General features: G+C 47.5%; 7 protein-coding genes and 3 pseudogenes across 7 annotated transcripts; 5 read left to right on the top strand and 5 right to left on the bottom strand.

The window, feature by feature from the left end:
• Positions 1 to 247: 247 nt before the first annotated feature.
• Positions 248 to 2890, top strand: LOC133282335 (olfactory receptor 5AP2-like; annotated as a pseudogene).
• A 3480-nt stretch (positions 2891 to 6370) lies between these two features.
• LOC133282166 (olfactory receptor 5J3-like) lies at positions 6371 to 7309 on the top strand. Its single transcript, XM_061478241.1, has one exon. The coding sequence runs from the start codon at positions 6371 to 6373 to the stop codon at positions 7307 to 7309; it is 939 nt and encodes a 312-aa protein (XP_061334225.1).
• Positions 7310 to 33101: 25792 nt separating this feature from the next.
• On the bottom strand, positions 33102 to 38329 carry LOC133282333 (olfactory receptor 5AP2-like; annotated as a pseudogene).
• A 16988-nt stretch (positions 38330 to 55317) lies between these two features.
• Positions 55318 to 56244, bottom strand: LOC133282169 (olfactory receptor 5G3-like). The gene has a single exon (XM_061478243.1). The coding sequence runs from the start codon at positions 56242 to 56244 to the stop codon at positions 55318 to 55320; it is 927 nt and encodes a 308-aa protein (XP_061334227.1).
• A 6569-nt stretch (positions 56245 to 62813) lies between these two features.
• Positions 62814 to 63743, bottom strand: LOC133282332 (olfactory receptor 8I2-like; the record flags this gene model as incomplete). The annotated part of the gene is made up of 1 exon (XM_061478360.1): positions 62814 to 63743. A coding segment is annotated over exon 1 (930 nt), but the record flags the coding sequence as incomplete, so codon positions are not given.
• Positions 63744 to 81422: 17679 nt separating this feature from the next.
• LOC133282330 (olfactory receptor-like protein COR8) lies at positions 81423 to 82378 on the bottom strand (annotated as a pseudogene).
• A 5501-nt stretch (positions 82379 to 87879) lies between these two features.
• Positions 87880 to 88857, top strand: LOC133282329 (olfactory receptor 8U3-like). The gene has a single exon (XM_061478359.1). The coding sequence runs from the start codon at positions 87880 to 87882 to the stop codon at positions 88855 to 88857; it is 978 nt and encodes a 325-aa protein (XP_061334343.1).
• Positions 88858 to 92917: 4060 nt separating this feature from the next.
• Positions 92918 to 93895, top strand: LOC133282328 (olfactory receptor 5AP2-like). The gene has a single exon (XM_061478358.1). It carries the CDS (start codon positions 92918 to 92920, stop codon positions 93893 to 93895), a length of 978 nt encoding a protein of 325 aa, XP_061334342.1.
• A 10836-nt stretch (positions 93896 to 104731) lies between these two features.
• On the top strand, positions 104732 to 105658 carry LOC133282141 (olfactory receptor 5G25-like). Its single transcript, XM_061478217.1, has one exon. It carries the CDS (start codon positions 104732 to 104734, stop codon positions 105656 to 105658), a length of 927 nt encoding a protein of 308 aa, XP_061334201.1.
• Positions 105659 to 129830: 24172 nt separating this feature from the next.
• Positions 129831 to 131777, bottom strand: LOC133282327 (olfactory receptor 5G9-like). Its single transcript, XM_061478357.1, has 2 exons — positions 130890 to 131777; positions 129831 to 129836 (listed from the first exon to the last, which is right to left on the bottom strand). Exons 1-2 carry the CDS (start codon positions 131775 to 131777, stop codon positions 129831 to 129833), a joined length of 894 nt encoding a protein of 297 aa, XP_061334341.1.
• Positions 131778 to 143309: the final 11532 nt, after the last annotated feature.

The following is a 143309-nucleotide window of genomic DNA, read 5'->3' as shown; positions in this document are numbered from 1 at the left end:
TGCTGATTTGTTACTGACTCTATTAGTCAGTGACTATATTCTGCTGACAATCTGCAATGTTGCATTTCTTTATAACAAAATAAGATTCATCCTCATTTAACTCTTGAATAAATCAGTGCATCTTGCTTTAGCAGCCTCTGTAAAAGAAACACAACCTGCATCAGACATTGCTCCCTCTTATTATAAAAAGAACCCACATTGATAAGGCTGTTTTCTGACACAGCTTTCCCAAAGAGGCCCTGAGGACATGAAGAAGAAACACGACTGCTTCAATGAAGGTGAGGCTCTGCTTTGTGTTGATGTTACCTCCTGTGACTTCCTTCTGCCACTGAGTGATGGGAGCCATGGGTTAATCCCCAAAGCAGCAGAGAACATCTACGTGCCGGCATTAGCTCTGTTAAGCACCCGATGTGAAGAGAGGTGAACTCCTTCAGACTCCAAGAGCCCAGCTTGTGGTGCTGAGGCTGTAAATACAGTTGCATGCGCTCTCCTGGGAGGAAGCCTTCAGGGCTGCTCGTGACTTACCTGAGGAAAACAAAGAGAAGCAAAAAGCAAAGGGTGTGAAATCACCTCTGAAAGGCATTGTGGTACTTGGGCATCTGAGAGTCATGGAGTGGATGACCCAAGCCAGAGCACAGCTACACAGCAGCAGTGCTGAGCAGCTCATAGGATGCTTCTGGCATACTTGTGGACTATGCAAAGGTTTTGGTCTCACCTTGGCAACAGAATGAGGAGGGATTTAGAGACATTCCTGATCTTGCAGAGGGTCCCTAAATACAACACGAAGTACAAGTGACTCCTTCTCTGGAGCTGCTGCTGTCCCTCTGTGCACACTTGCGTGCCCAATTTCAATAGGATATGCTCTATTTGTCTGTATTGTTGCCTTTCTAGTTCCCCTCAGCAATGACAAGGTGCAGGTTCTGTCTTTGAATGATTTCCTTGGAGAAAGGAACAAGAGGTAGGCACGATAATAGCTCAGCCTGAAAGAGGCGGGGTCTTCAACAGGAAACCAGAAGTGGCCATCTCAGGTACTGTTTTGGGGGATGGTGGTGGAACTAGTTTTAAACTTCTCTCAAATGTCTGTGTTTGAGACACATGGTTATGTTATAAATCCTTTCTAAATGGAAGTTTTACTTCCTGACCTTAATCTGGCAGGAAATCAGTTGCTTGAAAGTATTTGCGGTTTGCTTAAGATGTAAGTTGAATGATAGAAATTAAAGGGAAAAGCACATTTTTAACAAGTCACCAGTGAAGCTGGAAGATACTGGAGAAGCAAAGATAAATGCATATGCCCTTCTCTCTCTTCTAGGTGTTTATTCTTATGATTTGAGAGCAGTTATTGAGATGGAGTTTAGCCCCAAAGTAGCCACTAACCTTGTTATTAATCTGTTGTTTTTAATGAAAACCAACATATTGCTTTTATTTCTGAGCACTTAGACTAAGGAGCAACAAATGCAGACTCTGAGCTACCTGGGGTAATGAAAAGAGTCTCTGGGACATCTTCAACCTGAAAAGCAGCATGAAAGTTAATATTCCTTTACTTTGTGCATTATCACAACAGTCAACCTGAGCTGCTCTTCCCTTAATGTGGGGAAAACTGCAGGCAGATGGAAACATAGTGAAGACCACGGTGATGTCCAAGGGAAAACTTGTTTTGTTGGCTTCAGACTTCCTTTGAAATCGGTGTGTGAAGATAGAAGATACATTCAAAGCTTGGTCTAAGAGCCTGAGTGGTAGATGTAGTCAGTGACTCCCTGCATGGGCAGGTGGTTGTGGACCATCTAAGCATCCTGCCAAGGTGCCTGGCTGTGTTTCATTAGGGAATGTCTTCATTATCTACAGAGTACAGGATTAAACCCCACTAATAGTTAAGCAAGGGATTAAGCCATCATAACCAAGCCCACGGAAACCACCCTGCTGCCTGGGAACTGGGAGCCTCTTGGACACTGATGGCCTGGGAAAACTGAACTACGGTGACAGAGTTTGTTTTCAAGGGGTTCACAGATTGCCTCGACTTCCAGGTTACCTTTTTGTGCTTTTCCTGCTCATCTATGTCACCACCGTGATAGGAAACCTTGGCATCATTGCTGCAGTCTGGCTCGATTCCCAGCTTTACAGCCCCATGTACTTCTTCCTCAGCCACTTGTCCTTCTTGGATCTGTGCTACTCCTCTGTGGTGATACCCAAAATGCTGCTGAACCTCTTGTCTGAAAGGAAGAGTATTTCTTTTGCTGGCTGCTTCCTACAGCTCTATTTCTATGCTGCTTTTGCAATCACAGAGTGCTACCTCCTGGCTGGGATGGCATATGACAGCTATGTTGCCATCTGCAACCACTTGCGTTAACCCATCCTCATGTCCAAGAACGTCTGTGTTTCCATCTTATGTGGGTCCTATGCAGTTGGGCTTTTTAATTCAGCTGTCTTCAAAGGCTTTGCATTGAGGGTGTCCTTCTGTGGCCCCAATGTCATTGACCACTACTTCTGCGATGGGCCACCACTCTCAAAGTTGGCTTGCTCTGATACTTCCCTCAACCAAGTGTTGCTGTTTGCTTTTGGGGGCTTCAACGAGATCACCACAATATCAGTCATCCTCATCTCCTATGACCACATCCTCTTCACCGTCATGAGGACAGGCTCTGTGCTGGGCAAAGCTTTTGGTACCTGTGCATCCCACCTAGTGGCTGTCACCATCTTCTATGGGACCCTTATCTTCATGTACCTATGGCCCAGCTCCAGCTACAACGTGGGCAGGGACAAAATAGTTTCTGTCTTTTACACCACGGTGACCCCAATGTTGAACCCTTTCATCTACAGTCTGAGGAACAAGGAGACAAAGAGTGCTCTGAAGAGAACAGTGGGGAGAATGATTATTTCCCTGCCAAAGTCGTAAATGGTTTGACACTTAGTGATGGGAGTGGGGTTGGTGTTTTTGAGTCTTTTTGAGGTTGGAGAGAAGCTGTGATGATACTTCTATATATTATTGTCCATTTTGTAGACCAGCTTTATCGATGTGGGAGTAATTTGCTATACATTTGCCTCTTGATTGTGTATTTCATAACAGGAGAAACCCATACTCACTGAAGAGCCACCAAAGGTTGATTTGTGATGAAACATGCTAAAATGTCCAACTTGTTCCTGAATACTTGAAGGCAAGAATGTGTTGGATTTTCCTATGTACCTGCCATTGCTTAAGCAACCCCAAATCGCTTCTTTCTTGAAGGGAAATATGATGACAAGGCTCGGTCCTGTTAAAATAACCCATTTATGAGATTTCTGCTGAGGACTTGGACTATTTTCTCAGCTGTCTTTTCAAGAGCCCACTTGTGGTCTCTTACAGCTGGGACATCATTCACCAGTATGGTGGACGCTCTACCAAGTGCTGTACCTCTTCCAGCCATGAGATGTGATCTATGGACTTAAGGTGAATTTCAGTGCTTCCAGGTAATCCCCATGACAGATGGGAGCATGCAGAAGAACACACAGAGCAGACCAAGGAGGCTTGGAGGAGAGAGGAGGAAGAAAAGTTTCCTAAAGCTGCAGGAAACAGGGAAGCTGGAGAGGAGCTTCTCGGAATTTTCTTCCCTGATCAACGACCCATCAAAGAATGTTCAAAGGTATTTGAAGATTTCCCTGCTGCGCTTTAATCCTTCAAAGTGCTTTTTATAGTGAAGAAATACTTCAAATGATTTTGTTAATATACAGAGCAAAGGATTGAACAATGATGGTTCCTAAATGTACTGTTGAGTGGAATTGTTCAATACGTATATTCAAACTTAATGTACAGTAAAGCCATGCTGCGTTTGTTGCAATAAAACACATTTCTATTTTTATTCTTTTTTTTTTCTCTAAGCATGTAGTTCTCTGTATCCACAAGACCATTAGTTGTGGGATTTCACTGCCCAAAAATGGAGTTTAATAAGTAGACATTATATCTGATCTGAGTCTCCCTCCTTAGAAGGAACACAAATGGCTCAAGTGAATGATGGTGCATAAAGATATAATAAAGATATATAAAGATATCAGCTGCATATAGAACGTATACCATGATTCTGATATATTTAACTTCAGGACACCTGAATTTCAGGTGGCGGAGGCCCACCCAGCCTATGAGTCATGGCACCTCCTTATGTCAGATTTCAGTTCTGTATAACTTCAATGTGCTTTTTATTTGAAACTCCCCCTTTCCATTACCACCTTCATTATAAGAGGAAAATTAATAGGCTCAAAACATCCTTAGACACAACAGAGCTGATACAAGATGAGGAATTTAGTGATAAAAACTTCGAAGGTTTATACCTAAAACCTGATGACTGTCTACCTGCTTTCTACAAGTTGTTTTTCCTCCTTGTCATGCTGTTGTAAGAAGCAAAATAAGTTTATTCCAGCAATAACTGGAATATGTGTTTTTATTCACCTTTTCAGGGAAGGGGAGGGTGTTTTGAGCTGTACCTGAAGGATTGGTGATACAGTGGGAACAAACAGGAATCGCTGGTGAAAGTGTTGGCACAGAAACTCCTCAAATATAAACCCTGCTGTTAAAACATTGCCATTTGTAGAAGCTAAACCCAACCAGGGGTCAACACAGCTGTCTGCATTGCTCTTCTCCATCCATATTTGGGTTTGTTGGTGCAGGTTGTTGCTGGTTGTGCTGGTGACATTGATGCTTTCCTCCAGAAGCTCATGGGTTCCAGTGAGTCCTGCAGCATTTCTCAGCCATTCCTTTGGCCAACTGAATGGCACCACTAGAGTTCACAGACTGGAAGATAACCTGGCACACCTGTAGCTCATGTGTTGGTCTGTATGTCACGCTGATGTGGAGCAGGGTGAGCCCAAACCCATCTCATTTGTCCATTTCTCAGCCAGTCCTCTAGGCTCTCAGTGATACAAATCAGTAGCCCAGTGACAGCCTCCCCAGGGAAGTGGTGGATTCCCTAACATTGGACACTTAAGCTTCAGCTGGAGAAGATGCTGGAACATCTAGCTTAGATCAGGCTTTGCCTAGAAAGGTTGGACCAGATGATCCTTGAGGTCCCTTCCACCCTGGTGTTCTCTGGTTCTGATGGAGAACTTAGTCTGTTCATGGGACCATGTGTGGGTCTTCTCTGGACATGGCAAATCCTCCTTTGGGCTACACAGATTCTATTGATCCATCCAATTCCTCCTGAGGTATCACAGGATGTATGGACACAGGTCTGGCAGGCATGGCTTGTGTCCTTTAGGGTAGCCAGAGGGATGTATGGTAGGTCTTTGATAGTCCTGGACTCCCACGTATGAACAGTTGAGCGACCACCTTCATTTCTCCTGACTGCAATGAGACTTTTGGCAGTTAGCTCATATACCAATGCTTAATGCTGTTGGCAACTGATGGATGAATAAATCTCACTTATGGATCAAATCTGATCCAAATATGACTCTGTTCATGCTGTCGGTCTAAACTCAAAGCATGGTCTTCTAGTATTTAAAGGGAAAACTCAGCTATACTGAAAGAAACAGTGTGAATTGTAACCCCCAGAAATGTTCCAGGCACTGGAAGAATCTGGTGTCTATTGAGTGTGTTGAGCAGAGGCAAACGACACTGAAGTTACCATGAATATACTAACAATTTGCTGCTACACCCCTCCAGAAATGTTATAGAAAGAACTGGATTAACATCATCCCTTTTCAAAAGAAGTTGTAATGGAATGGGTTTGGTCTTGCAATAGAGGTGGAGCAGTGGAATGACTTGGCTCTGTGCAAAAAGGAGTCAAGAATGGGTAGCTGAGATCCTCTGGAAGTACCTGGAGCACAGTAAAAAGGTCTAATGGACCATCAGTCATGTTCTGACAAGTTGCTCCTAGATAGACCCCTGTGTTCCTAACCATCAGTAGCCTTTCAGGCTCATTTAGTGCTTGGAGGCTTGGGTCAGCCTTCATCTTCTATAATCCCAGCTGTCTTCTCCAGGCATCCGTCCAGAGGTAATTACCTAAGCTGCTTGCAGCAGGTGTTTAAGATAATTGACATAGACTGCCCTTTGGCTGCACCTTCTCACCTGCCCCTTGATTCTTCAAAAGGGCTTGTGAAGAACAACTTGTGCTTGCTTGGATCTCTACTTTTCCTGTCCCTGGAGGCTGCTGAATGTTGTAACAGGTTAGAGATCTTTGTGACAACAATTAGAAGAGATTTTCCACCAGCCTGTGTGGGCAAGCTTGGAGCAAATGGCCACAGAGCAGTCCATTCCACTGTAGCTCCCTGGAAATGAATAGTGGGGATCCCTTGATGCACAGGGTGCTAATTGTCAAGTTATCCCATTCCAGTTCAAATAAAGGCATGGTTTCCACTGTCCTTTGTTTTCCAGACTTTTTTCCTTCCTTGACAGATACAAAAGCCCTGAATGGCAAAGCAGAATCACACCTCAGCAGCAGAGTTCATCCTCAAGGGTCTCAGTGACCAAGCGGAGGTGAAGGCAGCCCTTTTTGTGCTGTTGCTGCTCATCTACGCCATCACCCTTCTGGGCAACACAGGGATAACTGTAGCCATCCAAGGTCACCCACAGCTCCACACATCCATGTACTTCTTCCTGGGCAGCCTCTCCATTGTTGACATCTGCTTCACCTCCGTGGTAGCCCCCAGGACTTTGGTCAACTTCCTATTGGAGAAGAAGACCATTTCCTTTGCTGGCTCTATGGGTCAGGCTTTCTTCTACATCGTCTTTGTGACAACTGAGTTTTTCCTGCTGGCTGTCATGGCCTATGACCGGTATGTGGCCATCTGTAACCACTTGCTCTACTCCTCTGTTATGACTCGGAGGTTGTGTGTGGGACTGGTGGTAGGGTGCTACACTGGGGGTGTCCTGAACTCCATCATTCAGATGACCTTCATCATCAGGCTGCCCTTCTGCAGCTCCAATGTCATCAACCACTTCTTCTGTGATGTTCCTCCTCTCCTGGCTCTGTCCTGTGCCAGCACGTACATCAATGAGATGATCCTCTTCTCCTTGGCTGGTGTCATTGAGCTCAGCACCATCTCTGCCATTCTGGTCTCCTACGTCTTCATCTTCTTTGCCATCCTGAGGGTCCGTAATGCTGAGGGCAGGCAAAAAGCCTTTTCCACCTGCATGTCGCACCTGATTGTGGTGACCATGTTGTATGGAACAACCATCTTCATGTATTTACGCCCTAGCTCTAGTTACTCCCTGAACACTGACAAAGTGGTCTCTGTTTTCTACACGGTGGTGATCCCCATGCTCAACCCCCTCATCTACAGCTTGAGGAACAAAGAGATGAAGGATGCTCTGTGGAGAACTGCAGAAAGAATCACAGTCAGGCTTTGAAAACCCTGATCCAGGGATGTGGGTAACATGAGGATTTATCCAAGAGGCTGTGGAGCCTCCACCCATGGCCATGTTCAGAAGCTGCCTGAATGAGGCCAGGAGCAACCTGATGTGACCATGACTAGTCACTGATGTGACTATGACCAGCAGGACATAGTTATGGCTCAGAAAGGACATCTAGGAGGTCTCTGTTCCTATGACTTGCAAATTATACACATAAACACGTATGTATGTGTGTATATATATCAAAACACAATATTAAATGCATCCTAACCTATATATTTATATATAACACAATATATTCTTGTGTTAAATGTCAACACCAACACACACGATACTAATTTTCCTTGCCTCAGTTTAGTTGGGGTCTCAGTGATTTATGGGCTGGGTAGGGGAGGCAGCTCCTATGAAAAGCTTTTCCCAGGACGGATGGAAACCCAAGATCTAAATGGATGATCTGATGTTTTAATGCAGTTGTGGAGCAATGGGATACTGTGCATGAGTCAAGTGAGTGAAATGCAAATTCTTCATCGGGTTTGTGTTTGGAACCAGGCTGCTGAGTTAAATCACAGTCAAATTGGGCTTTGCCACCTCTTTTCAGGCAGCTGTAGAACTTCACCCTTTCAGTTTTCCTCAAGTTCCGCCTTTCTCAATGCCTTTAAGAGGAGCTCTAAGGAGTTTTCTAATTTATACCCACAGTGGTTTGTTAAAAACAAAGGCAAGAATGTTATCAGTAGAGCTTGCTGCAGGAGAGTTGCGCTTTGGTTTGAGGCAATGGGGATTAAAGAAACCCAAAGCAAACATGGAAACACACCGACACCCTGAAACAACAGGGAAATCGAAGGTAATGAAGAAAACCAACCAAAAGTCCTTATTTCCTATGCAAGAAGTCATTCCTGGCACAAATTGCAGCCCCCCCATATCTTGGTTGCTATAAAATCGCAATGCCACCAGGGAAAACAGTCACCACCGGGTTTCCCCACACACCCAAAACTTCCCTATTTCTTTAGCAGCTCATCACTCAAAGGTGTGAGATGTCCCTGATCCAACTGTGTTAACAAGCTCCTCTGGGAATGGATTTGGAGCTGATGGGCTGATAGGAAGGAGAAGGCTTGGCTGAGTCCTGGATGGGGATTTTCCACCTGTGGTCACTTGAGCTGAGGCATCACCAGTGGGAAAAACACTCTTTAATCCAGGGGAAAATAACCCAAACAAGGATGTGACCCTGGCCAGCACTAAGAAATAAGTCTTTATTATTTATTTATATTTTATTCTTTATTTATACTTTATTCTTTATCCTTTACATTTTATTTCTTATTATATATATATTTATTTTATATATATTATATATATATTCTTATTCTTTACTCTTATTCTTTATTCTTACTCTTTCCTAAAGTTACCATCCTGAACCTGATTCTTACTGTTGCCAGCAGGACATGACAGTACCCACATATGCCTGCTCTTTACATGCCCATTTCCCCTTCAAAGCTACATTTCATCTACTTCTGAACAAAATCCGTTCGTTTTCCTGTGTGATTTTTGTTCCTTCTTGGTACCATTGCTCTCTGTGGTCACCTCCAAGAGGTGCAAAATGGTCACAGGAGTCCCTCTAGGTATCAAAAGGCAGAAGTTTTGAAATAAGTGGCTAGAAAATCATGGATCAGGATTTCTTATACAACACCACCATCTAACAGCTTCAAATAATCCCCTCACATTTAGAAATGATGCTTTAAACCCCACTTTTCCTAATGCAGTTCTTGGCTGAGGCTTCAGGTTATATGAAATGTAGATTATTGTAGGATCATAGAGTGGTTTGGGTTAAAAAGGAGCTTGGTTCCAACCCCCTGCCATGGTCAGGGACACTACACACTAGACCATGTCACCCAAGACTCTGTCCAACCTGGTCTTGAACGCTGCTAGGGATGGGGCAGCCACAGCTTCTCTGGGCACCCTGTGCCAGTGCCTCAGCACCCTCACAGGGAAGAGCTTCTTTGTTATATGTAACCTGAACTCCCCGTTTCACTTTGAACTCATCACCCCTTGTCCTGTCACTCCAATCCCTGATGAAGAGTCCATCTCCAACATCCTTGTAGCCCCCTTCAGACACTGGAAGCTGCTCTGAGGTCTCCACACAGCTTCTTTTCTCCAGACTGAACTGCCCTAACATTCTCAGCCTGGCTCCATATGGGAGGTGCTCCAGCCCCTGATCATCCTTGTGGCCTCCTCTGCACTTTATCCATGTCCTTCTGATGTTGAGGATATCAAATTCACTCTGCCTTTTAAATGGTTTTTTTCATTAAATAGTCCGTGCTATCCATACACAATTTGAAGTGCTAATTCCTGGTGTTTTATGATTCCCTTCTCCATCAGTTGTTTCCTCTCCATCCACAGATCCCTCTCAGACAGTGTCCCCTTTGCACATCTTTACTCCTGACAAAGCCATTCCAGATTTTATAATGAAAGCAAACAAAAACACATCAGATCTCAAAACAGGTAAGGTCTCAACCTTTATCCCATGGAGGTGAAGGATTTAATTCCTTGTAGTTGATGTATGTAAATCACACCCATCACCACCTAAATAATCCCAGGGGAGCAGCTGGGCTTCTTTAGGTGCTCTCTGATGCTGAATTAAATGGGTGAGGATGCCTATACAGTAACCAAGTACCTGGGTTACTGATGGATCCATCCTGGTAACCTGCATGGGGTAGGAAACCCACCTTTTGTTACAGAACATTAAGTGCTAGGCAGGAATAACCAGGGTCATTCCCTACTAGGGCTTTCTGGGAGTAAAGAGGTGACTTCTGTCCTTTCCTGGAAGGCCCTGCAGCCCCCTCTCATCTTTGGGAGCACAGTAATGGAAGCATTTCTGATTGAAAAGTAAAGGCATTTGCATCAAAATGAAAAAGAAGTTGTGCTTTAATTTTTCCTTCTAAGTAACAGCATGAACTGAGATAAAGGAGAGCTGGATTTCACCTACACAGAGGGTTGAACACTTCCAAGAGTGCTTCTCAAGAGGTAATCTTGTTTTTGAATACGGATATGACACACTCCATATTGCTATGTACTAAACCACCTCTGGGCATTTTTGAAGGCTGGATAAAACTCTTAAAGGGGCTGATATTGTTCAAATAAGACCTTCTGGTGCCATTAATTTTAAAACCTGTTGGGTGTATCCTGACCTGGCTCTTGGGAGCCCTTTGGGCTGACCCTTGCCTGGTCTGACAGCTCCCCCGCGGTTAATGTGTAATCCCCTGACTTGTTTTACCCCTGGCTCTGTGAATACCACAAAGGACAAGGCTCTGGAAGGACGGGTAGATGCTGCATGGGAGAAGACAGAGCAGCATTACCCTTCTAGCTGGAGCCTGGAGAAGCTGGGAGTATTAAAACCCATTTCAAGTGGATCTGAGAGCAAAGAGGAAGAAATCCCTGATATGAAAACTTTGTTTTGTCCTGTGGCCTCCACAGGATCCACAGGCCTTGTAGCAAACCTTACCTCCTCTGTTTTATTTCAGGGCAGCAGACACCATCCCCTTGAGGAATCAGAGGGATGCTGGTGGTGTGAGCATGGGGCTCTTTTGCTTCCTCTTTTAAACGATCCTTTTCTTCACTCATTAGACAGTTTTTGCTGTAAGACTCTCGAAAGAGCAGGTAACCAAGCAGTGTGTTATAACTTTATATATATGGCACCTTCCCCTTGTTCCTGTACTGGGATCTTGAGGATAACATCCACTATGATGGCTTTGGACTGCCAGACTGGAAATTGAGATGAGCTCTTAGGCAGAAGCTCTTCCCTGTGAGGGTGCTGAGGCGCTGGCACAGGGTGCCCAGAGAAGCTGTGGCTGCCCAACTCCTGGCAGTGTTCAAGGTCAGGTTCGATGGGGCTTGGAGCAAGCTGCTCCAGTGGAAGGTGTCCCTGCCACGGGAAGGGTTGGAGCAGGATGAGCTTTAAGGTCTCTTCCAACACAAACCTGTCTGGGATTCTATGGTTCCATGAGAGCAAGCTAACTGCTACCTAACCAGGAGGTTATGCTGCAAGGTTTTGCTTGGCTGTAGGATCATAACAGCATCTGGATATTCTCCTATCCATAATGTCAAGAGTTACATCTTGGATAATACTAGCAACAGTCTGCTTGATGAGTCCTAGGGCAGCTTGTTGAAAGCTTGGCCAAAAAACAAGATCTTACCAAATCGGAGTAGGAAAGCCACAAATGGAGGTCCTTTCCCCAGGAATCCAGAGATAAATATTCAGTTAACTCTTCAGCAGAGTGTGGACCCACAACCTGCATGGATAATATCTAAACAAAGGCAGCAAGTTATGGGTTTTTAGTTTATTTTTTCTCCATTCCAGTGAGCGTGCTCAAGCTGCAGGGAGATGTGATTGCTGGGAGGAAGTTGTCGTGTATAGCACAAGCTGCAGCCTTAGACACATCCCAGGTTTCATATCTGCGCCTTGGATCACTTCAGACCAAGCACTTGGTTTGTCAAGCAAGAAAAAGCGAGGGTGAGCCTTTGTTAATTGTGAGCTTCAGGTCAATTCTCCCCTGGCAGGAGATGTGTGTGTCTGGGCAGGTGGATGCTGCCTCAGGGGGAGGAATGAGCCCCAGACCCAAACAGTTTGATTTTCATTATTTGGGTCACATCTTCCAGCTCTGTGGTGATGGCTCAGGAGCTGCTTTGCCTCCAGCATCTCTATGTGAGCAGTGAAAAGCAGCTCTAAATCCCCATTAATAACACCAGGAGACCGCACGCGTTGCTCACAGGACATCTGAAATGAGGAGTCTGGCTCTGGAGGTGGACCTCACCCCTTCAGCGAAGGGTCATCAAATAATGATGACTTAAGCATTGGTCTGCTTGTCAGATACCAGCCACGCACACTCCTGCTTTGCTCTCTGGTGTAACTCTGTCAAGTGATGATTAATGTTAGGCAGGAAAAATTAATGAAGATTTATTCTGCCTGTTGTTAGCTGTGATTTTAGGAGCTGCTGGTTTCTCCCAGGCAGAATTTATCTTTGATCAAGCCTGAATGTATCTTTTGTCTCCAAGTTAGGCATCGTGTCTAAAACAAAGTGAGATGAGAAATCCTGGTTCTGCACCATCCTACCCTAAGGAAAGCCACATTTGCTCTCAAAGAGCTCCTCCTGGGTCACAGAGAACAGCTATTTATTCCTCATGCATCACACTAGATTGGCAGCACCCAAAAGATGAGAACTAATTCCCTTTTCCCAGCAGTTACTGGGGAATTCAAGGACTTCCATGTGTCAATGGCTTGAGAGGAGCTATGAGGAACCCTGCAGTTTATTCATTCTGGTGTTGCCCTGCCTCCTTGCCTTAAAATACCTACTTGCTTCCAAGTGTGTTGGTGGTGGTTGTGGTGTTCAGCCAAGACTGGCCTTGGGAACTTGATGTTTTCCTCTCTCAAAAAGAATTTACCTCATATTAACATATGTATATGTATGTGTGTGTATATATGTATATATACACCCTTTACATTGACTTAAAGTGGTGTAGCTGATTGATAGACAAAACGTGACATTCTTAATATTATTGAGGGATTTGGGCCTATTCAGAATTTTCAGTTGCCTCTCCTGGATATCTGCTACTCCTCTACCATCATCTCTCAAGCCTTGCTCAATATTCTAGTGGAGCAGAAAGTGATTTCCTTCATTAGATGTGCCACTCAGCTCTTCTGCTTTGCAACCTGTGCCACCACTGAGTGCTACATGCTGGCTGCTATGGCTTATGATCGCTACATGGCCATTTGTAACCGCCTTCTCTACTCCACAGTCATGTCCCAAAGACTTTGCATTGGGATGTTGGCTGGTTCCTACTTAGCTGGCGTGATCAGCTCTACCATACACACGGTTTCCATATCTCGTCTCCCGTTCTGTCGGTCCAAGACGATCAATCACTTCTTCTGTGATGGACCACCACTGCTAGCCCTCTCCTGCTCTGACACCCCTGCCACTGAGGTGATGGTTGTTGCCATGGTGGGGTTCAAGGTACTGAGCACCACGGTCTTCATCCTCATCTCCTACTTGTTGCTCCTTTTCACTGTCATGCAGATGCGGTCTGTGGTTGGTCAATGAAAAGCTTTCTCCACCTGTGCCTCTCACTTCATCTCCACTGCTTTGCACTATGGCAGCTCCCTCTTCATGTACCTCCAGCCCAGCTCCGGCCAGTCCTCGAAGCATGACGAGGTGGTCTCCATGACTGTCATGGGCTCTTAGCAGAAGCTCTTCCCTGTGAGGGTGCTGAGGTGCTGGCACAGGGTGCCCAGAAATGCTGTGGCTGCCCCATCCCTGGCAGTGTTCAAGGCCAGGTTGGACACAGGGTCTTGGAGCAAGCTGATCTAGTGGAAGGGGTCCCTGCCTGTGGCAGGGGTTGGACTGGATGAGCTTTAAGGTCCCTTCCAACACAAACCAGGCTGCAATTCTAAGAAATAAAGCTGCAACAGTCTATTGGTCAACAAAGCCCTTGTGTTAAATGGGGACAAGTCATATCACAGTATCACAGTATCACAGTATGTTAGAGATTGGAAGGGACCTCAAAAGATCATCTAGTCCAATCCCCCTGCCGGAGCAGGAACACCTAGATAATGTTACACAGGAATGCGTCCAGGCGGGTTTTGAATGTCTCCAGGGAAGGAGACTCCACAACCTCCCTGGGCAGCCTGTTCCAGTGTTCTGTCACCCTCACTGAGAAGAAGTTTCTTCTCAAGTTTAAGTGGAACCTCTTGTGTTCCAGTTTGTACCCATTACCCCTTGTCCTATCATTGTTTGCCACTGAGTAGAGCCTGGCTCCGTCCTCGTGACACTCCCCCTTTATATATTTATAGACACTGATAAGGTCACCCCTCAGTATCCTCTCCTCCAAACTATAGAGACCCAGCTCCCTCAGTCTTTCCTCATAAGGGAGATGTTCCACTCCCCTAATCATCTTCGTTGCCCTGCGCTGGACTCTCTCCAGCAGCTCCCTGTCCTTCTTGAACTGAGGGGCCCAGAACTGGACACAATACTCCAGATGCGGTCTCACCAGGGCAGAGTAGAGGGGAAGGAGGACCTCTCTCGACCTACTAAGCACCGCCCTTCTAATACACCCCAGGATGCCATTGGCCTTCTTAGCCACAAGGGCACAGTGTTGGCTCATGGTCATCCTGTTGTCCACTAGGACCCCCAGGTCCCTCTCCCCTACACTGCTTTCTAACAGGTCGTTTCCCAACCTATACTGGAACCTGGGGTTGTTCCTGCCCAGATGCAGGACTCTACACTTTCCCTTGTTATATTTCATCAAGTTACTCCCTGCCCAACTCTCCAGCCTATCCAGGTCTCGCTGGATGGCAGCACAGCCTTCTGGCGTGTCAGCCACTCCTCCCAGCTTAGTGTCATCAGCAAACTTGCTGATAGTACACTCAATTCCCTCATCTAAATCATTGATGAATATATTAAATAATACCGGTCCCAGTACTGACCCTTGAGGCACTCCACTAGATACAGGCCTCCAACTAGACTCAGCCCCATAGACTACAACTCTCTGGCTTCTCTCCTTCAGCCAGTTCGCAGTCCACCTCACTACCTGATCATCCAGTCCACACTTCCTCATTTTAGCCGTGAGGATGCTGTGGGAGACTGTGTCAAATGCTTTGCTGAGGTCAAGGTAGACCACATCCACCGCTCTGCCATCATCCATCCACCGTGTTATTTCCTCATAAAAGGCGAAGAGATTGGTCAAACATGATATCTGAGCCTCTGCTCTGCTGTGAATTTAAGTAGGGGTGTAAAGAGCAAGAATGCTGGTAAAGAGGAAGGATTTGGGGTCTTCCTCTCCCCTGAACACCCAAGGTGCTGCTGGCATGGGTATCCTCATGAGCCCGATGGAGCAAGTACAATACCCAGCTGTCTGCATCTGGGACTTCAAGCTGCATTATTCACCCTGCACAATCGCATCCAGGTATTCTCAGTGCCTCTTTTTGCCTTCATGTAGTTCTTTTCAATAATCTTTGAATTATATATTTTTCTTCTTTCCAGAATTTGATTGAGGGTTATTTCTCCCTCTGCTATACTGATTTTCCCACTTCACAAGCCTTGGTTTTAGCCCAGTACCCAATGGGGAAGAAAGACATTCAAAACCACTCAGAAATAATTTTCTACCCTCCTCCAGTGCATCTCCTGGACTGTCAGTCTGGTTCCTTCCAGCAGAAAAACAGGTTGACATTGAAAACATCTAAAGCCATCTACATTCTTCTCTTTCTTCCTTCCCCACATTTTCATACCTCGGTTTTCTCTTCTATCTGCTCCAACCTTTGTCTTTTCTAAATGTCTGGGACAAGGTTATCCTTTAATATTTCTACTAAGGGTTTTATCATGTCTCTTCATCTAGGAGAAATATTCGGGACACACCGACACTCAGAATTCTTCAGATGAAGACTGGGAAATCTGACTTCATCCTGATATATCCTCAAAGCAGCCACGTTTTGAGCCAATGCTTTTGACCAAACTGGTGTACAATCACTAGTGAAGTGTATGGAAATGAATGCATCTGATGGAAAGGACTCCCCATGACCAGTGCAAACCATCCACACAGAGGTTGCTTTGTTGTGTTTGTTTTCAGCTCCCTTCAATGCAATATTAGATGAACCCTGTGGATGTAAAGGGCTTCCTCAGGGAAACACTGAAAGGAAGAGTTGTGTGATAGATGGGGAAATACAAAGCAAACTGTCCTGGGCCTGTCTTCCTGGGTAGGTCTCTGCAGGAGAACTGGTCTTGGAGGTGCTGATGCGGCCAGAAGGAGTTTGGGGAGAGAGGAATTGAGAGGTTGTTTTGCTGATCAAGTCAAACTAATTATCCGATGGAGGAGGGTCCTTTGGGAGAACAGTTTGCACAACACAAGCCTCTGAGGTAATGCCTCCTGTGAGATAAAACCCCTCCACCAGCCAGCCTGGAGCATCCTGCTCCCAGGCATTTCTCCTTCAACTCATCGCATGGTCTCCAGGAGGAGCTGCAGGCACTGCATCCACCACCACCTTCCTCTTTAACCAAGCAGGTACAAAAGGGTTTGATGGGTGTTGGGTCCAGTTTGACCCTGGTCATGCTGCCTCTCACATGCTTGATGGCATGTTGAATTTCACTCTTCTTCAGGGACTGTATTGATAGGGCAAGGGGTGATGGGTTTAAACTGAAACAGGGAAATTCAGGTTGGAGATAAGGAAGAAATTCTTCCCTGTGAGGGTGCTGAGTCACTGGCACAGGGTGCCCAGCGAAGCTCTGGCTGCCCCATCCCTGGCAGTGCTCAAGGCCAGGTTGGACACAGGGGCTTGGAGCAAGCTGCTCTAGTGGAAGGTGTGCCTGCCCGTGTCAGGGTTTGGAGCTGGGTGAGCTTTAAGGTCCCTTCAACCCAAACCCTTCTATGATAGACCATAGTGTAAATAAAAGTGCCCTAGTATGCCTAATAGGTTTGCTTCAAAAACACCAACCTTCGTGACCCCATCTACAACTGATTTAGCGATATTTTAGCATGAGAATATCCAAGCTAAAGCCTTAAAAGTTTGGTTTATATATGGTATATTTTGTATTTTACACCCTTAGGTGGGTATTTGGGTTGGTCATAGGAAGCTCACTGCAATCCCAGCAAAGCTCTATTAGAGCCAACACCACTGTATTCCTTTAACCTTATGCAGTGTGGGGCTTCTTGGGAGGAGGTTGGGACTGGATGAGTTTTAAGGTCCCTTCAACCCAAAGCATTCTATGATAGCCTGAGGTGTGAATAAACGTGTGCTAGTACGGGGTAGCTTTGCTTCAAAAACCCGTGTTCCTGCCCCATCTCCAACAGATTTAGGGGTATTTTAGCACTGATGTAGCCATTCATAGGTTGATATTCCATCAAGTAATTCATCTGCAGAGGAATTTCATGGCAGAGATGAGAATATTCAAGCTAAAGCCTTAAAATTTTGCTTTATATATGATATATTTTACACCCTTAGGTGCATATTTGGATTGGTCATAGGCAGCTCACTGCAATCACAGCAAGGCTCTGCTGGAGCCAAGTCCACTGCTTTCCCTTAACATTATGCATATTGGGGGTTCTGCAAAAGCAGATAAACTTAGAACCTAAAGCAAATTTCAAGTACATGGCTTTGTGTTGTGATGAAAAGGATGCAGCACAAGTAATGAAGCTACAGAAGAGAATTGATCCATTCCGAAAAATACAAAATAGAGAGAAAAAAAATCCTTAAAATTCCCAGAAATCAGTGAAGAAAAGGCAAAATCTTTTCTGTGTTCCACATTTTGAGATGTATTTATTTGATTTTATTGTATTATACTTTGATAGACGTGATGTTTTTCAGTGTTTCATTAGTGCAGTGTATATCAATCATGGTAGAATTATTCTCTTTTAATTTCAGGTTGTGTAATGAGCTCCTTCACCTCTTTGACTTCAGATCTTGAGCTACAGACAGAAATACACCATTACAAATGCACCATTTTCCATTGCATTTACTTTATGGATTAAACTCCAACTAAACTTCCACATTATTTCTCTTCTAGGGGTGTATTTCACTGATTCCTTTCAATCCAAATCCATCAACTTGTTGAAATGACGGATACAGGAAACCTCACGGTTCTCTCCGGCTTCATCCTCTTGGGTTTCTCTGATGCCCCACAGCTACAAACCACCATCTTCACAGTCTTCTTATCCCTCTACGTTTTCATGGTGCTGGGGAACCTGACAATGATCCTGCTCATCAACACTGACCCCAACCTCCACATCCCCATGTACTTCTTCCTGACCCACTTATCTTGCATGGATGTTTGCCTTTCCTCTGCTATCATCCCAAAAGCTCTGGAGACCTTCCTGCTGGGGAGAAGCCACATCTCCTTTTGGGGTTGCTTTGTCCAGATGTATATTTTCCTGGCTCTGGGTATCTGTGAGAGCTTTCTCTATGGGGTAATGGCTTACGACCGATACACGGCTGTGTGCAAGCCCCTGCTCTACACCACTACTATGACCAGTGCGCGTTGCTATGGCATGATGGTGCTGGTGTACACCATCGGGTTCCTCACCTCCCTGGTGCACATCACGCTGGCAGGGAGGTTGTCCTTCTGTCAGGCCAGGAGCATCAACCACTTCTTCTGTGAGCTGCCCACCCTCCTGCAGCTCTCTTGCTCAGACACAAGCACAAATGAAGTCTTGCAGGTATACAACACTGTGTTTAATGCCATGGGCCCTCTCCTGATGATCCTGGTGTCCTACACCTACATCCTCCACACCGTCCTGCAGATCCCTTGGGCCACGAGGAGGCTGAAGGTCTTCTCTACCTGCGCCTCCCACTTGGCTGCCATCACCATCTTCTATGCACCCGGGATTCTCACCTATGTCAAGCCTCATGAGGCATCCTCATGGGATCAGGGAAAGCTGGTGTCAGTGTGTTACTGCATCCTCACCCCAACCCTCAACCCCCTCATCTACAGCCTGAGGAACAAGGAGGTGAAGGGGGCTCTGAGGAGGCTGTGGGAGCAAAAGCTGCTGCCACATCTATGCAGGGTTTGAAAGCGCATTTAGAGCTCTTCAGTACTGTGGAGGTAAGGAAGAAACATGTGGTCATGGATTTGGTAATTACTGGCCATTATTTGTCATTATTGGTCCCTATTGGTCATTATTACAGTTAAGGAGATCACAAAGCAAGTGCAGGGTATGGAGAAACTGCACAACAAATGGTTCTCTTCAAAGAGCCTCTGGTGGTTTTAAGTGTGGCCTGAGAATTCAATATTTCATCCAAACAAGTATCAGCTCCTCAATAGCTGCCCTGAGACAGCACCATGGTGTTTTGTGTCTTTATTGTGCTAAATGAAAGTGAAAGTAGAGCCCACAAAAAGGAGGCTCAGACTTCACATAAGGCACTGACCACTGTCTCCATTGCCTGCTTGATAAGCATTTTCTCAATGATGAACTGCGGGAAGGTCAAGAGGATTTGATAGACCTCTGGTGTCTGCAACACAAGGAGGTCACGGATCTGCTGAAGCAAGTACAGGGGAGGCAACGAGGATGGTCTGGGGCTGGAGCACCTCCCGTACGGAGCCAGGCTGATAATATTGAGTCTGTTCATCCTGGAGAAGAGAAGCCGTGTGGAGACCTCAGAGATGCTTCCAGTACCTAAAGGGGCTACAAGAAGCCTGGGGAGGAGCTTTGGACAAGGGCCTGTAGGGACAGGCCAAGGGGAATGGCTTTAACCTGCCAGAGGGGAGACTGAGATGAGCTCTTAGGCAGAAGCTGTTCCCTGTGAGGGTGCTGAGGTGCTGGCACAGGGTGCCCAGAGAAGCTGTGGCTGCCCCATCCCTGGCAGTGTTCAAGGCCAGGTTGGACACAGGGCTTGGAGCAAGCTGCTCCAGTGGAAGGTGTCCCTGCCCGTTGGAGGGGGATTGGATCTGGACGAGCTTTAAAGACCCTTCCAACACAAACCAGGCTGGGATTCTGTGAAATAAATCTCTGACAGTCTGTTGGTCAACAAAGCCCTTGTGCTAAATAAGGACAAGTCATATCTGAGCCTCTGCTCTGCTGTGAATTTAAGTAGGGGTACAAAGAGCCTTAGTGCTGGTGGGAGAGAGGATTTGGGGTCTTCCTCACCCCTGAACAGCCAAGGTGCTGCTGGCCTGGGTCCCCTGATGAAGCTGATGGAGCAAGTGCAATAACCAGCTGACTGTATCTGGAACTTCAAGCTGCATTATTCACCCTGCACAAGCGCACCCACGTATTCTTAGTGGCTTTTTTTGCCTTCATGTAGTTCTTTTCAATAATCTTTGAATTGCATATTTTTCTTGTTTCCAAAATTGATTGAGGGTTATTTCTCCCTCTCAAGCCTTGGTTTTAGCCCAGTACCCAATGGGGAAGAAAGACATTCAAAACCACTCAGAAATCATTTTCTATCCTCCTCCAGTGCATCTCCTGTCAACAGATTGACATTGAAAACTGGGTTTAAACCCAGGCACACAGTCTCTCTCCCACACACATACACACCGCACACCCCCCCCCCCCCCCCCTTGCCCTCCTCCTGCTCTCAGAGGGATGGGGAAGAAAATCAGAAGAATGGAACTCCCACTGGTTGAGATAAGAATGGTTTAGCAACTAAAACACCACCACTAATAATAAAGGAAAGAACAAGGGAAGAGAATACAAAACCTCATCACCCACTGACTGATAACTCCTCCACCCCCCCAGCCCAACCATGCAACAACCAATACCTCGTCCAATCCCGCAGTCCCAGCCCTTCCAGGTAACTCTCAGTTACATCCTGGGCATGACGTGCTGTGGTATGGAATACCTCTTTGGTCAGTTTGGGTCAGGTGTCCTGTCTCTGCTTCCTCCCAGCTTCCCCTCCTCCCTAGCAGAGCATGAGACTCACAGTCCTTGGTCAGTCTAAACATGTGAGCAGTAACTAAAAACGTCAGTGCTATCAGTGCTGTTCCCAGGCCGAAAGAACTCACAGGTAAGAGTGAGGAATTTTATTGGAGGTGAGGGACAAGGTCACGAATCTTGCAAGGAAAACAAATATTTATCAGTGACAAAACCTGTAACTGAATAAAGCTGATTGGTGTTTCCTGTGAGGAAAAGAGGCCTGGTATAATTGAAGGTAATCTCTTCCCACAGGCTGGTGACTGTGAAGTGAAATGAAGTTTGAGGTTCCTTTCCTTTTAGTTTCTTTCCAAGGAAGATGTGATTTGTGGTGTGTATTTCTCATTCAATACTGTCATTGACTCATGTGCAGGAATTGTGGATGAACCTATATAAAATGATGAGGATCAGTGGAAAATCCCATTGTTTTAGTGTCCCAAAGTCTCTCACTTAAGATGAACTTGGTGTAGTAGGTGATACAACTCTTTTATGTTGCCATCTGCTGAGCAATCTCCTCTCACACTTGACCAGAGCTGCCTTCACCTCCTTGTTCCTCGGGCTGTAGATGAATGGGTTGAGCATGGAGGTGAGCAAAGTGTAGAAGATGGAGGGCACCTTTTCCAGGCTCCTGTGGCTAGATGGAGGTTGTAGGTACATGAAGAATGATGTCCCCAAAAATAAGGCAACAGCCGTCAAATGGGAAGCACAGCTGTGGAAGGCTCTGGCCCTGCTCTGTGCTGAGCACACCCTCAGCACGGTGCGGATGATAGAGATGTAGGAGAGCAAAATGACCACGCTCATGACCACACTGGTGGTGAGAAAGGCAAAGGTGACCATCTCGCTGTTGTATTTATTAGGGCAGAGGAGTTTAAGCACAGGTACGATGTCACAGAAGAAACGGTCAATGTGTTTGGGTCCACAGAAGGAACCTCCAAACGTGCACCATGTGTAGATGATGGCACTGAGGAAGGCAAATAGGTAGGACGATGCTACCAGCTGCCAGCAGATGCGGCTGGAGATGATGGTCACATAATGCAGGGGTTGGCAGATAGCAACGTGCCGGTCGTAGGCCATCATGGCCAGGAGGTGACACTCACTAATAGCAAAGAAAGCGAACATGAGGAACTGCATCATGCAGCCAGTGAAAGAAATTCACATTTGGACCATATCTAACCTCAATCAATAACCATTGTAACTGCTACTTTTTAGAATATTCTACTACATTTTCTAACCCAAATTATGTATACTTTATTTTTTTTCAGTTGAGGTATTTAGAAATGAACAGCAAGAGCATTGAAGCATGTGGCATGTATTTTTTTGAAGATGTGACACTTAAAAGTATGGATTTAATTTAATACTTGTTAGTGGCGAGGAGAAGCAAGACACGCCAACCCAATATGGGTGATAAGCAAGCTTCTACTTTATTTGTGGTGCACTTGGCTTATTTCTGCGTGGCGTTTAGCCACGCCTCCTAGTCACAACAGTATTGGTTAGTTCTACACAGCTTCCTTCACATTCTCCTCCCACATCCGGTTTCTGGTTACCTGTGAGGCCTACACCTTGCTTTGCTTGCACAAGGCCTCTAAGGATCCATGGCCTTCTCTTGCAGCCATTCCGCAACAATTCCACCCTTTTTCTTTTCTGCGAGCAAGACATTGTGGGTCATTCTGTTCACCTGTTTCATCACGCAACTATAAGCAAGTCTAACAACTACAATGATTGAAATAACAATGATACATAAATGCAGTCCTTCGAATAGCAGTGTTTTAAGTCAACCTGTAATGCCCCATGAGAACAACCATTTAGTTATCCCTAGGTCATTGCTCACTTGCAATTGCTGGGTAAGCTGAGCCAGGGTTTTCAGCTGTGCATGTATCGAATTAGAATGATCAGAAAGATTCATACAATACATTCCATCAAACTCCTCACATCCATGTCCCTGTGCCAACAACAAAAAGTCTATAGCGGCTCTGTTCTGCAGTGTTGCATGTCTCACAGAATCAACATCAAACAACAAATCAGAAATTGCCTTCGATGTAGTATTTGTCTGCTTAGCAAGTCAGCAACCCAGTCTGTTTAATTGAACCAAGGCCCTGGCCGAAGCCACACCTGGCGCGAGAAAAGAAGTTGCTATAATAGTGTCAGGTGACCAAAACTTTACATCAGATCTACAGTTAGCAGTAAAACTATGTACAAAGTGTTTTAAGCGCCTTAAATGGTGCTGTCAAGACATATCAGGAATTATTGAAGTGTTGGGGTCCAACAGTGTCAGTCTTCCAATAGAACAAGGTCCCCCTTTCATTTTAGAGGGAATAACAGGCCAGGCTCGATCGCCACAAATCAGGAACATTCCACTGGGCAACTTCAGGGGATGATCGGTAGAGCGGGAAGTGTTGCGGGAAGCATACCTGCACCACACGCTGGCGTTCCTGTAAACTAAAGGACTAGAATTTACATTTGTCGCGGTACCATTCACCTTGGCTTGGGCGCTTGTCCAACTAAGTGTCACACAGGCATCCGTTCGCACGGCCCCTAATAATTCTAACTCCTGAGGCTCATTTGGGGCAATAGGCAAATAGGGTACCCAAGCGTCCCAACTGTCTGTTGTGCTGTTGGGGTTGGCAGTGCTACACACGGTATGGTGGACGGGCAGGGCCAGTCATCTATAGGAACACCAACCAAACAGGTTGAAAACGGGTTGCTAGGGGAAGATAAGGCGAGGCAAATGGTGTTCTGCTCCCTAAGCTTAACCATTGTCGCCCACCCGTTGGTCTTGGGCTACGGAGGCAGATAACTGGCCGTTTCCGGAGTCTTCATTACTATGAGGAAGAGCAGGGGAAGATAAAGACACTGTTTTAGTCCACTTTGCGGGGACCCATTGTGTACCTGTGGACGTGAGCACACACATATAACCTCGCCCCATGTACTTCACTTCTGCCGGGCCCCGCCAGAGGCCCATGCTGGGATCACGGTACATGACCATCATGGGTGCCTTAGACTCGGACGCCGCAACTCGGCTGTGCACTTGAGCAGGGGGAGAGTCCTGGTCTGCAAAAATGCACAAGTAATTCAAAACAAACAATGCCTTAGACAGTCTTTCTTGCACGTCGTGAACGTCACTGAACTTTTCAAGGTACTGTTTCAGGGTCTGATTCGCCCGCTCAACTATTGCCTGTCCCGTTGGTGAATGGGGAATGCCAGTCACATGTTTGACTCCCCATTGTTGACAAAATTGGTGCATTCTCTCACCTACATAGGCAGGCCCATTGTCCGTTTTTATTTGCTGAGGTACTCCCATAACGGCAAAGCAGCTAGTTAGATGCCATACTACATGGGAGCCCTTTTCTCCTGTCTGGGCTGTAGCCCACAGGAATCTGCTATATGTGTCAATTGTGACATGCACATACTTTAGGCGTATAAACCGCAGCACGTGTGTGACATCCATCTGCCACAATTCACAAGGGCCCAAGCCCCGAGGGTTCACCCCAATTCCCAGCCCTGGTCCATGATGGCTACAGCTGGGGCAGGCCCTAACAATGCCTCTCGCTTTTCCATTGTAATCTTAAATTGACGGAATAGTCCTTTGGCATTCTGGTGAAAAGTGTTGTGGGCCTCCCTGGCTTTTATGAAGTCGCTCAGGGGTGCAGCAATGGAAACTAATTGATCTGCTCTATCATTGCCTTCCCCCAACCTCTGTGACCATTTATGACTCCGTATGTGGATGATGGCATAAGCCCACTCCCGCTGGTGAATGGTCGCCTGCAGCTGACGCAGCAGGTCAAACAACTGCCGGTTTTGACACTCTCTGAGTCGACCATCCTCAATGCGCTGAACCACACCTGTGACGTACATAGAATCAGAGACTACATTTATTTCTGTGTGATGCCAGTTCAGAAAGGTCCAAACGACCGCCGCTAGTTCTAAGGTTTGCAGTGAGTCCTCTGCTTCCGCAGCCAATATCTGCTGGTGCCATTTCTCATCCTGCATCCAGGTCGCCGCGGCACGCCGAGACTTCTTTCCGGCATCTGTAAAAACCGTTACTGCATTGGCCAGCGGGCGCTCACTCCTTTTTGGTATCTTGATCCATTCTTGCTGGCTGATCCAGTGCAAGGTGGTGGATTGCAGTTGTTCTACCTTGAGCTCCGCAGCCTGGGACAGCAGGCTGACTTGTAATGCCTGTGAATGCTGGAGATACCACTCAAGATCCCGCCATTTTATAGGGATCATTTAACCCGGTTCCGGGTTCCTGGGCCGTTAATTGCAACGCCCTCATACGGCCCTTTTGGACCAACTCTGCTAAATTTTCAATTTCCTGTTGAATAGTAGTTTTGGGCCGGATAGCAGTAAAAACCCATTCCAATATCTTCACCTCCTCCCTCTTTTTCTTTTTGCACTGTGTCAGTGCACCCAAAAGTTGCTTAGGGCCTTGTAGTATTGTAAGATCTGTGGGAAGATCTGGGTCTCGATGGTCAACCTATTGCTGTGCGATTTGTGTGCTAATGCGCTGGATGGTTAGCCGCTGTTCTGACGTGGGTCGCACAGGCCGTGATGGGTTGGTACCTTGCAACAGGGATCTCAGGGTGTCAATATCATCATTTGAAATGCCCACGACGGGACGCAGCCATTGTATATCTCCAAGTAAGCGCTGTGTGTCATGTAAGGTTGATATTTGAATGTGAAGTTGCAGTTTTTGCGGTCATACTTGGCCCTCCGTAATATGCCAGCCTAAATATTTCCATTCAGGGCCGCGCTGAATTTTTTCAGCCGCGATAAAGAGTCCTTGCTTGCTCAGTTGCTGCTCCAGTAGAGTCTCTTGGTCCTTAGTGAAGGGTTGATTTTGGGCGAATAGAATATAGTGATAAATTAATGTTCCTGGCCATATCCGGCGAAGGGGATGGAGCGCATTGGCCACAAACAGTTGACACAGGGCAGGGCTGTTTTTCATGCCCTGTGGCAATACAGTCCATTCAAAATTGCGAAAAGGTGCTGCTTTATTTGGCATTGGCAAGGTAAAGGCAAATCGTGCGGTGTCTAGTGGATGCAGCTTAATTGTGAAAAAGCAGTCTTTGAGATCAATAATCAGCAGGTGCCAACCCTCAGGGAGCATAGCAGGGTTGGGCAGTCCTGGCTGCAAGGCACCCATCGCTTGTATCTGTGCATTGACAGCTCTCAAATCCTGTAGCAGTCTATATTTCCCTGATTTCTTTTTTATAACAAAAATCGGCGTATTCCAAGGGCTCATGGAAGGTCGTAGATGTCCCTGTTGTAATTGTTCCGGCACTAAAAGTTGCGCTTGCTCTAGACTTTCCTTTTTCAGCGGCCACTGCTCGACCCACACTGGGGTGTTAGTAGTCCATGTGAGCTGGATCGGGAAAGTCCATTGTGCAGCGACCGCTCCTAAAAATGTTGGTTAGTCAGCACCAGTCCCAGCTGGTCTAGCACATCTCGGCCGATTAGGGCATTAACCCCAGTCGGCAACGAAATGATGTTTGCATAGATGGAGGCAACCTGACCATCGACGGCCACCTGTATTAAATCAGAGGTGCGTTGCACAGAAGCAGTACCGCCAACGCCTTCAACCCCGCCAAAGGTAGGGTGGCACGGCCACCAGTGTGGCCACTTGTCAGTGTTTATTATGGTGATACCGGCTCCAGTGTCCAGTAATGCTGGTAGATTTAGATGCTGATTCCCTCGAGACCATGTGGAGTTCAACTACAGGTCTGGTGGTCATTGGGACAGTTAGCATTACCAGGCCTCCCTTGGAGCCAAATCCTTGGGACCTACGCTTGGCCAATGAACCAGTATCTTGCATTGCAGCAGTTAATTGTGGCAAGGGGACTAGCTGGGCAATCTTGCTCCCTACAGGGATATGAATCGGGGGAAATAATGTTTGAGCTACAATGCAAATTTCTCCAGTAAAGTCTGCATCAATCAGTCCAGGTAATATGAACAGACCCTTCAGTCCACTGGAGGATCGCCCAAGCAGCAATGCTCCATGGGCCTGTCCATTGATCATTAGTGTTCCCCGGACTGCGGTGGGGATCTTACACGGCCGTTGATCAATGAGGGTCGCATCTACTGCGGTTGCCAGGTCCAAGCCAAGGCTCCCTCTTGTGGCGGGCTGTAGGCCGGCTGCGGGCCACAGCTCCCGGCTGATGGTGTTGCCCTTGGCGCTGGCCACTGGGCGGCGGCCTGAACAGGGGCCGCAATTGTTATCTGCGTGCGGCAGCTATTCGCGCTCGCCTGTCTGTTTCCCAAACAGCTGCAGGCTTCTGTGCTGTGGCTGTTTCGGTGACAATTAGAGCACCAGACAGTCCTTCTGCAGTTTCGTTTCAAATGTCTTCCGCCACATCGGAAGCAACGAAGCAGCGGCTTGCATTCACGTCTTGGTTGGGCCGGCACTATGTTGTTGGACCGGAGAGGACCCAGCGCTGCAAAAGCCTGTACCTGAGCCTGAGCTGCCTCCCTCTGTGCCTGAGCTATCTCTTTTCCCATCTCTTTAACAGTTTCTACAAGTAGTGCCTGAGCTCCTACGGGCACCCTGCTGATGCGTTCTAACATAAGTTCTATGGTGGCATCTGCAGGTACGGTAACTAAAATATTTTTTGTGTAGGTGTTGCTATTTTCCATGACACACTGGTGCAACAACGGACCCCTCATATAATCTGGAGTACCTGCTATGGCTGTGGTTAGTCTATCCACAAAATCAGAAAATGTTTCATCTTTTCCCTGTTTAATGGACATGTACCAGGGGGTGTGGGGCACCGTGCACGCCCTCTGCATGGCTTCCTGGGCAGTACGCATGGATTTCAGGCAAACGTCTGGCCCCATTTGCACTTGAATGCCTATACTAGCAAATCACCCAGTTCCCATCAATTGTTCTGTTGTAACACCAAACAGCGGGTCATTTTGACCTCTGGGCAGATTTGATGATCTATCACAGAGCTGCTGCCAATGCACCTGCCACAATAGCTGCTGTGCTTGTGTCATGATCATCCTAATTATTCCCTTAATATCTTCAGGGCATAAAACTGTACCACTCCATATATAACCTAACATCTGTTTAGTGGGCTCACCGTACAATCCTGATTCGTTTACCATACCCCGTAACTGAGTTAAAAATTTCCAATCTAGGGCATAATGGGTTCCCTGTGCTCCTCCCAGTCCATCTGGTTCGTACCGGACTGGAAAGGCTCGCAGGTCCTCCAGATCTCCCGCTAGGGCATAATCTCTATTTTCTACTGCATGTTTCAAAATGGCGTCCCAATCGATCGGGCGCCAAGGCACCACCCTCTTCCTTTCGGATTCCTCGACATTTATCATGCTTATCCCTTCTAATACACTCTCTCTGTCCTTTTCAAAGTCCCTCCTGTCGGAATCCCTCTGCCTTTCGGAACTCAACTGGGGTGGTGGGGGAGCAGGGAGTTGCGCCTCCTCCGCTGCACCTTCTGATGAAGAAGGAGGGGGAGAAAAGGAAAGGGGGGCGGGAAACCCTGCGCTCCGAGCACAGGGAGCGCCCTGCGGGTTGGGGGAAATGAGTTATAATATTCTCCCGGCCTCAACAGACCGGGGACCTCTGTTCCTAGTTTCTCTGTTGCTACAGCTGCGATTTTCTTTTACGCCTTGTATTTTTTTATACAATTTATTACTTCTCTCCAAGGCTTACCAAGTTTCCTATCATCATCAAGCATCGAGTCGAATAACTCATCACCAAACTTTTGCCACTCGCTCTCCTCAAAAACTGTATTAGGATCTACAAAAAATCCCTTAGCCTTCCCTACAGCCACTAGACCTGCTAGCTGCTTTAGAGTCTCAGGCTTAATTCCCCGCTTTTATAAAAAGCGCTGTAATAAATCAGGGGCTACCTCTCGGTCCATTTTCATGGCCAGCCTTTTCCAGATCAACCTTTTCTGGATTGTCCTGTAACCTCAGTCTCCGAATAGTCCTCCCGATGCAGCAGTGTCTGGTTCGCCCCAGCGGCGGACTCCTTTCGGTCAGTCCAAGCACCCGGGTCCGTCACGCCACCTCAGTAGCACTGCCCTCGCTCCCCGGCCGCTGCTGCCGGTGCCGCTCACTCGCCGTTCTGGGTCCCTGTTACTCAGGGCCCTGTATTCTGGGTCCCCATCAACTGGGGCCCTGTATTCCGGGTCCCCGCTAACCGGGGCCCTGTAGTCTGCGTCCCTGTTTGGGCGCCATTTGTTAGTGGCGAGGAGAAGCAAGACACGCCAACCCAATATGGGTGATAAGCAAGCTTCTACTTTATTTGTGGCGCACTTCGCTTAAATCCGCGTGGTGTTTAACGACGCCTACTAGTCACAACAGTATTGGTTAGTTCTACACAGCTTCCTTCACATTCTCCTCCCACATCTGGTTTCCGGTTACCTGTGAGGCCTACACCTTGTTTTGCTCACACAAGGCCTCTAAGGATCCATGGCCTTGCTCTTGGAGCCATTCTGCAACAAATATTTTTTGAGATTGAAAAAAAGAATTAAATCTTTATTAGCTTTCACTTTGGAAGCAATTTGTTTCAGAAGACAGCTAAGAGGAAACTCATGATGAGTGCACGCAAGCTTGGAGCAAGAGAAAGTCCCAGTCCCAGGGAAACCCCAGATTACACGTGCATGACTTCACATGCAAGGGATATTTTCCCTTGGTTTTTGATCATCATTCTGGTCTTCAAATCACATTTATCAAACTATTTGAGATCATTCTCAAAGGATGAAATACACATTGGTAAAATCATGATTTATACCTTTGTGAGCTCCAGCATGCTGAAGCATCCTAAAAGCATGGGCATTAAGCTGCTTGCTTGAAAGCTGAGTTGATGTTAAAATGTGCTGATTCCAAAGGCTGATTTCTTAGTGACTATATTCTGCTGACAATCTCAACTGTTGCATTTCTTTATAACAGAATAAGATTCATCCTCATTTAACTCTTGAATAAATCAGTGTATCTTGCTTAAGCTGCCTATGTAACAGAAAAACAACCTGCATCAGACATTGCTCCATCTTATCATAAGGAAAACCCACAATGGTAAGGCTGTTTTCTGACACAGCTTTGCTAAAGAGGCAACTAGAACATGCAGACACAAGCCCACTACCTCAGTGCAGGTGAAGCTCTGCTTTGTGTTGGTGTTACCTCCTGTGCCTTCCCTCTGGCACTCAGTGATGGGAGCCAAGGATTTATCCCCAGTGCAGCAGAGAACATCTATGTGCCGGCATCAGCTCTGTTAAGTACCTGATGTGAAGAGAGGTGAGCTCCTGCCAGACTCCAAGAGCCCAGCTTGTGGTGCTGGGGCTGTAAATAGAGTTGCATGTGCTCTCCTGGGAGGAAGCCTCCAGGGCTGTTCATGCTTTCCCAGAGGAAAACAAAGGAAAGGAAAATCAAAGGGTGTGAAATCAGCTCCGAAAGGCATTGTGGTGCTTGGGCATCTGAGAGTCATGGAGTTGCTGAGCCATCCCTTATCACAGCTACACAGCAGCACTGATGAGCAGCTTTCGTGGTGTTTCTGACACACCTGTGGGGAATGCAAAGTTTTTTGTCTGTTCTTGGCCACAGAATGAGTTTAGAGCCATTTCAGATCTTACAGAGGGTCCCAAAATGGAACATGATGCACAAGGGACTCCCCCTCTGGATTTGCTGCTGTCCCTCTGTGGACACTTGAGAGCCCAGTTTTCCATCCCCAGTGTGGCTATCTACATGGTAAATCCAGAGGAGGCCATGAGGATGATCAGGGGCTGGAGCACCTCCTGTTTGAAGATAGGCTGAGGAAGTTGAGGCTCTTCATCCTGGAGGAGACTGCATGGGGACCTCATAGCAGCCTTCCAGTATCTGAAGGGGGCCTATAAGGATGCTGGGGAGGGACTCTTCATTATTAACTGTAGTGATAGGACAAGGGCTAATGGGTTAACATTTAAACAGGGTAAGTTTAGATTGGCTCTAAGGAGGGAGTTCATTACTGTGAGGGTGGTGAGGCACTGGAGTGGATTGCCCAAGGAACTTGTGGAAGCTCCATCCCTGGTGGTGTTCAAGGACAGAGCCTTGGTTGACATGGTTTAGTGTGAGGTGTCCCTGCCCAATGCAGGGGGTTTGGAACTTGATGATCTTAAGGTCTTTTTCAGCCCTAACTGTTCTATGATTCTATGAAGTACCTGGATGTCCAACAGTTGAGCTGCTGACTCTGGGCTTCCACTGTACTCAAGGTCGAGAAATGGACACTTCCAGGCAATGATGAATTATCCCAGGGTGAACTAAGAGGCCTTCATCCACATGAGCAGCCTCAGTTGCAGCTCCATCCCTACCCTCTGCATATTTGACCTCCATCTCTATTTAACCTCAGCCCAGGGAGCTTGAGTTTTATTAAAGGCATTGTGGTTTCCAGTTTAGCAGGCATTGTGCACACCTATGGAATCCTTTCATGGTGACCTAGGCTTGCTAATGGATCTCCCTAGCCATTGCTGAACCTGATCCTGAGCAGGTTGTTGACTTCTTCTGTATTGACCCGTTTTGTTCTTGGACCTGCCTCCTCATCACCAACTTGCCTGATGCTCTGGAGTCTTGTCTGAACTTGGCCCAGGTCTCTGTTCTGCCTAACTTCTCTTCCTCAGATTCTGTGGGATGGTCCCTGCACACCAGAGTGTTCCCCTTTGCCTCTCTTTAAAGAGATGAATGAGACCAACCCTGTGGCAGTCTCCAGGCTCCTGCAGAGGAGAACCCATCATGCTCTGCACCCAGCAGTGCTCACTGCTTTGGCTATTGCTTTCCATCTGGACCATGTCCCTGCATGGGCAAAATAGGAGGTAGTGTTCTCAGTGAGGGAAATAGAATAATGAATTGAACCCTATATACAAGTGTCATTCTCTGGTTCATAGTGACTTCTCCTTTACCAGGTAAAATATTAGACTTGGATTGATAGGAAATCTGGTATGTATTTGGTGTGGGAATTTTGTGTCTACAGTCAGGAGTTTCTGCATTATGTAGACCCTTTCTCTGCAAAGATTGAAGCAGAATCATGCAATGATGATCTCAGTATAAAATGTATTTCCAAAACCTCAAGCCTGTTTCATGTATTGCTGGACTTCACAGTTGTGTTTCTCCAGTACCTCTATTTTGAGGTCAAACTTGGGCTTTTTGAAGCTGCATGATTCCATACCTATAGTCTAAGCAGAAATATCCAATAAAATAGATTGGAAGAAAGCAAGGTTTAGTGAAGTTTTTAAAGGAAGTTCTCTGATATCAAAGGTTTCTGTCCTGCAAATTCTATAGAGTTTAATGATGTAGGGTCTGGCCCCTTCATTGACTGCAGGTAGAAGCCACGTTCCCCTTATACCTAAGACAGTCTCCTTTCATATCATTGTTTTTCAGAGCACATAAACAGTCTCTTCACCATCCACATACTTTCCAAATATAATTTAATTCTCAGTCACAACAGCTAAAGGAAAGATATTTTCCCCCATCAGTGTGCTTTGGCTTCTTTCAGACCCAGAAAGCTCTCAATTACCATTGATTCTGTTCAGCATTGTGTTTCATCTATGGAAGCTTTCTACAGAATTAATTCTTATATGAAATAGACAATTTGGTTTCCTGGTGGGCTTTAGCATGAGCTGGGCATGGACATGGGATGTGTGTGCTGATGTCCAGCTGGAATTCCATTTCTCTCACTATTGAAGTAAACAGCACTGCAAATGAATGTAAAACTCCACTTAAAATGAATGGGAGACCCCCTGATGTGCCCAAATTGTCCTTTACACTGAGAAGTATCAACACAGTTCATCATCCTGTATTATGAATTATATTGTCTACAGTTTCTTCTTTGAAGTGAAATTTATTGTGAAGCTGCAGACTGGGGTGGGATTCCTCATGATATTCAAAGGTGCAGCTTGAGTTCTTGATTCCCACCAACTTCTTCTCTTTGGAAGGCACAAACAAATGCAATCAATCTTTTGAAGCCTTTTCTCTGACTCTTTTTCAGCAAGCAAATGTAAAACTACACTGCCTCTTCCCTCCCACCCCAGCAGCTTTAACAAAGAACTCACAGGTAAGAGTGTGGAACTCTACTGGAGCTGAGGAACAAGGTCAAGAATCTTGCAATGAAAATACACATTTATGAATGACAAATGTTTAATATGAATAAAGCTGATTGGTGTTTCCTGTGAGGAAAAGAGGCCTGGGATTATTGAGGGTAATTTCTTCTTCTAGGAGCGGGCCTGCGAAGTGAAATGAACTTTGAGGCTCAATCTCCTATTGGTTTTCTTCCAAGAATGGTGTGATTTGGGGGTCTGTTTCTCATTCAGTACTATCATAGACTTTTGTGCAGAAACTGTGGAAGAACTTCCGTAAAGTCATGAGTATCAGTGGAAAATCTCAGTATTTCAGTGCCCCATTGGCTTTCACACTGCCCATGGACTGTTCATGTCCCAGATGACAGAACTCTTCTATGTTGCCAGTGGCTGAAGAATGTTCTCCCGCACTTCAGCAGAGCCCCCTTCACCTCCTTGTTCCTCAGGCTGTAGATGAATGGGTTGAGCATGGGGGTGACCATTGTGTAGATGATGGAGGCCACCTTATCCAGGCTCCTGTGACTAGAGGGAGGTTGTAGGTACATGAAGAATGATGTCCCGAAGAACAAGGAAACAGACATCAAATGGGAGGCACAGGTGTGGAAGGCTCTGGCCCTGCTCTGTGCTGAGCACACCCTTAGCACAGCACAGAGAATAGAGATGTAGGAGAGTAAAATGACCATGCTCGTGCCCACCACGTTGATGGTGACAAAGGCAAAGATGACCATCTCACTGCTGTGGGTGTCAGAGCACACGAGCTTTAGAACAGGGACAACATCACAGAAGAAGTGGTCGATGCGGTTGGGACCACAGAAGGAACCTCCAAACACGCACCATGTGTAGATGATGGCACTGAGGAAGGCGAATAGGTAGGATGATGCTACCAGCAGACACGGCTGGAGATGATGGTCACATAAAGCAGGGGCTGGCAGATAGCAACGTGCCGGTCATAGGCCATCATGGCCAGGAGGTGACACTCAATAGCAGCAAAGAAACCAAAGGTGAGGAACTGCATCATGCAGCCGGTGAAAGAAATGGTTTTGTCCTCTGATAACAGGTCTGCCAGCATCCTGGGGGAGATGACTGTGGAATAGCAGATGTCAGTGAAGGCAAAATGGGTGAGGAAGAAGTACATGGGGGTGTGGAGGCTGGGAAACACCCGAACCAATGTGAAAATGGCAAAGTTCCCCACCAGAGTGACAATGTAAATCACTAGAAACAAGACAAAAAGAGAAGTCTGCTCACATGGGCTGTCTGCAATTCCCAAGAGGATAAATTTAGTTTGCGTGTGATTTCCTCTCATGACCAGGTGTTACCTCCTGAGGCAAAAGGAAGAGAAACATCAAACTGTTCGAAAATGGACATTGAGATTTGGACCATATCTAACTCCAATCAGTGACCATTTTAACTGCCATAGAATAACTGCAAATAGAATTTTCCATTATATTTTCTAACCAAAATTATATCTATTTTATGTTTTTCAGATAAGGTGTTTAGAAAAGAACATGGAGTTTCTTGAAGCAGAAAGGGGCATTTTTGTTTTTCTGTGGTGGAATAGTTAAAACACCGGAGTTACTCAGGCACACGTGTTTTCAGGTTTGAGCAAAGATTCAGATCTATATTCACTTTCAATTTGAAGGCAATTTGTATCAGAAGACACCTCAGAGGAACCTCATAGGATTGCATTTAATCATGGATCAAGAGAAATTGTCAGTCGCAGTGAAAGCCCCGCTTACACATGAATGACCTCCAGACATTTTCCCTCAGCTTTTAGTTATCATTCCAGTCACCAAATCACATTTACAAAACTATTTGAGATCATTTACATCAAATAACATTGACATTGGTAAATTCATGATTTATACACTTCTGGGTTACAGCAGGCTATAGCATCTTAAACATATGGGCATTAAGTTTCTTGCTTTAAAAAGGAATTTATGTTCTAACAGGCTGATTCCAAAGGCTCATTTGTTAGTGATTATATTCTGATGACAATCTGAATTGTTGCATTTCTGTATAACAGAATAAGAGTCATCCACTTTTAACTCTTGAATAAATCAGTGCATCTTGCTTTAGCTGCCTATGCAAAAGAAACACAGCATGCATCAGACATTACTCCCTCTTATAAAGAAAACCCACACTGGTAAGGCTGTTTTCTGACACAGCTTTACCCAAGAGGACGCAAGAACATGAAGACAAAAGCACACGACCTCAACGCAGGTGAGGTTCTGCCTTGTGTTGGTATTACCTCCTGTGCCTTCCCTCTGCCATCGAGTGATGGGAGTCAAGGTTTTATCTCCAATGCAGCAGAGAACATCTACATGTCAGCATCACTTCTGTTAAGCAGCTGATGTGAAGAGAGGTGATCTCCTGCCAGACTCCAAGAGCCCAGCTTGTGGTGCTTAGGCTGTAAATACAGTTGCATGTGCTCTCCTGGGAGAAAGCCTCCAGGGCTGCTCATGCTTTAGCAGAGGAAAACAAAGAGAAGGAAAATCAAAGGGTGTGAAATCAACTCTGAAAGGCATTGTGGTGCTTGGGAATCTGAGAGACATGGTGTGGGTGATCCATCCCTGAGAACAGCTACACAGTTATGGGTAGCTCATAGGATGCTTCTGACATACTTGTGGACCATGCAAACGTTTTGGTCTGAACATACTGACACAATGAAAATGGGTTTAGAGACATTCCAGATCTTGCACACAGTCCTCAAAAGGAACATGAAGAACAAGTGACTCCATCTCTGGAGCTGCTGATGTCCCTCTGTGGAGGGTGAACCCAGTTTTCCAGCCCCAATGGGGTTACCCACATGTAGTGTCTGGATGTCCAGAGGCTGAGCTGGTGCATCTGGACTTCCACTGTATTCAAGGATGAAAAACAGGCATTTTGAGGCAGAGAGGATTTGTCCCAGGCTGAACTAATAGGCCTTTATCCCCCTGAGCAGCCTCAGCTGGGGCTCCATCCCCACCCTCCTCCTATTGTTCCCCCATCTCTATTTAAGCTCAGAACAGGTAGGATTAGTCTTTACTAGAGGAGTTCTGGTTTCCAGTTTAGTAGGAGTTCAGCACACCTATGCAATCTTTTGGTGGTCACCTAGGTTTTCTCATCTATCTTCCTTGCAATTTTTTCACCTGATCCTGCAAAAGAGACTGACTCGACCTGACTTGGCTTGGTCTTGAATCTGCCTCCTCATCACCAGCTTTCCTGATGCTCTGGAGCCTTGGTTAAACTTGGCCCAGTTCTCTGTTCCTGCCCTACTTCTCTTGCTCAGGTGCTGTGGGATGGTCCCTGCACACCAGGGTGTTCTCCTTTGGTTCTGTTTAGACAGATAAAGGAGACAAACCCCTGTGGTACTTTCCAGGCTTCTGCAGAGTAGAACCCATCACCCTCTGCACCCCAACAGCCCAGCCAGTGCTCACTGCTCTGGCAGTCCCTCTCCACCCAGAACATGTCCCTGCATGAGCAAATTAGGAGACGATAGCAATAAATTAATCCTTACATTCAAGCGTTGTTATCTTTTCCTTAGTGCCTTCTCGTTTACCAAGTATAAAATTAGACTTTCATTCTTCAGTAGTTTATCAACACTTTTGTTTGAATGTAGCTTTAGAACAACGTTTCTGTGCTGGTTTTGTGACAGAGGACACCAGAGCTTCACGGACACCAGGGACTTTGGTTTCCCCAGCCACTTCCTTGGGTTTCCAGGCTTGGTTTGGAACCATTTCTAAGTCTTGCTTTTTTCCTATGACTGGTTTGTGTAGAAAGACCACAGACAATCCGATTTATCTACACTCTTTTATTGCCCTTAGTATCTGTTTTTTTTTCCCTGTGTCTTGGTCTTTTCTGATCCACACTGGATATTAGCACCAGGATCCTTGCTAGCCTGTCAAAAATATCTTCCAAAGCTGTCAGCATCTCCAGGTGATAGCTTAAAACCTGCATTATGACTTCATTCAAACTGCAAACTCCAGCACCTCACTGCACACCATGGGACAGGGTGAAGGATGCTGAGGCTCTACAGGAAACATTCTCATATGGATGCTGCTGGCTTCTGCCCCTGATGGTACCCTGGTGATGGAGGCAAGGGCTGATATCCCTCCCTGCTCTGCATGGAGCTGGATCCAAACTGGGACTCACCTTTCACTTCTTAGGGATCAGTGCTTAAATCCTTCCTATGGCCATCATAATGGAGAGGACACCCTCTGCCTCCCATGTCCTGCAAGGTGGCCATGGGGGCTTTGTGAGCAGTGTGAGCATTTGGGACCAGGACTGATGCAAAGCAAGGAGGGACCATACCCGTGTACACCTACTATGTCCATCACATCCATACACATATCTCATGCCCTGCGGAGAAGGCTCTCCCCCATCCATCTCCAGCTGTGCCTCTGGGGCTGGTATTGAGCAGGGAGATGAGGAGGTGTGAGAGGCAGAGTTGACAGCAGGAGCAGGATGGAGGGGGCGCATCCTCAGCATCTCACCATGTCCTGCAGCTCCTGTGAATGGTTTTACTGCTGGAGAGAGAAGGAAAGGGGAGGATGTGGCTCTGGAAGGGGCTGGAACCCAAAATGGTGCCCAGATAGTTGGGGTTTGCTCCCAGTGTGCACTGCCAGGGGATCTGGCTGATCTCTGGTGGGAATCCGTGTGACATGCACTTTCCTTTCATGTTTCGCTGTAGAAGGAGGTTCCCCACAACACCCATGAAGGCTTTAACCTGCCAGAGGGGAGACTGAGATGAGCTCTTAGGCAGAAGCTCTTCCCTGTGAGGGTGCTGAGGCGCTGGCACAGGGTGCCCAGAGAAGCTGTGGCTGTTCGATCCCTGGCAGTGTTCAAGGCCAGGTTGGACACAGGGGATTGGAACAAGCTGCTCCAGTGGAAGGCGTCCCTGCCCGTGGCAGGGGTTGGAGCTGGAGGAGCTTTAAGGTCCCTTCCAACACAAACCAGGCTGGGATTCTGTGATGGGCTTGGGAGCATCCATCAGAGCCACTAGCGACAGGCACCCCCATTCAGAAGGGCCCTTTCCCCCTGTTGCTGCCCATTTCAGTCCTTCACCACACTCCTCACTGTTCCTCCCCATCTCTTTCCTTCTAATTTTGGGCACCGCTCCCTCAGGCTCTCCTTTGTCTCTTGTGCTTCCAACACGATGGGTGGAAGAAGGTGAATGTCATCATCAAGGAGAGCACAAGGACTGGGGCTGCCTCCGTCCCCACTGAGGTGAATAACCAAATTCCCCAGGAAGCCCTCACCACGCAGAAGAAGGACAGGAGGGTGACCATGAGCAGCCAGCACATAGGTACCAAGGCCAAGTCACACCTGACCAATCTGAGTGCCTTGGCTGATGTGAGCATTGATGTTTGCATGGACAAGAAGTAGAGGACAGCATTTACCTCGTCGTTAGCAAGGTCACCACGATCTCCTGTGGGCTTCTTTGCAGCCAAACTTGTGAGCTATGATTTGAGCAAAAGGAATTGAAGATGGGTGGAAAGCTGCTTCATTGCCTGTGGCGCCTGACATTGCTGATGGACGCTGGTACCAGCTCCCATCAGCAAGGTTCCCCTCATCTACCTGCCATGATAATGTCAACCATGGCCCTTCTGAAGATGTAACTGTCTCAGAAATGCTCCAAAAGTGGATGTGAAAGGTGGGCTTGTTCTGTGGTTTGCTCTAAGGGAGCCCAAAGTCCTGCTGCTCGCTCAAGTTGAGGTCATCTCCTCTGGGTACACTTGTTTGTAAGCGGCGAGGAGAAGCAGACAGGCCAACCCAATATGGGTGATAAGCAAGCTTCTACTTTATTTGTGATGAAGTTCACATATATATAGGAGTGGTATCCAGCCACTCCTCCTTGGCACAACAGTATTGGTTAGCCCCACACAGCTTCCTCCACATTCTCCTCCCATGTCTGGTTTCCGGTTACCTGTGGGGGCCACCCCCTGCCTTGCTTGCACAGTCTTCCAGGGCTCTATGGTCCTGCTCTTAGAGTCATTCTGCAACAATTCCCCCCTTTTTCTTTGTGCGAGCAAGGCATTGTGGGTTATTCTGTTCACCTGTTTTATCACACAACTATAAGCAAGTCTAATAGCTACGATGATTAACCTAACAATCATTAATTGCACTAATAAGTGCAATACTTTAAACAGCAGTGTTTGACTGTAATGTCCCGTGAAGACAGCCATCTAGTTATTCTTAGGATATTGCTCAGTTACTATTGCTGGGTAAGCTGAGCCAGGGTTCTCAGCTGTGTGTGCATCGAGTTAGCATAATCAGAGAGACTCATGCAACGCATTCCATCAAACTCTTCACATCCATGTCCCTGTTCCAACAACAAAAGGTTCTGCAGTGTTGCATGTCTTACAGAGTCAACATTAAAACAAATCAGAAATCGCCTTCGATGTAGAATTGTCTGCTTAGCAACTCAGCAACCCAGTCTGCTTAGTTGAGCCAAGGCCCCGGCTGAAGCACTTACAGTGATTTGGCATATTATGATTGGATACATGTTTTGAAGATCCTTAGTGACTAACGTATAATTGGTTAAACACAGGTGTGAGAACTCAACCTTGAAAGCTTGCCAACAGTCCACAGTTCTCATTAACTTGGTGAATTCCAGATTCTTATCTTGCTTGCTTAAGCTTCTTTGGGCCTCTCATGACCTTGCTGTATCTTTCAGGACTATTCAAAGTTTATGTACCACTTATGCATTCTCCCGTGAGAACACTGTCTCCACATCTCCCCCCTTTATGTCTTATATATGGTTTGGGTGACCCTACTTGAGCAGGGGATCTGGGCTAGATTATATCCCCAACATATGCCAACTAGAGGCTGCCTGGGCCTGCCCCTCTTTTCTGCTGTATGGATCTCTGATAACAGGCTGTATAGCTCTCTGATCCTTCACATCAAGGTCTGGCATGGCATGTGTCCCCACCGCTCCACGCCTGCTGGGTTGCAGCCAACAGCGGAGCTAAAGGTTCTTCTTGGTGGCAAACACAGAAGCCAACCCAGTCTTGCCCTTGATTGTGGTAGCAGGCATTTGGTCAGCCTCAGTCCTTGCACCTTGTTGTCAATGCACAGTTTCACCTGCTTCATCCAGTAACAGGTCGCTACTACAGCAAGGCACACACAAATTTACATTAGCAGAGTAACTATTACAGGGTGCAGCAGCATGTTGAAGATGCTGATGGCAGTGAGGGACTAGCCAAAGAAATTTCTTACCACTGGAATTCTCCCACCCTCTTAATTTGTTCCATCACCTGCTTTATAACACTACCATTGTATTAAATTTTTTCTAGCTTTTGCCTTAGCATTTTCTAGCAGCTACTGCAAATTTCCATACTCTAACATCTCTTTTACAAGTGACAAATCTATACAATACAAGGTGCAGTTTCTTATTAGCAACTAGCTAGTAAATACAGGTGGTTTTATACACAAAATCACAACCTCTAATAATAGCTATTTTACAAGCACACATATTCAGGATGTTACTTTTCAGTTGCCCCCAAGTGATGTTTTGCAGTTATTTGTTCTTTCTCTTCCTCTATCTCATTCTGCTTGGGGTAATCACGGTCAGCTCCTGTAGCTGAGGCATCAGGTTTATCCGTTTGTCTGTCCAGCTCATGGCAAGGCTTGACAAACTTTGCAGGCAGTCACCATGGACCTGTAGGCAGGAGAACACAAATATACCCCCTCCCCCAGGTTATCAGTTCTTCAGTTCTTGAGAAGTAGACAGGTTAAATGCAGCATCATTACTCTCTCTCCCCACCCCTTTTTTTTTTTCCCAAAAGCCGTCCTGCTGGGCAGCAACTATAACGGCTTGCCTGCTTCAGCAGCAACCATAAATACCTGCCAGCAGCCTCACTTTTACATTAACCCTTTCATGCCCGAAATGTTAAACAGCTAAACGTTGAAAGCTTTTACATGAACCCAACAACAAGAAAAACACACAGAACACCGTCTGCCCTCAGCACACACGTACAAACGCGTGTATGGGATCCCACAGGCACACGCCACACAACTACAATATTTGAAGCACAAAATCCAGACAATCATTACTCCCACTACAGTCCCACGTACAGAACAAGGACCCTGTGGAGACTAACAGCAAACCAGCTCCGAGAAGCATCATTGCAGTGTGAGGTGGCAGGCTCAACCTTAGCGGGCGTCCCCACAGAGGCTCTGCCTCCCCCACATCGCATGAGGCTTGGGCTTTTACACTGACCAAAATGCACACTCATTCCGACACAGGTGGCCAGCCTGTGCTGGAAGAAGTGGCCAGCAGTATCTACAAAGGTCTCCAAGGGTTGATAGAAACCTGGACATACTTATATTTACCAGCTTCTAGTACATGAGTATCACAGAGAAACTGTATGGGCTTCCCCTGTCAATTGCAAGAAAAAATCATAACATATACAGCTTGAGTATGAGAGGATTTTAACGCATACGTGGTCACTGTTTGTCAGGCCTCCTTAACTATTTTGAGATCAAGAGCTTCTCACTCTTTAGCCCCCTGCTGTGTAGTAAACACAGGATATGCAAAGATGCCCATTGCAGAAAATTCCCTAGTAATGTTCTCGTCTTTGATTACCCATTGTTACAACTGAGCGTCTCCAGGGCCAGTGAGTCTGAGCAGACCGACCCGGGAGACGAAGAGTCAGGGTCTGGAAGCAGAGGATATAAATCTGGCTCGGATTCAGGGGTTTCGGGGGCTGATCCTGCGCCGAACTCAGGGTCTCCGTTGCTCGCAGCTGTGTCTTTCTTGTCAGATGTCTCTCGTTTGGTATGTGGCCATCTGCAGACCTGGCTCCTCTGTAACCGAGTTAAAAATTTCCACTCTAGGACATAATGGGTTGGAGAGGCTCGCGGTTCCTTTAAATCTCCCGCTAGCGCATGATCTCTATTTTCTGCTGCGTGCTTCAAAATGGCGCCGTAATCGATCCAGCGCCGAGGCACCGCCCTCTTTCTTTCGGATTCCTCGACATTTATCATGCGTATACCTTCTAATATACTTTCTCTGTCCTTTTCAAAGTCCCTACTTTTGGAACTGGGGTGGTGGGGGAGCAGGGGGTTACACCTCCTCCGCGGCACCTTCTGATGGAGGGGGAGAAAAGGAAAGGGGGGGGGAAACCCTGTGCTCCCACGAGTTGGGGGAAACGAGTTGTAATCTTCCCCCGGTTTCAACCGACCGGGGACGTCTGTTCCTATTTTTCTCCGTTGCTACCGCGGCAGTTTTATTTTCCGCCTTGTAAATTTGTCAAATTGTTCATTACCAAACTTTGGCCACTCACTCTCCTCAAAAATTGTATTAGGATCTACAAAAATCCCTTAGCCTTCCCTACAGCCACTAGACCTGGTAGCTGCTTTAGAGTCTCAGGCTCAATTCCCCGCTTTTATAAAAAGCACTGTAATAAGTCCAGGGCTCAATTCCCCACTTTTATAAAAAGCACTGTAATAAGTCCAGGGTTACCTCTCGGTCCATTTTCATGGCCGGCCTTTCCCGGATCATCTTCTTCTGGGTCGTCCTGTAACCTCGGTCTCCGGATCGGCCTCCCGACGCAGCAGTGTCTGGTTCGCCCCAGCGGCGGACTCCTTTCGGTTAGTCCAAGCACCCGGGTCCGTCATGCCACCGCAGTGGCATTGCCCGTGCTCCCCGGCCGCTGCCGCTGGTGCCACTCACTCGCTGTTCCGGGTCCCTGATACTCGGGGCCCTGTATTCCGGGTCCCCGTAACTGGGGCCCTGTATTCTGGGTCCCCGTTTACCGGGGCCCTGTATTCTGGAATATTTCCCATGGAAATGCTAAGTTCTCCATGGAAATGTTAAGTTCTCCATGGAAACGCTAAGTTCTCCATGGAAACGCTAAGTTCTCCATGGAAACGCTAAGTTCTCCATGGAAACGCTAAGTTCTCCATGGAAACGATTAACTTCTCCATGGATAAGTGAATTTCCCATTAAAAAAAGCTAAGTTCTCTATGGAAACACTACATTTTCCATGGAATCTGTAAGCTATCCAAGGAATTGCTAAGCTCTCCAAGGAAACGTTAAGTTTTCCTTGGAAACGCTAAGTTAGCCATAGAAAAGATATGTTCTCCATGGAAATGCTAACTTCCCCATGGAAACGCAAAGTTTCCTATAAAAACACTAAGTTCCCCATGGAAACGTTAAGTTCTCCATGGAAAGGCTAAGTTTTCTGTGGAAACGTTAAGTTGTCCACGGAAACGCTAAGTTCTACATAGAAACACTAAGTTCATAGAATCATAGAATCATAGAATCGTTAGGGTTGGAAAGGACCTTAAGATCTTCTAGTTCCAACCCCCGTGCAATGAGCAGGGACACCTGACGCTAAATCATATCACCCAAGGCCTCATCCAACCTGGTCTTGAACACTGCCAGGGATGGAGCATTCACAACCTCCCTGGGCAACCCATTCCAGTGCCTCACCACCCTAACAGGAAAGAATTTCCTCCTTATATCTAACCTAAACTTCCCCTGTTTCAGTTTTAACCCTTTACCCCTTGTCCTGTCACTACAGTCTCTAATGAAGAGTCCCTCCCCAGCATCCCTGTAGGCCCCCTTCAGATACTGGAAGGCTGCTATGAGGCCTCAACGCAGCCTTCTCTTCTCCAGGCTGAACAGCCCCAACTTCCTCAGCCTGTCTTCATATGGGAGGTGCTCCAATCCCCTGATCATCCTTGTGGCCCTTCTCTGCACTTGTTCAAGCAGTTCCATGTCCTTTTTATGATGAGGACACCAGAACTGTACACTATCCTCCAGGTGAGGTCTCAGAAGAGCAGAGTAGAGGGGCAGGATCACCTCCTTCGACCTGCTGGTCACGCTCCTTCTGATGCAGCCCAGGATACGGTTGGCTTTCTGGGCTGCAAGTGCACACTGCCGGCCCATGGTCATTTTCTCATCAACCAGCACCCCCAAGTCCTCCTCCGCAGGGCTGCTCTGCATCTCTTCTCTGCTCAACCTGTAGCTGTGCCTGGGATTGCTCTGACCCAGGTGTAGGACCTTGCACTTGGCATGGTTAAACTCCATGAGGTTGGCATCAGCCCATCTCACAAGCGTGTCAAGGTCCCTCTGGATGGCATTCCTTCCCTACAGGGTATCAACCGAATCCCACAGCTTGGTGTCATCAGCAAACTTGCTGAGGGTGCACTCAATCCCACTGTCCATGTCAGCGACAAAGATGTTAAACAAGATCCCTGAGGGATGCCACTCGTTACTGGTCTCCAGCTGGACATTGAGCCATTGACCACAACTCTTTGCGTGTGGCCATCCAGCCAGTTCTTTATCCACTGAGTGGTCCATCCATCAAATTGATGTCACTCCAATTTAGAGACAAGGATGTCGTGTGGGACAGTGTTGAACGCTTTACACAAGTCCAGGTAGATGACATCAACTGCTCTACCCCTGTCCATCAGTTCTGTAGCCCCATCATAGAAGGCCACCAAATTGTTCAGGCAGGATTTCCCCTCAGTGAAGCCCTGCTTGCTGTCACCAAGCACCTTGTTGATTTTCATGTGCCTTAGCCCGGGCGATGTGAAGCAGGTGGAGGCCGAGGAGTGGTGTGACAGCGGCCTGGGCTCGATGGGCGAGGGAGCCCTGGGGCCGCTGCCCGCCAGCCCCGGGCCCCACGTTGGGCGCCAAAAAGAACTGTCGTGGTTTAAACCCAGTCAGGTAACTTTTTCACTCACTCCCAGTGAGTGGTGCCGAGCTGACAACAATCGAGGTCCGTGTCCGTCTCCCCCCCCCCCCCGGGCATGACGTGCTGTGGTATGGAATACCTCCCCGGCTAGCCCGGGTCAGGCGCCCCGTCTCTGCTTCCTCACAGCTTCCCCTCCTCCCTGGCAGAGCATGAGCCTCACAGAGTCCTTGGTCAGGGTAAACATCACTTAGCAACAACCGAAAACATTGCCTTCACCTGTAAGCGGCGAGGAGAAGCAGACAGGCCAACCCAATATGGGTGATAAGCAACTTCTACTTTAGTTCACACATATATAGGAGTGGTATTCAGGCACTCCTTCTTGGCATAACAGTATTGGTTAGCCCCCACAGCTTCCTCCACATTCTCCTCCCAGGTCCGGTCTCTGGCCACCTGTGGGGGCCACCCCCTGCCTTGCTTGCACAGTCCTCCAGAACTCTATGGTTCTGCTCCTAGAGTCATTCTGCAACAATTCCCCCCTTTTTCTTTGTGCAAGCAAGGCATTATGGGTTATTCTGTTCACCTGTTTTATCACACAACTACTAACAAGTCTAATAGCTACGATGATTAATCTAACAATGATACATAAGTGCAATACTTCAAACAACAGTGTTTGACTCAACCTGTAATGTCCCGTGAAGACAACCATCTAGTTATTAGGATATTGCTCATTTACTATTGCTGGGTAAGCTGAGCCAGGGTTCTCAGCTGTGCGTGCATCGAATTAGCATTATCAGAGAGACTCATATAACACATTCCATCAAACTCTTCACATCCATGTCCCTGTTCCAACAACAAAAAGTTCTGCAGTGTTGCATGTCTTACAGAGTCAACATTAAAACAAATCAGAAATTGCCTTCGATGTAGAATTGTCTGCTTAGCAACTCAGCAACCCAGTCTGCTTAGTTGAGCCAAGGCCCCGGCTGAAGCACTTACAGTGATTTGGCATATTATGATTGGATACATGTTTTGAAGACCCTTAGTGACTAAAATATAATTGGTTAAACACAGGTGTGAGAACTCAACCTTGAAAGCTTGCCAACAGTCCACAGTTCTCATTAACTTGGTGAATTCCAGCCTCTTATCTTGCTTGCTTAAGCTTCTTCAGGCCTCTCATGGCCTTGCTGTATCTTTCAGGACTATTCAAAGTTTATGTACCAATTATGGTACAGGTTAAAGTTAAATGTAACATCATTACTCTCTCTCTCCCCCCCTTTTTTTTTTTTTTTTTTTAGTCCCTGCAAAAGCCATCATTTCTCCCCCTACAGTCCCATGTACAGAACGTGGTAGAAGGACCCTGTGGAGACTAACAGCAAACCAGCTCCGAGAAGCATCATTGCAGTGCGAGGCGGCAGTCTCAACCTTAGCGGGCATCCCCGCAGAGGCTCTGCCTCCCCCACATCGCATGAGGCTTGGGCTTTTATACTGACCAAAATGCACACTCATTCCGACACAGGTGGCCAGCCTGTGATGGAAGAAGTGGCCAGCAGTATCTACAGAGGTCTCCAAGGGTTGATAGAAACCTGGACATACTTATTTTTACCAGCTTCTAATACATGAATATCACAGAGAAACTGTATGGGCTCCCCCTGTCAATTGCAAGAAAAAATCATAACATATACAGCTTGAGTATAAGAGGATTTTAACGCATACGTGGTCACTGCTTGTCAGGCCTCCTTAACTATTTTGAGATCAAGAGCTTCCCACTCTTTAGCCCCCTGCTGTGTAGTAAACACAGGATATGCAAAGATGCCCATTGCAGAAAATTCCCCAGTAATGATCGCATCCTTGGTTAACCATTGTTACAGCTGAGCGTCTCCAGGGCCAGTAAGTCTGAGCAGACCCACCCGGGAGAGGAAGAGTCAGGGTCTGGAAGCAGAGGATATAAATCTGGCTCAGATTCAGGGGATTCGGGGGCTGATCCTGCGCCGAACTCGGGGTCACCGTTGCTTGCAGCTGTGTCTTTCTTATCAGATGTCTCCCGTTCGGTATGTAGCCATCTGCAGACCTGGCTCCTCCGTGACTGAGTTAAAATTTTTTTCACTCTAGGGCGTAGTGGGTTGGAGAGGCTCGCGGTTCCTTTAAATCTCCCGCTAGCGCATGATCCCTATTTTCTACTGCGTGCTTCAAAATGGCGCCGCAATCGATCCGGTGCCGAGGCACCGCCCTCTTTCTTTCGGATTTCTCGACATTTATCATGCGTATACCTTCTAATATACTTTCTCTGTCCTTTTCAAAGTCCCTACTTTTGGAACTGGGGTGGTGGGGGAGCAGGGGGTTACACCTCCTCCGTGGCACCTTCTGATGGAGGGGGAGAAAAGGAAGGGGGGGGGGTGTGGGGTGGGGGGCGTGGGAACCCTGTGCTCCCGCGAGTTGGGGGGGGGAACGAGTTGTAATCTTCTCCCGGTTTCAACCGACCGGGGACGTCTGTTCCTAGTTTCTCCGTTGCTACCGCGGCAGTTTTCTTTTCTGCCTTGTATCTTTTTATACAGTTCATTACTTCCCTCCGTGGTTTACCGAGTTTCTTTGCCTTTTTATAATCGTTAAGTACTGAGTCAAGTAGTTCATCACCAAACTTTCGCCACTCACTCTCCTCAAATATTGTATTAGGATCTGCAAAAAAAATCTCTTAGCCTTCCCTAGCCACTAGACCTGCTAGCTGCTTTAGAGTCTCAGGCTCAATTCCCCGCTTTTATAAAAGCACTGTAAAAAGTTCAGGGCTCAGCAGAATCATCGATGTCTGGGAAGTGCAAAGTCTGTGTGGCCTCCCCGACTCCCAATTTGGAGGTGGCCAATAAATAGTTCTTTGCCGCCTTCCAGGTCTCCTGCGCTTGTATTGCCTTCTGCAGGGCCCGTTCGACTTTTCCCCATGACTTAAGGTTTTTCCCACAACCTGAGGACTTCGTCTCCTCAGCTAGTGCTTTAGTACATTTATCCCACACTTCAGGGTGGAGTATATCCACCGGCTGGTCAATGACCCCGATTTGCAAGAGTCTTGCAAGAGCGAGAGAAAAATCTTTAGACTTGCAATCAATACCCCACTGTTTATGTAATTGTGATACGACCTTCACAAGGGCTTCCATCCTCCTTGTTGGTCCGGGAGCGTCCTCCCCGCCGGGCTGGTCCTGCTGCTCCAGCCGCTGTTCACCCATCCAGGCGAGTTTCCCGGGTTTCGGCACCACTTGTTGCCTTCGCAAGGCGTGGCGACCTGGTTCAGGAATGGCACGGCGACCAACCCCAGGCTGCTCAGGCCATCAGCTCACAGACAGCAGTGTGGTGGACGGCAAATGGCGTTTATTACTTCGCAACACAGCGTTATATACTCTGGGTTTACAGCGTCACTTCCGTCTGCTTACATCACTAGCTACATACTACTGCCGATTAAACAGGGGGCTCTATCTTGGGGGCCCTATCTTTCCATAAAGTGCGATATCTTCCAGCCGCCAGGCCCTAACTACCTACAGTAATAAAACATTCTCTTATTCACATCTGTTCTAGAAGGGTCCTGACTATCTCATAACTAGGCAAGGAATTTTAGATGTTGAGTCAGGTGACCCCATTGCCATGCTTATTCGCCAATCCCAAATTCATAATGGTAGGAAAATCACATTTATGAAAGCCAGGCAGACATGGAGGATGGATGTAGTGGACTACAACTTGCCTCAGTTTAACAGTTTAAGAACATTTTTAACAGGTAAAGAACTAAAGAGAGACACAAGCAAATCCATCCCAAGACAACTAAGAACAAGAAATTCAATGTATGAAGTGTCCTTGAGGAGGCCCAAAAGTGAAGAGAAATGCAATGAGCTTCCCCAGCTCCCTTTATTAGGGGTCAAAAGTAGGAAGGGACAAAGCAACCCATTAGCAAGAGCCACATTATCTGCACATGTCATGAAGAAAGGGATGTGTCTTTAAAGAGAGAGTAGGACCAAGCTTGGATGGGCACAGAAAGCCCTCCAGCAGGCCCGAGATCCAGGCTTTCACAATACAAGCACTCACAGCTATTTCCATCACAAGTGATGCTGCTCACTTTGCCAAAGCAAGAATTGGTCCTTGGGGACCAAGCACCCTTCCAGGAGTCATCAGCTTTAACAAGACCTTCTGGGGTTTACCAAGGAAGTTTCCTCATCACCACAAAAGCTTCTCAGAAAACTTGGATGTGACTTCCCTCACTCTTCATAACAAGCCATCAGAGATTAATTAGCTGGGGATAACAAAAAAGAAACTTTCTTCTTTGTTAACAGCAAAGTTCACTTCTACAGCTGCCTTGCTTGACAGAGATGGCTCATGTCCCAAGCCAGTGAGTTGGAGGGTCAGTGTGTTGGCATGTTTGTGTATTAAGGACAATTTCATGGGCCTGGATCATAGAATCCCAGCCTGGTTTGTGTTGAAAGGGAGCTTAAAGCTCCTCCAGCTCCAACCCCTGCCACGGGCAGGGACACCTTCCATTGGAGCAGCTTGCTCCAAGCCCCTGTGTCCAACCTGGCCTTGAACACTGCCAGGGATGGGGCAGCCACAGCTTCTCTGGGCACCCTGTGCCAGCGCCTCAGCACCCTCCCAGGGAAGAGCTTCTGCCTAAGAGCTCAGCTCAGTCTCCCCTCTGACAGGTTAAAGCCATTCCCCTTGGCCTGTTCCTACAGGCACCTGTCCTAAGCCCCTCCCCATGTTTCCTGGAACACCTTTAGGCACAGGTTTATGGGGAAAAGTTCCTTTCTTATGGCTCTAAAAAGAGCAAAACAACACTAGCATTTTCTAGGCAATAATTTCCTATCCATCCATGCAGAATTTAAACCCCTCATCAGGAATTTAATATCTGCTATTAGCAACCTTTATGAAAGCAAACACACACCCAGGACACTGCCGACATCCATTTTGCTTTCCTATTCTGTTCAGGAAGTGATTTATGCATGCTGAGCTTTGAGCCTCTACTGCATTAGACATTATTGACCAACAGAAATGATTGAGGACAGGTTGGATGGTGATTGCAGCAACCTGCTCTACTGGAAGGTATTTCTGCCTGTGGCAGGGGGCTGGAACTGGGTGAGCTTTAAGCTCCCTTCCAACCCAAACCATTTCATGGTTGTATGAAAAGCTGCTTGCACCTCCTCACTTTTGAATGGGGTTTCTGAAGGACCCCAACACATCAGCACAGTGAGCTGATGTTTCCCATTACTTAAATTGACTCTTCAGGCTATGGCCTGTGTTTGCTCTGAACACAACCCACATTGTAGCTGTGTCTGCCCATCACCCTTCACTGCAAGTGGAGAGAACCATGCACTTTTTCCAGAAGAAATCCCTGATATGGATGTTTAAAATAGATCCAAGCTGAATCAAAAACCCCAGATGCATCCTTGTCTCTATAAGACGAACCTTCTGTGTCTAATTCAGATGTGAAAGCCTACAGTTAGATAAGATGACTCCTTGGACTGATGTGACTGAACCCCCAAACCCTGGAATGAGAAATCATGAGTAAGCTGCAGCTGGGATGGAAAATAACCTTTGCCTAAATGGAGAGACATAAGGAAAAGAAGAAATGATAGGGTAGCTCCAGACAACACTGAGAGTCTTTGAGCCATGAAATAGGTTGGACATGTCTGCATACAACATATGGCCAGAAGCATGGAGCATCTGTGTCATCAGCACCAGATGGCATCCAAGGAAAAGCCAACACTGCTCAGGCAGTGCCTTGAAAGGCTGTTCCTGGTCCAAGTTACATGACTACTTATCACAAGGAATGAAGTTACACTCCGCTTCTAGGTCAGCATGGTGGCAGCTTTCCACGGTGCAGGCCCATCCAGGAAAGCAAGACACCCAGATACATCCTATGGAGGAAATAAGTACATTTCCTATGAGGAAATAAGGAGATGGGCACATGAAGCTGAGAGCTGGTGGTCATAAGGTTCCCCACCACCATGGTGTTGGAGATGAGTAAAAGAGTCCCAAAGAGCAGCTTCTACACGTTGGGGAAGCCCAAGAGGACAAACGTGGTCACACTCAAGTGCTTTCCTCCAGCCACTCTCTTGGCAGCAGGAGACAAAGAAACATGCGAAGAGGTTAAATCGCTTCTCCCAGCTCACAGGAACACACAGTGCATGAGGTTAATGCAGGATTTGGGGTTTCCTTTAGGACTGCACCCAATTCCTGGGAGAGAAAACCATGATGGTTGAAGGTCCTAAATAATACACTGAGAAATAATACCTTGATAAAATAATAGGCAATAGTTCCTATATGGAAAAAAATAATCTTAAACCTTAAATCCTAAAGCTGTGGCTGGCCTGTTATGGAAAGAATTGGTCCTGCAAAAGATAAGTGTCTTCTCATGAGCATCCAAAATCTTTTTAACAAGGAGGCTTGTTTGGGATGATTTCTTTGCTGTCTGTGGGAGTTGTTCTTATTTAAGGACAAGTAAATACAATAATATCATGCCTTAATCTGCCACAAGAATTAGTGTTGCATTAAATAGATAAGAAATCAAATTGGAGTTATTTTCTGACTCTGTAGTGATGTTTGAGTCAATTATAGTGAGACCAGAATCCCTGAATGCAATTCCACGTACTTGTAGCTTCAAGGGAAAAACCAACCCCTTCTCATCTGAATTATTCTTGCATATATTCCGTCCTCTGTTCTTACTTCTATTTAAAGAACATGTATGTATGTATAGATGTACACGAGATGACTGCTGTTCATGTTAACCTGAAGTATGCAGACCTTAAAAAGATGAGGGGATGACCTTAAAATAACTATATTGCCTGATGAGAAATGAGCATTCCTCCTCCTTCCCCTCCCACTCCCCTCTTTCCATCAGCCCCTTTTCAAGCAAGAGGACCATTTCTTCAGCACAATTCATCTTCTCCCTCCACCCTTCCCAAAGCAGCTTTTACTTCTCCATTCCCCAGCCCGTGGTCAGATGTTCATTGCACATTGATGGCTCATTTCAACTCAGTGGACACCACAAGAGCCTTGTCCCTCTCTGATAAGGTGCCCCCCAGCCTGTCTTAGTGCTTAGAGCAAGTCCTCCTCATAGGCAGGACTCAGCATTTTCCCTTTTTGAAGTCTGTCTGATTCCACCTGCCCATTTTGGACCTAAAACTGGCCCACAGCTTCTCTGGGCACCCTGTGCCAGCGCCTCAGCACCCTCCCAGGGAAGAGCTTCTGCCTAAGAGCTCATCTCAAGCCACCAACATCTCTTTCCAAGCCATCAATACTGGTAAAGGCAGACACAGAGATGAACTCACCAGTACTTGAAGAAAATCTCCTTGCTTCTTCCACCAGGACCTCAGAAGGGTTCCTCCAAGTAACAACAGGGTCTAAAAGAAACCATTCTAATATCTCCCAATTCTTTTTCAAAAAGAAAATAAAGATAACATGGCCAACAGTTTTAAAGGGAGTAAAACCAAAGTGAATTTCATCTTTCCATTTCTACATAGAATCATAGAATCGTTAGGGTTGGAAAGGACCTGAAGATCATCTAGCTCCAACCCCCCTGCCGTGGGCAGGGACACCTTACGGTAAATCATATCACCCAATGCCTCGTCCAACCTGGCCTTGAACACTGCCAGGGATGGAGCATTCACAACCTCCCTGGGCAACCTATTCCAGTGCCTCACCACCCTCACAGGAAAGAATTTCCTTCTTATATCCAACCTAAACTTCCCCTGTTTAAGTTTTAAACCATTACCCCTTGTAATGAAAGGAATTAGCTCAGTTTCCAGCTACCCTGGAGAGAAAAGCTTGGTACTCCATGTTCCTGGTTCTTATACATCTAGATACCACACACAGGAGAGGAATCACATCCTCAGTGTAGAATCCACACATTCAAAACCCAAGCCTTGAAATTATTTCCAATCAAAATGGAAAAAAACATGTTCCCCTTGTTTCATGACATTTTTACCTCACCAGCTAAGGGAGCCATACCAGACATCTCCAAAGAGGACAGCACTCACCCTCTTTTAGACATGACTTACAGTACAAGCCAAACATGAAAATTTCTCCTTATCTATTTATGAGCCAAGGTCCCATTACAGCTGATGAGACTGTCCAATGCAATCAGCAGAGCTCATTCAGATCTCTTCAGCTGGAGAAATGGAGGTGTCTGCCTTGCAGTGAGAGGCATGAACCCCACCAAATCTCCCTCAACAATAAAGGGAACTGATGGACCCAGTAAACACATAGAGGTGACATGGTGCATTCAAATGTAAGGAGATAAGTGCTTGAGGACATTTGAGGTGATTCCTAAATCCAATCACTAAGTACCCAAAGAAGGGGAGGTAGCTCCTACCCAGCATTTGCTCGGCTGCCTTTAAACCAGATTTAACTACAATGAAAGCAGCTCCAGCTGAGAGTGGGGAGCTAAAGCCATTAGGAGCTCCTCAGCAGGAATGCCAGAAGCCAGGCACCTCATTGCCTGCTCATCATGACCCAGCAGGAAGATGCATTGCAATGCTGGCTGCTGCTTCTGCTTCCTAGGACATCATGTGGTGTTTGCTCTGCTCTCATGGTCAGATGATAACCCCATTAAAGGCAGTAGCAGCCCTTAGACACAGCAAAACACTGGTTTCCTTAAACACACACAACAAGGAGCAAAATCTGGTTTTGAGAGCAGCAGCTCCAATGTGAAGCCACAAGAAGCAGAGTGATAGGGTTGTACACATAGACTTGTGTTTTCAAGACACTAAGATCTCAGGTTCCTGTTTATAACACTTGGTGATGGTGAAGGAGAGAGCAGCAGGACATAAAGTCATTGAATATTGTTGTAGAAGGCACCAGAGAGACCTTATTGTGGCCTTTCACTACCTTAAGAGGGGCTACAAGAAACCTGGAGAGGGGCTTTGGCCAAGGGCCTGTAGGGAGAGGCCAAGGGGAATGGATTTAACCTGCCCGAGGGGAGACTGAGATAAGCTCTTGGGCAGAAGCTCTTCCCTGTGAGGGTGCTGAGGCGCTGGCACAGGGTGCCCAGAGAAGCCGTGGCTGCCCCATCCCTGGCAGTGTTCAAGGCCAGGTTGGACACAGGGGCTTGGAGCAAGCTGCTTTAGTGGAAGGTGTCCCTGCCCGTGGCAGGGGTTGGAGCTTTAAGGTCCCTTCATCCCAACCCATTCCATGATTTGATGATTTCAGGGACAGAGAAAGGATTAATGCAAGGATTAATGGTGTCCCATTCGTTTTGAATTGATGCCATCTGGAAGTTCTCCATGTGCTTTATCGTGCAGATGAGGGTAAATCTCAGATTTCCTATTGTGAATGTGCAGCTTGGAAATTCCAGTTAGAAACAGAGGGAGTTAGAAAACCCCACTGTAAGAGCAGTCAAACACTGACATAGGGGCCAGGGAGGGTGTGAAACCTCTGCCCCTGCTTGTCCCCAAGGCTCAACAGGAAAACAACTGTCATCTGGGTTACATAATAGCCAGGGAATTATCAGGAAGCTTTGGGAACAAAGCAGGATTCAGCTGATTGACCCTAAGTGCCTGTGAGTTGTGTGTTGTTAAGGAATCACCAAACCACTTTGATCCTGACTTAACTGAATCCAGCCATGGAGCTTCTCCCTCCAGCCTAGGTTATTATGTGTGTCTAGGATAGCCCTAAGGCTCAGCCATGGCTCCGGGTTTCACCATGGTCCTGGCAGAGGCTGCAGCTCTATGGGCTGAGGTAATGCACACAGTGGAGTATTTTGGGGTGGTTTATGTATGCAATGTTTGCCCATCACCAATCAGCTCTCTGTGCAGGAAAGCAACAGGAGAGACATCAGGGCAGGCAATGCCATTCATGCAGGCTGCCATGGGCTGACACATAGGAGGTCTGAAGGCTGATGAGCAGCACCACAGCTCCTGTGCTCTGTTGTGATCAAGCTGCCATGGAGATCATGGCTTCTGTTGCTGCCAACAGGGAGCTCAAAAACAAAGGTGAGGAGCAGTGGATGGGGATTCCTTTATAGTTTCTGCCCTTTGGTGGGGATTCATCACTATCACATCTTAAAACACTTTCAAAGCAACTTCATTCATAACAGAGGTCACACAAGTACCATATTTCACTGAAATTCTTTGCTGTCTGAAATGAGTGCTGGAAATCATTGAATGAGGTTTGTGCATCAAAACCTAGAAATACTGCCTGCATAGCATCACACTTACTTGCTGTCATCTCTATTTCTCTTGCCAAAGGTGCTTTTGTCCTTTTCTTAAGGCCCTCAATAAATTTAACAACACTGTCTAGAAATGGAGTTTGATCCAATGGAATGGTAGAATTCACTCTCTGTTTATTCTTATTTGCCAAGCAAAAGGGAGAGCAAAAAGGAAAAGAGCTTTAAGCTCATCAAGTTCAACCGTTCCCCAGCACTGTCAAGGCCACCCCTAACCCATGGCACTGAGGGCCTTGTCTATAGGGTTTGTGAGCACTTGCAGGGCCGGTGCTTGCAGTCCTGCCCTGGGCAGCCTGTTCCAATGCCTGAGCACCCTCTGGGGCAGGAATTGTTCCTCAGCTCCATCTAAACCTGCCCTGGTGCAGCTTGAGGCCGTTTCCTCCTGTCCCATCCCTTGTTCCTTGGGAGCAGAGCCCAGCCCCTTCTGGCTCCATCCTCCTGTCAGGTAGGCGTAGAGGGCAGTAAGGTCCCCCTTATCCTATGATGATGAGAATTGCACGCTTGTAGTTGTCTACTTGTGTCTTGACTAGGTGAAATAAATGACTAATTAAACAATAAGGTGATATTAGCTACTAAATATATTTATCAAAGTTTAGAGTATGGAATTATTTGTATTCTCAGTCACATCAACCAGTGCATCACATAAGGCTGGGTGCAGAAGACCCCCAACATGTTATCCATACTTAACCAAAAGCTGAGCATCTACCCTCTACATCTCCATTCTGTCTGGTCCTATACTGGGAGAATTCAAGATCATTTTATTTTCAAGAGTCTCCTCGAAGCCTCCTTCACCTCCTTATTCCTCAGGCTGTAGATCATGGGGTTCAGCATGGGAGTCACCACGGTGTAGAGCACCACAGCCCATTTATCTGCTGCTCTAGAGCTGTCTGAGCTGGGGAATAAATACATAAAAAAGCATGCCCCATAGAAGATGCTGACAGTGGTGAGGTGGGAGGTGCAGGTGGAGAAGGCTTTGAGCTTGCCCTCGGCTGAATTGATGCTCAGGACGGTGGCGATGATGGCCACGTAGGAGAGCAGGATAACCAGGCTGCTGGACACACCAAAGAGAGATGCTGCAGTGGTCAGGATGGTGTGGCTGAGGGTGGTGTCAGAGGTGGAGAGTGAGATGAGAGGGGAAATGTCACAAAAGAAGAGGTCGATGGTGCTGGAGCTGCAGAAGGAGAGGGTGGACATGCTGATGGTCTGTCCCACGCCATTGGTCAGCCCCACAAGGTATGAGCCAGTCACCAGCTGGAAACAGCACTTTGGGGACATGACAAGGGGGTACAGCAGGGGATGGCAAATGGCCACGTAACGGTCATAGGCCATTGAAGCCAGCAGGAAGCTATCACTTATCCCAAAAATATCAAAGAGGAAGACCTGAGCCATGCACCCAGCATAAGCAATGCTCTTCTTCTCTGACATCAAGTCAACCAACATCTTGGGGGTGACGATGGTGGAAGAACAGAGGTCTACAAAGGCCAGGTTGCTCAAGAAATAATACATGGGGGAGTGGAGGTTGGGGCTGGCCCTGATTAAGATGATGATGCCCAGGTTGCCCACAATGGTGACAAAGTAGGTGAGCAGGAAGAGCAGGAACAAGTAGACCTGAGTCACCGGGTCCTCTGTGAACCCTGCCAGGCTGAACTCGGTCACTTGGGTGCAATTGCTTTGTGCCATGGGCTGGATGGTGCTTTGTGTGTGAGCTCCTGGCTGGAGGTTTCTTCTCCAAGAGGCAGGGATGTCCCAGGTGGAAAAGCCTCTGTGTGGTTGAAGCTGCTCAGAGACAGTCCTGCAGGATGGAAAGGGAGAGTTCAGGCACAGATCAATGAGGAAGAGCTTGGTGAGAGTCATGTGCCAGCACAGGTAAAACAAAGGGGTGCTCAAGCAGTTAAACACCATGGCACAACGCGGTGCCTGCTCCTGTGGCTCACCTTGAGATGTTGAGCAATGACCACTCTGGAAAGCAGTGGGAAGGTTGCACACCCAGGTAGCTTTACCTTAGTGCTGCAATTCATTGCTGTGATAGTGCTGAACCTGGGGCTTGGAGACCATCCGGCTCAACCTGGAACACAGAGAAACATGGTGCTTTCGCAGTGCAGAGCTGATCCCTCGTGCTCTTGTGGGCTTTTCCCAACCACTTGCTTCTTCCCTCTCTGCTTGAGTTTCTTCCTAACTGGAACGAACTCCTGACCTATGGAAAGTGCAGGTTGGACAGGGCAACCTGCTCTAGTGGAAGGTGTCCCTGGCCATCACAGGGGCTTGGAAGTGGGTGAGATTTAAGGTCTCTTCCAACACAAACCATACTATGATCCGATGCAACCTTACACAGTGGTTAGTATCGGTTTTCCCTCCCCCTTGACACACTCTGTCAGATCTAAAACCTTTTCATGGTTCTTTAACCTGTTCCTTGAGTCTCCAACAGAAATGGGCAATCCCCAGAGCTCAGCAATCCCTACTTGCACACATGTTTTGGGGAAAAAAACTCACCTTTTGGAGCTGCCTCATCTCAGCAATGGGGAGCACCCTGAATGTCCTGTACAGGAAAGCTTCTGGTGCTCATCCAGGAAACCTTTTTTGCTCAGAGGTGAGGAAGCCTCCTGAGGGTGCTCTCCACCAGGGTGATCTCCAAACCTGCCTTCTCAGCAGCTGCATGGGGAGCACACAGCACAAGCAGCTCCCTGGGAAGCCCAGAGCATCATCAAGAAGCCCACAACCCTGCAGCAGGGCAGGAGATGAAGACAGGAGCTGCTGGCTGTTGACAAGGGAGAACCACAGGAGAATGATGGGCTGAAAGATGCTGCCCCTCACTTACATCTCAGCTCTGTCTCTGCTGCCCTCCTCATGCTCTCGGAGATGGATGTGAAGATGAACGTGCCTGGAGCTGTGCAGGGAGCCTGGGAATGAGCCAGCCTCAGCAAACCCCCTTTCTATTTCAAGTGATGTGGGGATGTGGGGACTGTGAATCTCTTTGTGCCCCAGGAGGTGACAAAGCCCAAAGCAGGTCATTATCTCTTCTCTGTGCTGCTTGGTTTGGAGAAGAAATGTACCCAGAGGAGATGACCTCAGCTTGAGCAAGCAACAGGGCTTTGGGCTCCCTTAGAGCAAAGCACAGAACAAGCCCAGCTTTGACATCCACTTCTGGAGCATTTCTGAGGCAGTTACAGCTTCACAAGGGCCATGTTTGACATTATCATGGCAGGGAGCTGAGGGGAACCTCGCCAATGGGAGCTGGTACCAGGGTCCATCAGCAATCCCAGCACCACAGGCAATGAACCAGATTTAAACCCATTTTCAGTTCCTTGTACTCAAACCATAGCTCACAATTTTGGCTGCAAAGGAGCCAACAGAAGATCGTGGTGACCTTGCTAACGACGAGGTAAATGCTGTCCTCTACTTCTTGTCCATGCAAACATCAATGCTCACATCACCCAAGGCACTCGGGCTGGTCAGGCGTGACTTGGCCTTGGTCCCTCTGTGCTGGCTGCTCATGGTCACCCTCCTGTCCTTCCTCTGCCTGGACAGGGCTTCCTGGGGAATTTGGATCTTAACCTCAGTGGGCCTGAGGCAGCCCCAGTCCTTGTGCTCTCCTTGATGATGACATTCACTTTCTTCCACCCATCATGCTGGAAGCACAAGAGACAAAGGAGAGCCTGAGGGAGCGGTGCCCAAAAGTGGAATGAAGGAGATGGGGAGGAACAGTGAGGAGTGTGGTAAAGGACTGAAATGGGCAGCAACAGGGAAAAAGGCCCTTCTGAAGGGTGCTTTAGGGTTGCCCTTGTCACTGGTGGCTCTGATGGATGCTCCCAAGCCCATCACAGAATCCCAGAGAGGTTTGTGTTGGAAAGGAACTTAAAGCTCATCCAGTTCCAACCCCTGCCATAGGCAGGGACCCCTTCCACTGGAGCAGCTTTCTCCAAGCCCCTGTGTCCAACCTGCCCTTGAACACTGCCAGGGATGGGGCAGCCACAGCTTCTCTGGGCACCCTGTGCCAGCGCCTCAGCACCCTCACAGGGAAGAGCTTTTACCTAAGAGCTCATCTCAGTCTCCCCTCGGGCAGGTTCAAGCCATTCCCCTTGGCCTGTCCCTGCAGGCCCTGATGAAGAGTCCCTGTCTTATTCTATCTGAGTAAGTTGCTTCACATGTTGTGTTCTCTTTTCTTGAGGGAATTGTCCAAATGTCTCTATTTTTCATGAAAACTCCATCGGAAACTTTGATTAAAAGCTTATAAAGTGAGCATTTCACTTCACACCAACTTAAATTAGATTTTGACTGGTTGCCATTGCATTCATTCATTATTCATCACAGTTCTTTGCAGAAGACCACGGTTTCCAAAGGTGCTTATTTTAAACCACAAATTTATTCATTTTGTCATTATACAAGTACTTGTTCTTCCAGCAGTTGTACAGTTCATTAAACAGAAATGGTGTGTTTGGATTAAATGTTCAAACCCCTCCATCTACTATTTCATTTAGAGCATCTTCCCCCTCAATGATGTGATGACATACAGAAGGGGATGTGACATGGTCAAATCCACAAAGCACAGACCTGGTACTGAGCATCCAGAAAGGAAAAGATGTGAGGACCAGACATCCCAGGAAGATTTTAGTTGGGACATACTTCTGGCCACATGCTAACCTATGTGTGCCTATCACAGGTCCTTAGCACTGCTCCAGCTCACTTACATGGGATAAATGTATTGGATGCTCATATCAGGTATCACAGAATCCCAGACTGGTTTATGTTGGAAGGGACCTAAAAGCTCTCAACTTCCAACCCCTGCCATGGGCAGGGACAATTTCCACTAGAGCAGTTTGCTCCAAGCCCCTGTGTCCAACCTGGCCTTGAACACTGCCAGGGATGGGGCAGCCACAGCTTCTCTGGGCACCCTGTGCCAGCACCTCGGCACCCTCATAGTGAAGAATTCCTTCCTCAAATCCAATCTGGATCCCCCTGCTTCAGTTTGAACCCACCACCCCTTGTCCTATCCCTACACTCCCTGATGAAGAGTCCTTCTCCTGCATCCCTGTAGCCCCCTTCAGACGCTGGAAGCTGCTCTGAGGTCTCCAAGCAGCTTCTCTTCTCCAGTCTGATCAGCCCGAGTGTTCTCAGCCTGGCGCAATACGGGAGCTGCTCCAGCCCCTGAGCACCCTCATGGCCTCCTCTGGACTTACTCCAGCAGCTCCATGGCCTTCTTATGTTCCCTGCAGAGAAGCACTTGGGGGTGTTGGTCAATGAGAAAAGGACCATGAGCCAGCAGTGTGTGCTTGCAGCCAAGAAATGAACCGTATCTTGGGCAGCATCCAAAGGAGAGTGGCCAGCCGGTAAAAGGAGTTGATCCTGCCCCTCTGCTCTGCTCTTGTGAGACTTCACCTGGAGCATTGTGTGCAGTTCTGGTGTCCTCAACATAAAAAGGACATGGAAGTGTTGGAACAAGTCCAGAGGAGGCCACGAGGATGCTCATGGACTGGAGCACCTCCCGTATGAAGACAGGCAGAGGAAGTTGGAGCTCTTCAGCCTGGAGAAGAGAAGGCTGCGTGGAGACCTCAGAGCAGCCTTCCAGTATCTGAAGGGGGCCTATAGGGATGCTGGGGAGGGACTCTTCATTAGGGACTGTAGTGACAGGACAAGGGGTAATGGGTTAAAACTTAAACAGGGGAAGTTCAGATCTGATATAAGGAGGAAATTCTTTCCTGTGAGGGTGGTGAGGCACTGGAATGGGTTGCCAAGGGAGACTGTGAATGCTCCATCCCTGGCAGTGTTCAAGACCAGGTTGGACAGAGACTTGGGTGGCATGGTTTAGTGTGAGGTGTCCCTGCCCATGGCAGGGGGGTTGGAACTAGGTGATGTTAAGGTACTTTCCAACCCTAACTATTCTATGATTCTAGTATTCTATAGACACCAAAACTGTATCAGAACTGCAGGGGATACCAGAGCTGTATTGAACCTTTGGTCCTTCCCTCAGATCTTCAAGCTCGCTTGGGATGAACAGTTATCAACCAGGCACTGGAGACAGTGGTCACTGCCTTACCTTAAGGCTGAGCCTCCTTTTTGTGGGAACTACTTTCATTTAGCACAATTTAAACACAAAACACCACGGTGCTGTCTCAGTCCTGCTATTAAATAACTGATACTTATTTGGATGAATTATCCAAGACTCAGTCCACGCTTAAAATCACCTGAACCTGTTTGAAGGAACCATTCATTCCCCAAACTCCTTCTGGCTGCATCAACACCTCCAAGACCAGTTCTCCTGCAGAGACCTACCCAGGAAGAAAGGCCCAGGACAGTTTGCTTTGTATTTCCCCATCTATCACATACCTCTTCCTTTCAGTGTTTCCCTGAGGAAGCCCTTTACATCCACAGAGATCATCTAATATTGCATTGAACGGAGCTGAAAACAAACACAACAAAGCATCCTCTGTGTGGATGGTTCGCGCTGGTCATGGGGAGTCCTTTTCATCAGATGCATTTATTTCCATACACTTTACTAGTGATTGTACAACACTTTGGTCAAAAGCATTGGCTCAAAATGTGGCTGCTTTGAGGATATATCAGGATGAAGTCATATTTCCCAGTCTTCATCTGAAGAATCCTGAGTGCCGGTGTGTCCTGAATGCTTCTCCTAGATGAAGAGACATTATAAAACCCTTAGTAGAAATATTGAATGATAACCTTGTCCAGACATTTAAAAATGACAAAGGATGGGGCAGATAGAAGAGAACACCAAGCTATGAAAATGCGGGGAAGGAAGAAAGAGAAGAATGCAGATGGCTTTAGATGTTTTCAATGTCAACCTGTTTTTCTGCTGGAAGGCATCAGACTGACAGTCCAGGAGATGCACTGAAGGAGGGAAGTAAAGGATTTCTGTGTGGTTTTGAATGTCTTTCTTCCCCACTGAGTACTGGGCTAAACCGAAGGCTTGTGAAGTGGGAAAATCAGTGTAACAGAGGGAGAAATAACCCTCAACCTAATTTAGAAAAGAAGAATAATATAATTCAAAGATTATTGAAGAGAGCTACATGAATCCAGAAAGAGGCACTAAGAATAACTGGGTGTGCTTGTGCAGGGTGAATAATGCAGCTTGAAGTCCCAGATGCAGACAGCTGAGTACAGCACTTGCTCCATCAGCTTCGTCAAGATAGCCAGGCAAGCAGCGCTTTGGGTGTTCAGGGGAGAGGAATACCCCTGATCCTCCCTCCCAGCAGCACTCAGGCTCTTTACACCCCTACTTAAATTCGCAGCACAGCAGAGGCTCAGATATGACTTGTCCCCATTTAGCACAAAGGCTTTGTTGACAAACAGACTGTCACAGCTTTATTTCACAGAATCCCAGAGAGGTTTGTGTTGGAAGGGACCTTAAAGCTCCTCCAGCTCCAACCCCTGCCACAGGCAGGGACCCCTTCCACTGGAGCAGCTTGCTCCAAGCCCCTGTGTCCAACCTGGCCTTGAACACTGCCAGGGATGGGGTACCCACAGCTCCTCTGGGCACCCTGTGCCAGCGCCTCAGCACCCTCACAGGGAAGAGCTTCTGCCTAAGAGCTCATCTCAGTCTCCCTTCTGGCAGCTTCAAGACATTCCCCTTGGCCTGTCCCTGCAGGCCCTTGGCCAAAGCCCTCCTGCAGGTTTCTTATAGTCCCATTCAGACACTGGAAGCTGCTCTGTGGACTCTAAGCAGCTTCTCTTCTCCAGGCTGCACAGCCCCAGTGTTCTCAGCCTGGCCCCATATGGGAGCTGCTCCAGCCCCTGAGAATCCTTGTTGCATCTCTGGACTTGCTCTAGCAGCTCCATGTCCTCCTTGTGTTGGGGACACCAGAGCTGTATCAAATCCTCTTGACCTTCCACCAGTTCATCATTGAGGAAATGCTTATAAATCAGGCAATGTAGACAGTCGTCAGTGCCTTACCTCAAGCCTGAGCCTCCTTTTTGTGGGCACTACTTTCATTTAGCACAATTTAGACACAAAACACATGGTGCTGTCTCAGGCCTGTTATTAAATACCTGATACTTATTTGGATGAAGGCTCAGGCCTTGCTTAAAACAGCCTGAAGCAGTTTGAAGAGAACCATTTGTTGTGCTGGTTCTCCATACCCTGCACTTGCTGTAATAATGACCAGTAGTGAGCTATAATGACCAATAATGGCCAGTAATGCTCAATTCCATAATCACATATTCCACATATTCCTTCCTTACCTCCACAGTACTGAAGAGCTCCAAATGTGCTTTCAAACCTTGCATAGATGTGGCAGCAGCTTTCGCTCCCACAGCCTCCTCAGAGCCCCCTTCACCTCCTTGTTCCTCAGGCTGTAGATGAGGGGGTTAAGGGTTGGGGTGAGGATGGAGTAACACAGCGACACCAGCTTTGCCTGATCCCATGAGGATGCCTCATGAGGCTGGACGTATGTGAGGATCGCGGGTGCGTAGAAGATGGTGATGGCAACCAAGTGGGAGGCACAGGTAGAGAAGACCTTCAGCCTCCTCGTGGCCAAAGGGATCTGCAGGACGGTGTGGAGGATGTAGGTGTAGGACACCAGGATCATCAGGAGAGGGCCCACAGTGTTTAACACAGCGTGGTAAACCTGCAAGACCTCATTTGTGCTTGTGTCGGAGCAGGAGAGCTGCAGGAGGCTGGGCAGCTCACAGAAGAAGTGGTTGATGCTCCTGGCCTGACAGAAGGACAACCTCCCTGCCAGCGTGATGTGCACCAGGGAGGTGAGGAACCCGATGGTGTACACCAGCACCATCATGCCATGGCAACGTGCCCTGGTCATGGTAGTGGTGTAGAGCAGGGGCTTGCACACAGCCGTGTATCGGTCGTAAGCCATTACCCCAAGCAGGAAGCTCTCACAGACAGCCAGAGCCACGAAAATATACATCTGGGCAAAGCAACCCCAAAAGGAGATGTGGCTTCTCCCCAGCAGGAAGGTCTCCAGAGCTTTTGGGATGATAGCGGAGGAAAGGCAAACATCCATGCAAGATAAGTGGCTCAGGAAGAAGTACATGGGGATGTGGAGGTGGGGGTCAGTGTTGATCAGCAGGATCATCATCAGGTTCCCCAGCACCATGAAAACGTAGAGGGATAAGAAGATTGTGAAGATGGTGGTTTGTAGCTCTGGGGCATCAGAGAAACCCAAGAGGATGAAGCTGGAGAGAACCGTGAGGTTTCCTCTGTCCGTCATTTCAATAAGTTGATGGATTTGGATTGAAATGAAAGGAATCACTGAAATACATCCCTACAAGAGAAATAATGTGGAAGTTTAGTTGGAGTATAATCCACAAAGTAAATGCAATAGAAAACGGTGTATTTGTAATGCTGTATTTCTGTGTGTAGCTCAAGATCTGAAGTCAAAGTGGTGAAGGAGCACATTACACAACAGGAAATTAAAAGAGAATAATTCTAGAATGATTGATATATACATCACTAATGAAAGAGTGAGAAACATCATGTCTATCCAAACGTAATACAATAAAACCAAATAAGTACATCACAAAATGTGGAAAACAGAAAAGATTTTGTATTTTCTTCGCTGATTTCTGGGAATGTTAAGGATTTATTTTCTCCCTTTTTTTTTGTATTTTTCAGAGTGGATCAGTGCTCTTCTGTAGATTCATTACTTGTGCTGCATCCTTTTCGACACCACACAAAGCCATGTACTTGAAATTTGTTTTACGTTCTAAGTTTATCTGCTTTTGAAGAACCCCCACCCTGCATAATGTTAAGGGAAATCAGTGGACTTCGCTCCAGCAGAGCTTTGCTGGGAATGCAGTGAGCTGCCTATGACCAACCCAAATATGCACCTAAGGGTGTAAAATACAAAACATACCATATATAAACCAAAATTTTAAGGCTTTACGCTTGGATATTCTCATGCTAAAATATCACTAAATCAGTTGTAGATGGGGTCAGGAAGGTTGGTGTTTTTGAAGCAAACCTACTAGGCATACTAGGGCACTTTTATTCACACCATGGGTTATCATAGAATGGTTTGGGTTGAAGGGAAATTAAAGCTCACACAGCTCCAAACCCTGACACGGGCAGGCACACCTTCCACTAGAGCAGCGTGCTCCAAGCCCCTGTGTCCAACCTGGCCATGAACACTGCCAGGGATGGGGCAGCCATAGCTTCTCTGGGCACCCTGTGCCAGGGCCTCAGCACCCTCACAGTAAAGCACTTCTTCCTTATCTCCAACCTGAATTTCCCTGTTTCAGTTTAAACCCATCACCCCTTGCCCTATCTCTACAGTCCCTGAAGAAGAGTGAAATATAACATGCCATCAAGCATGTGAGAGGCAGCAAGACCAGGGTCAAACTGGACCCACCACCCATCAAACCCTTTTGTACCTGCTTGGTTAAAGAGGAAGGTGGTGGTGGATGCAGTGTCTGCAGCTCCTCCTGGAGACCATGTGATGGGTTGAAGGAGAGATGCTTGGTAGCAGGATGCTCCAGGCTGGCTGGTGGAGGGGTTTTTATCTCACAGGAAGCATTACCTCAGAGGCTTGTGTTGTGCAAACTGTTCTCCCAAAGGACCCTCCTCCCTCGGATAATTAGTTTGACTTGATCAGCAAAACAACCTCTCAAGTCCTCTCTCCCCAAACTCCTTCTGGCTGCATCAACACCTCCAAGACCAGTTCTCCTGCAGAGACCTACCCAGGAAGACAGGCCCAGGACAGTTTGCTTTGTATTTCCCCATCTACCACATACCTCTTCCTTTCAGTGTTTCCCTAAGGAAGCCCTTTACATCCACAGGGTTCATCTAATATTGCATTGAAGGGAGCTGAAAACAAAGCATCCTCTGTGTGGATGGTTTGCGCTGGTCATGGGGAGTCCTTTCCATCACATGCATTTACTTCCATGCACTTGACTAGTGACTGTACACCACTTTGGTCAAAAGCATTGGCTCAAAACGTGGCTGCTTTGAGGATATATCAGGATGAAGTCAGATTTCCCAGTCTTCCTCTGAAGAATTCGGAGTGCCGTTGTGTCTCGAATATTTCTCCTAGATGAAGAGACATGATAAAACCCTTAGTAGAAATATTAACTGATAACCTTGTCCCAGTCATTTAGAAAAGACAAAGGATGGGGCAGATAGAAGAGAAAACCGAGGTATGAAAATGTGGGGAAGCAAGAAAGAGAAGAATGTAGATAGCTTTAGATGTTTTCAATGTCAACCTGTTTTTTCTGCTGGAAGGCACCAGACTGACAGTCCAGGAGATGCACTGGAGGAGGGCAGAAAATTATTTCTGAGTGGATTTGAATGTCTTTCTTCCCCATTGGGTACTGGGCTAAAACCAAGGCTTGTGAAGTGGGAAAATCAGTGTAACAGAGGGAGAAATAACCCTCAATCAAATTCTGGAAAGAAGAAAAATATATAATTCAAGGATTATTGAAAAGAACTACATGAAGGCAAAAAGAGGCACTGAGAATACCTGGGTGTGCTTGTGCAGGGGGAATAATGCAGCTTGAAGTCCCAGATGCAGACAGCTGGGTTTTGTACTTGCTCCATCGGGCTCATCAGTATACCCATGCCAGCAGCACCTTGGGTGTTCAGGGGAGAGGAAGACCCCAAATCCTTCCTCTTTACCAGCATTCCTGCTCTTTACACCCCTACTTAAATTCACAGCAGAGCAGAGGCTCAGATATGACTTGTCCCCATTTAACACAAGGACTTTGTTGACCAATAGCCTGTCACAGCTTTATTTCTTAGAATTGCAGCCTGGTTTGTGTTGGAAGGGAAATTAAAGCTCCTCCAGCTCCAACACCTGCCACAGGCAGGGACCCCTTCCACATGAGCAGCTTGCTCCAAGCCCCTGTGGCCAACCTGGCCTTGAACACTGCCAGGGATGGGGCAGCCACAGCTTTTCTGGGCACCCTGTGCCAGCGCCTCAGCACCCTCCCAGGGAAGAGCTTCTGCCTAAGAGCTCACCTCAATATCCCCTCTGTCATGTCACGTGACCAAACCTTGTGGGCTGGAGTTGAAATACCTGGAAATATCAGTTAATATTTCCTTAAAACCAGAAATAACACCAGAAATCATTTGCTAATATAAAACATGAGGTCAGATACCAGTTGATTTGATGTCAGCAGGGCAAAGCCACCACCTTCTCCTTTTTGCTCTCTGAAGCCTGAAGTAAAGTTTATTATTATGTTTAATAGCATATAAATAATAAGATATATTAATTTCAAGTAATATTTAAGTAACAATCACTTTGGACAACAACATTCTTTCCAATACACAGTCACTGTCAGGTTTCAGGCTGCAGCCAGAGAAAGTCCTGTCCATCCCAGCACAGAATGTAGCCTTGGTTTAAGGAGAAGTGTGTTTTCCAGTTTTCAGGCTTCCAAGTATGTTTAGTCCCTTCTTTGTGCAGGTGCTATATCCACGCGTCCTTGAAGGTGCTATATCCAACCATCCTCTTCAAGGTGCAATATCGAACCATCCTTGAAGGTGCAATATCCAGCCTGCTTCTTCTCATGGGGACCAACTCGTCATGCTTCAAGGACTGGCTGGAGATGGGCAGGAGGTACATGAAAAGGGAGCTGCCATAGTACAAAGCAGTGGAGATGAAGTGAGAGTCACAGGTGGAGAAAGCTTTGCGTTGACCAACCACAGACCACACCCACATGACAGTGGAAAGGACCAAAAAGTAGGAGATGAGGATGAAGACCGTGGTGCTCAGTACCTTGAACCCCACCACGGCAGCAACCATCACCTCAATGGCAGGGGTGTCAGAGCAGGAGAGGGCTAGCAGTGGTGGTCCATCACAGAAGAAGTGACTGATCATCTTGGACTGACAGAATGGGAGATGAACTATGGAAACTATGTGTATGGCAGAGCTGATCACACCAGCTAAGTAGGCACCAGCCAACATCCCAATGCAAAGCCTTTGGGACATGACTGTGGAGTAGAGAAGGCGGTTACAAATGGCCATGTAGTGATCATAAGCCATAGCAGCCAGCATGTAGCACTCGGTGGTGGCATAGGTTGTGAATGAGAAGAGCTGGGTGGCACATCTAATGAAGGAAATCACTTTCTTCTCCACTAGAACATGGAGCAAGGCTTGAGGGATGATGGTAGAGGAGTAGCAGACATCCAGGAGAGGCAACTGAAAATTCTGAATAGGCCCAAATCCCTCAATAATATTAAGAAAGTCAGGTTTTGTCTATCAGTCAGCTACCCCACTTTAAGTCAATGTAAAGGGTGTATATATATACATATATACACACACATACATATATATAAGTCAATATGAGGTAAATTCTTTTTGAGAGAGGAAAACACCAAGGCCAGTCTTGGCTGAACACCACAATCACCACCAACACAGCTGGAAGCTAGTAGGTATTTTAAGGCAAGGAGGGAGGGCAACACCAGAATGAATAAACTGCAGGGTTCCTCATAGTTCCTCTCAAGCCATTGACACATGGAAGTCCTTGAACTCCTGAGTAACTACTGGGGAAAGGGAATTATTTCTCATCTTTTGGGTGCTGCCAGTCTAGTGTGATAGTGTGATACATGAGGAATAAATAGCTGTTCTCTGTGACCCAGGAGGAGCTCTTTGAGAGCAAATGTGGCTTTCCTTAGGGTAGGATGGTGCAGAGCCAGGATTTCTCACCTCACTTTGCTTTAGACACGATGCCTAACTTGTAGACAAAAGATACATTCAGGCTTGATCAAAGATAAATTCTGCCTGGGAGAAACCAGCAGCTCCAAATATCACAGCTTACAACAGGCAGAATAAATCTTCATTGATTTTTCCTGCCTAACATTAATCATCACTTGACAGAGTTACACCAGAGAGCAAAGCAAGAGTGCATGTGGCTGGTATCTGACAAGCAGAGCCATGCTTAAGTCATCATTATTTGATGACCCTTTGCTGAAGGGGTGAGGTCCACCTCCAGAGCCAGACTCCTCATTTCAGATGTCCTGTGAGCAACGCGTGTGGTCTCCTGGTGTTATTAATTGGGATTTAGAGCTGCTTTTCACTGCTCACATAGAGATGCTGGAGGCAAAGCAGCTCCTGAGCCATCACCACGGAGCTGGAAGATGTGACCCAACTAATGAAAATCAAACTATTTGGGTCTGGGGCTCAATCCTCCCCCTGAGGCAGCATCCACCTGCCCAGACACACACATCTCCTGCCAGGGGACAATCAACCTGAAGCTCACAATTAACAAAGGCTCACCCTCCTTTTTCTTGCTTGACAAACCAAGTGCTTGGTCTGAAGTGATCCAAGGTGCAGATATGAAACCTGGGATGTGTCTAAGGCTGCAGCTTGTGCTATACACAACGGCTTCTCCCCAGCAATCACACCTCCCTGCAGCTTGAGCACACTCACTGGAATGGAGATAAATTAAACTGAAAACCCATACCTTGCTGCCTTTGTTTAGATATTATCCATGCAGGTTGTGGGTCCACACTCTGCTGAAGAGTTAACTGAATATTTATCCCTGTATTCCTGGGGAAAGGACCTCCATTTGTGGCTTTCCTACTCCGATTTGGTAAGATCTTGCTTTTTGGACAAGCTTTCAACAAGCTGCCCTAGGACTCAACAAGCAGACTGCTGCTAGTGTTATCCAAGATGTAACTCTTGACATTATGGATAGGAGAACGTCCAGATGCTGTTATGATCCTACAGGCAAGCAAAACCTTGTAGCATAACCTCCTGGTTAGGTAGCAGTTAGCTTGCTCTCATGGAACCATAGAATCCCAGAGTTATTTGTGTTGGAAGAGACCTTAAAGCTCCTCCAGCTCCAACCCCTGCCACAAGCAGGGACCCCTTCCACTAGAGCAGCTTGCTCCAAGCCCCTGTGTCCAACCTGGCCTTGAACACTGCCAGGAATTGGGCAGCCACAGCTTCTCTGGGCACCCTGTGCCAGCACCTCAGCACCCTCACAGGGAAGAGCTTCTGCCTAAGAGCTCATCTCAATTTCCCTCTGGCAGTCCAAAGCCATCATAGTGGATGTTATCCTCAAGATCTCAGTACAGGAACAAGGGGAAGGTGGCAGATATATGAAGTTATAACACACTGCTTGGTTACCTGCTCTTTCGAGAGTCTTACAGCACAAACTGTCTAATGAGTGAAGAAAAGGATCGTTCAAAATATGAAACAAAAGAGCCCCATGCTCATAGCACCAGCATCCCTCTGATTCCTCAAGGTGATAGTTTCTGCTGCCCTGAAGTAAAGCAGAGGAGGTAAGGTTTGCTACAAGGCCTGTGGATCCTGTGGATGCCACAGGACAAAGCAGGGTTTTCATATCAGGGATTTCTTTCTCGTTGCTCTCAGATCCACTTGAAATGGGTTTTAATACTCCCAGCTTCTCCAGGCTCCAGCTAGAAGGGTAATGCTGCTCTGTCTTCCCCCATGCAGCATCTACCCGTCCTTCCAGAGCCTTGTCCTTTGTGGTATTCACAGAGCCAGGGGTAAAACAAGTCAGGGGATTACACATTAACTGGCAGGGAGCTGTCAGACCAGGCAAGGGTCAGCCCAAAGGGCTCCCAAGAGCCAGGTCAGGATACACCCAACAGGTTTTAAAATTAATGGCACCAGAAGGTCTTATTTGAACAATACCAGCCCAAAATTGTTGCCTTTAAAATTTTTATCCAGCCTTCAAAAATCCCCAAAGGTAGTTTTTTAGTACATAGCAGTATGTACTGTGTCATGTCTGTATTCAAAAACAAGATTACCTCTTGGGAAGCACTCTTAGATGTGTTCAACCCTCAGTGTAGGGAAAATACAGCTCTCCTTTATCTCAGTTTATGCTGCTACTTAGAATGAAAATATAAAAGCACAACTTCCTTTTCATTTTGAAGCAGCTGCCTTTACTTTTCAATCAGAAATGCTTTCGTTACTGTGCAACCAAATATGAGAGGGGGCTGCAGGGCCTTCCAGGAAAGGACAGAAATCACCTCTTTACTCCCCAAAAGCCCTAGTAGGGAATGACCCTGGTTATTCCTGCCTAGCACTTAATGTTCTGTAACAAACGGTGGGTTTCCTACCCCATGCAGGTTACCAGGATGGATCCACCAGTAACCCAGGAACTTGGTTACTGTATAGGCATCCTCACCCATTTAATTCAGCATCAGAGAGCACCTAAAGAAGCCCAGCTGCTCCCCTGGGATGATTTAGGTGGTGATGGGTGTGATTTACGTACATCAACAACAAGGAATTAAATCCTTCACCTCCATGGGATAAAGCCTGAGACCTTACCTGGTTTGAGATCTGATGTGTTTTTGTTTGCTTCCATTATGAAATCTGGGATGGCTTTGTCAGGAGTAAAGATGTGCAATGGGGATACTTTCTGAGAGGGATCTGTGGATCTAGAGGAAACAACTGATGGAGAAGGGAATCGTCTAAAACACCACAAATAAGCACTTCAAATTGTGTATGGATAGCACAGAATATTTAAGAAAAAAAACATTTAAAAGGCAGAGTGAATTTGATATCCTCAACAACAGAAGGACATGGATCAAGTCCAGGCGAGGCCACAAGGATGATCAGGGGCTGGAGCACCTCCCATATGGAGCCAGGCTGAGAACATTGGGGCTGTTCAGCCTGGAGAAAAGAAGCTGTGTGGAGACCTCAGAGCAGCTTCCAGTGTCTGAAGGGGGCTACAAGGGTGCTGGAGAGGGACTCTTCATTAGGGACTGGATTGACAGGACAAGGAGTGATGAGTTCAAATGAAACACAGGGAGTTCAGGTTACATATAACAAAGAAGCTCTTCCCTGTGAGGGTGCTGAGGCACTGGCACAGGGTGCTCAGAGAAGCTGTGGCTGCCCCATCCCTGGCAGTGTTCAAGGCCAGTCTGGACAGAGTGTTGGGTGACATGGTCTAGTGTGTAGTGTCCCTGACCATGGCAGGGGGTTGGAACCAAGGTTCTTTCCAACCCAAACCACTCTATGATTCTGCAATAATCTACATTTCATATAACCTGAAGCCTCAGCCAAGAACTGCATTAGGAAAAGTGGGTTTTAAAGCATCATTTCTAAATGCGAGGGGACTTTCTTTGAAGCTTTTAAACTATCTGACATTGCTTTAACAGGGTCAGAAAATAAACTGTCTACATAGGATCAGCCAACTGTAGAGGCAACATGATGGCCTTAGTTTACTTATCTATTATTTCTCAGTTTCTTGGGTAAGCCAAGCCACTTGGCTACCCAAAGCTTCCCAGCACATAAGAGAAAATTTTTATCTTAAAGGAGTGGCTATTCCCAGCAACGTCCACTAGGTGGTGGTGTTGTATAAGAAATCCGGATCCATGATTTTCTAGCCGCTTATTTCAAAACTTATGCCTTTTGATACCTAAAGGGACTCCTGTGACCATTTTGCACCTCTTGAAGGTGACCGCAGAGAGCAATGGTACCAAGAAGGAACAAAAATCACATAGGAAAAGGAGTGGATTTTGTTCAGAAGTAGATGAATACAGCTTTGAAGGGGAAATGGACATCTAAAGAGCAGGCATACGTGGATACTGTCATGTCCTGCTGGCAACAGTAAGAGTCAGCTTCAGGCTGGTAACTTTAGTAAAGAGTAAGAACAAAGAATAAGAGTAAAGAATAAGAATATATATAATATATATATAAAATAAAAAATATATATAATAAAAAATACAACGTAAATGATAGAGAATAAAGTACAAATAAAGAATAAAGTATAAAAAAAGAATATTTATTTCTTAGTGCTGGCCAGGGTCACATCCCTGTTTAGGTTATTTTCCCCTGGATTAGGGAGTGTTTTTCCCACTGGAGATGCCACAGCTCAAGTGACCACAGGTGGAAAATCTCCATCCAGGACTCAGCCAAGCCTTCTCCTTCCTAAAAGCCCATCAGCTCCAAATCCATTCCCAGTGGAGCTTGTTAACACAGTTGGATCAGGGACATCTCTCACCTTTGAGTGATGAGCTGCTAAAGAAATAGGGAAGTTTTGGGTGTGTGGGGAAACCCTGTGGTGACTGTTTTCCCTGGTGGCATTGTGATTTTATAGCAACCAAGATATGGGGGAGCTGCAATTTGTGCCAGGAATGACTTCTTGCATAGGAAATAAAGACTTTTGGTTGGGTTTTTCCATTACCTTCAATTTTCCCGTTGTTTCTCTAATCCCCATTGCCTCAAACCAAAGTGCAACTCCCCTGCGGCAAATTCTACTGATAACATTCTTGCCTTTGTTTTTAACAAACCACTCTGGGTATAAATTAGAAAACTCCTTAGAGATTCTCTTAAAGGCTTTGAGAAAGGCAGAACTTGAGGAGGAAAACTGAAAGGGTGAAGTTCCACAGCTGCCTGAAAAGAGGTGGCAAAGCCCAATTTGACTGTGATTTAACTCAGCAGCCTGGTTCCAAACACAGACCTGTTGAAGAATTTGCATTTCACTCACTTGGCTCACGCACGATATCCCATTGCTCCATAACTGCATTAAAACATCAGTTCATCCATTTAGATCTTGGGTTTCCATCCTTCCTGGGAAAAGCCCATAGCAGCTGGGCCCTCCCCACCCTACAAATCACTGAGACCCCAACTAAACTGAGGCAAGGAAAACTAGTATTGTGTGTGTTGGTGTTGACATTTAACACAAGAATATACTGTGCTATATATATATAGTTTAGAATGCATTTAATATTGTGTTTTGCTATATATTCACACATATATATGTGTTTATGTGTATAGCTTGCCCATCATAGGAATAGAGACCTCCTAGATGTCCTTTCTGAGCAATAACTACGTCCTGCTGGTCATAGTCACATCAGTGACTAGTCATGGTCATGCTAGTCATGGCCGCATCAGGTTGCTCCTGGCCTCATTCAGGCAGCTTCTGAACATGTCCATGGGTGGAGGCTCCACAGCCTCTGGAACAAATCCTCATAGAATCATAGAATAGTTATGGTTGGAAAGAACCTTAAGATCATCAAGTTCCAAACCCCCTGCCATGGACAGGGACACCTCACACGAAATCATATCACCCAAGGCCTCATCCAACCTGGCCTTGAACGCTGCCAGGAATGGAGCATTCACAACCTCCCTGGGCAACCCATTCCAGTGCCTCACCACCCTAACAGGAAAGAATTTCCTTCTTATATCCAATCTAAACCTCCCCTGTTTAAGTTTTAACCCATTACCCCTTGTCCTGTCAATACAGTCTCTAATGAAGAGTCCCTCTCCAGCATCCCTATAGACCCCCTTCAGATACTGGAAGCTGCTCTGAGGTCTCCCCGCAGCCTTCTCTTCTCCAGGTTTACAGCCCCAACTTCCTCAGCCTGTCTTCACGCGGGAGGTGCGAACTGCCACGCAAACTGCCTCGACCCGCTCTGTTCGCCGGGCTCCTGGTCGCTCGCGCTTCCTGGGGCAGGTCATTAACCAGTCAGGGTTAGTGCCACTGCTTCAGGCTCCACCCTGTGTGAGTCAGCTGCTCGCGTAAGCTGAGCTGCCGGGTCCTGGGCAGGTCCTCTCGAGGACTTGAGGCTCCCTCAGTGGCTCTTGTCGCTCTGAGTTGAGGCTCCTGGACCCTGATCTCCCCCCGCTCCGGTGTTGAAGGCGTCCTCTCTCAAGCTACTCACCTCAGCAATTCAATGGTAACGAAGAATAATCCCTTTCAACACGAGTTAAGTGTCCAATGCTGTGCCGACCATTAGAGGGGCCCTGCCTCCAGCCAGGTGGAGGTAGCGGACAATTGGATTTACTGGACTGTGTGGATCAGATGGCCTGGCACATCAGTCCCACACAAGTATAAGACTCTAGTAGATAACAGCGCACAGTGTACCCTGATGCCATCAAGTTGGCAACGGGTGGAACCCATCTATATTTCTGGAGTAACAGGAGGATCCCAAGAGTTGACTGCTCTGGAGGCTGAAATCAGCCTGACTGGGAGGGAATGGCAAAAGCACCCTATTGTGACTGGTCCAGAGGCTCCATGCATCCTCGGCATAGACTACCTCAAGAGAGGGTACTTCAAAGACCCAAAAGGGTACCGGTGGGTTTTTGGTACTGCTGCTTTGGAGACTGAGGAAATTGAGCAGCTGTCCACCTTGCCTGGTCTCTCAGAAGATCCTTCTGTTTTGGGGTAGCTGAAAGCCAAAGAACAACAAGTGCCAATTGCGACCACAACAGTGCACCGGCGGCAATATCGCACCAACCGAGACTCCCTGATTCCCATCCATCAGCAGATCCGTAGACTGGAGAGCCAGGGGGTGATCAGCAGGACCCGCTCACCCTTTAATAGCCCCATATGGCCAGTGCAAAAGTCTAATGGAGAATGGAGACTAACAGTAGACTATTGTGGCCTGAATGAAGTCACACCACCATTGAGTGCTGCCGTACCGGACATGCTAGAACTTCAGTATGAACTAGAGTCAAAGGCAGCCAAGTGGTATGCCACGATTGATATTGCCAATGCATTTTTCTCAATTCCTTTGACAGCAGAGTGCAGGCCACAGTTTGCTTTTACTTGGAGGGGTGTCCAGTTCACTTGGAACCGACTGCCCCAGGGGTGGAAACACAGCCCTACCATTTGCCACGGACTGATCCAGACTGCACTGGAACAGGGGCAAGCTCCAGAACACCTGCAATACATTGATGACATTATTGTGTGGGGCGATACAGCGGAAGAAGTCTTTGAGAAAGGGAGGAAAATAATCCAAATCCTGCTGAAAGCCGGTTTTGCCATAAAACGGAATAAGGTCAAGGGACCTGCACAGGAGATTCAATTTTGGGGAATAAAATGGCAAGATGGACGTAGACAGATCCCCACAGATATGATCAACAAGATAACAGCAATGTCTCCACCAACTAATAGGAAAGAAACGCAAGCTTTCTTGGGTGCTGTGGGGTTCTGGAGAATGCACATCCCAAATTACAGTTCGATTGTAAGCCCTCTCTATCATGTGACCCGGAAGAAGAATGATTTTAAATGGGGCCCTGAGCAGCAACAAGCCTTTGAGCAAATTAAACGCGAGATAGTTCATGCAGTAGCCCTTGGACCAGTCCGGAACGGGTCAGATGTAAAAAATGTACTGTACACTGCTGCTGGGGAGAACGGTCCTACCTGGAGCCTCTGGCAGAAAGCTCCAGGGGAGACTCGAGGTCGACCCCTCGGCTTTGGGAGTCAGGGACACAAAGGATCTGAGGCCAGCTATACCCCAACTGAGAAAGAGATACTGGCAGCCTATGAAGGGGTTCGAGGTGCTTCGGAAGTGATTGGCACTGAAGCACAGCTCCTCCTGGCATCCCGCTTGCCTGTGTTGGGCTGGATATTCAAAGGCAGGGTCTCCTCTACACATCATGCAACTGATGCTACATGGAGTAAATGGGCTGCACTAATTACACAACGAACTCAAATAGGAAATCCCAGTCGTCCAGGCATTCTAGAAGTCATCATGGACTGGCCAGAGGGCAAAGATTTCGGAATGTCACCAGAGGAGGAGGTGATGCGCGCTGAAGAGGCCCCACCATATAATAAACTGTCAGAAAGTGAAAAGCAGTATGCCTTGTTTACTGATGGCTCTTGCCGTATTGTGGGAAAGCATCGGAGATGGCAGGCAGCTGTATGGAGTCCTGGACGACAAGTTGCAGAAACTGCTGACGGAGAGGGTGAATCGAGTCAGTTTGCCGAGGTGAAAGCCATCCAGCTGGCCCTGGACATTGCTGAACGAGAAAAGTGGCCAGTACTTTATCTCTATACTGACTCATGGATGGTGGCAAATGCCCTGTGGGGGTGGTTGAAGCAATGGAAGCAGAGCAACTGGCAACGCAGACGTAAACCCATCTGGGCTGCTGCCCTGTGTCAAGATATTGCTGCCAGGGTGCAGAACCTGGTGGTGAAGGTACGTCATGTAGATGCCCATGTACCCAAGAGTCGGGCCACTGAGGAACACCAGAACAACCAACAAGTGGATAAAGCGGCTAAGATTGAAGTGGCTCAGATGGACTTAGATTGGCAACATAAAGGTGAATTATTTTTGGCCCGGTGGGCCCATGACACTTCAGGCCATCAGGGCAGAGATGCAACATATAGATGGGCCAGTGATCGAGGGGTGGACTTAACAATGGACACTATTGCCCAGGTTATTCATGAGTGTGAAACGTGTGCTGCAATTAAACAAGCCAAGCGGTTAAAGCCTCTTTGGTATGGAGGATGGTGGTTGAAGTATAAATATGGGGAGGCCTGGCAGATTGACTATATCACACTGCCACCAACCCGCCAAGGCAAGCGCCATGTGCTTACCATGGTGGAAGCAACCACCGGGTGGCTGGAAACATACGCTGTGCCCCATGCCACTGCCCGGAACACCATCCTGGGCCTTGAGAAACAGATTTTGTGGCGACACGGCACCCCAGAGAGAATTGAGTCAGACAATGGGACTCATTTCCGGAATAACCTTATAGATATTTGGGCCAAAGAGCATGGCATTGAGTGGGTATATCACATCCCCTACCATGCACCAGCCTCTGGGAAAATCGAACGGTACAATGGGCTGTTAAAAACTACACTGAGAGCGATGGGTGGGGGAACTTTCAAGCATTGGGATACACACTTACCAAAGGCCACCTGGTTGGTCAACACCAGAGGATCTGCCAACAGGGCTGGCCCAGCCCAGTCAGAACTTTTACATATTGTAGAGGGGGACAAAGTTCCCATGGTGCATGTGAAGAATTTGCTGGGTTAGACAGTCTGGGTTATTCCTGCTTCAGGTAAAGGCAAACCCACTCGTGGGATTGCTTTTGCTCAGGGACCTGGATATACTTGGTGGGTAATGCGGGAAGATGGGGAAGTCCGATGTATACCTCAAGGGGATTTGATTTTAGGGGAACTCAATTGTATGCTGTTGCCTGCTGTGTAATACTTTTATAGCCCATCAACTAGATGTCTCCAGGTCACCAGCGACTGGCCCTGACTTCCCTCCAGCCATCATCCCAACAGAGAATGAACTTGGAACATCATGGGCCGAATGGACTCGGCAGCATTATAGGGATTGGCCCATGCACTAAGAAAATGATCTTTTCCTCTTGGTCTGTATGTATATGGATGTATATATGTGGGAGAGCGATGGTGTATTGAAAATGTGGGATCTGAGCACGACGTGAATGGTATGGAATAAGGGGTGGATAATGTCCTGGGTTCAGCAGTAGCAGTCATGTTTTTCCTTTGTGGTAGCTGGTGCAGTGCTGTGTTTTGACTTCCAGCCTGGGAACAGTGTTGGTGAAGTCGATGTTTTCGGTTGTTGCTAAGTGATGTTTACCCTGACCAAGGACTTTGTGAGGCTCATGCTCTGCTAGGGAGGAGGGGAAGCTGTGAGGAAGCAGAGATGGGGTGCCTGCCCCGGGCTAGCCAGGGAGGTATTCCATACCACAGCACGTCATGTCCGGGGTGGGGAGTACCTGGGAGTTAACCCGGAAGGACACGGGCTTCCGGGTGGAACTCGTTTTCTTGGCCAGTGGTATCATATTCTCTTCCCTTGTTATTTTCCCTTATCATTGTTGTAGTTGATCGTAGTGGTGGTGATTTGTGTTGTACATTGGTTGCTGGACTGTTCTTGTCTCAGCCCATAGGAGTTGCACCCTTTTGATCCTCCTCCCCATTCCTCTGGGAGCGGGGAAGGGGAGAGCCCCGGTGGGGGGGGGAGGGACTGCCCTCGATTGTTGTCAGCTCGGCACCACTCACTGGGAGTGAGTGAATAAGTTACCTGACTGGGTTTAAACCATGACAGACGGGCAAAGACAGAGCAAACTGTCCTGGGCCTGTCTTCCTGGGTAGGTCTCTGCAGGAGAACTGGTCTTGGAGGTGTTGATGCAGCCAGAAGGAGTTTGGGGAGCAAATGGTTTTCTTCAAACAGGGTCAGGTGATTTTAAGCGTGGACTGAGTCTTCGATAATTCATCCAAATAAGTATCAGTTATTTAATAACAGGACTGAGACAGCACCATGGTGGTTTGTGTTTAAATTGTGCTAAATGAAAGTAGTTCCCACAAAAAGGAGGCTCAACCTTGAGGTAAGGCAGTGACCACTGTCTCCATTGCCTGGTTGATAATTGTTCATCCCAAGCGAGCTTGAAGATCTGAGGGAAGGACCAAAGGTTCAATACAGCTCTGGTATCCCCTGCAGTTCTGATACAGTTTTGGTGTCTATAGAATCCTAGAATCATAAAATAGTTAGGGTTGGAAAGGACCTTAAGATCATCCAGTTCCAACCCCCTGACATGGGCAGGGACACCTCACACTAAACCATATCACCCAAGGCTCTGTCCAACCTGGCCTTGAACACCACCAGGGATGGAGCATTCACAACCTCCCTGGGCAACCCATTCCAGTGCCTCACCCCCCTCACATTAAAGAATTTCTTCCTTATATCCGATCTAAACTTCCCCTGTTTCAGTTTTAACCCGTTACCCTTCTCCTATCACTACAGTCCCTAATGAAGAGTCCCTACCCAGCATCCCTATAGACCCCCTTCAGATACTGGAAGACTGCTATGAGGTCTCCACACAGCCTTCTCTTCTCCAGGCTGAACAGCCCCAACTTTCTTAGCTTGTCTTCATACGGGAGGTGCTCCCGTCCCTGATGGCGCCAGGCTGAGAACACTGGGGCTGTTGAGCCTGGAGAAGAGAAGCTGCGTGGAGACCTCAGAGCAGCTTCCAGTGTCTGAAGGGGGCTACAAGGATGCAGGAGCGGGACTCTTCATCAGGGTCTGTAGGAAAAGAACAAGGGGTGATGGGTTCAAACTGAAACAGGGGGGATCCAGATTGGATGTAAGGAAGGAATTCTTCACTATGAGGGTGCTGAGGCGCTGGCACAGGGTGCCCAGAGAAGCTGTGGCTGCCCCATCCATGGCAGTGTTCAAGGTCAGGTTGGACACAGGGGCTTGGAGCAAGCTGCTCCAGTGGAAGGTGTTGGGGTCGGAGCTGAATGAGCTTTAAGTTCCCTTCCAACACAAACCATTCTATGATTCCATGATTTTGCATAACTGAGGAGGGATGATTCTCATTAACACAATAAAGGAGCTCTTTGCTCCTTTCGGCTCCATTCTTTCAACCTCTGCACACAGGAATCCATCAGAGGAGGCTGAATGCAGAGCTGCCACTGTGTTTAGGGCATTGGGTGGTGGAAAACCCAGTTCCCCTCTCCTTGAGACATCAGGGAGTGCAGCCACAGTAATTGCCATGGCCAGCATCACCTGGGTCCTTCTCACACACCCTCTGACATAGGCTCAGGCTCTATTTAAGCTCAGTCCTGGCAGTGGGCCCACTTCCAGGGCTGTGCTGTAACTGGGCTTGCTCCTGGTCTGTAGCAACCATGAACCTGACTCTTAGTTTCCCCTGGGCTATCAGTGGAAGCTGCTGCTGTGCTCAGGCACATGGGGACCGTGCTCTGTTTTGTGGCCACTTTCAGCTCCCAGCTCGCCTTCCCATTGGGAATAACTGGTCCTGGCTGCTCCCTTGAGGCAACTTGCATCATGCAAACAGCACAAACAACTCTTATTGAGAGGCAAGACCCTCTGGTGTCCAAGCTAGGGACAAGGCAAGCTCTAATGGAAAGTAAGTGTTATAAACATCTCCTCCTCCTTGTCTGTGTCTGTCTCTTAGGGAAAATGACCCCTGTTCAACTGGGTGCTCCAGATAGATTTTGTTGCACTCTACATCAGGCATCCAAATGCAAACTCCTACCTCTGAGGGGGAAAAAAGAAGTTACAATTCTAGGTATAGCCTACAGTGGGTATGCTTAGTCATATTTTCCATGTCCACCTAATAGAAATGATGCTGGGAGTCTCTCTTTTATTTTTAGCTATGAAAAACACAATGTCAGGACTAACTTGGGTGCAGCCATGTGCAAAGTACCATGAAGTAACAGATGATCCCCCCTCTCCTGCAATGCATCCAGGTCTCTATTTGATACAGAAAGAGCTTATTGCTGAAGGTCTCTAACAGGTTGCAGTTGGTTATTTCTGCTTTGCAGAGCATGAAGTTCTGCAGCATTCCTCAGTGGTACCTTCTCAGTTAACAGGTTGTGTTGGGGAAGAGTTGGGTGGGAGGAAATATCACTTACAGCAGCCCCACAACAAGAAAACAGGGGAAAAATCATACTTCTCCCTAAAGTCATTACATTCAATCACACTAAAATCCTTGGCAGTAGGGGAAAATCCTACTCTCAGCTGCTACTTCTCCTAAACCAGATGTGAGATGAAGCCCACAGCAAGGAAGCAAGGAGGTAAGAAATAGGTGGCCTTAATCTCCCTCTAACCCACACTGTGCTGAGACCTCTTTGGCTGAGCTGGATGTTTCCAGTGGTAGGAAGGAAGGTGCAGGATGACAGACACAGCTCTGCTGCCTCCAGGCTGGGATGTTCTGGTCACACAGAGATTCAGCATCTTCCCAATACTCAATCACAGCACCTACCATGCTCATCCTCTGGCAGCTCAGTGGCTCTGCTTCTCCTCCCATTTCCTTACTTTGCACTGCACATCCTTCTGGGAGCAAATGGGATTTTATGCATTTCCTTGCATTAGCCCAAAGTAAAGTGATGTTTTTCAGATGTACCTCCTCAAAACCCTTCATCCTTCCTTGAACTTGCCTCTGGATGAATCACTGCTTGAATCAGTGCAACTTCTAAAGCTAAACTGAAGAGGGAAATTCCTCATGGGCTTATTTTTGCCACCTCCTATGATATCACATCTATTTTCCCCAAAAGAAAAACCCCAAGAGATGACAAGAGAATATTTATCAGAGACCTATATTGAGGGGATGCTTAACATCACAGAGCCTCTGCAGAGTTTAAAGCATGGTTAGGATGTGCTGTACCTGCTCCTGTAAAGACATTCAGTTCCTTCCTCCTCCAGACAGCTGACACAAAACAAGTTAAAAAGGGAAAGAGGAGGAGTTCTATCATCCAGCTGGGACCGGGTTGGTCAATGAGCAGCTCGCAATGAGGTTACTTGCTGTTGCTTTTCTAAGGGCATCTTTAACATCCTTGTTCCTCAAGCTGTAGATCAGAGGGTTGAGCATAGGGACAAGGAGGGTGTAAAACACAGCGGTGTCTTTCTCTTTCTCCAGGGAGTACTTGGAAGCTGATTGCATGTGGCTGAGCCCAGCAGGGACATAGAACAAGGTAACGGTCAGGAGGTGGGAGGCACAAGTAGAGAAGGCTTTGTGCCTTCCTTCAGCAGACCTAATCCTCAGGATGGACAAGAGGATATATACATAGGAGGTGATGATGAGGACCAGCACAGACATGGAAATGCTCCCATGAAGAATTACAAGCAAAAGCTCATTGAGGTGGCTGTTGGAGCAGGAAAGCTTCAGCAAAGGGTTAGTGACACAGAAGTAATGGTTGATGGTGTTTGGACTGCAGAAAGGCAACAGCAGCAAGCAACAGGTTTGGATTAGGGAGTTCAAAATCCCCCCCCCCCCCCATGTATGATGCAGCCACCAGCTGAACACAGACCCCGTGGGGCATGGAAACCGTGTAGAGCAGTGGGTTGCAGATGGCTACATAGCGGTCATAAGCCATCACAGCCAGCAAGAACACCTCTGTGGTCACAAACATGAGGAAGAAGAAATGCTGCAGGAAGCAGGCAGGGTAAGAGATGGTTTTGTTTTCCACCAAGAAGGCAAGAAGCAGCTTTGGAGCAAAGACAGAGGAGTAGCAAAGATCGAGAACAGAGAGATTGCAGAGGAAGAAGTACATGGGGGTGTGCAGCCGGGGGCTTGTCTTGATCAGTGCCATCAGCCCAAGGTTGCCCATGAGAGTGATGAGATAAATCATGACGAAGATTACAGAGAGGAGTCTGCATCTTGGGCTCGCTTGTCAGGCCGAGGAGGATGAAGTGGGTCACTGCGGTGTGGTTGCCTTCAGCCCCGTTACTGTATTGCGTGGCAGCATCCCTGCGGGAAGGAGGAAAGATGGAGTGAAATAGGGAAGAGCAATGCCATGTGGCTTGCATGTACTCTGTCAGGTTGGACATTAGAACAATAAAGATTTGATAGTTGAGGCAACGCTTAACTGTGGTTCTTGGTGAATCTTCACAGGCAGAGAAACACATCCAAAAGCCCTTCAGAAATCTCTTAATCATGAGGCTAAATCAGACCTTTTCTTTTAAAATCCCAAACCCAATCTTGAACCATTTGAAAACTGGAGAAGAGGTGAAGAACTTGCAAACTGGTCATCACATTTCATTAGGGAGGCAGAAAAAGGGACTGTACATTCCATTTGCTCCATGAGAAAGACTGAAAATATCTGAGTGTGATGCCCCAGGAGCCCTGAATCCATCACCCCAGCTCTGATACAGCATTGCTGGATCCCCAGCTGCCCACAACAACTCATTGAGTGAGATACTCGAGTCTCAGGAGGTTTCCCTGGCAGCGTGGGGCAGAAAGTCCTGTCCTAGACAGCAAAAATAGGCTAAGCTGACACACTGCTGTCAGTAGAATCGTAGAACAGTTAAGGTTGGAAAGTACCTTAAGATCATCCGGTTCCAACCCCCCTGCCATGGGCAGAGACACCTCACACTAAACCACCTCACCCAAGGCTCTGTCCAACCTGGCCTTGAACACTGCCAGGGATGGAGCATTCACAACCTCCCTGGGCAACCCATTCCAGTGCCTCACCACCCTTACAGTAAAGAACTTCTTCCTTAGATCCAACCTAAACTTCCCCTATTTAAGTTTTAACCCATTCCCCTTTGTCCTATCACTACTAGCAGTTTTGGTCAGGTTCCAGCACAGAGAGAAATATTCCCCTCAGTGTGGCAGATGAGTCTAACAGAGAGTCAGTGCACTTAACTTCTGTTACCTGCTCCAGCTCAGGTATTAAAAGGCTTTAAACTAGATGTGTTGGGGGAGGGGAGCATCATTCCATTCCAACACACCCAGTCAGTTGCCAGAACCTATAATAAATGCCTGGAGCAATGTAGAGATATCCCAGCCGCTCCAGCCAATGAGCCGGCTTCAGTTGGAGCTCGGCTCAGGTGCCTCTATACAAATGCCCGTAGCATGGGGAACAAACAAGAGGAATTAGAGATGCGGTCACATCTATGGGGGAATGATATAATGGGAATCACAGAAACATGGTGGGATGGCTCCTATGACTGGAGTGTCGGAATGGAAGGTTACAGGCTCTTTAGGAAGGACAGGCCTGGCAGGCGGGGAGGGGGAGTTTCCCTTTGTGTTAGGGATACGCTGGAGAGTATGGAACTCTGTCTGGGGACAGGTGAGCAGTCCACAGAGAGTTTGTGGGTCAGGGTTAAAGGGAATATAGCTCTGGGAGACATTACTGTGGGGATCTGTTACAGACTGCCTGATCAAGGAGAACCTGCGGATGAAGCCCTCCATAGACAGATAGGAAAAGCCTCACGCTCACAGGCCCTTGTTCTCATGGGTGACTTCAACCACCTTGACATCTGTTGGGAGGACGGTATGGCCTGGCACAAGCAATCCAGGAGGTTCCTCGATTGTGTAGAAGACAACTTCCTTCTGCAAGTAATAGAGGAGCCGACAAGGAGAGGTGCCATGTTTGACCTAGTGCTCACCAACAGGGAAGGGCTCGTTGGAAATGTGATGCTCCAGGGCAGCCTTGGATGCAGCGATCATGAGATGCTTGAATTTGAGATCCTCAGGACAGTGAGAAGAGCGTGCAGCAAGCTCACTGCCCTGGACTTCAAAAGAGCAGACTTTGGCCTCTTCAGGAACCTGCTTCGGAAGGTTCCATGGGATCCAGCCCTAGAGGGCAGAGGGGCCCAAGACTCTTGGTTGATATTCAAGGATCACCTGCTGGAAGCTCAGAAGTGTTGCATCCCAACCAGAAGGAAGTGCAGCAGGAGGGTCAGGAGACCTCCTTGGATGGATAAGGAGCTCCTGAGGAAAATTCAATTGAAAAAAGAGGTTTATAATAAGTGGAAGCAAGGACAGGTGGCATGGGAAGAGTACAGGGATATTGTTCGAAAAGCTAGGGACCAGGTTAGGAAAGCTAAAGCCCAGTTAGAATTAAACTTAGCTAGGGGTATTAAAGATAACAGGAAGGGATTCTACAGGTACATAGCAAATAAAAAACAGACAAGGGAGAATGTAGGCTCCCTCAGGAAGCTCTTGGGAGAACTGGCTACACAGGATTTGGAGAAGGCTGAGGTTCTGAATGACTTCTTTGCCTCACTCTTCACTGGCAAAGGCTCTGACTGTACCACCCAAGTCTTGGAAGGCAGATGCAGGGACTGTGAGAATGAAGACCTTGCGCCCACTGTAGGAGAGGAACTGGTTCAAGACCATCTTAAAAATCTGAACATGCACAAGTCCATGGGTCCTGATGAGATCCATCCGTGGGTCCTGAAGGAGCTGGCGAGTGAAGTTGCGAAGCCGCTGGCCATCATATTTGAGAAATCATGGCAGTCAGAGGAAGTTCCCGATGACTGGAAAAAGGGAAATATAACCCCCATTTTCAAGAAGGGGAAAATGGATGACCCGGGGAATTAGAGAGCAGTCAGTCTCACCTCTGTGCCTGGCAAAATCTTGGAGCAGATTCTCCTGGAAGGCATGGTAAGGCACATGAAAATCAACAAGGTGCTTGGTGACAGCCAGCATGGCTTCACTGAGGGGAAATCCTGCCTGACCAATTTGGTGGCCGATGACACCAAGCCGTGTGGTTGGGTTGATACCCTGGAGGGAAGGAATGCCATCCAGAGGGACCTCGACACGCTTGTGAGGTGGGCTGATGGCAACCTCATGAGGTTTAACCATGCCAAGTGCAAGGTCTTACACTAGGGTGGGAGCAATCCCAGGCACAGCTGCAGGTTGGGCAGAGAAGAGATTCAGAGCAGCCCTGCAGAGAAGGACTTGGGGGTGTTGGCTGATGAGAAAATGAACATGAGCCAGCTTCAGTGTGTGCTTGCAGCCCAGAAAGCCAACAGTATCCTGGGCTGCATCCAAAGGAGCATGACCAGCAGGTCGAAGGAGGTGATCCTGCCCCTCTACTCTGCTCTGGTGAGACCTCACCTGGAGCACTGTGTGCAGTTCTGGTGTCCTCAACATAAAAAGGACATGGAACTGTTGGAACAAGTCCAGAGAAGGGCCACGAGGATGATCAGGGGACTGGAGCACCTCCCGTATGAAGACAGGCTGAAGAAGTTGGGGCTGTTCAGCCTGGAGAAGAGAAGGCTGCGTGGAGACTCTACTTTTCATCACTGAAAAACTACCACCTAATTTGCTCCTGTAGGGACATGCTCTGGATGGAAAATGACTGCCAGAGCAGTGAGCACTGGCTGGGCTGTCAGGTGCAGAGGGTGATGGGTTCTACTCTGCAGGAGCCTGGGGACTGCCACAGGGGTTTTTCTCCTTTATCTGTCTAAACGGAATCAAAGGAGAACACCCTGGTGTGCAGGGACAATCCCACGGTACCTGAACAATAGAAGCAGGGCAGGAACAGACACATGGACCAAGTTCAACCAAAGCTCCAGAGCATCAGGAAAGCTGGTGATGAGGAGGCAGATTCAAGACCAAGCCAAGTCAGGTTGAGTCAATCCCTTGTTCAGGATCAGGTGAAAAAATTGCGAGGAAGATATATGAGAAATCCTAGGTGACCACCAAAAGATTGCATAGGTGTGCTGAACTCCTACTAAACTGGAAACCAGAACTGCTCTAGTAAAGCTCAATCTGCCTGTTCTGAGTTTAAATAGAGATTGGGGAAACAACAGGAAGAGAGCGGGGATGGAGCCCCAGCTGAGGCTGGTCAGGGGGATAAAGGCCTATTAGTTAATTCTGGGACAAATCCTCTCTGCCTCAAAATGCCTGTTTTTCACCCTTGAATACAGTGGAAGTCCAGAGGCACCAGCTCAGCTGTTGGACATCCAGACACTACATGTGGGTAACCCCATTTGGGCTGGAAAACTGTCCCTCCACAGAGGGACATCAGCAGCTTCAGAGGTGGAGTCACTTGTGCTTCATGTCCCATTTGAGGACCGTGTGCAAGATCTGGAATGTCTCTAAACCTATTTTCATTGTGTCAGTATGTTCAGACCAAAACATTTGCATGGTCCACAAGTATGTAGGAAGCATCCTATGAGCTACTCATTACTGCTGCTGTGCAGCTGTGCTCAGGCATGGCTCACCCACTCCATGACTCTCAGATGCTCAAGCACCACAATGCCTTTCAGAGCTGATTTCACACCCTTTGCTTTTCCTTCTCTTTGTTTTCCTCTGGGAAAGCATGAGCAGCCCTGGAGGCTTCCTCCCAGGAGAGAACATGCAACTGTATTTACAGCCCCAGCACCACAAGCTGGCCTCTTGGAGTCTGGCAGGAGCTCCCCTCTCTTCACATCAGGTGCAACAGAGCTGATGCTGGCACATAGATGTTCTCTGCTGCGTTGGGGATAAATCCTTGGCACCCATCACTCGGTGGCAGAAGGAAGTCACAGGAGGTAACACCAACACAAAGCAGAGCCTCACCTGCACTTAGGCAGTGGGCTTGTGTCTGCATGTCCTTGTGTAATCTGTGGTAAAGCTGTGTCAGAAAGCAACCTTACCAATGTGGGTTTTCTTTATAATAATATGGAGCAACGTCTGATGCAGGTTGTGTTTCTTTTGCAAAGGCAGCTTAAGCCAGATACATTGATTTATTCAAGAGTTAAATGAGGATGAATCTTATTCTGTTATACAGAAATGCAACATTTTAGACTGTCAGCAGAATACAGTCACTAACAAATCAGCCTTTAGAATCAGCTTGTTATAACAGCAACTGTTTTTTAAAGCAAGAAACTGAATGCCCATAGGTTTAGGATGCTTTATCATGCTGGAGCTCAGGAAGGTATAAATCATGAGTTTAACAAAGTCAATGTTATTTGTTGTTAATGATCTCAAATAGTTTGTTAAATGTGATTTGGTGACTGGAATGACAATCAAAAGCCAAAGAAAAGTCTCTGGAAGTCATGCATGTGTAAGCTGGGCTTTCACTGAGACTGAGAAATTCTCTTGCTTCACGTTTACGTGCAATCCTATGAGGATCCTCTGAGGTGTCTTCTGACACAAATTTCCTTCAAACTGAAAGTGAATAAAGATCTGATTCTTTGCTGAAACCTGAAAACACACCTGCTTGACTAAAGCCAGTGTTAACTGTACCAGCATAGAAAAATAAAAATGCCATTTACTGCTTCAATGAACTACCTGTTCTTTTCTGATTACCTCATCTGAAAAACATAATATATGCATATAATTTTGGTTAGAAAATATATTAGAATAATCTGATGTGTGGCAGGTATAGCGGTCATTGATTGGAGATAGATGTGGTCCAGATTTGAATCTCCATTTTTGATCAGTTTGATGTTTCTCTTCCTTTTGCCTCAGCAGGGACCACCTGGTCATGGGAGGAAATCACACCCAGATTGAATTCATTCTCTTGGGCATTACAGACAGCCCATGTCTGCAGACTCCTCTTTTTGTCTTGTTTCTATTGATTTACATTGTCACTCAGGTGGGGAATGTTGGGATTATCATCTTGGTTTGGGTGTCTCCCAGCCTCCACACCCCCATGTACTTCTTCCTCACCCACTTTGCCTTCACTGACATCTGCTATTCCACAGTCATCTCCCCCAGGATGCTGGCAGACCTGTTATCAGAGGACAAAACCATTTCTTTCACTGGCTGCATGATGCAGTTCCTCACCTTTGCTTTTTTTAGTACTATTGAGTGTCACCTCCTGGCCATGATGGCCTACGATAGGCACATTGCTATCTGCCAGCCCCTGCTTTATGTGACCATCATCTCCAGCCGCATCTGCTGGCAACTGATAGCATCATCCTACCTATTCGCCTTCCTCAGTGCCATCATCTACACATGGTGCGTGTTTGGAGGTTCCTTCTGTGGTCCCAACAGCATCGACCACTTCTTCTGCGACGAAGTTCCTGTGCTGAAGCTCATGTGCTCTGACACTCACAGCAGTGAGATGGTCATCTTTGCTTTCATCACCATCAATGTGGTGGGCACAAGCATGATCATTTTTCTCTCCTACATCTCTATCATCCGCACCGTGCTGAGGATGTGCTCAGCACAGAGCAGGGCCAGAGCCTTCCACACCTGTGCCTCCCATTTGGTGGCTGTTTCTATGTACTTTGGGACAGGATTCTTCATGTACCTACAACCTCCTTCTAGCCACAGGAGTCTGGATAAGGTGGCCTCCATCATCTATACCATCATCACCCCCCTGCTTAACCCCTTCATCTACAGCCTGAGGAACAAGGAGGTGAAGGGGGCTCTGGTGAAGTGCAGGAGCAGGCTCTTCAACCATTGGCAACATAAGAAAGTTCTATCATCTAGCACAGGCACAGTTCACGTCAACTGAGAAAGCCTATGGTACACTAAAACATTTTTTTCCAATACTCCCCATGATTTCATGTAGATTTTTCTGCAGTTCCTGCACAAAAGTCAATGACAGTATTGAATGAGAAACAGACCCCCAAAATCACACCGTTCTTGGAAGAAAATCAAGAGGAGACTAAGCCTCAAATTTCAATTCACTTCTCAGTCACCAGCCTGTGGGAAGAAATCACCCTCAATTATCCCAGTCCTCTTTTCCTCACAGGAAACACCAATCAGCTTTACCCAGTTATAGCTTTTGTCACTGATAAAGATGTCTTTTTCTTGCAAGATTCTTGCCCTTGTCCCTCAGCTCCCATAAAATTCCTCACTCTTACCTCTGAGCTCTTTATTAAAGCTGCTGGGGTGGGAGGGAAGAAGAAGTGTAGTTTCACATTTGCTTGCTGAAAAAAGTAAGGGAAAAGGCCTAAAAAGATTCATTGCATTTGTTTGTGCCTTTCAAAGAGAAGAAGCAGGTAAGGATCAAGGTCTCAAGCTGCACCTTTGAATGTCAAGGGGAATCCCTCCCTCTCCTGTTTGCAGCTTCACGAGCAATTTCACTTAAAGGAAGACAATGTAGATAACATAATTTGTAATACAGGATGATGAACTGTGCTGAGACCACCCAGTGTTAAGGACAATTTGGGCACATCAAGGGCTCCTCCCATTCATTTTAAATGGTGTTTTACATTCATCTGAAGTGCCATTTACTTAGATGATGATATAAATGGAATTCCAGCTGGTGATAATCACCCACATCCCATGTCCATGCCAAGACCATGCTTAAGCACAACAGGAAACCAAACTGTGGATTTCTTATAAAAGTTAGGAATGTGGCTAGTTTCCCTAGATGAAAGAGTAAACTGAACACAGAATCAATGGTAACTGAGAGCTGCCTGCCTCTCAAAGAAGCCAAAACACACCGGTGTGGGAAAATCTCTTTCTCTTACCTGTTTTGAGTGGAAATCAACTTATATTTATCAAGTATGTGTGTGGTGAACAGTGTGTGCTCTGTCAAACAGTATCTAGATGGGAGATGTTGTCTTAGGTCTGGGGAAAGTGGCTTCAATATTTGTGAACGAGTGAGCCAGAATCGATGTCATTAATTGCTAAAGAGCTTGGTAGCACAGAGACCTTTGCTATTAGGTATGTGGCCCATATAGACCTGAGCATTTAAGACTGTCTTCTTACATATATAGAACCTATATATACATAAAATATATAGACTCTTTGGATAAGTTATCTTGCTTTATCAGTTAGATAAGAGAGCTGACAGAAATTACAAAGCAGGGCCTAACATCAATGAGAGAAATGCATCTTTCATCTTAAAATAATCTACTTCATTAAATAATACCATTACAATTCCTGTACTTCACTAGAAAAAAGAAGAAGCCCCTGAAAATAAGATGAGGTCATAATGTAGGTTTGAAGCTATCACCTGGAGATGCTGGCAGCTTTGGAATATATTTTTGACAGGGCTAGCAAGGAGCCTGGTGGTAATGTCAAGTGTAGATGGGAAAAGACCTACACACAGGAGAAAAAAAAACAACCCAGTAAGGTCAATAAAAGAGTGTAGATAAATCAGATTGTCTGTGGTCTTGTTGCACAAACCAGTCACAGGGAGAAAGCAAGACTTAGAAATGGTTCCAAAGCAAGCCTGGAAGCCTAAGAAAGAGGCTGGGGAAGCCAAAGTCCTCGGTATCACTGAAGCTCTGGTGTCCTCTGTCACAAAACCAGCAGATGAACATCATGCCAAAGCTACATCCAAACCAAAGTGTTGCCAATCTGCTGAAGAATGAAAGTCTAATGCTGTACTTGGTAAACGAGAAAGCACTGAGGAAAAGATAATAACAATTGAAAATAAGGTTCAATTTATTACTCTACTCACCTCACTGAAAAGACTGTCTCCTAATTTCCCATGTAGGGACATGCTCTGGATGGAGAGGGACTGCCAGAGCAGTGAGCACTGGCTGGGCTGTTGGGGTGCAGAGGGTGATGGGTTCTGCTCTGCAGGAGCCTGGGGACTGCCACAGGGCTTTGACTTTTGAATCTCTATCAACAGAGCCAAAGAAGAGCACCACAGTGTGCAGGGACCATCCCACGGTACCTGAACAAGAGAAGTAGGGCAAGAAAAGAAGACTTGGGTTAAGTTCAGCCAAGATTAGAGTGCATCAGGCAAGCAGGTGATTATAAGGCAGATCCAGGACCAAGCCAAGGGTCAAGTCAATCCCTTGTTCAGGAACAGGTCCAAAAAATGCTAGGAAGATAAATGAGAAAGCCAGAATCACCATCAAAGAATTGCAAAGGTGTGCAGAACTCCTGCTAAAGTTCAAAACAAAACTCATCTAAAAAACCTCAGTCTTCCTGAGCTTTGATAGAGATGGGGGACAAATAGGCAAAGGGTGGGGATGGAACCCCAGCTGAGGCTGCTCAGGGGGATAAAAGACTATTAGTTAAAGCTGGGACAATTCATCACTGTGTGAAAATACCCATTTCTCACCCTTGAATACAGTGGAAGCCCAGAGGCACCAGCTCAGCTGTTCGACATCCAGGCACTGCATGTGGATAACTCCACTGGGAATGGAAAACTGGGCTCTCAAGTGTCTACAGATGGACATCAGCAGCTCCAGAGATGGAGTCACTTGTGCTTTATGTCCCATTTGGGGACACTACAAGATCTGAAATGTCTCTAAACCCATTTTTGATTCCATTGCCAATGTCAAAACAAAACCTTTGAATGATCCACAAGTACATCAAAAGCATCCTATGAGCTGCTCCTCACTGCTGTTGTGTAGCTATGATCAGGGATAACTCATCCACACCATGTCATTCAAATGCCCAAGCACCACAATGCCTTTCAGAGCTGATTTCACACCCTTTGCTTTCCCTTCTTTTTGTTTTCCTCTGGTAAAGCATGAGCAGCCCTGGACGCTTCCTCCCAGGAGAGCACATGCAACTGTATTTACAGCCCCAGCACCCCAAGCTGGGCTCTTGGAGTCTGGCAGGAGTTCACCTCTCTTCACATCGGGTGCTTAACAGAGCTGATGCTGGCACGTAGATGTTTTCTGCTGCACTGGGGATAAACCCTTGGCTCCCATCACTCGATGACAGAGGGAAGTCACAGGAGGTAACATCAACACAAAGCAGAGCCTCGCCTGCACTGAGGCAGTGAGCTTGCTTCTTCGTGTTCTAGTGTCCTCTTTGGGAAAGCTGTGTCAGAAAACAGCCTTACCAATGAGGGTTCTTTTTATAACAAGAGGGAGCAATGCCTGATGCAGGTTGTGTTTATTTTACACAGGCTACTAAAGCAAGATTCAAGAGTTAAATGAGGATGAATCTTATTCTGTTATAAAGAAATGCAATATTGCAGATTGTCAGCAGTATATCGTCACTAACAAATGAGCCTTGGGAATCGGCCTGTTATAAGATCAACTCCTTTTTAAAGCAAGGAACTTAATGCCCATGGGTTTAGGATGTTTCAGCGTGCTGAAGCTCAGAAAGTCATAAATCATGTATTTATCCATGTGAATGTTACTGTTGCAAATGATCTCAAATGATTTGATAGATGTGATTTGGTGACTAGAATGTAACTATAAGCCAGGGGAAAATGTCTGGAGGTCATGCATGTGTAAGCTGGGATTTCACTGGGAATGTGACTTTCTCTTGCTTCAGGTTTACATTCACTCTTATGAGCTTCCTCTGAGGTGTCCTCTGACACAAATTGCCTCTGAACTTAAAGTGATTGCATATCTGATTCTTTTCTAAAATCTGAAAAACCCACATCCGTGAATAACCCCATAGTTTTGAGTGTCCCGGCATAGAAAACTGAAAAATGGCATTTGTTGCTTCAATGTGCTCTTTGTTCTTTTTGAAATACCTCAACTAAAAACAATAAAGCATATAAAATTTGGGTGAAAAAAAATGTAGTAGAATATACTAAAGTGTAATGTTTTAAATGGTCACTGATTAGAATTAGTATGGTCCCAATCTGAATCTCTATTTTTCATTAGTTTCCTTCCTTTTGCCTCAACAGGTAACACTTGGTCATGGGAGGAAATCACACCCAGATTGACTTCATCCTGTTGGGAATTACAGACAGCCCATGTCTGCAGACCCCTCTTTTTGTCTTGTTTCTATTGATTTACATTGTCACTCAGGTGGGGAATGTTGGGATTATCATCTTGGTTTGGGTGTCTCCCAGCCTCCACACCCCCATGTACTTCTTCCTCACCCATTTTGCCTTCACTGACATCTGCTGTTCCACAGTCATCTCCCCCAGGATGCTGGCAGACCTGTTATCAGAGGACAAAACCATTTCTTTCACTGGCTGCATGATGCAGTTCCTCACCTTTGCTTTCTTTGCTGTTAGTGAGTGTCACCTCCTGGCCATGATGGCTTACGACCGGCACATTGCTATCTGCCACCCTCTGCTTTATGTGACCATCATCTCCAGCCCTGTCTGCTGGCAGCTGGTAGCATCATCTTACCTATTTGCCTTCCTCACTGCCATCACCTACACTTGGTGCACGTTTGGAGGTTCCTTCTGTGGTCCCAACAGCATTGACCACTTCTTCTGCGAGCTTTTCCCTGTGCTAAAGCTTGTGTGCTCTGACACTCACAGCAGTGAGATGCTCATCTTTGCCTTCGTCACCATCAATGCGGTGGGTGCAATCGTGGTTATTTTTCTCTCCTACATCTCTATCATCCACACCGTGCTGAGGATGTGCTCAGCACAGAGCAGGGCCAGAGCCTTCCACACCTGTGCCTCCCATTTGATGGCTGTTTCCATGTACTTTGGGACAGGATTCTTCATGTACCTACAACCTCCTTCTAGCCACAGGAGTCTGGATAAGGTGGCCTCCATCTTCTATGCTGTGCTCATCCCCATGCTCAACCCCTTCATCTACAGCCTGAGGAACAGGGAGGTGATGGGGTCTCTGGTGAAATGCGGGAGGAGGATTTTCAGCTGCTGGCAACACTGGAGCTTTCTGTCATCCAGGACACGAACAGTTCATCTCAAGTGAGAAAGCCTATGGGGCACTAAAACAATGGAATTTTTCCCAATAATCCCCATGATTTCATTTAGATCCTTCCATGCTTCCTGCACAAAACTCAATTACAGTTTTTAATGAGATATAGATCCCCCAAATCCCAATTTCTTTCCTTGGAAGGAAACCAAAAGGAGAGGAACCTCATACTTCATTTCACTTCATAGTTAGCAGCCTGTAGGAAGAAATTACCCTCAATTATCCCAGGCCTCTTTTCCTCACAGGAAACACCAATCAGCTTTATTCAGTTATAGCTTTTGTCACTGATAAATATCTATTTTTCTTGCAAGATTCTTGACCTTGTCCCTCAGCTCCAATAAAATTCCTCCCTCTTACCTGTGAGCTCTTTATTAAAGCTGCTGGGGTGGGAGGGAAGAGGAAGTGTAGTTTTACATTTGCTTGTTGAAAAAGAGTCACAGAAAAGGTTTCAAAAGATTCATTGCATTTGTTTGTGCCTTTCAAGGAACAGAAGCTGGTGGGAATAAAGATCTCAAGCTGCGTCTTTGAATGTTAAAGGGAATCCCTCCCCAGGCTGCAGCTTCATAGGAGATTTCATTTAAAGGAAAAACTTATAGACAATATAATTCATAATGGAGGATGATGAACTGTGCTGAGACCACCCAGTGTTAGGGACATTTTGGGCACATCAAGATCTCCTCCCATTCATTTTAAGTGGTGTTTTACATTCATCTGAAATAACCTTTTACCTAAATGGTGAGAGAAATGGAATTCCACTTGGAGATAAGCACCCATATCCCATGTCCACGCCCTACTCATGCTCAAGCACACCGCGAAAACCAAATTGTCTATTTCACATTAGAATTAACTTTGTAGGAAGCTTCCATAAATGAAAGAACAAAGAATTGATGGTGAGAGCTGTCTGGGTCTCAATAAAGCCAAAACACACTGATGGGGGAAAGTATCTTTCCCTTACCTGCTGTGAGTGGCAATTAATTTATATTGGGAAAGTATATGGATGGTGAACAGAATTTTTATGTGCTCAGAAAAACAACAGTATGAAAGCATACACTGTCATAGGTGTGGGGGCAACGTGGCTTTGACCTGCAGTCAATGAAGGAGCCAGAATTTGTATCATTAAATGCTAAAGGGCTTGGCACCTTGGATATCAGAGGGCTTCCTTCAAAATCTTCACCATATCTTGTTTTCTTCCATTTTGTTGGATATTTTGGCTTACACTATACATATAGAATCATAGAGCCACAGAAAGCCCAGGCTGGGCCTCAAAAGATCATCTGGTCTGAGCTTCTGTAGAAACAGGAGTCTAGATGTGCAGTCTCATGTGTAGGGCTCATTGCTGCTTGACGAATTAGCCCACTCTGGTGTCCTTATTTCCTCTTGTGTTTAAGAAAGTTTCCATTTCAGAGACAACTGAAATGCTCAAACATTTACCCAGACTGGATGATACTTCACTAATAGAGCTCTAGATTGCCATAGTCTTGTGTGGAGGAAACTGCTCAGTGAGCTGGCAATAGAAACCTCAGTTTAAGATGCCGGGGAGGCAGCATGGTGAATTCCAGCAACACAAGAAATAGGCTTGAGGTTTTGGAAATACATTTCATACTGAGAGGGGTCCTCTGCATAAGTGGTTCTGATACCTCAAATAGCAAGCACCTTTCTGGTAGGAAGAGCTGGACATGGGTCTCTTTGCCCTGTGCTTCAGGTGCTGTTAGATCAGCCTAAATGTTTTGGAGAAGGATATTGGTTTTTGAGGAGATGATTCAAAACCGGGCCTCTATTGACATGAACATTAAAGATGATATTCATATGACAGCCTTGTTAACCTAACAATTAGTTAGCAATTCTCATCTTTAGATACCATATAGTCCCTTCAGATCATCCAGTCCCAACCGCCTGCCACAGGCAGGGTCACCTTTCGCTAGAGCAGCTTGCTCCAAGCCCCTGTGTCCAACCTGCCCTTGAACACTGCCAGGGATGGAGCATTTACCACTCTTTTGGGCAACCAGAAGTCATGAAGTAACGTGTGTCTGTTCCTGAGCTGTCCCAGTTATTTCTTCACGATGATGTCTGCACCACACAGACATAATTCCGTAGTCCTAGACCATTATCCCAGTGAAACATTCACATGAGCATGGGTAGGTGGATCAGATTGGATGAACCATGTCAGGAAGCATAAAGGCATCTGGGACAGAGTTCAGTTGCCTGAACATTGACTATTAACACCCTGGAGATGCCCCTGGGGCTCACTCTGAGCTTTCAGATGTTGCTCCAGAATGACCCAACCCTTCTGAAGGTTGCAGGATGTACATGTCAAGTGCTTGCCAAGGTCCTGGGCACTTCAGGACAGAGCAAATGACACCACATTTCTATATAAGGGAGACCAAACCTGACCTGTGGCATTTCATTGCATCTGACTCCTTCCCTGCAACTTAAGTGACAGTTTCCACCACCAGTTATAGGAAAACATGCAAAAAAAGTGGTTTCTTAGTCCTTCAATTATCTTATATTTTTTCCCCCTTTATAAAGTTTTAGTACAACTGAAAAGACAACTAAATTAACTCTTTCGAGACTGTTGGGAGGAGGGATTAGGAGTTCTGAAGTAGTTTCACATTCTTCAAATTTAGATGAATAAAAGTTGAGTCACTAAATCACAGTTTTGTGTCTCCATCCGTGCTCAGTGAAGGTGTGTTTCTGTATCTCTAGTATTTGTTCAGATAAAAAGAGCAGTTTCAAGAGTTCAAGTTTTAACACACACACAGACACACACAGACCTCTCTCCCCTCACTGTTTCCATCCCCATCACAGGCTGGGGTCAGGCTGCATGAACTGGGCTCCTTTTAGACTCATTGAATCAACCAGGTTGGAAAAGCCCTTCAAGATCATCCAGTCCAACCATTCCCAGCCCTGCCAAGGCCACCACTAAGCCATGGCACCGAGGGACACATCTACACAGTGTGTAAACACTTGCAGGGATGACGACTGCAGCCCTGCCCTGGGCAGCCTGTTCCAATGCCTGAGCACCCTTTGGGGCAGGAATTGTTCCTCAGCTCCAACTAAACCTGCCCTCGTGCATCTTGAGGCCGTTTCCTCTTGTCCTGTCTTTTGGATTAAAACAAACTGAAAATAGGTTTGAGGGGGCAGCTGATGCAGTTTGACCTCCAGGAGGCCTTCACATCCTGACTGGAATTAGTTTAATCCAGAGAAAGCTATTCTGACATGCATATACAAGTCCTTCTGATGTTCAGACCTGCTCTGGACCACATGCATTCTCACCAGCTCTCCTAGGATGTGATAAAACATCCTTTTATTCCAAACCACCCTAGAAGGGACCTGACTATCTCATAACTAGACAATGAATTTTAGATGTTGAGTCGGGTGACCCATGCTTATTCTCCAATCCCAAATTCATAATGGTAGGAAAATCACATTTATGAAAGCCAAGCAGACATGGAGGATGGAGGTAGTGGACTACAACTTGCCTCAGTTTAACAGTTTAAGAACATTTTTAGCAGGTAAAGAACTAAAGAGAGACACAAATAAATCCATCCCAAGACAACTAATAACAAGAAATTCAATGTATGAAGTGTCCTTGAGGAGGCTGAAAAGTGAAGAGAAATGCAATGAGCTTCCCCAGCTCCCTTTATTAGGGGTCAAAAGTAGGAAGGGACAAAGCACCCCATTAGCAAGAACCACATGATCTGCACATGTCATGAAGACAGGGATGTGTCTTTAAAGAGAGAGTAGGACCAAGCTTGCATGGGCACAGAAAGCCCTCCAGCAGGCCCGAGATCCAGGCTTTCACAATACAAGCACTCACAGCTATTTCCATCACAAGTGATGCTGCTCACTTTGCAAAAGCAAGAAGTGGTCCCTGGGGACCAAGCACCCTTCCAGGAGTCATCAGCTTTAACAAGACCTCCTGGGGTTTACCAAGGAAGTTTCCTCAGCACCATGAAAGCTTCTCAGAAAACTTGGATGTGACTTCCCTCATTCTTCATAAGAAGCCATCAGAGATTAATTAGCTGGGGATAACAAGAAAGAAACTTTCTTCTTTGCTAACAACAAAGTTCACTTCTACAGCTGCCTTGCTTGACAGAGATGGCTCATGCCCAAACCCAGTGAGTTGGAGGGTCAGTTTGTTGGCATATTTGTGTATTAAGGACAATTTCATGGGCCTCGATCATAGAATCCCAGCCTGCTTTGTGTTGAAAGGGACCTTAAAGCTCCTCCAGCTCCAACCCCAACACCTTCCACTAGAGCAGCTTGCTCCAAGCCCCGGTGTCCAACCTGGCCTTGAACACTGCCAGGGATGGGGCAGCCACAGCTTCTCTGGGCACCCTGTGCCAGCGCCTCAGCACCCTCCCAGGGAAGAGCTTCTGCCTAAGAGCTCACCTCAGTCTCCCCTCGGGCAGGTTAAAGCCATTCCCCTTGGCCTGTCCCTGCAGGCACCTGTCCTAAGCCCCCCTCCATGTTTCCTGAAACCCCTTTAGGCACAGGTTTATGGGGAAAAGTTCCTTTCTTATGGCTCTAAAAAGAGCAAACCAACACTAGTATCTTCTAGGCAATAATTTCCTATCCATCCATGCAGAATAGAAACCCCTCATCAGGAAGTTACTATCTGCTATTAGCAACCTTTATAAAACCAAACACACAGGCAAGACACTGCCGACGTCCATTTTGCTTTCCTATTCTGTCCAGGAAGTGATTTATGCATGCTGAGCTTTGAGGCTCTACTGCATTAGACATTATTGACCAAGAGAAATGATTGAGGACAGGTTGGATGGTGATTGCAGCAACATGCTCTACTGGAAGTTGTTTCTGCCTGTGGCAGGGGGCTGGAACTGGGTGAGTTTTAAGCTCCCTTCCAACCCAAACCATTCCATGGTTGTATGAAAAGCTGCTTTCACCTCCTCACTTTTGAGTGGGGTTTCTGAAGGACCCCAACACATCAGCACGGTGAGCTGATGTTTCCCATTAGACTTAAACTGACCCTTCAGGCTATGGCCTGTGTTTGCTCTGAACACAACCCACATTGTAGCTGTGTCTGCCCATCACCCTTCACTGCAAAGGCAACAGAACCATCCACTTTTTCCAGAAGAAACCTCCAATATGGATGTTTAAAATAGATCCAAGTTGAATCAAAGCCCCCAGATGTATCCTTGTCTCCATAAGGGGAACCTCCTGTGACTAATTCAGATGTGGAAACCTACAATTAGATACTATTGCTCCTTTGACCAATGTGACTCAACCATCAAACCCTGGCATGAGAAATCATGAGTAAGCTGCAGCTGGGATGGAAAATAAGCTTGGCCTGGATGGACAGACATAAGGAAATGAAGAAGTGATAGGGTAGTTCTGGACAACACTGAGAGTCTTTAAGCCATGAAACATGTTGGGCACATCTGCATACAACATATGGCCAGAAGCATGGAGCATCTGTGTCGTCAGCACCAAGTGACATTGAAGGAAATGCCAACACTGCTCAGGCATTGCCTTGAAAGGCTGTTCCTGCACCAAGTTGCGTGACTGCTTATCACAGGGGATGAAGTTCCGCTGTGCTCCTAGGTCAGCATGGTGGCAGCTTTCCACGGTGCAGGCCCATCCAGAAGAGCAAAATGGCCAGCTACATCCTACGGAGGAAATAAGTACATTTCCTATGAGGAAAGAAGTAGATGGGCACATGAAGCTGAGAGCTGGTCTTGATAATGTTCCCCACCACCATGTTGATGGAGATGAGTAAAACAGTCCCAAAGAGCAGCTTCTACATGTTGGGGAAGCCCAAGAGGACAAACGTGGTCACACTCAAGTGGTTTCCTCCAGCCACTCTCTTGGCAGCAGGAGACAACGAATCATGGGAAGAGGTTCAATCACTTCTCCCAGCTCACAGGAACACACAGTGCATAAGGTTAATGCAGGATTTGGGGTTTCCTTTAGGACTGCACCCAATTCCTGGGAGAGAAAACCATGATGGTTGAAGGTCCTAAATAATATACTGAAAATAATACCTTGATAAAATAATAGGCAACAGTTCCTATATGGAAACAAATAATCTTAAAGCTTAAATCCTAAAGCTGTGGCTGCTCTGTTACGGGAAGAATTGGTCCTGCAAAAGATAAGCATCTTCCCATGAGCATCCAAATTCTTTTTAAGAGGGAGGCTTGTTTGGGATGATTTCTTTGCTGTCTGTGGGAGTTGTTCTTATTTAAGGACAAGTAAATACAATAATATCATGCCTTAATCTGCCACAAGAATTAGTGTTGCATTAAATAGGTAAGAAATCAAATTGGAGTGATTTTCTGACTCTGTAGTGATGTTTGAGTCGATTAAAGTGAGACCAGAATCCCTGAATGCAATTCCATGTACTTGTAGCTTCAAGGGAAAAACGACCCCTTCTCATCTGAATTATTCTTGCATATATTTCTTCCTCTGTTCTTACTTATATTTAAGGAACATGTGTGTATATATAGATGTACACGAGATGACTGCTGTTCATGTTAACCTGAAATATGCAGGCCTTAAAAAGATGAGGAGATAACCTTCAAATAAACATATTGCCTGTTGAGAAATGAGCATTCCTCCTCCTTCCCCTCCCACTCCCCTCTTTCCATCAGCCCCTTTTCAAGCAAGATGACCATTTCTTCAGCACAATTCATCTTCTCCCTCCACCCTTCCCAAAGCAGCTTTTATTTCCCCATTCCCCAGCCTGTGCTCAGATGTTCATTGCACAAAGTCCCTCGACTCACCGCCAATGCTCTTCTCATGTTGCTGGTGGGTGCCTTTGCTGCAAGGACACATGGATGGCTCATTTCAACACAGTGGACACCACAAGAGCCTTCTCCCTCTCTGATAAGGTGCCGCCCAGCCTGTCTTAGTGCTTACAGCAAGTCCTCCTCATAGGCAGGACTCAGCATATTCTCTTTTTGAAGTCTGTCTGATTCCACCTGCCCATTTTGGACCCAAAACTGGCCTTTGAAACAACATTTTGCATTATATGCCTCCAAATTTAAATAACCTCAGGGTGGCTTTTTACTGCTTGCAAAAGGAGGAAATGACACCAAGACTGGGACTTGTTCCTTGTAGAAAAAAGCAGCTGACAGCAGACAGGGCTTTAACACCTTTAAATGGGTTCAGAAGATCCAGCTGAACTTGTCTACACCCACCTCAGGCAGGAGGATGAAGACAGTTGCTGTTTCCCATTGCTAAGGGCTCACACACTCAATGGCCATTTCCTCATTGTCCTGGGTTCATCAGTAGCTGCCATTTTTCCCCTTCCTGGTAGCTGGTGCAGTGCAGTGTTTTGACTTTCGGCCTGGGAACAGAGCTGATAGTAATGTTTTGGTTTGGCCAAGGACTTTGTGAGCCTCATGCTCTGCCAGGGAGGAGGGGAAGCCAGGAGGAAGCAGAGACAGGACACCTGACCCAAACTGACCAAAGAGGTATTCCATACCACAGCACGTCATGCCCAGGATGTAACCGGAGTTAGCCGGAAGGGCTGGGAGACTGCAGGGTTGGAGGAGGTATAGGTCAGAGCTTGGTCGGGCCTGGGGGGTGAGTTATCAGTTGGCTGGTGGTGAGGTGTTGTATTCTCTTCCCTTGTTATTTCCTTTATCATTATCATTGGTGGTAGCAGTAGTGATCTGTGTTACACCTCAGTTACTAAACTGTTCTTATCTCAACCCGTGGGAGTTGCATTCTTTTTGACTCTCCTTTCCGTCCCTCCGGGAGCAGGGGGAGGGAAAGAAGTGGGGGGAAGTGAGTGAACGAGTTGCCTGACTGGGTTTAAACCACAACACTCATCCTCATTCTCCTCCTTCCCCTTGTGTAGTACTTACATAAGTAAGTTGCAGATACATAAAGAGTAGACATCTCAAACACACACCTTGCATCTAATACCACTGAAACCAGCCATTCTCAATACCACAGCTTGTCTAAACAAAGGGCAAAACATCACCCATCCTACATCAAATACCCACATCTTATCACACACAGAAGCATGCCAGAAGCCAGCCTCCTCATTGCCTGCTCATCATGACCCAGCAGGAAGATGCATTGCAATGCTGGCTGCTGCTTCTGCTTCCTAGGAAATCATGTGGTGTTTGCTCTGCTCTCCTGGTCAGATGATAACCCCATTGAAGGCAGTGACAGCCCTTAGACACAGCAAACCACTGGCTTCCTTAAACACACACAACAAGGAGCAAAAAGCTTTTGGGTTTGATAGCAGCAGCTCCAATGTGAAGCCACAATGAGCAGAGCGATAGGGTTGTAGCCACAGACTTGTGTTTTTAAGACACTAAGAGCTCATGTTCCTATTTAAACACTTGGTGATGGTGAAGGAGAGAGCAGCTGGACATAAAGTCATTGAATATTGTTGTAGAAGGTACCAGAGAGACCTTATTGTGGCCTTTCAATAACTTAAGAGGGGCTACAAGAAATCTGGAGAGGGGCTTTGAACAAGGGACTGTAGGGAGAGGCCAAGGGGAATGGCTTTAACCTGCCTGAGGGGAGACTGAGATGAGCTCTTGGGCAGAAGCTCTTCCCTGTAAGGGTGCTGAATTGCTGGCACATGGTGCCCAGGGAAGCTGTGGCTGCCCCGTCCCTGGCAGTGTTCAAGGCCAGGTTGGATACAGGGGCTTGGAGCAAGCTGCTTTAGTGGAAGGTGTCCCTGCCTGTGGCAGGGGTTGGAGCTGGAGGAGCTTTAAGTTCCTTTCCAACACAAACTAGGCTGGGATTCTGTGATGGGCTTGGGAGCATCCATCAGAGCCACCAGCGACAGGGGCAACCCTAAAGCACCCTTCAGAAGGGCCTTTTTCCCCTGGTGCTGCCCATTTCAATCCTTTACCACATTCCTCATCTGTTCCTCCCCATCTCCTTCCTTCCACTTTTGGGCACCGCTCCCTCAGGCACCTCCCTCCTTTGTCTCTGCGTGGAAGAAGGTGAATGTCATCATCAAGAAGAGCACAAGGACTGGGGCTGCCTCCGTCCCCACTGAGGTGAAGATCCAAATTCCCCAGGAAGCCCTGTCCAGGCAGAGGAAAGACAGGAGGGTGACCATGAGCAGCCTGCACAGAGGTACCAAGGCCAAGTCACGCCTGAGCAACCTGAGTGCCTTGGGTGATGTGAGCATTGATGTTTGCTTGGACAAGAGGTAGAGGACAGCATTTACCTCACCGTTAGCAAGGTCACCACGATCTTCTGTTGGCTCCTTTGCAGCCAAACTTGTGAGCTATGGTTTGAGTACAAGGAATTGAAGATGGGTGGAAAGCTGGTTCACTGCACATGGTGCCTGGCATTGGTGAGGGACCCTGGTACCAGCTCCCGTTGGTGAGGTTCCCCTCATCTCCCTGCCATGATAATTTCAACCATGGCCCTTGTGAAGCTGTAACTGCTTCAAAAATGCTCCAAAAGTGGATGTGAAAGGTTGGGTTGTTCTGTGGTTTGCTCTAAGGGAGCCCAAAGCCCTGTTGCTTGCTCAAGCTGAGGTCATCTCCTCTGGGTACATTTCTTCTCCAAACTAATCAACACAGAGAAGAGATAATGACCTGCTTTGGGCTTTGTCACCTCCTGGGGCACAAAGAGATTCACAGTCCCACATCCCCACATCACTTGAAATAGGAAAGGGGTTTGCTGATGCTGGCTCATTCCCAGGCACCCTGCACAGCTCCAGGCACATTCATCTTCACATGCATCTCAGAGAGCAAGAGGAGGGCAGCAGAGACAGAGCTGAGATGTAAGTGAGGGGCAGCATCTTTCAGCCCATCATTCTCCTGTGGTTCTCTCTTGCCAACAGCCAGTCATCATCTCCTGCCCTACTGCAGGGTCCTGGGCTTCTTGATGATGCTCTGGGCTTCCCAGGGAGCTGCTTGTGCTGTGTGCTCCCCATGCTGCTGCTGAGAAGGCAGATTTGGAGATCACCCTGGTGGAGAGCACCCTCAGGAGGCTTCCTCACCTCTGAGCACAAAAGGATTCCTGGATGAGCACCAGAAGCTTTCCTGTACAGCACAATCAGGGTGCTCCCCATTGCTGAGATGAGGCAGCTCCAAAAGGTGAGTTTTTTCCTCCAAAACGTGTTCAATAAGGGGTTGCTGAGCTCTGGGGATTGCCCATTTGTATTGGAGACTCAAGGAACACGTTAAAGAACCATGAAAAGCTTTTAGATCTGACAAAGTGTGTCAGGAGGGAGAGGAAACCTATATTAACCATTGTGTAAGGTTGGATAGGATCATAGTATGTCTTATGTTGGAAGAGACCTTAAATCTCACCCAGTTCCAAGCCCCTGTGATGGCCAGGGACACCTTCCACTAGAGCAGGTTGCCCTGTCCAACCTGCACTTTCCATAGGTCACAAATTCATTCTAGTTAGGAAGAAACCAAAGCAGAGAGGGAAGAAGTGGGTGGTTGGCAAATGCCCATGACAGGATGAAGGATCAACTCTGCACTGTGAAAGCACCACACTTCTCTATGTTCCAGGTTGAGCTGGATGGTCTTCAAGCCGCAGGCTCAGCACTAACTAAGGTAAATCTACTCGGGTGAGTGGAACCTCCCTACTGATTTCCAAAGTGGTCATTGCTCAACATCTCAAGGTGAGCCAGAGGAGCACACACCACGTTGTGCCATGGTGTTCAAGTGCTTGAGCACCCCTTTGTTCTACCTGTGCTGGCACAGGACTTTCACCAACCTGTTCCTCATTGGTCTGTGCCTGAACTCTCCCTTTCCATCCTGCAGGACTGTCTCTGAGCAGCTTCCTCCACACAGAGGCTTTTCCACCTGGGACATCCCTGCCTCTTGGAGAAGAAAGCCCCAGCCAGGAGCTCACACACAAAGCACCATCCAGCCCATGGCACAAAGCAATTGCACCCAAGCAACTGAGTTCAGCCTGGCGGGCTTCACACAGGACCCGGTGACTCAGGTCTACTTGTTCCTGCTCTTCCTGCTCACCTACCTTGTCACCATTGTGGGCAACCTGGGCATCATCATCTTAATCAGGGCCAGCCCCCACCTCCACTCCCCCATGTATTATTTCCTGGGCAACCTGGCCTTTGTAGACCTCTGTTCTTCCACTGTCATCACCCCCAAGATGTTGGTTGACTTGATGTCAGAGAAGAAGAGCATTGCTTATGCTGGGTGTGTGGCTCAGGTCTTCCTCTTCGATTTTTTGGGGATAACTGAATGCTTCCTGCTGGTTTCGATGGCCTATGACCGTTACGTGGCCATTTGCCATTCCCTGCTGTACCCCCTTGTCATGTCCCCAAAGTGCTGTTTCCAGCTGGTGACTGGCTCCTACCTTGTGGGGCTGACCAATGGTGTGGGACAGACCATCAGCATGTCCACCCTGTCCTTCTGCAGCTCCAGCGCCATCAACCTCTTCTTTTGTGACATTTCCCCTCTCATCTCGCTCTCCACCTCTGACACCACCCTCAGCCACATCATCCTGACCACTGCAGCATCTCTCTTTGGTGTGTCCAGCAGCCTGATTATCCTGCTCTCCTACGTGGCCATCATCCCCACCATCTTGAGCATCAATTCAGCGGAGGGCAAGCGCAAAGCCTTCTCCACCTGCACCTCCCACCTCACCACTGTCAGCATCTTCTATGGGGCATGCTTTTTTATGTATTTATTCCCCAGCTCAGACAGCTCAAGAGCAGCAGATAAATGGGCTGTGCTGCTCTGCACCGTGGTGACTCCCATGCTGAACCCCTTGATCTACAGCCTGAGGAATAAGGAGGTGAAGGAGGCTTTGAGGAAGCTCACAAAAATAAGATGATCTTGAATGGTGCAAGCTTAGGGCCAGACAGAATGGAGATATGGGGTAGATGTTCGGGTATTGGTTAAGTATGGACAACATGTTGGGGGTCTTCTGCACCCAGCCTTATGTGATGCACTGGTTGATATGATTGAAAATACAAATAATTTCACTCTCTAAACTTTGATAATTCTATTTAGTAGTTAATTTCACATAATTAGTTAATTTGTACTTTATTTCACCTAATGAAGACACAGGTAGACAACTACAAGCATGCACTTCTCTTCATCTCAGGAAAAGGGGGGACCTGATCGCTGCCTACACCTGCCCGAAAGGCGGATGGAGCCAGGAGGGGGCTAGGCTCTGCTCCCAGGGAACAAGGGATGGGACAAGAGGAAACGGCCTCAAGCTGCACCAGGGCAGGTTTAGATGGAGCTGAGGAACAATTCCTGCCCCAGAGGGTGCTCAGGCATTGGAACAGGCTGCCTAGGGCAGGGCTGCAGGCACCGGCCCTGCAAGTGCTCACAAACCCTATAGACAAGGCCCTCAGTGCCATGGGTTAGTGGTGGCCTTGGCAGTGCTGGGGAACGGTTGAACTTGATGAACTTAAAGCTCTTTTCCTTTTTGCTCTCCCTTTTGCTTGGCAAATGAGAATAAACTGTGAATTCTAACATTTCACTGGATGAAACTTCATTTCATAACGGTGCTGTTAAATCATTAAGGACCTTAAGAAAAGGACAAAAACACCTTTAGCAAGAAAAACAGAGATGATAGCAAATAAGTGCGATGCCATGCAGGCAGTATTTTTAGCTTTTGATGGACAAAATGATTTCCAGCACCATACACCTCATTTCATTTTAGACAGCAAAGAATTTAAGTGAAATATGGTACTTGTGTGACCTCTGTTATGAATGAAGGCACTTTGTAAGAGTTTTAAGACGTGATAGTGAATCCCCACCAAAGGGCAGAAACTATCAAGGGATCCCCATCCACTGCTCCACACCTTTGCTTTCCATTCCCCTGTTGGCAGCAATAGAAGCCATGATCTCCATGGCAGCCTGATCACAACAGAGCACAGGAGCTGTGGTGCTGTTCAGCAGCCTTTAGACCTGATACATGGCAGCCCTTGGCAGCCTGGAGCGATGGCATTGCCTGCCCTGATGTCTCTCCTGTTGCTTTCCTTCAGAGAGAGCTGAATGGTGATGGGCAAACACAGTATACATAAAACACCCCAAAATACATCACTGTGTGCATTACCTCAGCCCATAGAGCTGCAGCCACTGCTGGGACCATGGTGAAACCTGGAGCCATGGCTGAGCCTTAGGGCTATCCTAGACACGCATAATAACCTAGGCTGGAGGGAGAAGCTCCATGGCTGGATTCAGTTAAGTCAGGATCTAAGTGGTTTTCTCACTTCTTAACAACACACAACTAACAGGCACCCAGGGTCAATCAGCTGAATCCTGCTTTGTTCCCAAAGCTTCCTGATAATTCCCTGGTTATTATTTAACCCAGCCAATGGTTGTATTCCTCCTGAGCCTTGGGGACAAGCAGGGGCAGAGGTTTCACACCCTCCCTGGCCCCTATTTCAGGGTTTGACTGCTCTTACAGTGGGGTTTTCTAACTCCCTCTGTTTCTAACTGGAATTTCCCATGCTGCAAATTCACAATAGGAAATCTCAGATTTACCCTTATCTGCAAGATAAAGCACATGGAGAACTTGCAGGAGGCATCAAGTCAAAAAGAATGGGACACCATTAATTCTTGCATCAATCCTTTCTCTGTCCCTGAAATCATAGAAGCATGGAATGGTTTGGGTTTGAAGGGACCTTAAAGCTCCTCCAGCTCCAACCCCTGCCACGGGCAGGGACCCCTTCCACTGGAGCAGCTTGCTCCAAGCCCTGGGTCCAACCTGGCCTTGAACACTGCCAGGGATGGGGCAGCCACAGCTTCTCTGGGCACCCTGTGCCAGCGCCTCAGCACCCTCACAGGGAAGAGCTTCTGCCTAAGAGCTCATCTCAGTCTCTCCTCAGGCAGGTTAAAGCCATTCCCCTTGGCCTCTCCCTAAAGGCCCTTGTTCAAAGCCCCTCTCCAGATTTCTCATAGCCCCTCTTAGGTTATTGAAAGGCCACAACAAGGTCTCTCTGGTACCTTCTACAACAATATTCAATGACTTTATGTTCAGCTTCTCTCTCCTTCACCATCACCAAGTGTTTAAATAGGAACATGAGCTCTTAGTGTCTTAAAAACACAAGTCTGTGGCTACAACCCTATCACTCTGCTCATTGTGGCTTCACATTGGAGCTGCTGATATCAAACCCCAAAGCTTTTTGCTCCTTGTTGTGTGTGTTTAAGGAAACCAGTGGTTTGCTGTGTCTAAGGGCTGCCACTGCCTTCAATGGGGTTATCATCTGACCAGGAGAGCAGAGCAAACACCAGGTGAGGTTCTAGGAAGCAGAAGCAGCAGCCAGCATTGCAATGCATCTTCCTGCTGGGTCATGATGAGCAGGCAATGAGGTGCCTGGCTTCTGGCATTCCTGATGATCTGCTAATGCCTTTAGCTCCCCACTCTCAGCTGGAGCTGCTTTCATTGTGGTTAAATCTGGTTTAAAGTCAGCTGAGCAAATGCTGGGTAGGAGCTACCTCCCCTTTTTGGGTACTTAGTGATTGGATTTAGGAATCATTTCCTATGTCCTTAGGGAAGCACTTATCTCCTTACATTGGAATGCACCATGTCACCTCTATGTGTTTACTGGGTCCATCAGCTCCCTTTATTGCTGAGGGAGATTTGGTGGGGTTCATGCCTCTCACTGCAAGGCAGACACCTCCATTGCTCCAGCTGAAGAGATCTGAATGAGCTCTGCTGATTGCATTGGCCTGAGTCTCCTTAGCTGTAATGGGACCTTGGCTCATAAACAGATAAGGAGAGACTTTCATGTTTGGCTTGTAATGTAAGTCATGTCTAAAAGCGGGTGACTGCTGTCCTCTTTGGAGATGTCTGGTATGGCTCCCTTAGCTGGTGAGGTAAAAATGTCATGAAACAAGGGGAACATGTTTTTTCCGTTTTCATTGGAAAGGATTTCAAGGCTTGGGTTTTGAATGTGTGGATTCCACACTGAGGATGTGGTTCCTCTCCAGTGTCTGGTATCTAGATGTACAAGAAGAACCAGGAACACGGAGTACCAAGCTTTTCTCTCCAGGGTAGCTGGAAACTGAGTTAATTCCCTTCATTACAAGGGGTAATGGGTTAAAACTTAAACAGGGGAAGTTTAGGTTAGATATAAGGAGGAAATTCTTTCCTGTGAGGGTGGTGAGGCACTGGAATGGGTTGCCCAGGGAGGTTGTGAATGCTCCATCCCTGGCAGTGTTCAAGGCCAGGTTAGACAAGGCATTGGGTGATACGATTTAGTGTTAGGTGTCCCTGCCCACGGCAGGGGGGTTGGAACTAGATGATCTTAAGGTCCTTTCCAACCCTAACGATTCCATGATTCTATGTAGAAATGAAAAGGTGAAATTCACTTTGGTTTTACTCCCTTTAAAACTGTTGGCCATGTTATCTTTATTTTCTTTTTGAAAAAGAATTGGGAGATATTAGAATGGCTTCTTTTAGACACTGTTGTTACTTGGAGGAACCCTTCTGAGGTCCTGGTGGAAGAAACAAGGAGATTTTCCTCAAGTACTGGTGAGTTCATCTCTGTGTCTGCCTTTACCAGTATTGATGGCTTGGAAAGAGATGTTGGTGGCTTGAGATGAGCTCTTAGGCAGAAGCTCTTCCCTGGGAGGGTGCTGAGGCATTGCCACAGGGTGCCCAGAGAAGCTGTGGGCCAGTTTTAGGTCCAGAATGGGCAGGTGGAATCAGACAGACTTCAAAAAGAGAAAATGCCGAGTCCTGCCTATGAGGAGGACTTGCTGTAAGCACTAAGACAGGCTGGGGAGCACCTTATCAGAGAGGGACAAGGCTCTTGTGGTGTCCACTGAGTTGAAATGAGCCATCCATGTGTCCTTGCAGCAAAGGCACCCACCAGAACCCTGAGAAGAGCATTGGTGGTGAGTCAAGGGACTGTGCAATGAACCTCTGAGCACAGGCTGGGGAATGGGGAAATAAAAGCTGCTTTGGGAAGGGTGGAGGGAGAAGATGAATTGTGCTGAAGAAATGGTCCTCTTGCTTGAAAAGGGGCTGATGGAAAGAAGGACGTGGTAGGGGAAGGAGGAGGAATGCTCATTTCTCAACAGGCAATATGCTTGTTTGAAGGTCATCTCATCTTTTTAAGGCCTGCATATTTCAGGTTAACATGAACAGCAGTCATCTCGTGTACATCTATACATACATACATGTTCTTTAAATAGAAGTAAGCACAGAGGAAGAAATATATGCAAGAATAATTCAGACGAGAAGGGGGTGGTTTTTCCCTTGAAGCTACAAGTACATGGAATTGCATTCAGGGATTCTGGTCTCACTTTAATTGACTCAAACATCACTACAGAGTCAGAAAATAACTCCAATTTGATTTCTTATCTATTTAATGCAACACTAATTCTTGTGGCAGATTAAGGCATGATATTATTGTATTTACTTGTCCTTAAATAAGAACAACTCCCACAGACAGCAAAGAAATCATCCCAAACAAGCCTCCTTGTTAAAAAGAATTTGGATGCTCATGAGAAGATGCTTATCTTTTGCAGGACCAATTCTTTCCATAACAGGCCAGCCACAGCTTTAGGATTTAAGCTCTAAGATTATGTTTTTCCATATAGGAACTATTGCCTATTATTTTATCAAGGTATTATTGTCAGTATATTATTTAGGACCTTCAACCATCATGGTTTTCTCTCCCAGGAATTGGGTGCAGTCCTAAAGGAAACCCCAAATCCTGCATTAACCTCATGCCCTGTGTGTTCCTGTGAGCTGGGAGAAGCGATTCAACCTCTTCCCGTGTTTCTTCGTCTCCTGCTGCCAAGAGAGTGGCTGGAGGAAAGCACTTGAGTGTGACCACGTTTGTCCTCTTGGGCTTTCCCAACGTGTAGAAGCTGCTCTTTGGGACTCTTTTACTCATTTCCATCAGCATGGTGGTGGGGAACCTTATGAAGACCAGCTCTCAGCTTCATGTGCCCATCTCCTTATTTCCTCATAGGCAATGTACTTATTTCCTCTGTAGGATGTAGCTGGTCATTTTGCTCTTCTGGATTGGCCTGCACCGTGGAAAGCTGCCACCATGCTGACCTAGAAGCAGAGTGTAACTTCATTCCCTGTGATAAGTAGTCACGCAACTTGGTCCAGGAACAGCCTTTCAAGGCACTGTCTGAGCAGTATTGTCTTTTCCTTGGATGCCATCTGGTGCTGATGACACAGATGCTCCATGCTTCTGGCCATATGTTGTATCCAGACATGTCCAACCTATTTCATGGCTCAAAGACTCTCGGTGTTGTCCGGAGCTACCCTATCATTTCTTCTTCTCCTTATGTCTCTCCATGCAGGCAAAGGTTATTTTCCATCCCAGCTGCAGCTTACTCATGATTTCTCATTCCAGGGTTTGGGGGTTGAGTCACATTGGTCCAAGGAGTCATCTTATCTAACTGTAGGCTTTCACATCTGAATTAGGCACAGAAGGTTCCCCTTATGGAGACAAGGATGCATCTGGGGGCTTTGATTCAGCTTGGATCTATTTTAAACATCCATATCAGGGATTTCTTCTGGAAAAAGTGGATGGTTCTCTCCACTTGCAGTGATGGGTGATGGGCAGACACAGCTACAATGTGGACTGTGTTCAGAGCAGACAGAGGCCATCACCTGAAGAGTCAGTTTAAGTCTAATGGGAAACATCAGCTCACTGTGCTGATGTGTTGGGGTCCTTCAGAAACACCACTCAAAAGTGAGGAGGTGAAAGCAGCTTTTCATACAACCATGGAATGGTTTGGGTTGGAAGGGAGCTTAAAGCTCACCCAGTTCCAGCTCCCTGCCACAGGCAGAAACAACTTCCAGTAGAGCAGGTTGCTGCAATCACCATCCAACCTGTCCTCAATCATTTCTGTTGGTCAATAATGTCTAATGCAGTAGAGCCTCAAAGCTCAGCATGCATAAATCACTTCCTGAACAGAATAGGAAAGCAAAATGGATGTCAGCAGTGTCCTGGCTGTGTGTTTGCTTTTATAAAGGTTGCTAATAGCAGATATTAACTTCCTGACGAGGGTTTCTATTCTGCATAGATGGATAGGAAATTATTGCCTAGAAGATACTAGTGTTGTTTTACTCTCTTTAGAGCCATAAGAAAGGAACTTTTCCCCATAAACCTGTGCCTAAAGGGGTTTCAGGAAACATGGAGAGGGGCTTAGGACAGGTGGCTGCAGGAACAGGCCAAGGGGAATGGCTTTAACCTGTCAGAGGGGAGACTGAGCTGAGCTCTTAGGCAGAAGCTCTTCCCTGTGAGGGTGCTGAGGCGCTGGCACAGGGTGCCCAGAGAAGCTGTGGCTGCCCCATCCCTGGCAGTGTTCAAGGCCAGGTTGGACACCGGGGCTTGGAGCAAGCTGCTCCAGTTGAAGGTGTCCCTGTTCATGGCAGAGTTTGGAGCTGGAGGAGCTTTTAGGTCCCTTACAAAGCCAACTTCTCTGGAATTCTATGATGGAGGCCCATGAAATTGTCCTTAATACACAAACATGCCAACACACTGACGCTCCAGCTCACTGGCTTTGGACATGAGCCATCTCTGTCAAGCAAGGCAGCTGTAGAAGTGAACTTTGTCGTTAACAAAGAAGAAAGTTTCTTTCTTGTTATCCCCAGCTAATTAATCTCTGATGGCTTGTTATGAAGAGTGAGGGAAGTCGCATCCAAGTGTTCTGAGAAGCTTTCGTGGTGATGAGGAAACTTCCTTGGTAAACCCCAGAAGGTCTTGTTAAAGCTGATGACTCCTGGAAGGGTGGTTGTTCCCCAAGGACCACTTCTTGCTTTGGCAAAGTGAGCAGCATCACTTGTGATGGAAATAGCTGTGAGTGCTTGTATTGTGAAAGCCTGGATCTCGGGCCTGCTGGAGGGCTTTCTGTGCCCATACAAGCTTGGTCCTACTCTCCCCTTAAAGACACATCCCTGTCTTCATGACATGTGCAGATAATGTGGTTTAAACCCTAGTCAGAGAGCTTGTTCACTCACTCCCAGTGAGTGGTGCCGGGCTAAGAGCAATAGAGGCCCCCCCCCCCCCCCGGGCTCTCCCCTTCAGCGCTCTTCTGAGGGATGGGGAGGAGGATCGAATGAGTGCAACTCCCACGGGTTGAGACAAGAACAGTCCAGCAACCAATGTACAACACAAATCACCCCCACTACTACCAACGACAACTATGATACGAGAAAATAACAAGGGAAGAGAATACAACACCACTGGCCAAGAAACGAGTTCCACCCGGAAGCCCGTGTCCTTCTGGGTAACTCCCAGTTACCCCCCACCCCAGGCATGACGTGCTGTGGTATGGAATACCTCCTTGGCTAGCCTGGGTCAGGCGCCCTGTCTCTGCTTCCTCACAGCTTCCCCTCCTCCCTGGTAGAGCATGAGCCTCACAAAGTCCTTGGTCAGGGTAAACATCACTTAGCAACAACCGAAAACATCGGTATTAACAGCACTGTTCCCAGGCTGGAAGTCAAACACAGCACTACACCAGCTAACACAAAGGAGAAACATGACTGCTACTGCTGAATCCAGGACGTTATCCACCCCTTACTCCATACCATTCACGTCATGCTCAAATCCCACATATATATACACATCCATATACACACAGAGCAAGAGAAAGGGATCATTTTCTTAGTGCATGGACCAATCCCTATAATGCTGCCGAGTCCATTTGATCCATGATGTCAGGTTCCATCTCTTGTAACAATCTTTCAGGGCAGGAAAGGCTGTGTGCAGTATTGGATCATTGCCTGCTGATGCTGGTCGTTCCTTTACTGTGGAACTCATCCGGTTCTATCAAAGTTTATTCTCTGTTGGGATGATGGTTGGAGGGAAGTCAGGGCTAGTCGCTGGTGACCTGGAGATATCTAGTTGATGGGCTATAAAAGTATTACACAGCAGGCAACAGCATACAATTGAGTTCACTGGCTCTTTTCCCCTAAAATCAAATCCCCTTGAGGTATACATCGGACTTCCCCATCTTCCCGCATTACCCATCAAGTATTTCCAGGTCCCTGAGCAAAAGCAATCCCACGAGTGGGTTTGCCTTTACCTGAAGCAGGAATAACCCAGACTGTCTAACCCAGCAAATTCTTCATATGCACCACGGGAACTTTGTCCCCCTCTACAATATGTAAAAGTTCTGACTGGGCTGGGCCAGCCCTGTTGGCAGATCCTCTGGTGTTGACCAACCAGGTGGCCTTTGGTAAATGTGTATCCCAATGCTTGAAAGTTCCCCCACCCATCGCTCTCAGTGTAGTTTTTAACAGCCCATTGTACCGTTCGATTTTCCCAGAGGCTGGTGCATGGTAGGGGATGTGATATACCCACTCAATGCCATGCTCTTTGGCCCAAATATCTATAAGGTTATTCCGGAAATGAGTCCCATTGTCTGACTCAATTCTCTCTGGGGTGCCGTGTCGCCACAAAATCTGTTTCTCAAGGCCCAGGATAGTGTTCCGGGCAGTGGCATGGGGCACAGCGTATGTTTCCAGCCACCCGGTGGTTGCTTCCACCAAGGTAAGCACATGGTGCTTGCCTTGGCGGGTTGGTGGCAGTGTGATATAGTCAATCTGCCAGGCCTCCCCATATTTATACTTCTACCATCGTCCTCCATACCAAAGAGGCTTTAACCGCTTGGCTTGTTTAATTGCAGCACACGTTTCACACTCATGAATAACCTGGGCAATAGTGTCCATTGTTAAGTCCACCCCTCGGTCACGGGCCCATCCATATGTTGCATCTCTGCCCTGATGGCCTGAAGTGTCATGGGCCCATCGGGCCAAAAATAATTCACCTTTATGTTGCCAATCTAAGTCCATCTGAGCCACTTCATCCACTTGTTGGTTGTTCTGGTGCTCCTCAGTGGTCCGACTCTTGGGTACATGGGCATCTACATGACGTACCTTCACCACCAGGTTCTGCACCCGGGCAGCAATATTTTTCCACAGTGCAGCAGCCCAGATGGGTTTACCTCTGCGTTGCCAGTTGCTCTGCTTCCATTGCTTCAACCACCCCCACAGGGCATTTGCCACCATCCATGAGTCAGTATAGAGATAAAGTACTGGCCACTTTTCTCGTTCAGCAATGTCCAGGGCCAGCTGGATGGCTTTCACCTCGGCAAACTGACTCGATTCACCCTCTCCTTCAGCAGTTTCTGCAACTTGTCGTCCAGGACTCCATACAGCTGCCTTCCATCTCCGATGCTTTCCCACAATACGGCAAGAGCCATCAGTAAACAAGGCATACTGCTTTTCACTTTCTGACAGTTTATTATATGGTGGGGCCTCTTCAGCATGCACCACCTCCTCCTCTGGTGACATTCCAAAATCTTTGCCCTCTGGCCAGTCCATGATGACTTCTAGAATGCCTGGACGACTGAGATTTCCTATTCGAGTTCCTTGTGTAATTAGTGCAGCCCATTTACTCCATGTAGCATCAGTTGCATGATGTGTAGAGGAGACCCTGCCTTTGAACATCCAGCCCAGCACGGGCAACCGGGGTGCCAGAAGGAGCTGTGCTTCAGTGCCAATCACTTCCGAAGCAGCTCGAACCCCTTCATAGGCTGCCAGTATCTCTTTCTCAGTTGGGGTATAGCTGGCCTCAGATCCTTTGTATCCCCGACTCCAAAAGCCGAGGGGTCGACCTCGAGTCTCCCCTGGAGCTTTCTGCCAGAGGCTCCAGGTAGGACCGTTCTCCCCAGCTGCAGTGTACAGCACATTTTTTACATCTGGTCCGGTTCGGACTGGTCCAAGGGCCACTGCATGAACTATCTCGCGTTTAATTTGCTCAAAGGCTTGTTGCTGCTCAGGGCCCCATTTAAAATCATTCTTCTTCCGGGTCACATGATAGAGAGGGCTTACAATTGAACTGTAATTTGGGATGTGCATTCTCCAGAACCCCACTGCACCCAAGAAAGCTTGCGTTTCTTTCTTATTAGTTGGTGGAGACATTGCTGTTATCTTGTTGATCACATCTGTGGGGATCTGTCTACGTCCATCTTGCCATTTTATTCCCAAAAACTGAATCTCCTGTGCAGGTCCCTTGACCTTACTCCGTTTTATGGCAAAACCGGCTTTCAGCAGGATTTGGATTATTTTCCTCCCTTTCTCAAAGACTTCTTCCGCTGTATCGCCCCACACAATAATGTCATCAATGTATTGCAGGTGTTCTGGAGCTTGCCCCTGTTCCAGAGCAGTCTGGATCAGTCCGTGGCAAATGGTAGGGCTGTGTTTCCACCCCTGGGGCAGTCGGTTCCAAGTGAACAGGACACCCCTCCAAGTAAAAGCAAACTGTGGCCTGCACTCTGCTGCCAAAGGAATGGAGAAAAATGCGTTGGCAATATCAATCGTGGCATACCACTTGGCTGCCTTTGACTCTAGTTCATACTGAAGTTCTAGCATGTCCAGTACGGCAGCACTCAATGGTGGTGTGACTTCATTCAGGCCACGATAGTCTACTGTTAGTCTCTATTCTCCATTAGACTTTCGCACTGGCCATATGGGGCTATTGAAGGGTGAGCGGGTCCTGCTGATCACCCCCTGACTCTCCAGTCTACGGATCAGCTGATGGATGGGAATCAGGGAGTCTCGGTTGGTGCGATATTGCCGCCGGTGCACTGTTGTGGTCGCAATTGGCACTTGTTGTTCTTCAACTTTCAGCAACCCCACAGCAGAGGGATCTTCTGAGAGAGCAGGCAAGGTGGACAGCTGCTCAATTTCCTCAGTCTCCAAAGCAGCAATACCAAAAGCCCACCGGCACCCTTTTGGGTCTTTGAAGTACCCTCTCTTGAGGTAGTCTATGCCGAGGATGCATGGAGCCTCTGGACCAGTCACAATAGGGTGCTTTTGCCACTCCCTCCCAGTCAGGCTGATTTCAGCCTCCAGCACAGTCAACTCTTGGGATCCTCCTGTTACTCTAGAAATATAGATGGGTTCCACCCCTTGACAGCTTGATGGCATCAGGGTACACTGTGCACCGGTATCTACTAGAGCCTTATACTTGTGTGGGACTGATGTGCCAGGCCATCTGATCCACACAGTCCAATAAATCCGATTGTCCCCTACCTCCACCTGGCTGGAGGCAGGGCCCCTCTAATGGTCGTCACAGCATTGGACACTTAAGTCGTGTTGAAAGGGATTATTCTTCGTTATCACAGGAGCTGGAGTAAAATCAGCTCTTCCACTCCATCTGGGAAACTGCTCACCAGAGACTGAAGCCGTAGCTCTCATGGGACGATCAGTCTTGGCCCTTGCTCCCCTCTTCAGTTCACTCACCCGTTCCTCCAAAGCTGAAGTAGGTTTTCCATCTGTCCTGGGTTCAGCAGTAGCAGTCATGTTTTTTCCTTTGTGTTAACTAGTGCAGTGCTGTGTTTTGACTTCTAGTTTTGAGAACAGCGTTGGTGAAGCCGATGTTGTCGGTTGTTGCTAAGTGATGTTTACCCTGACCAAGGACTCTGTGAGGCTCATGCTCTGCCAGGGAGGAGGGGAGGCTGTGAGGAAGCAGAGACGGGGCGCCTGACCCGGGCTAGCCGGGGAGGTATTCCATACCACAGCACGTCATGCCCGGGGTGGGGGGTAACTGGGAGTTACCCGGAAGGACAGGGCTTCCGGGTGGAACTCGTTTTCTTGGCCGGTGGTATCGTATTCTCTTCCCTTGTTATTTTCCCTTATCATTTTTTTAGCTGATAGTAGCGGTGGTGATTTGTTGCTGGACTGTTCTTGTCTCAACCCGTAGGAGTTGCACTCTCTCGATCCTCCTCCCTGTTCCTCCGGGAGCGGGGAAGGGGAGAGCCCCGGTGCGGGAGGGGGGGGGGGGAGACGGACACGGACCTCGATTGTTGTCAGCTCGGCACCACTCACTGGAAGTGAGCGAACGAGTTACCTGACTGGGTTTAAACCACGACAGTTCTTTTTGGCGCCCAACGTGGGGCACGAGGGGTTGAGATAAGAACAGATCTGACTGGATTGATAGTCACTCGTCACAATGCTGATTTATTGGCTCTCAAGGTTTTTCCTCTTGATCTCACAGTTTCAGTATACCATATCTTACGTCCATCCGGTATTGGCTGTATTAGTGTTTTTCAAGTGTGGGGCTTGGGCTAAGGTTTTTATCCCATTGTACTTTATGGTAATGACTTGTAATACTATAGAATCATTGATCATGAAACTGATCTGGTTTATGTTACCAGTGTGGTCACCACCTTTATACTTTGGGAGGTATATGATGGAGGTGCTTAGCAATTACACATCTTTTTTCTCCTTCTCAGGTGCTCAACCTGTGAAGGAGACATCCTTTTACCCTCCTAGTCGTCCCCCCAGACCATTTACATTTGAGAGTTTTGAATTTTTTGAATGGCCTTTTAATGCTGTTGAGACTTGTTTGCTGATGGTGATGGGAATCACCATGCTAACACGCATACAGAGTGTGTTTTGCCCACTACTGATTTCAAGAGTTAAGCAGATTCAGGTTTGGGTCTTGTCTGAGGTCAAACGACGATGTAGGAGGACCGAGAGATTTTCCCAGAGGCTGGACAGCCATGAGTGGCAGGGTGTGTGGGATAGTATGGGCAAGTATCTAGGTCAGTGGGCCCCTCCAGTATTTTAGAATTTCACTACCGAACAACTGCAAAATCCAGAAGAATTAGTAAAACACTTAAATGAGGTGTGTGGTCATTCTGGCCATACCAGAGATGGACAAATCACGGCAACGTGTTGGGGCTTGGCCTATGCTTACAGGGCCTTGTTCAACACTATCCAGCACCTTCAAAAGGAAAAGAATATCGTCGGATTTGAGGGCAAAGCGACAGTATCTACTCAAACTTTGGCTGCAATGAACTGCGCAGCTACCCCAGTGGCAAGTACAGCAGCTGCTCAAACTTCAACTGCAACAGACAGCGCGGTTACCCCAGCTCCAAGCACGGTAGCTACACCACCCCCAGCAACAAGTACAGTCGCTACTCAAACCACAGTGATAATCACTGCAGCCAAACCAGAGGACCAATTCGTACCAATATCAGTTGCCCCTGTACGCAAGAGAACAAGCAAAAAGGAGGCAAAAAGGGTGAAGCGAGATGAAGAACCAATGAATTCACCACCCGGTCCAGAATCTGATCAGGAGTCATCATCACATGACGAAGAAGAAGAAGAAGAGGTAACTTCTCGACCTCGGACCTCAACCGAGCTGCGGAATATGCAAAAAGATTTTACCCGTCAACCAGGGGAGCACATCATCACCTGGTTACTCCGATGCTGGGACAATGGGGCCGATGGTCACGAACTAGAAGGTACAGAAGCCAAGCAGCTGGGATCACTTGCTAGAGAAGGGGGAATTGACAAAGCAATTGCAAGAGAGAAAAAGTCCCTCAGCCTTTGGAGGAGGCTCTTGGCAGCTGTGAAAGAAAGGTTTCCGTACAAGGACGATGTTACGAGTCGTTCGGCCAAGTGGACTACTATAGACAAAGGCATCCAGTCTCTGAGGGAATCGGCCATCGTAGAGATGATCTATCACATCAAGCCGAATAACGGGGATACACCTATAGATCCAGATGAAGTTGAATGTACACGACCCATGTGGCGAAAACTTACACGGAATGCACCGTCATCATATGCCCATTCATTGGCAACAGTGACCTGGAATGACATAGTACCACTAACAGTGGATGAAATGGTTCATAAACTCTGAGAGTTCGAAGACAATCTCACTCCTTCCATCATCTCAGCTGTGAAAAAACTGTCCCAGGACCTCGACAAATTGAGGGACGATGTATCTGATTTACCCAGCTCCTCACGTGTACCAACACACGTCTCAGCTATTAACAAAAGACGTCCTATTATTCAAGAGAGGAGATACAGAAGGCATACGCCACGGGGTACCCTATGGTTTTACCTGCTGGATCACGGAGAAGACATGACAAAGTGGGATGGAAAACCTACTTCAGCTTTGGAGGAACGGGTGAGTGAACTGAAGAGGGGAGCAAGGGCCAAGACTGATCGTCCCATGAGAGCTACGGCTTCAGTCTCTGGTGAGCAGTTTCCCAGATGGAGTGGAAGAGCTGATTTTACTCCAGCTCCTGTGATAACGAAGAATAATCCCTTTCAACACGACTTAGGTGTCCAATGCTGTGACGACCATTAGAGGGGCCCTGCCTCCAGCCAGGTGGAGGTAGGGGACAATCGGATTTACTGGACTGTGTGGATCAGATGGCCTGGCACATCAGTCCCACACAAGTATAAGGCTCTAGTAGATACCGGTGCACAGTGTACCCTGATGCCATCAAGCTGTCAAGGGGTGGAACCCATCTATATTTCTGGAGTAACAGGTGGATCCCAAGAGTTGACTGCTCTGGAGGCTGAAATCAGCCTGACTGGGAGGGAGTGGCAAAAACACCCTATTGTGACTGGTCCAGAGGCTCCATGCATCCTCGGCATAGACTACCTCAAGAGAGGGTACTTCAAAGACCCAAAAGGGTGCCGGTGGGCTTTTGGTATTGCTGCTTTGGAGACTGAGGAAATTGAGCAGCTGTCCACCTTGCCTGCTCTCTCAGAAGATCCCTCTGCTGTGGGGTTGCTGAAAGTTGAAGAACAACAAGTGCCAATTGCGACCACAACAGTGCACCGGCGGCAATATCGCACCAACCGAGACTCCCTGATTCCCATCCATCAGCTGATCCGTAGACTGGAGAGTCAGGGGGTGATCAGCAGGACCCGCTCACCCTTCAATAGCCCCATATGGCCAGTGCGAAAGTCTAATGGAGAATAGAGACTAACAGTAGACTATCGTGGCCTGAATGAAGTCACACCACCATTGAGTGCTGCCGTACTGGACATGCTAGAACTTCAGTATGAACTAGAGTCAAAGGCAGCCAAGTGGTATGCCACGATTGATATTGCCAACGCATTTTTCTCCATTCCTTTGGCAGCAGAGTGCAGGCCACAGTTTGCTTTTACTTGGAGGGGTGTCCTGTTCACTTGGAACCGACTGCCCCAGGGGTGGAAACACAGCCCTACCATTTGCCACGGACTGATCCAGACTGCACTGGAACAGGGGCAAGCTCCAGAACACCTGCAATACATTGATGACATTATTGTGTGGGGCGATACAGCGGAAGAAGTCTTTGAGAAAGGGAGGAAAATAATCCAAATCCTGCTGAAAGCCGGTTTTGCCATAAAACGAAGTAAGGTCAAGGGACCTGCACAGGAGATTCAATTTTTGGGAATAAAATGGCAAGATGGACGTAGACAGATCCCCACAGATGTGATCAACAAGATAACAGCAATGTCTCCACCAACTAATAAGAAAGAAACGCAAGCTTTCTTGGGTGCTGTGGGGTTCTGGAGAATGCACATCCCAAATTACAGTTCGATTGTAAGCCCTCTCTATCATGTGACCCGGAAGAAGAATGATTTTAAATGGGGCCCTGAGCAACAACAAGCCTTTGAGCAAATTAAACGCGAGATAGTTCATGCAGTAGCCCTTGGACCAGTCCGGACCGGGCCAGATGTAAAAAATGTGCTGTACACTGCAGCTGGGGAGAACGGTCCTACCTGGAGCCTCTGGCAGAAAGCTCCAGGGGAGACTCAAGGTCGACCCCTCGGCTTTTGGAGTCGGGGATACAAAGGATCTGAGGCCAGCTATACCCCAACTGAGAAAGAGATACTGGCAGCCTATGAAGGGGTTCGAGCTGCTTCGGAAGTGATTGGCACTGAAGCACAGCTCCTCCTGGCACCCCGGCTGCCCGTGCTGGGCTGGATGTTCAAAGGCAGGGTCTCCTCTACACATCATGCAACTGATGCTACATGGAGTAAATGGGCTGCACTAATTACACAAGGAACTCGAATAGGAAATCCCAGTCGTCCAGGCATTCTAGAAGTCATCATGGACTGGCCAGAGGGCAAAGATTTCGGAATGTCACCAGAGGAGGAGGTGATGCGCGCTGAAGAGGCCCCACCATATAATAAACTGTCAGAAAGTGAAAAGCAGTATGCCTTGTTTACTGATGGCTCTTGCCGTATTGTGGGCAAGCATCGGAGATGGAAGGCAGCTGTATGGAGTCCTGGACGACAAGTTGCAGAAACTGCTGATGGAGAGGGTGAATCGAGTCAGTTTGCCGAGGTGAAAGCCATCCAGCTGGCCCTGGACATTGCTGAACGAGAAAAGTGGCCAGTACTTTATCTCTATACTGACTCATGGATGGTGGCAAATGCCCTGTGGGGGTGGTTGAAGCAATGGAAGCAGAGCAACTGGCAACACAGAGGTAAACCCATCTGGGCTGCTGCACTGTGGAAAGATATTGCTGCCCGGGTGCAGATCCTGGTGGTGAAGGTACGTCATGTAGATGCCCATGTACCCAAGAGTCGGGCCACTGAGGAACACCAGAACAACCAACAAGTGGATAAAGCGGCTAAGATTGAAGTGGCTCAGATGGACTTAGATTGGCAACATAAAGGTGAATTATTTTTGGCCCGGTGGGCCCATGACACTTCAGGCCATCAGGGCAGAGATGCAACATATAGATGGGCCCGTGATCGAGGGGTGGACTTAACAATGGACACTATTGCCCAGGTTATTCATGAGTGTGAAACACGTGCTGCAATTAAACAAGCCAAGCAGTTAAAGCCTCTTTGGTATGGAGGACGATGGTTGAAGTATAAATATGGGGAGGCCTGGCAGATTGACTATATCACACTGCCGACAACCTGCCAAGGCAAGCGCCATGTGCTTACCATGGTGGAAGCAACCACCGGGTGGCTGGAAACATACACTGTGCCCCATGCCACTGCCCGGAACACTATCCTGGGCCTTGAGAAACAGATTTTGTGGCGACACGGCACCCCAGAGAGAATTGAGTCAGACAATGGGACTCATTTCCAGAATAACCTTGTAGATATTTGGGCCAAAGAGCATGGCATTGAGTGGGTATATCACATCCCCTACCATGCACCAGCTTTTGGGAAAATCGAACGGTACAATGGGCTGTTAAAAACTACACTGAGAGCAATGGGTGGGGGAACTTTCAAGCATTGGGATACACATTTACCAAAGGCCACCTGGTTGGCCAACACCAGAGGATCTGCCAACAGGGCTGGCCCAGCCCAGTCAGAACTTTTACATATTGTAGAGGGGGACAAAGTTCCCGTGGTGCATATGAAGAATTTGCTGGGGAAGACAGTCTGGGTTATTCCTGCTTCAGGTAAAGGCAAACCCACTCGTGGGATTGCTTTTGCTCAGGGACCTGGATATACTTGATGGGTAATGCGGGAAGATGGGGAAGTCCGATGTATACCTCAAGGAGATTTGATTTTAGGGGAAAACAGCCAGTGAACTCAATTGTATGCTGTTGCCTGCTGTGTAATACTTTTATAGCCCATCAACTAGATATCTCCAGGTCACCAGCGACTAGCCCTGACTTCCCTCCAACCATCATCCCAACAGAGAATAAACTTTGATAGAACCGTATGAGTTCCACAGTAAAGGAACGACCAGCATCAGCAGGCAATGATCCAATACTGCACACAGCCTTTCCTGCCCTGAAAGATTGTTACAAGAGATGGAACCTGACATCATGGACCGAATGGACTCTGCAGCATTATAGGGATTGGTCCATGCACTAAGAAAATGATCCCTTTCTCTTGCTCTGTGTGTATATGGATGTGTATATATATGTGGGATTTGAGCATGACGTGAATGGTATGGAGTAAGGGGTGGATAACGTCCTGGATTCAGCAGTAGCAGTCATGTTTCTCCTTTGTGTTAGCTGGTGTAGTGCTGTGTTTGACTTCCAGCCTGGGAACAGTGCTGTTAATACCGATGTTTTCGGTTGTTGCTAAGTGATGTTTACCCTGACCAAGGACTTTGTGAGGCTCATGCTCTACCAGGGAGGAGGGGAAGCTGTGAGGAAGCAGAGACAGGGCGCCTGACCCAGGCTAGCCAAGGAGGTATTCCATACCACAGCACGTCATGCCTGGGGTGGGGGGTAACTGGGAGTTACCCGGAAGGACACGGGCTTCCGGGTGGGACTCGTTTCTTGGCCAGTGGTGTTGTATTCTCTTCCCTTGTTATTTTCTCGTATCATAGTTGTCGTTGGTAGTAGTGGGGGTGATTTGTGTTGTACATTGGTTGCTGGACTGTTCTTGTCTCAACCCGTGGGAGTTGCACTCATTCGATCCTCCTCCCCATCCCTCAGAAGAGCGCTGAAGGGGAGAGCCCGGTGGGGGGGGGGGGGGGGCCTCTATTGCTCTTAGCCCGGCACCACTCACTGGGAGTGAGTGAACAAGCTCTCTGACTAGGGTTTAAACCACATTATCTGCACATGTCATGAAGACAGGGATGTGTCTTTAAGGGGAGAGTAGGACCAAGCTTGTATGGGCACAGAAAGCCCTCCAGCAGGCCCGAGATCCAGGCTTTCACAATACAAGCACTCACAGCTATTTCCATCACAAGTGATGCTGCTCACTTTGCCAAAGCAAAGAGTGGTCCTTGGGGAACAACCACCCTTCCAGGAGTCATCAGCTTTAACAAGACCTTCTGGGGTTTACCAAGGAAGTTTCCTCATCACCACGAAAGCTTCTCAGAACACTTGGATGCGACTTCCCTCACTCTTCATAACAAGCCATCAGAGATTAATTAGCTGGGGATAACAAGAAAGGAACTTTCTTCTTTGTTAACAACAAAGTTCACTTCTACAGCTGCCTTGCTTGACAGAGATGGGTCATGTCCAAAGCCAGTGAGCTGGAGGGTCAGTGTGTTGGCATGTTTGTGTATTAAGGACAATTTCATGGGCCTCCACCATAGAATTCCAGAGAAGTTGGCTTTGTAAGGGACCTAAAAGCTTCTCCAGCTCCAAACTCTGCCACGAGCAGGGACACCTTCCACTGGAGCAGCTTGCTCCAAGCCCCTGTGTCCAACCTGGCCTTGAACACTGCCAGGGATGGGGCAGCCACAGCTTCTCTGGGCACCCTGTGCCAGCGCCTCAGCACCCTCACAGGGAAGAGCTTCTGCCGAAGAGCTCATCTCAGTCTCCCCTCTGACAGGTTAAAGCCATTCCCCTTGGCCTGTTCCTGCAGCCACCTGTCCTAAGCCCCTCTCCATGTTTCCTGAAACCCCTTTAGGCACAGATTTATGGGGAAAAGTTCCTTTCTTATGGCTCTAAAGAGAGCAAAACAACACTAATATCTTCTAGGCAATAATTTCCTATCCATCTATGGAGAACAGAAACTCCTCGTCAGGAAGTTAATATCTGCTATTAGCAACCTTTATAAAAGCAAACACACAGCCAGGACACTGCCGACATCCATTTTGCTTTCCTATTCTGTTCAGGAAGTGATTTATGCATGCTGAGCTTTGAGGCTCTACTGCATTAGACATTATTGACCAACAGAAATGATTGAGGACAGGTTGGATGGTGACTGCAGCAACCTGCTCTACTGGAAGTTGTTTCTGCCTGTGGCAGGGGGCTGGAACTGGGTGAGCTTTAAGCTCCCTTCCAACCCAAACCATTTCATGGTTGTATGAAAAGTTGCTTTCACTTCCTCACTTTTGAGTGGGGTTTCTGAAGGACCCCAACACATCAGCACAGTGAGCTGATGTTTCCCATTAGACTTAAACTGACCCTTCAGGCTATGGCCTGTGTTTGCTCTGAACACAACCCACATTGTAGTTGTGTCTGCCCAGCACCCTTCACTGCAAAGGCAGCAGAACCATCCACTTTTTCCAGAAGAAACCTCCAATATGGATGTTTAAAATAGATCCAAGATGAATCAAAGGCCCCAGATGCATCCTTGTCAACATAAGGGGAACCTTCTGTGACTAATTCAGATGTGGAAACCTACAATTAGATACTACCGCTCCTTTGACCAATGTGACTCAACCATCAAACCCTGGCATGAGAAATCATGAGTAAGCTGCAGCTGGGATGGAAAATAAGCTTGGCCTGGATGGACAGACATAAGGAAATGAAGAAGTGATAGGGTAGTTCTGGACAACACTGAGAGTCTTTGAGCCATGAAACAAGTTGGGCACGTCTGCATGCAACATATGGCCAGAAGCATGGAGCATCTGTGTCGTCAGCACCAAGTGACATCGAAGGAAAATCCAACACTGCTCAGGCAGTGCCTTGAAAGGCTGTTCCTGCACCAAGCTGGGTGACTGCTTATCACAGGGGATGAAGTTCCGCTGTGCTCCTAGGTCAGCATGCTGGCAGCTTTCCATTGAGCAGGACCATCCAGAAGAGCAAAATGACCAGCTACATCCTACAGAGGAAATAAGTACATTTCTTATGAGGAAATAAGGAGATGGGCACATGAACCTGATAGCTGGTCTTCATAAGGTTCCCCACCACCATGTTGATGGAGATGAGTAAAAGAGTCCCAAAGAGCAGCTTCTACACGTTGGGGAAGCCCAAAAGGAGAAACGTGGTCACACTCATGTGGTTTCCTCCAGCCACTCTCTTGGCAGCAGGAGACAAAGAAACATGGGAAGAGGTTGAATCACTTCTCCCAGCTCATAGGAACACACAGTGCATGAGGTTAATGCAGGATTTGGGGTTTCCTTTAGGACTGCACCCAATTCCTGGGAGAGAAAACCATGATGGTTGAAGGTCCTAAATAATATACTGAAAAATAATACCTTGATAAAAGAACAGTCAATAGTTCCTATATGGAAACAAATAATCTTAGAGCTTAAATCCTAAAGCTGTGGCTGCTCTGTTATGGAAAGAATTGGTCCTGCAAAACATAAGCATCTTCCCATAAGCATCCAAACTCTTTTTAACAAGGAGGCTTGTTTCGGATGATTTCTTTGCTGTCTGTGGGAGTTGTTCTTATTTAAGGACAAGTAAATACAATAATATCATGCCTTAATCTGCCACAAGAATTAGTGTTGCATTAAATAGATAAGAAATCAAATTGGATTGATTTTCTGACTCTGTAGTGATGTTTGAGTCGATTAAAGTGAGACCAGAATCCCTGAATGCAATTCCATGTACTTGTAGCTTCAAGGGAAAAACCATCCCCTTCTCATCTGAATTATTCTTGCATATATTTCTTCCTCTGTTCTTCCTTATATTTAAAGAACATGTGTGTATATATAGATGTACGCAAGATGACTGCTGTTCATGTTAACCTGAAATATGCAGGCCTTAAAAAGATGCGGAGATGACCTTCAAATAAATATGTTGCCTGTTGAGAAATGAGCATTCCTCCTCCTTCCCCTACCACTTCACTCTTTCCATCAGCCCCTTTTCAAGCAAGATGACCATTTCTTCAGTACAATTCATCTTCTCCCTCCACCCTTCCCAAAGTAGCTTTTACTTCCCCATTCCCCAGCCTGTGCTCAGATGTTCATTGCACAAAGTCCCTTGACTCACCACCAATGCTCTTCTCAGGGTTCTGGTGGGTGCCTTTGCTGCAAGGACACATTGATGGCTCATTTCAACTCGGTGAACACCAGAAGAGCCTTCTCCCTCTCTGATAAGGTGCCCCCCAGCCTGTCTTAGTGCTTAGAGCAAGTCCTCCTCATAGGCAGGACTCAGCTTTTTCTCTTTTTGAAGTCTGTCTGATTCCACCTGCCCATTTTGGACCCAAAACTGGCCTTTGAAACAACATTTTGCATTATATGCCGCCAAATTTAAATAACCTCAGGGTGGCTTTTTACTGCTTGCAAAAGGAGGAAACGAAACCAAGAGTGGGACTTGTTCCTTGTAGAAAAAAGCAGCTGACAGCAGACAGGGCTTTAACACCTTTAAATGGGTTCAGAAGATCCAGCTGAAGTTGTCTACACCCACCTCAGGCAGGAGGATGAAGATAGTTGCTGTTTCCCATTGCTAATGGCTCACACACTCAATGGCCATCTCCTCATCCTCATTCTCCTCCTTCCCCTTGTGTAGTACTTACATAAGTAAGTTGCAGATACATAAAGAGTAGACATCTCAAACACACACCTTGCATCTAACACCACTGAAACCAGCCATTCTCAATACCACAGCTTGTCTAAACAAGGGCAAAACATCACCCATCCCACATCAAATACCCACATCTTATCACACACAGAAGCATGCTTTTCTCTGTGGTCTCTGCTTTACACACACATGCTGACACTGCAGGTGGCTAAATATTGATGACTTACATTAAAAGCCAAACATGAGAGTCTCTCCTTATCTATTTATGAGCCGAAGTCCAATTACACCAGATGAGACTCAGGCCAATGCAATCAGCAGAGCTCATTCAGATCTCTTCAGCTGGAGCAATGCTGGTGTCTGCCTTGCAGTGAGAGGCATGAACCCCACCAAATCTCCCTCAGCAATAAAGGGAGTTGATGGACACAGTAAACACATAGAGTTGACATGGTGCATTCAAACGTAAGGAGATAAGTGCTTGCCCAAGGATGTAGGAGATGATTCCTAAATCCAATCACTAAGTACCCAAAGAAAAGGATGTAGCTCCTACCCAGCATTTGCTCAGCTGCCTTTAAACCAGATTTAACCACAATGAAAGCAGCTCCACCTGAGAGTGGGGAGCTAAAGCCATTAGGAGCTCCTCAGCAGGAATGCCAGAAGCCAGGCACCTCATTGCCTGCTCATCATGACCCAGCAGGAAGATGCATTGCAATGCTGGCTGCTGCTTCTGCTTCCTAGGACATCATGTGGTGTTTGCTCTGCTCTCATGCTCAGATGATAACCACATTAAGGCAGTGGCAGCCCTTAGACACAGCAAACCACTCGCTTCCTTAAACACACACAACAAGGACCAAAAACCTTTTGGGTTTGATAGCAGCAGCTCCAATGTGAAGCCACAGTGAGCAGAGCGATAGGGTTGTAGCCACAGACTTGTGTTTTTAACACACTAAGAGTTCATGTTCCTGTTTAAACACTTGGTGATGGTGAAGGAGAGAGCAGCTGGACATAAAGTCATTGAATATTGTTGTAGAAGGCACCAGAGAGACCTTATTGTGGCCTTTCAATACCTTAAGAGGGGCTACAAGAAATCTGGAGAGGGGCTTTGAACAAGGGCCTTTAGGGAGAGGCCAAGGGGAATGGCTTTAAGCTGCCTGAGGGGAGATTGAGATGAGCTCTTGGCCAGAAGCTCTTCCCTGTGAGGGTGCTGAGGCGCTGGCACAGGGTGCCCAGAGAAGCTGTGGCTGCCCCATCCCTGGCAGTGTTCAAGGCCAGGTTGGACACAGGGCTTGGAGCAAGCTGCTCTAGTGGAAGGTGTCCCTGCCTGTGGCAGGGGTTGGAGCTGGAGGAGCCCTAAGGTCCCTTCCAACCCAAACAATTCCATGCTTCTATGATTTCAGGGACAGAGAAATGATTCATGCAAGAATTAATGGTGTCCCATTCTTTTTGTCTTGATGCCACCAGCAAGTTCTCCATGTGCATTATCTTGCAGGTGAGGGTAAATCTCAGATTTCCTATTGTGAATATGCAGCATGGGAAATTCCAGTTAGAAACAGAGGGAGGGGGAAAACCCCACTGTAAGAGCAGTCAAACATTGACATAGGGGCCAGGGAGGGTGTGAAACCTCTGCCCCTGCTTGTCCCCAAGGCTCAGCAGGAAAACAACTGTGGGCTGGGTTAAATAATAACCAGGGAATTATCAGGAAGCTTTGGGAACAAAGCAGGATTCAGCTGATTGACCCTGGGTGCCTGTGAGTTGTGTGTTGTTAAGGAATCACCAAACCACTTTGATCCAGACTTAACTGAATCCAGCCATGGAGCTTCTCCCTCCAGCCTAGGTTGTTATGTGTGTCTAGGATAGCCCTAAAGCTCAGCCATGGCTCCGGGTTTCACCATGGTCCTGGCAGAGGCTGCAGCTCTATGGGCTGAGGTAATGCACACATTGGAGTATTTTAGGGTGGTTTATGTATGCAATGTTTGCCCATCACCAATCAGCTCTCTGTGCAGGAAAGCAACAGGAGAGACATCAGGGCAGGCAATGCCATCGGTACAGGCATCCATGGGCTGCCACACAGGAGGTCTGAAGGCTGCTGAGCAACACCACAGCTCCTGGTCTCTGTTGTGATCAGGCTGCCATGGAGATCATGGCTTCTATTGCTGCCAACAGGGAGCTCAAAAACAAAGGTGAGGAGCAGTGGATGGGGATTCCTTTATAGTTTCTGCCCTTTGGTGTGGATTCATCACTATCACATCTTAAAACACTTTCAAAGCACCTTCATTCATAACAGAGGTCACACAAGTACCATATTTCACTGAAATTCTTTGCTGTCTGAAATGAGTGCTGGAAATCATTGAATGAGGTTTGTGCATCAAAACCTAATAATACTGCCTGCATGGCATCACACTTACTTGCTGTCATCTCTATTTCTCTTGCCAAAGGTGCTTTTGTCCTTTTCTTAAGGCCCTCAATAAATTTAACAACACTCTCTAGAAATGAAGTTTCATCCAGTGGAACGGTAGAATTCACTCTCTGTTTATTCTTATTTGCCAAGCAAAAGGGAGAGCAAAAAGGAAAAGAGCTTTAAGCTCATCAAGTTCAACCGTTCCCCAGCACTGTCAAGGCCACCCCTAACCCATGGCACTGGGGGCCTTGTCTATAGGGTTTGTGAGCACTTGCAGGGCCGGTGCTTGCAGCCCTGCCCTGGGCAGCCCGTTCCAATGCCTGAGCACCCTCTGGGGCAGGAATTGTTCCTCAGCTCCATCTAAACCTGCCCTGGTGCAGCTTGAGGCCGTTTCCTCTTGTCCCATCCCTTGTTCCCTGGGAGCAGAGAACGGTCCCCTCCTGGCTCCATCCTCCTGTTAGGCAGGCGTAGAGGGCAGTAAGGTCCCCCTTATCCTAAGGTGAAGAGAATTGCACACTTGTAGTTGTCTACTTGTGTCTTGACTAGGTGAAATAAATGACTAATTAAACAATAAGGTGAAATTAACTACTAAATATATTTATCAAAGTTTAGAGTATGGAATTATTTGTATTCTCAGTCACATCAACCAGTGCATCACATAAGGCTGGGTGCAGAAGACCCCCAACATGTTACTCCTACTTAACCAAAAGCTGAGCATCTACCCTCTACATCTCCATTCTATCTGGTCCTATACTGGGAGAATTCAAGATCATTTTATTTTCAAGAGTCTCCTCAAAGCCTCCTTCACCTCCTTATTCCTCAGGCTGTAGATCATGGGGTTCAGCATGGGAGTCACCACGGTGTAGATCACCACAGCCCATTTATCTGCTGCTCTTGAGCTGTCTGAGCTGGGGAATGAATACATAAAAAAGGATGCCCCATAGAAGATGCTGACAGTGGTGAGGTGGGAGGTGCAGGTGGAGAAGGCTTTGCGCTTACCCTCAGCTGAATTGATGCTCAGGATGGTGGCGATGATGGCCACGTAGGAGAGCAGGATAACCAGGCTGCTGGACACACCAAAGAGAGATGCTGCAGTGGTCAGGATGGTGTGGCTGAGGGTGGTGTCAGAGGTGGAGAGCGAGATGAGAGGGGAAATGTCACAAAAGAAGAGGTCGATGGCGCTGGACCTGCAGAAGGAGAGGGTGGACATGCTGATGGTCTGTCCCACGCCATTGGTCAGCCCCACAAGGTACGAGACAGTCACCAGCTGGAAACAGCACTTTGGGGACATGACAAGGGGGTACAGCAGGGGATGGCAAATGGCCACGTAACGGTCATAGGCCATTGAAGCCAGCAGGAGGCATTCAGATACCACAAAGATATCAAAGAGAAACACCTGAGCCACACACCCAGCATAAGCAATGCTCTTCTTCTCTGACATCAAGTCAACCAACATCCTGGGGGTGATGATGGTGGAGAAACAGAGGTCCACAAAGGCCAGGCTGCCCAGGAAATGATACATGGGGGAGTGGAGGAGGTGGCTGGCCCTGATTAAGATGATGATGCCCAGGTTGCCCACAATGGTGACAACGTAGGTGAGCAGGAAGAGCAGGAACAAGTAGACCTGAGTCACCGGGTCCTCTGTGAAGCCCGCCAGGCTGAACTCGGTCACTTGGGTGCAATTGCTTTGTGCCATGGGCTGGATGGTGCTTTGTGTGTGAGCTCCTGGCTGGGGGTTTCCTCTCCAAGAGGCAGGGATGTCCCAGGTGGAGAAGCCTCTGTGTGGTGGGAGCTGCTCAGAGACAGTCCTGCAGGATGGAAAGGGAGAGTTCAGGCACAGCTCAGTGGGGAACAGGTTGGTGAGAGTCATGTGCCAGCACAGGTAGAACAAAGGGATGCTCAAGCAGTTAAATACCATGGCACAACGTGGTGTGTGCTCCTCTGGCTCACTCCTAGATGTTGAACAACAATCTCTGTGGATAGCAGTAGGGACATTGCATACCTGAATAGCTTTACCTTAGTACCACACCTCATCGCCTGTGTTAGTGCTGAGCCTGGGGCTTGGAGATCATTCGGCTTAACCTGGAACACAGAGAAACGTGGTGCTTTCACAGTGAAGAGCTGATCCTTCATCCTTCTGTGGGCATTTGCCAACCACCTGCTTCTTCCTTCTCTGCTTTGGATTCTTTGTAACGAACGAATTCCTGACCTATGGAAAGTGCAGGTTGGACAGGGCAACCTGCTCTAGTGGAAGGTGTCCCCGGCCATCACAGGGGCTTGGAAATGGGTGAGATTTAAGGTCTCTTCCAACACCATGGCACAACACAGTTTGTGCTCCTCTGGCTCACTCCTGGATGTTGAGCAATGACCCTTGTGGAAAGCAGTGGGGAGGTTCCATGCTTTACCTTAGTGCTGCACTTCATTAACTTCATTAGTGCTGAGCCTGGGGCTTGGAGATCATTCGTCTCAACCTGGAACACAGAGAAAAGTAGTGCTCTCACAGTGCAGAGTTGATCCTTCATGCTCTTGCGGGCATTTGCCAAACACCAGTTCCTTCCATCTTTGCTGGGGCTTCTTAACTAGACACTGGAAGGAATTCCTGACCTATGGAAAGTGCAGGATGGACAGGGCTTAGGGTAACCTGCTCTAGTGGAAAATGTCCCTGCCCATGGCAGGGGGTTGGAACTGCATGAGCTTTAAGGTCCCTTCCAGTCCAAACTCTGTTCCTATGCAAGCTTACATAGATGTTTAGAGTGGTTTCCCCTCCCTCCTGAGAGCGTTCTCAACCAGGGTGATCTCCAAACCTGCCTTCTCAGCAGCTGCATGGGGAGGACACAGCACAAGCAGCTCCCTGGGAAGCCCAGAGCATCATGAGGAGCTGGAGCTCAGGACGCTGCTGTAGGAAGTTTCTTCTCAAGTTTAAGTGGAACCTCTTGTGTTCCAGTTTGTACCCAAGGAGTACATCCGAAAAACATCACTTTACTTTGGGCTAAGTGACACTGCCAGGGATGGGGCAGCCACAGCTTCTCTGGGCACCCTGTGCCAGCGCCTCAGCACCCTCACAGGGAAGAGCTTCTGCCTAAGAGCTCATCTCAATCACCCCTCGGGCAGGTTCAAGCCATTCCCCTTGGCTTGTCCCTACAGGCCCTGATGAAGAGTCCCTCTCTTATTCTATCTGAATACGTTGCTTCACATGTTGTGTTCTCTTTTCTTGAGGGAATTGTCCAAATGTCTCTACTTTTCATGAAAACTCCATCAGAAACTTTGATTAAAAGCTTATAAAGTGAGCATTTCACTTCACACCAATTTAAATTAGATTTTGACTGGTTGCCATTGCATTCATTCATTATTCATCACAGTTCTTTGCAGAAGACCACGGTTTCCAAAGGTGCTTATTTTAAACCACAAATTTATTCAGTTTGTCATTATACAAGTACATGTTCTTCCAGCAGTTGTACAGTTCATTAAACAGAAATGGTGTGTTTGGATTAAATGTTAAAACCCCTCCATCTACTATTTCATTTAGAGCATCTTTCCCCTCAATAATGTGATGACATACAGAAGGGGATGTGACATGGTCAAATCCACAAAGCACAGACCTGGTACTGAACATCCAGAAAGGAAAAGATGTAAGGACCACACATCCCAGGAAGATTTTAGTTGGGACATACTTCTGGCCACATGCTAACCTATGTGTGCCTATCACAGGTCCTTAGCACTGCTCCAGCTCACTTACATGGGATAAATGTATTGGATGCTCATATCAGGTATCACAGAATCCCAGACTGGTTTATGTTGGAAGGGACCTAAAAGCTCTCAACTTCCAACCCCTGCCATGGGCAGGGACAATTTCCACTAGAGCAGTTTGCTCCAAGCCCCTGTGTCCAACCTGGCCTTGAACACTGCCAGGGATGGGGCAGCCACAGCTTCTCTGGGCACCCTGTGCCAGCACCTCGGCACCCTCATAGTGAAGAATTCCTTCCTCAAATCCAATCTGGATCCCCCTGCTTCAGTTTGAACCCACCACCCCTTGTCCTATCCCTACACTCCCTGATGAAGAGTCCTTCTCCTGCATCCCTGTAGCCCCCTTCAGACGCTGGAAGCTGCTCTGAGGTCTCCAAGCAGCTTCTCTTCTCCAGTCTGATCAGCCCGAGTGTTCTCAGCCTGGCGCAATACGGGAGCTGCTCCAGCCCCTGAGCACCCTCATGGCCTCCTCTGGACTTACTCCAGCAGCTCCATGGCCTTCTTATGTTCCCTGCAGAGAAGCACTTGGGGGTGTTGGTCAATGAGAAAAGGACCATGAGCCAGCAGTGTGTGCTTGCAGCCAAGAAATGAACCGTATCTTGGGCAGCATCCAAAGGAGAGTGGCCAGCCGGTAAAAGGAGTTGATCCTGCCCCTCTGCTCTGCTCTTGTGAGACTTCACCTGGAGCATTGTGTGCAGTTCTGGTGTCCTCAACATAAAAAGGACATGGAAGTGTTGGAACAAGTCCAGAGGAGGCCACGAGGATGCTCATGGACTGGAGCACCTCCCGTATGAAGACAGGCAGAGGAAGTTGGAGCTCTTCAGCCTGGAGAAGAGAAGGCTGCGTGGAGACCTCAGAGCAGCCTTCCAGTATCTGAAGGGGGCCTATAGGGATGCTGGGGAGGGACTCTTCATTAGGGACTGTAGTGACAGGACAAGGGGTAATGGGTTAAAACTTAAACAGGGGAAGTTCAGATCTGATATAAGGAGGAAATTCTTTCCTGTGAGGGTGGTGAGGCACTGGAATGGGTTGCCAAGGGAGACTGTGAATGCTCCATCCCTGGCAGTGTTCAAGACCAGGTTGGACAGAGACTTGGGTGGCATGGTTTAGTGTGAGGTGTCCCTGCCCATGGCAGGGGGGTTGGAACTAGGTGATGTTAAGGTACTTTCCAACCCTAACTATTCTATGATTCTAGTATTCTATAGACACCAAAACTGTATCAGAACTGCAGGGGATACCAGAGCTGTATTGAACCTTTGGTCCTTCCCTCAGATCTTCAAGCTCGCTTGGGATGAACAGTTATCAACCAGGCACTGGAGACAGTGGTCACTGCCTTACCTTAAGGCTGAGCCTCCTTTTTGTGGGAACTACTTTCATTTAGCACAATTTAAACACAAAACACCACGGTGCTGTCTCAGTCCTGCTATTAAATAACTGATACTTATTTGGATGAATTATCCAAGACTCAGTCCACGCTTAAAATCACCTGAACCTGTTTGAAGGAACCATTCATTCCCCAAACTCCTTCTGGCTGCATCAACACCTCCAAGACCAGTTCTCCTGCAGAGACCTACCCAGGAAGAAAGGCCCAGGACAGTTTGCTTTGTATTTCCCCATCTATCACATACCTCTTCCTTTCAGTGTTTCCCTGAGGAAGCCCTTTACATCCACAGAGATCATCTAATATTGCATTGAACGGAGCTGAAAACAAACACAACAAAGCATCCTCTGTGTGGATGGTTCGCGCTGGTCATGGGGAGTCCTTTTCATCAGATGCATTTATTTCCATACACTTTACTAGTGATTGTACAACACTTTGGTCAAAAGCATTGGCTCAAAATGTGGCTGCTTTGAGGATATATCAGGATGAAGTCATATTTCCCAGTCTTCATCTGAAGAATCCTGAGTGCCGGTGTGTCCTGAATGCTTCTCCTAGATGAAGAGACATTATAAAACCCTTAGTAGAAATATTGAATGATAACCTTGTCCAGACATTTAAAAATGACAAAGGATGGGGCAGATAGAAGAGAACACCAAGCTATGAAAATGCGGGGAAGGAAGAAAGAGAAGAATGCAGATGGCTTTAGATGTTTTCAATGTCAACCTGTTTTTCTGCTGGAAGGCATCAGACTGACAGTCCAGGAGATGCACTGAAGGAGGGAAGTAAAGGATTTCTGTGTGGTTTTGAATGTCTTTCTTCCCCACTGAGTACTGGGCTAAACCGAAGGCTTGTGAAGTGGGAAAATCAGTGTAACAGAGGGAGAAATAACCCTCAACCTAATTTAGAAAAGAAGAATAATTTAATTAAAAGATTATTGAAAAGAACTACATGAATCCGGAAAGAGGCACTGAGAATACCTGGGTGTGCTTGTGCAGGGTGAATAATGCAGCTTGAAATCCCAGAAGCAGACAGCTGAGTACTGCACTTGCTCTATCAGCTTCGTCAAGATAGCCAGGCAAGCAGCACCTTGGGTGTTCAGGGGAGAGGAGGACCCCTGATCCTCCCGCACACCTGCACTCAGGCTCTTTACACCCCTACTTAAATTCTCAGCAGAGCAGAGGCTCAGAAATGACTCGTCCCCATTTAGCACAAAGGCTTTGTTGACCAACAGACTGTCAGAGCTTTATTTCTTAGAATCGCATCCTAGTTTGTGTTGGAAGGGACCTCAAAGCTCATCCAGCTCCAACCCCTGCCACGGGCAGGGACACCTTGTACTAGGGAAGCTTGCTCCAAGCCCCTGTGTCCAACTTGGCCTTGAACACTGCCAGGGATGGGGCAGCCACAGCTTCTCTGGGCACCCTGTGCCAGCGTCTCAGCAACCTCAGAGAGAAGAGCTTGTGCCTAAGAGCTCATCTCAGTCTCCCCTCTGGCAGGTTCAAGCCATTCCCCTTGGCCTCCTGCAGGTTTTTTGTAGCCCTCTTTGGACACTGGGAGCTGCTCTGACGTCTCCACACAGCTTCTGTTCTCCAGGCTGCACAGCCCAAATGTGCTCAGCTTGGCTCCATACAGGAGCTGCTCCAGCCCCTGAGCATCCTTGTTGCATCTCTGGACTTGCTCCAGCAGCTTCATGTCCACCTTGTGTTGGGGACACCAGAGCTGTATCAAATCCTCTTGCCCTTCCCGCAGTTCATCATTGAGGAAATGCTTATAAATCAGGCAATGGAGACAGTGGTCAGTGCCTTATGTGAAGTCTGAGCCTCTTTTTGTGGGCTCTAATTTCATTTAGCACAATTTAAACACAAGACACAATGGTGCTGTCTCAGGCCTGCTATTAAATACCTGATACTTATTTGGATGAATTACTGAAGGCTCAGGCCTCGCTTAAAACCACCTGAAGCTGTTTGAAGAGAACCATTCGTTGTGTTGGCTTCCATACCCTGCACTTGCTGTAATAATGACCAGTAGTGAGCTATAATGACCAATAATGGCCAGTAATGCTCAATTCCGTAATCACATATTCCACATATTCCTTCCTTACCTCCACAGTACTGAAGAGCTCCAAATGTGCTTTCAAACCCTGCATAGATGTGGCAGCAGCTTTCGCTCCCACAGCCTCCTCAGAGCCCCCTTCACCTCCTTGTTCCTCAAGCTGTAGATGAGGGGGTTGAGGGTTGGGGTGAGGATGCAGTAACACACCGACACCAGCTTTGCCTGATCCCATGACATAGGTGAGGATCCCGGGTGCGTAGAAGATGGTGATGGCAGCCAAGTGGGAGGCGCAGGTAGAGAAGACCTTCACATTCCTCGTGGCCAAAGGGATCTGCAAGACGGTGTGGAGGATGTAGATGTAGGACACCAGGATCATCAGGAGAGAGACCATGCCGTTAAACGTAACACTGGACACCAGCACAAACTTGTTTCTGTGGGTGTCTGAGCAGGAGAGCTGCAGGAGGGTGGGCAGCTCACAGAAGAAGTGGTTGATGCTCCTGGCCTGACAGAAGGACAACCTCCCTGCCAGCGTGATGTGCACCAGGGAGGTGAGGAACCCGATGGTGTACACCAGCACCATCATGCCATAGCAACGCGCCCTGGTCATGGCAATGGTGTAGAGCAGGGGCTTGCACACAGCCGTGTATCGGTCGTAAGCCATTACCCCAAGCAGGAAGCTCTCACAGATAGCCAGACCCAGGAAAATATACATCTGGGCAAAGCAACCCCAAAAGGAGATGTGGCTTCTCCCCAGCAGGAAGGTCTCCAGGGCTTTTGGGATGATAGTGGAGGAAAGGCAAACATCCATGCAAGATAAGTGGGTCAGGAAGAAGTACATGGGGATGTGGAGGTGGGGGTCAGTGTTGATCAGCAGGATCATCATCAGGTTCCCCAATACCATGAAAACATAGAGGGATAAGAAGACTGTGAAGATGGTGGTTTGTAGCTCTGGGGCATCAGAGAAACCCAAGAGGATGAAGCTGGAGAAAACAGTGAGGTTTCCTGTATCTGTCATTTCAACAAGTTGATGGATTTGGATTGAAATGAAAGGAATCACTGAAATACATAACTACAAGAGAAATAATGTGGAAGTGTAGTTGGAGTTTAATCCATAAAGTAAATGCAATGGAAAATGGTGTATTTGTAATCGTGTATTTCTGTGTGTAGCCCAAGATCTGAAGTCAAAGAGGTGAAGGAGCTCATTACACAGCCTGAAATTAAAAGAGAATAATTTTACCATGATTGATACACACATCACTAATGAAACACTGCAAAACATCACTCTATCCAAACGTAATACAATAAAATCAAAGAAGTGCATCTCAAAATGTGGAAAACAGAAAAGATTTTGTATTTTCTTCACTGATTTCTGGGAATTTTAAGGTTTATTTTTCTCTCTTTTTTGTTTTTTTTTTTTCAGAGTGGATCAGTGCTCTTCTGTAGCTTCATTACTTGTGCTGCATCCTTTTCAACACCACACAAAGCCATGTACTTGAAATTTGTTCTAAGTTCTAAGTTTATCTCCTTTTGAAGAACCCCCACCCTGCATAATGTTAAGGGAAAGCAGTGGACTTGGCTCCAGCAGAGCTTTGCTGTGGTTGCAGTGAGCTTCCTATGACCAAACCAAATATCCACCTAAGGGTGTAAAACACAAAATATGCCATATATAAACCTAAATCTTAAGGCTTTAGCTTGGATATTCTCATGCTAAAATATTGCTAAATCAGTTGTAGATGGGGTCAGGAACATTGGTGTTTTTGAAGCAAACTTACCCCGTACTAGGGCACTTTTATTCACGCCATGGGTTATCATAGAATGGTTTGGGTTGAAGGGAAATTAAAGCTCAGACAGCTCCACACCCTGCCATGGGAAGGGACACCTTCCACTAGAGCAGCTTGCTCCAAGCCCCTGTGTCCGACCTGGCCTTGAACACTGCCAGGGATGGGGCAGCCACAGCTTCTCTGGGCACCCTGTGCCAGGGCCTCAGCACCCTCACAGTAAAGCACTTCTTCCTTATTTCAAACCTGATTTTCCCTGTTTCAGTTTAAACCCATCACCCCTTGCCCTATCACTACAGTCCCTGAAGAAGAGTGAAATTCAACATGCCATCAAAGCATGGGAGAGTTAGCATGACCAGGGTCAAACTGGACCCACCACCCATCAAACCCTTTTCTACCTGCTTGGTTAAAGAGGAAGGTGGTGGTGGATGCAGTGCCTGCAGCTCGTCCTGGAGCTCATGCGATGGGTTGAAGGAGAGATGCCTGCGAGCAGGATGCTCCAGGCTGGCTGGTGGAGGGGTTTTATCTCACAGGAGGCATTACCTCAGAGGCTTGTGTTGTGCAAACTGTTCTCCCAAAGGACCCTCCTCCATCGGATAATTAGTTTGACTTGATCAGCAAAACAACTTCTCAATTCCTCTCTCCCCAAACTCCTTCTGGCTGCATCAACACCTCCAAGACCAGTTCTTCCCAGGAAGACAGGCCCAGGACAGTTTGCTTTGTATTTCCCCATCTATCACATACCTCTTCCTTTCAGTGTTTCCCTGAAGAAGCCCTTTACATCCACAGGGATCATCTAATATTGCATTGAAGGGAGCTGAAAACAAGCACAACAAAGCATCCTCTCTGTGGATGATTTGTGCTGGTCTTGGGGAGCCCTTTCCAGGGGACCCAGGCCAGCAGCACCCTGGCTGTTCAGGTGGAAGGAGGACCCCAGATCCCCCCACCTAACAGCACTCAGGCCCTTTACACCCCTACTTAAATTTGCAGCAGAGCAGATGCTCAGACATGACTTCTCCCCATTTAGCACAAGGGCTTTGTTGACCAACAGACTGTCAGAGCTTTATTTCTTAGAATCACAGCCTGTTTTGGGTAGGAAGGGAGCTTAAAGGGCATCCAGTTCCAACCCTTGCCACGGGCATGGACACCTTCCACTAGAGCAGCTTGCTCCAAGCCCCTGTGTCCAACCTGGCCTTGAACACTGCCAGGGATGGGGCAGCCACAGCTTCTCTGCGCACCCTATGCCAGCGCCTCAGCACCCTCACAGGGAAGAGCTTCTGCCTAAGAGCTCATCTCAGTCTCCCCTCTGGCAGGTTAAAGCCATTCCCCTTGGCCAGTCCCTACTGGCCCTTGGCCAAAGACCTTCTTCAGGTTTCCTGTAGGCCCTGTCAAACACTGGAAGATGCTCTGAGGTCTCCACACAGCTTCTCTTCTCCAGGCTGAACAGACCCAATGTTCTCAGTCTGGCTCCATATGGGAGGAGCTCCAGCCCTTGACCATCCTCGTTGCCTCCTCTGGACTTGCTCCAGCAGCTCCAAGTCCTCCTTGTGTTGGGGACACCAGAGATGTATCAAACCCTTTGGTCCTACCCTCAGTTCATAGAATCATAGAATTGTTAGGGTTGGAAAGGACCTTAAGATCATCAGGTTCCGAAGCCCCTGCCATGGACAGGGACACCTCACACTAAACCATATCACCCAAGGCCTCGTCCAACCTGGCCTTAAACACTGCCAGGGATGGAGCATTCACAACCTCCCTGGGCAACCCATTCCAGTGCCTCACCACCCTCACAGGAAGGAATTTCTTCCGTATATCCAACCTAAACTTCCCCTCTTTAAGGTTTAACCTGTTGCCCTTGTCCTATCATTACAGTCCCTAATGAAGAGTCCCTCCACAGCATCCCTATAGGCCCCCTTCAAATACTGGAAGCTGCTTTGAGGTCTCCACACAGGCTTCTCTTCTCCAGGCTGAACAGCCCCAACTTCCTCAGCCTGTCTTCATACAGGAGGTGCTCCAGTCCCCTGATCATCCTCGTGCCCTCCTCTGGACTTGTTCCAACAGTTCCATGTCCTTTTTATGTTGAGGACACCAGAACTGCGCACAATACTCCAGGTGAGGTCTCAGAAGAGCAGAGTAGAGGGGCAGGATCACCTCCTTCGACCTGCTGGTCACGCTCCTTCTGATGCAGCCCAGGATACTGTTGGCTTTCTCGGCTGCAAGCACACACTGAAGCCAGCTCATGTTCATTTTCTCATCAGCCAACACCCCCAAGTCCTTCTCTGCAGGGCTGCTCTGAATCTCTTCTCTGCCCAACCTGTAGCTGTGCCTGGGACTGCTCCGACCCAGGTGTAGGACCTTGCACTTGGCATGGTTAAACCTCATGAGGTTGCCATCAGCCCACCTCACAAGCGTGTCGAGGTCCCTCTGGATGGCATTCCTTCCCTCCAGCATATCAACCGAACCACACAGCTCGGTGTCATCGGCAAACTTGCTGAGGGCGCACTCAATCCCACTGTCCATATCAGCAACGAAATGTTGAACAAGACTGGTCCCAACACCGATCCCTGAGGGACCCCACTCGTTACTGGTCTCCAGCCGGACATTGAGCCATTGACCACAACTCTTTGTGTGCGGCCATCCAGCCAGTTCTTTATCCACCGAGTGGTCCATCCATCAAATTGATGTCTCTCCAGTTTAGAGACAAGGATGCCGTGTGGGACAGTGTCGAACGCGTTGCACAAGTCCAGGTAGATGCCATCAACTGCTCTACCCCTGTCCATCAGTTCTGTAGCCCCATCATAGAAGGCCACCACATTGCTCAGGCAGGATTTCCCCTTAGTGAAGCCATGCTGGCTGTCACCAAGCACCTTGTTGATTTTCGTGTGCCTTAGCATGCCTTCGTGGAGAACCTGCTCCAAGATGTTGCCAGGCACAGAGGTGAGACTGACTGCTCTGTAATTCCCCGGGTCATCCATTTTCCCCTTCTTGAAAATGGGGGTTATATTTCCCTTTTTCCAGTCATTGGAACTTCACCTGACTTCCAGGATTTCTCAAATATGATGGCCAGCAGCTTCGCAACTTCATTCACCAGCTCCTTCAGGACCCGTGGATGCATCTCATCAGGACCCATGGACACGTGCACGTTCAGATTTTTAAGATGGTCTCGAACCAGTTCCTCTCCTACATTGGGCCCAAGGTCTTCATTCTCACAGTCCCTGCATCTGCCTTCCAAGACTTGGGTGGTGTGGTCAGAGCCTTTGCCAGTGAAGACTGAGGCAAAGAAGTCATTCAGAACCTCAGCCTTCTCCAAGTCCTGTGTCGCTAGTTTTCCCGAGAGCTTCCTGAGGGAGCCTACGTTCTCCCTTGTCTGTTTTTTATTTGCTATGTACCTGTAGAATCCCTTCCTGTTTTCCTTAATACCCCTAGCCAAGTTTAATACTAACTGGCCCTTAGCTTTCCTAACCTAGTCCCTAGCTTCCCGGACAACATCCCTGTACTCTTCCCATGCCACCTGTCCTTGCTTCCACCTATTATAAGCCTCTTTTTTCATTTGAATTTTCCTCAGGAGCTCCGTATCCATCCAAGGAGGTCTCCTGGCCCTCCTGCTGCACTTCCTTCTGGTTGGGATGCAACACTCCTGAGCTTGTAGCAGGTGATCCTTGAATATCAACCAAGAGTATTGGGCCCCCCTGCCCTCTAGGGCTGGATCCCATGGAACCTTCCGAAGCAGGTTCCTGAAGAGGCCAAAGTCTGCTCTTTTGAAGTCCAGGGCAGTGAGCTTGCTGCACACTCTTCTCACTGTCCTGAGGATCTCAAATTCAAGCATCTCATGATCGCTGCATCCAAGGCTGCCCTGGAGCGTCACATTTCCAACAAGCCCTTCCCTGTTGGTGAGCACGAGGTCAAGCATGGCACCTCTCCTTGTCGGCTCCTCTATTACTTGCAGAAGGAAGTTGTCTTCTACACAATCGAGGAACCTCCTGGATTGCTTGTGGTGGGCTTTACCGTCATTCCAACAGATGTCAGGGTGGTTGAAGTCACCCATAAGAACAAGGGCCTGCGAGCATGAGGCTTTTCCTATCTGTCTATAGAGTGCTTCATCCACAGGTTCTCCTTGATCAGGCGGTCTGTAACAGATCCCCACAGTAATGCCTCCCAGAGCTATATTCCCTTTAACCCTGACCCACAAACTCTCTGTGGACTGCTCACCTGCCCCCAGACAGAGTTCCATACTCTTTAGCCTATCCCTAACATAAAGGGCAACTCCCCCTCCCCG

The sequence above is a fragment of the Pezoporus flaviventris genome, unplaced genomic scaffold (assembly GCF_033815535.1).
Source record: "Pezoporus flaviventris isolate CSIRO_AGI_PZ_B2104156 unplaced genomic scaffold, CSIRO_AGI_Pfla_v1 ptg000116l, whole genome shotgun sequence".
Taxonomy (NCBI): Eukaryota; Metazoa; Chordata; class Aves; order Psittaciformes; family Psittacidae; genus Pezoporus; species Pezoporus flaviventris.
This window is presented reverse-complemented; position numbering and strand designations above follow the sequence as displayed.

Excerpts from the sequence above, each read along its gene's own strand:
- LOC133282329 (XM_061478359.1), top strand. The coding sequence starts at position 87,880 with ATGGGAGGAAATCACACCCAGATTGAATTCATTCTCTTGGGCATTACA.
- LOC133282166 (XM_061478241.1), top strand. The coding sequence starts at position 6,371 with ATGGCAAAGCAGAATCACACCTCAGCAGCAGAGTTCATCCTCAAGGGT.
- LOC133282327 (XM_061478357.1), bottom strand. The coding sequence starts at position 131,777 with ATGGCACAAAGCAATTGCACCCAAGTGACCGAGTTCAGCCTGGCGGGC.
- LOC133282328 (XM_061478358.1), top strand. The coding sequence starts at position 92,918 with ATGGGAGGAAATCACACCCAGATTGACTTCATCCTGTTGGGAATTACA.
- LOC133282141 (XM_061478217.1), top strand. The coding sequence starts at position 104,732 with ATGGCACAAAGCAATTGCACCCAAGCAACTGAGTTCAGCCTGGCGGGC.
- LOC133282169 (XM_061478243.1), bottom strand. The coding sequence starts at position 56,244 with ATGGCACAAAGCAATTGCACCCAAGTGACCGAGTTCAGCCTGGCAGGG.